This window comes from Saccostrea echinata, unplaced genomic scaffold, assembly GCF_033153115.1.
Source record: "Saccostrea echinata isolate AGI-Se365-2 ecotype Australia unplaced genomic scaffold, CSIRO_AGI_Sech_v1 ptg000054l, whole genome shotgun sequence".
NCBI classification, from domain to species: Eukaryota; Metazoa; Mollusca; class Bivalvia; order Ostreida; family Ostreidae; genus Saccostrea; species Saccostrea echinata.
In genome coordinates, this window is record NW_026889803.1 from 4,244,083 (window position 1) to 4,388,261 (window position 144,179).

Sequence of the window (144,179 nt, forward strand, 5' to 3'; positions counted from 1 at the left end):
TATAGGCAGACCGACTGATAGGCAGGTATATACAGTACACAATGAAGAAGAGGACCACACAAGGAAGAGGACCACACAAAGAAGAAGACTATACAGAGAAGAAGAGGACCACACAAGGAGGAGAGGACCACACAAGGAAGAGGAGGACCACACAAGGTAGAGGAGACCATTGCCAGGATATAGGGTATCCACTAAAACAACAGGCCAACATTGGCCAAAGTGGTAAGAAACAAGCCGCATATGCTACATTTCTTTGATTGCTATGTTTTATTCTTTGTCAGTCCAATTAGGACATTCATTTGACCTCTGGACTCTATATATTAACTGAAGAATGGTTAGAAAAGCTTTGATCTCATGGTAGAATATACTTCCATCATTTGCAACGAGGAGTCCAGGGAACTGAGATCCACAGCTGCCAATCATAGAAGAAAGGGTAAGATACAAATTAAATGTACTGAATCCATCGTTCGTGCTCTTTCACACTTGGGGTCCATTTTATATGCTCATCTTAACTGATGTAGAATGAGCCTCCTTTGATCTAAAATCTCAGTATCGTACAACTAAAGTACTAAGAGCTTAATAACTAAACTGTTGCCTGACAATTTTTCAGATGACAGCAGGTATGGACAGATGCCAGATTGAGGACAACCACTCAATGAAGAATAGGATCATACACTGAAGAGGAGGATCACACAGTGAGGAAAAGGACCACTCAAGGAAGAGGAGGACCATACAAAGAAGAAGAGGACCATGCAAATGAAGATGACCACACAAAGTAGAAAAGGACCACACAAGGAAGAGGAGAACTAAACAAGGAAGAGGAGGACCACACAAGGTAGAGGAGACCATTGCCAGGATACAGGGTATCCACTAAACCAACAGGCCAACATTGGCCAAAGTGGTAAGAAACAAGCCACATATGCTACATTTCTTTGATTGCTATGTTTTATTCTTAGTCAGTCCAATTAGGACACTCATTTGACCTCTGGACTCTATATATTAACAGAAGAATGGTTAGAAAAGCTTTGATCTCATGGTAGAGAACACTTCCATCCCTTACAACGAGGAGTCCAGGGAACTGAGATCCACAGCAGTCAGTCATAGAAGAAAGGGTAAGATACAAATTAAATGTACTGAATCCATCGTTCGTGCTCTTTCACACTTGGGGTCCATTTTATATGCTCATCTTAACTGATGTAGAATGAGCCTCCTTTGATCTAAAATCTCAGTATCGTACAACTAAAGTACTAAGAGCTTAAGGAGGTTGGATCCTGCCATCAAAAGTAATGAGAATTTTTTATCAAGTATATTTTCTGAATTTATACACATAGCTTAATTAAAAATCAAAACAAAAAATGGGGGTCAATGCGCTTCTTTTGGCGCTACAGAGCATTTAGTTTGACCTTTTTGCACTGTAAATACGTCTTACACATAAATCAATTTTTGAAGTTTTTCCTCCAATATTTTATATTCAAGTAAATTATGGGAACAAACACAGACTTATGTCATCTTGAATAGACACCTAAAAATTTGTGACAACGAAAAAATTTTCAAATTACTCCGCATGTTCAATTATTTGACCTTTTTGCACTCAAAAAAATTTCATTTTTCTGGCATTAAAAATTTAACAAACAAAAATATCATTTGAAAGTAATGACATTTTACTGAATTTAAGAAGAAATGTTAAAAGTATCTTATATATTCAGAAAAGAAAATAAAAAGTGGGGGTCTGTGATGTTAATTTTTAGATGTTACTAAAATAGTGCTAATTTTAAGCTTAAAATAGGGATATTTTTTTCTTGACTTTCAAAATATATTTGCTATATTTATTAAATATGATGATAAAATTCATGACAATTTATTAAATATATAATTTAGGACCAGTATAAAACAGTTCACTTCACAAAATAACTCTGTGTGCAGACTGCATGGAGAAATAGGAATTCAAACTTAACATACTTTAAATACTTCGAAAGAGAAAAAAATGATCATTTTCTTCTAGAAAACCTTCCGCCACAAAATATAGTTCCTCACTTAATGCTTTTGGTATGGAATTAAGTCATGGAGTTTAACTGAATATAGTTTAATTGGCATTGTAGAATCCAAAATTATTGTAAGAATTCAAGCTTTACGCAGAATTTTTGAAATATAGGGTAAGATATAAATCTGCTCAAAAGCTCAGGAGCGAACCTCATTAATAATTAAACTGTTAAATGACAATTTTTCAGGTGACAGCAGGTATGGCCAGATGCCAAATTGAGGACAACCACTCAATGAAGAATAGGATCATACACTGAAGAGGAGGATCACACAGTGAAGAAGAGGACCACTCAAGGAAGAGGAGGACCATACAAAGAAGAAGAGGACCATGCAGATGAAGAGGACCACACAAAGTAGAAAAGGACCACACAAGGAAGAGGAGAACTAAACAAGGAAGAGGAGGACCTCACAAGGTAGAGGAGACCATTGCCAGGATACAGGGTATCCACTAAACCAACAGGCCACCATTGGCCAAAGTGGTTTTAAACAAGCCACATATGCTTCATTTTCTTTGATTGCTATGTTTTATTCTTAGTCAGTCCAATTAGGACATACATTACACCTCTTGACTCTATTTATTTACAGAATAATTGTTAGGCAAGCTTCAATTTTGTGGCAGAGAACACATCTATCACTCTTTAGGAGGAGTTCAGGGAAGAGAGATCCACAGCATCCAGCCATGGAAGAAAGGGTAAGATAGAAATCAAATGTGCTAAATCTATTGCTTGTGCTCTTTCACACATGATTATGACTGGGGCCTCTTATATGTAAAATCTCTGTCTTAAAGAAACAAGGACGATCAAACCCTTTCACTGTCAAAGGTCTTTAAGATTACATCACCTGCCAGCAAGAGTACCAAGAGCTGAATACCAAATAGCCACACAGTAAGGAGGGAGATCATTGCCAGGGTACAGGGTGTCCATTATGCCATTAGCCATTTATTAGTCAATGTGGTAAGAAACAAGCTGCATTTGTTGCACTATCATGATTTCTGTTTTCTGCCTAATTAAAACACATATTTGACTCTAAACTATCTATGTTCACAGAGGCCTTGATTGCAGTCTCCCACTCTTTTGGTTAGGAAGAGTTGAACACCAGCTAAAGGAGTACTGAGAGCCAGAATTGACTTTGGCCTGCAGGAGACAGTAAGAAGTTAGATCCACTACTTGTGTTGTGTAAATTGATATCCCTATTTCTCACCTGTTGAATTCTTTGTACCTATATTAACTGATCTGTACACATTTTGCATTAACAGACAAGGGACAAGACTGTTCTTCATGGAATGTTTAAAAGCAGTTCTTCTTGTTGATGGAAAAGTTTGAAGAATACTCATTGCTTGCAGCCCACTGTAGAAGTGAAGGTAATATACAAACTCCACTCCATTCACTCTGAGAGATTCCATATCTTTAAGTACTTTAATTCTGTTAATCTCTTTATATTTTTTGATAACAGGGAGTTACGCTAGCCTGGATCCAGTGTTCAAGAGCATTCATGTTTCAACTGGAGTTCCAAGAAAGTGATGAACTTTTGCCTAACATAAAAGTAAGATATAACACATATTTTTTTTTTTTCTGTTTGAAATTTCACATTTCTTTGCCATTAGATAAAGTGTGAACATTCTTTTGTTATTAACCTTCCTTTGTTCTTTGTTAACAGACAAAGAGTTGGACTGGCCTTCTACACCAGTCTTAGAAGAACCTGCAGGACAGAAGAAGATTGGCTTGACCAGAACACCAGAAGGTAAGATACAGTTTACTCCATACTGAAACTTTCTCAGTAGGTCACCTGAGTCCATACACAAACTTTCTCAGTAGGTCACCTGAGTCCATGCTCAAACTTTCTCAGTAGGTCACCTGAGTCCATACACAAACTTTCTCAGTAGGTCACCTGAGTCCATACACAAACTTTCTCCGTAGGTCACCTGATTCCATATACAGACTTTCTCTGTAGATCACCTGAGTCCATATACTCACTTTCTCTGTAGGTCATACACAAATGTCTCAATTATTTAAGAACAGGATTTGACAGCACATTTATATCACAGAATTGCTACATTTCTTTATAAAACTACAAGTTTTCATGCTTTAAGATGGAGATGATAATTGTTTTTACCCTTATACATCTGGTGCTGACAATGCAAAAGAAACATTGATTTTTATAAAATTTTGAGAATAAATTCCTCTTTAAACTTCTCAATGAATACTGCATTGACAGTGTAAGTCACTAAGACAGTATGAAACATTCAAAGAGGGTGTTGCAGAAACTCACGATTACTGTAAGTCGTTTTAATTCCACGGTGTTGAAATTTCACGATTACTCAAAAAGTACCAATTGGGATGGTTTTAATTTCATGCTGCAAGAAATTAATTTAAATTTCGTATAAGCATTTAAACATTTTTAAAACTAATGATAGCATTCACTATAGGTTTATTTTTGTGGAAAATGATGATTCGCGAACATAGTGAAAAACAGAAAACTTGACTTATTTTTGCTATGTGACTAATTTACATTTCATTTAATGGCAAATTGGAAATTGATATACAGTTTCTAAATATTTTTCTACATTGTGCTTTATATAGTTTTGTATCTGAAAAAATTCAAGATCGTTTTCTGTTACTTAAAATTTTTCTTTTAAACTGCTACAACTTCAGGGAAAATAACAAAAGGACTGCAACACCCTCTTTTCAAAAATGTTGATTTGGGGAAGTAGACTAGTTTTTTGTTGAGACATGTTGTAAACAGCATACTCTGGTATCAGTAGATTTCATGGTGGCTCAATATAGGTGGACTTCTGGGTGCCTCTCATCCACAAATTTACATCCTCCATGAATTGAAAAAAAAAAACCCTTTAGTTTCGGAGTTTTTTCTTTTTTAAATATACCCAGTATGAGAAAATACACGAAATTACATCCCCACAAACCTGTTAAAGGATGACTGCACTTAACGCTGGGTTTTGGGTCTTTTTCGGACGCTTCTGTTGCTTTTAAATCATAATCTTATTTCATTTTTATATATTTATGAAAGAATCCTGTCAATTTTGAGCCGAATTTAAATATTAAAATGATCTTAGACTGTGATACAATAAAATGATTCTATGTTTTCTGTCCTTACTCTTTCCTAATACAGAGAATTTACAATTACCTGCCCTTGATTAAACATTAGGTATGCATGAGAGGTGGAGCTAATATTGTAAGAATGGGTCTAAAATTAGACTATAGATAAATAACAAAGACATATATTAAAAAAATACGAGTTCACTCTTTCCCATTCCCTCTTTATTCTGTATGGCACAAGTACACTATTTTCAGAGGTTTCAAAAACGAACAATATGAGCGACGTCCATGTAAGTAAAGAATCTTTTAAATCAAATGCCTTACAATTTAATGTGTTCGAGCACTTTAAATTTGTCCTAGTTAGCACAAAACATGCTACTTTACAAGTCATGTGATGGAATTTAGTATTCACAGAGTTACCTGAGGTAAGAAATCACATGGTGAATTATAATATTCAACATGTCATAGCCCTTGGGTACAATAGAGAGAGCAAATGTAAGAAAAAGCAGTTTTTTCTCGTTTAAACCATGAGCGCATGTTTGTCTATTAATCTCCTTTTGACGCAACATTGTTAATGCAAATATACAGCTACTGTTAAACGGAGAACAATAGACAAACATGCACTGACTATGTATAAAGTCAGTGAAAAAGTGGGTGTCCTCATTATCGTACAGAGATTCAAGGAATTGTGATGACCCCCGCCTTAGAAAAACAGCTTTGTACTTCGTAAATACGTACTTTTATTTAATGTAATTACATAAAGTTGTAGATTAGATGTTGACCATTTGTGCAATCAAAAGAAAAATGCTTGTTTTGAAAGTTTATTTAAAATGTCACAATTTTCGCATTTCCTTAAGTGCAGTCATCCTTTAAACAATTCAGGAAAACTGGCTTACGTCTTGAAAAACATGAAATTGAGATATATTTAAACAATAAAATGCTTTATTTGGTTGTTGTTATGGGAATTAATGTTGCAACTGTTGCTGAAAAAAAAATACATAACCTGCATAATTGGGTGGCATGATATATATTAGTTTTAGGTCTTGTCATGCATGGAATTTAATTCATTTCTATTTTAATCCTATTATAATTTCAGGATGCAAATTGATAGAATATTCTGGAAATAATATGTGTATTTTGATGCTATTTCTCCAAATTGAATCACTGTTGGTACTATTCCTAATTGCAGGGATAAAAAACCCTTGGTGAATATGATTGGTTGTTTTTTTTACAGGAGGTATGATTGGTTGTTTTATACAGGAGGTATGATTGGTTTGTTTTTTACAGGAGGAAGAGAGGAATACCAGACTGACAGGACTCTGAAGAAAGAATAGCAGTTAGGGGATGTACTGTGTGAAAATATTGACGTTTGGATATTATACATCTCAAACTTACGTATATTTAAATGTGTGTGTTAGTGTCTGTTATGTTTGAGTCTGTTTATGAGTTTATAAGGTTCATTGTTAATTTTGCTTTTGGAAAGCCTCTTAATGGAGTGTTAGCCCTTACAGTTTCACATTTTGTTGCTGCATTGTTAAATAATATGGCCTTTTATTAACCTTTCTATGTCCCTGTAGTAGCAATTACTAATTCAGATCAGTCACTGTGAGACAAATTTTTTAAAAGGATATCTTTTGATTAGGGATGTCAAAATATTTATTTTCTTAAGTCAAATATTCGATTGCATTATTCGAATGATAGTGGAATATATTCGAAATTTTTTTCGGAAACTAAAATTTTATTTTAAACTTCATTGGTACATGACATATTTAACCCCAAATCCCCTTTTCTTAAATTTATTAAAAAATATGACATCAAATGTTACACACAGATGTTCACATGGAACTAAAATGTGGATAGCGTATTTATATTTACTAAACATAAAACGCTAATTTCTCCAAAATGTATGATTTCCCCGTCGTTAATGTTCATAAATCGGTATGTAAAGTCGTTTTTAGGAAGCATATAAAATGACTGTGCGATATTTCTTTTTAAAGCTTATTAAAATGATGGGGGGGGGGGGGCACACGGTTAATCTGTGATAATGTTAAATATTTGAATATACTTTTTGTATCAACTATCAAAATGTCTTTTAAATATGTAAAAGAATATTAATTTTATAATAATTATCGTAGTGTCCAAATATGTCACGGCTATAATGGGTACATGGTATGAGATCAAGTCCAATTAATAATTTTACGAAGAAAGCGCAGTATAGCAAGATAATTTTATTACAAAAACAACATATTAATTGACAATAAATCTCGCAGAAGTGAAGCATTTCTAATAACTGTACTTTCTACATGTAAAGTCAACAAGTCTCTTTATCACTCTTTTATCGAAATTATTTATTCGAATGTCGTTTTGTTATTCGATCGTCGGTCCATTCGACTGATAGTCGAATAGTCGACTATTCGTTGACATCCCTAGTTTTGATGCATGTTTCACACTTTGGGGGGGGGGGGGGGGGTTAGTCATAATCCCTATTATAATAAAGACCCATTGACACATTTGGGATCCGTCCGCAATCACTGCTTGATCCTTGTCTGGATCACATAATTTAATAAGGCTTAAGATTATGAGAAATTTTCGTTTGATGCATCTTAGAAACAGTGTGTGTCAAAGGTTAAGTCTGTGTTACTGTGACCTTCAGTCAAATATCTGAGTGTTGTTTTGGAATTTCATTATTGATATTTTAGTAAGGGTCAGGATTTTCGGTCCTTTTTCATTGAAACATTCAATCCTTGTCACTTAACACATCTACAGACACTTAAACACTTGTGTCTGAAACCTTAAAGCACTTTATCCCATTATGAAATTTATTTTGAAGAGGAGTTCTATTCATTATCTTGTGTTAGTGATAGTTATAACTATCACTTAATTTAAGGGCATTAAAGTTGAGCAGAAAAAAAAAATGATGCATACTAAATAGATGCTCTATCCTATGGCCCAGTGCTGGCATGCCAGCTAGTATAAAATCTCCGGGTTTTTTTGCCATTGCAAATTTTTATGCTATGGCTGTGAGAAGAATATGGGTTGTCAGGTTTCCCATTGATGCTGAGTTTAACTTAAGCCCCGTGTTGCACCCTTTAATATTGCTTGACAACATGAAAAATTGAGTAACTGTTAAGTGTTTGATATGTGCATTTGTTGTGCTGTATTTATGACAATATTATATTGGGAGGAGGTGTGAATCTGGGCTAAGTGTTCAAATATACTCGTACTATTTCTGTGATTAGGTGGTAGGCATATCAAACTTCATACACTTAATTCTTCTATTTTTATATGACTGAAAACTAGGGGATATAAAATTACAGTATTTCTGTGTATTTGTAAGTGAAGGCATATAAATAAAGCACCATTGGGATTAGTACAGATACCGGGACCATTTCGTATTCTGATAGTGATGCACCTCATCTTGGTACCCGATCTCCATTCAAACATCTCTAGTAGTCGTATTGGTGTAGATGTGCACAATCGGTGCACACTGTTTTTGTTGAAACTTATGCCCTGATTCTGCATCACATACTTCTCTGAGGACAGCAGTAGTTTTCATTTGCTCTGGCTTTGTGCTGTATTCTTGTGTTTATTAAACAGAGCATATACCGGTACATCATATTTCTTGAATGTCAATTTCCACGGAGGATTTAATTAATTGTGTGCAAAACCTGAGCCAGTGAGGTAAGATGTTTGTGTGCTGAAATTTTCTTGGATGCTAAAACGGTGTGTGCATATTATTTTGTGGATTTGAGTTTGTGTCCTTGAAAATTTTTAGCTAGCATGAATTTTTTGCCTTTCTGACCTGGGTTCATACTCCCTATATTCATATGGAAGTAAAAAAACATGGGGCCATGATTCACCCTTATATTAAGTCACAATGACTTGCATCCATTTAAAAGTTTAGCTCTTATTGCTGTTTCACGTCATCTAGTAAATTAACTTGTCAGTCTTACTGTAAATGACCTTGTCACTTAATGTTGAGGACAAAGTGTGTTATGGCATAATTATTATAAATCATAATAACTCCAAAGTGTACATGTATACATAAATTGAAGCATATCTTCATTAGTGTGAGATCCATTGTATGAATGGATTTCATTCAGCAAGGACTTAAGGTTTACAGAAGTTATATTTAAAAGTATGGGTGTCCTGGATGGACCTGAATTCTCAGCAAATTGCTAATGCGCTATCCAATGTTGGGATGACTTATAATTCCCTGAGCAACTATTAACTCACCAAAACAGCAAGTTAAAAAAACCCAGATGATTATGAGGCCCTTTAAGTAGGGAGTACAGATAAAAAGGCCATTAGTAACTTTAGAGTTTTTGAATGTCCCCATTTGTCCCATTGCTTAGGGGTCATTTTTAAGTAATACTACATGTATTTGATTATAAATATTTGGGTGATGGGATATTGATCTTTGTGCACAACTCTGTTCCTGTTTGGGAAAGGCAAAGGGTTTACATTACAGTACATATTATGGTATTAAGCTTATCGAACTCTGTGCATGCACTTTGGTGCTGGTACAGATACTATGTTGTGTGTATTCAAGAAAAGAGAATAGTATCGCTGGTTTGGGTATAAAACAGTCTCATTTGAACATCTCTTGTGTTCTCATATTTCAAATAAGTGTTAGCAAGTCCAGCTGGTGCTTATATGTGCAAGCACACTATTTTGAATCTGCCATGAAACTATATGCCCTGATTTGGTATCATGCACTTCTTGGAGGCCAGTTTTCACTGTGGAAATTGTACAAACTATTAAGGGTTGAAGCCCGAGTCAGTGAGATGACATGTTTATGCACTGCGATTTTCTTGGATGCTGAAACGGTGTGTGCTTATTGTTTTTATGGAATTCATGTGTTCTTGAAAATATTTAGTTAGCATGAATATGTTGCCTTTCTGACATGGGTTCATACTCCTTCAAAAAGGAGGATATAACATACCCCTAAAGTAGGTCACAATGACTTATCTCTTTCTAGAATTGGCTCATTGCTGTTTCCCATTTTGGATTATATATTATTTCCACTGTAAGACTTGGATATTGGACCTTGTTTTTAGGAGAATCCTGGGGATAGTGTTTATATTTACCTCATTTCAGGTCACAATGACCTGTTTATTTTGCCATCAGATACTATTATAGCAAGGCCTTATTGATCTTTGACAGTTGATGCATTTGAGGACATTAGGTTTTTTGTTTTTGTTGCATTCATTGAATCGGTTCCTAATGACCTACCACACTTTAGAATATGCTTACCTATGATTAAATTGTTTAATTTGTTCATATTACTTGTGCAGTGATCTACTCCTAGGATAAATCACATGAGGGTTGAGAACAGTCACAGTAACACAATTAAACTGTAGGTCACTGTGACCTTCAGAAATACAGGTTTATGAAGCATAGTCCTGATATTTGATTTACTTTACACAAGAGACCATTGTAATTTGTTAAACAAGTATCAGTGTTGTTTGTGTGTCTGTCTAACATATCCCTTCAAGAATTTCTCACTCATATTGAGACATCACCACTTGTCGGTGGAGAGCTGCACATTAAATATCTGCACTTGCCAATCAGGGCCACTGAGCAGTGATGGCTGATCTTTTTCATGCCAGCACCTACTGCAACACGGGACCTCTGTTCATACGTTCTCATTCGAAAGACCATTCTCCACATCCCACATTTGGATTTGAACACGTTACTTAAGGATCAGTTCCTTATTCCGTGACTCTAGACCAAATGCTCTAAGTACTGTGCCACGAGTATCAGGTTAAAAGAAAGTAACATTTTAGTAATGGATGTACATGTACATGTATTGACAGTATATGGTGGCTAGATGTAATCCTTTGAAACTTGCTATTGCTACCCAGTATTGGGATTTGGCTGGTGGGAGGGGTTGCAAGAGGATCTACCAAGTATTGAGATTTGGAGGTAGGAGGGGTTTTGAGAGGATCTACCCAGTATTGAGATTTGGCTGGTGGGAGGGATTGCAAGAGGATCTACCGTGTTGGGATTTGGCTGGTAGGAGGGGTTTGTGAGAGGATCTACCCTGTGTTGGGATTTGGCTGGTGGGAGGGATTGCAAGAGGATCTACCAAGTATTGAGATTTGGAGGTAGGAGGGGTTGTGAGAGGATCTACCCAGTATTGGGATTTGGCTGGTGGGAGAGGTTGCAAGAGGATCTACCCAGTATTGGGATTTGGATGGTGGGAAGGGTTGTGAGAGGATGTGGGGTGCAATGTAACAATAGCATCCTTTGTGATAGTGCATGGGCTTAGGCTTCCTGCCACATTAAGGAAATCGTTATACTTTAATCAAAACCTGTACATGCCATTGAAAAAGTCAAGTAACTGCATGTTGAGCATTTGTTGTGTACATTTGTTGCACTGCATTGAAGGATAGGGGGTTTGCTGTGGGGAAGCTAAGGGTTTACATTACAGTATTTCTATGAATAAGTGTTGAAGTATTGATTCTACCTTTAAAACTATATAAGCCATGATGATATATATAAGCATCATTTCTTTGAGGTCTGTTAGGTAGTTGTATTTATGCTGTATATTCTGGTGTTTATTAAACAGAGCATACAAGTATCAAATTTCTTTATTGCCAGTTTCCACTATGGAAATTAATTATTTAAATTATTAAGGATTAGAAACCTGGGCCAGTGAGATGACATGTTTATGCACTGAGATTTTCTTGGATGCTAAAACGGTGTGTGCATACTTATATTGTTTTTATGGAATTCATGTGTTCTTGAAAATTTTTAGTTAGCATGAATATGTTGCCTTTCTGACATGGGTTCATACTTCTTATTCAAACCATATCAAAAAGATGGACATATACCCTAATTTAGGTCACAATGACTTACCTCTTTCTAAAATTGGCTCTCTGATCATTGCTGTTTCTTATTTTGGATTATTTATCATTTCCACTCAACACACTGTCTCTTGAAGAGTTTTGGGGATAGTGTGTTCAAATATAAACTTAAAGAAAGCATAATAATACCTACTTGTAGGTTACAATGACCTGTTTATTTTGCTGCATATTGATTATTAGCAAGGTCTTTTTTGATCTTTGACTGTTGATGCATTTAAGGACATTAGGCTTTTTGTTGCATTCATTGAATTGGTTACTTAATGACCTATCCAACTTTAGAATATGCTTACTTATATGAATAATGTTTAATTTGTTCATACTGTACAGTGATCTGTTTACTAATTCTTAAGATAATTGATTTATAAATGAAGGTGGGTCAAAACATAAATATAGGTCACTGTGACCTTCAGGAATACAGGGACTGTAAACGTCCTTTCCAGTCGCAGAAATTTTTTTTTCAGTCATTAGGTAGAAGATTATGCAGATTTCTTGGATTGCTTTTGTATGTCTTACATGATTAGATTAGTTAGAGTAAGCAGGGACAGATATTTATGGAAAATTTGAAACCTCTACAATGTAGCACAGCATCATCATTTTGGAGAGTATATGGACTTTGGTTTCCTGCCACATTGAAAAACAATTCATATTTTAATAACATCTGTGTGATTTAAAAAGCCAGATAACTGCAAGTTCAGCATTTTGTTATATGCATTTGGTCTGCTTCATTGAGGGAGGATTGGGTGTATAGAGAAAGCAATGCAGTATTTCTATGTGTGACTATCACTTCATATTCCTATTAATATTAAAGTGTGCCTGGTGTGATAGTACCTGAAGTCCCATTTGAATATCTTGATACTTTACATATTTCTTGTCAATGTGATAAGTGGATGCTAATGTATATAAGCACACTATTTTGAATCTGAGTGTTGAAAGTACATGTACTTGTGCCCTGATGGGGTTTAACTTCTTGTAGAACATTTTTGTAAGTTTTTATTGCTCTGGCTGTATCCTAATGTTTAGAATGTATTTAAGGGGCACTTTGATTCTATATTGCCATTTTCCACTGTGGAAATGCGTGCAGTTAAGTTAAAAAAACTAAATGTACAAGTGAGATGCCCTTGGATATTATGATCAGGCCTTAAGTATATCAGCCTTTAATCGTGAATTTTACTTTGTCATTTACCAGTATGAGAAATATCCGCGAGTTTTGCGACCTACTTTAACTTGTGAATATAAATAGCCGTGAACCATTTATTTTGCTTTGTATTTGTAGAGAATGTTTCCTCAGTGACGAAAATTAATTGTCGCGTATTGATTTTAAACGGACTAATCGCGAATAAAAGATGACATGAATAATAGTTGGTTTACAGTATATATCTGCAATGTCTCATGTTAGTGAACATAGAAATACATACCACCTTACTGATATTGGACTAAAATCCATGTGTACAGCTTCTTTATTGCTTAAGGGTGGGACCTCTGTATTGTAGTGATTAGCACATGTACATTCTTTTTAGTAGTGCTGCCTTAATTCCCAAGTTTTGATTTCTGGGTGGGATTTGGGAATGGTCATATTTAAAGTGATTGATAGGGGGTGTGTGTGTGTAATTGGAATATATATTGCATGTTTTTGAAATTTATTTTGATTTATTTCAGATATGACAAACTGTATTATTTAATATTAAATTGTTAAATTGTTCATTCCTAGGCATTACACAATGTAGAATTTAAGAGGGCAAGCATTTTTGTGTGTGTATTTTTTTTATGATATTTAGAATATGTAATTTATGCATATAATATGTATATTTAGATAATTTCTGTGCATGATCAGTAGTATCTTGAGTTCTTTTTAAGGAGGGATTCTTGTCTGGTTTATGACTATTAAATGAAATATTCAAAGTATATTTGCTGAAAGGTAGTTACATACAAGTACAACTTTGAATAGAAATGATAAACTGAGTTTGAATTCTTGCAGGGACTGTATTTTTGGCTGAACTGTGGCATATGAAAATATCTCTTTTTCTGCTTCTTAAAATAACTATACAGAACAATGAATTTATTTAAAATTTTGAAACAATAAAAGACTAAAAGAAATTTTCTGAAGTTGCTGAAATTAATATGTACTGAAGTTTTAAAATATATCAAATAAAAAAGATTTTCTTAACAAAATACAATCTTGCTAGCTTTTGAAAGCTTACAATCTATTAGAACAGATTTGAGCAAAAAATCGGTAAAAAGTGATTTTTTTCTCTTACTAAATAGTCAATAATTTTGGTATTTGTATCATTTTGTATCTTTTAAATGACTACTTTACTATATGTGAAAATAAGAAAAATTTAAATATACAAAGCATATAAAAATAACTGAAATAGAAGTCAAATTTAATCTAAGCGATACCAGTATTGTGTTCTACAATGTATGAAAATTTCATTAATTTTAGATAAGTTAAATGTTAGAAGAATCCCTCTTTAATGTAATTCTTTTGTAGAATGAAGAAATCAGCTGTGTATTATGAATAATCAATAATCATTAATTATAGGATATGTAATTATCGATTATGTAATGTGTAATATTTGTAAACTTTGTGATGTGGTAACATGGGATTATATTTTTTTATGCAAACAGTCTTAAGTTTTTCTCATTTTTCCTTAGATAACTTGTTTGTTAAATAAAAGGCATTTTGAATTTTCTAACCCCCCATTTTGAAAAAAGTATATTGGTTTTGCACTTATTGGTAAGTCAGCATCAAATAGACATCAAATCTAATACATTTATATACACCTGATACATCTTATGGAGTAGATGGCCTCTGAGTTTTGAGGTCACAGTGGCAAAGATCATGGGTTAAACTATTATGAAAATAGGAAAATATTGTCTGTTCAATATCTTGAGAAACTTTACATTGACATAAATCAAATTTGATACATTGGTACTTTTAAAGGGTACATGACTATTATTGATTTTGAGGTTACAAGATAAAAGGTCAAGCTAGGCTCAAACAAGTCAGAATATGGGATGATTTTTCCAGCTCAAAATAAAATAATCATTTTCTTGACAGACATGAAATGTTATAAGACTGGTACTCCCTGTATAAGTAGTAAATGACTAGCTCCTATTGATTTTGAGATCACAAGTTCAAAGGTTATAGTCAAAATTCTCGTGCCATAGGAAGACATCTTCAGAAATCTTTTCTTGGCGGACATCAAACTTGACCCACTATTAATGTCAAATTTTACATTTTAAATACCACATGGGATATAAATGCTTAAATACATTTGTCCTGTCTAATTCTCTCATATGCCGGGTTCTTTTGGGGTTTGCATAAACAGGAAATTGTTCCCATATTCAATTTAGGTCTACAAGAATGATGATCAACCATTGTTGATTCATGTTATATAACCCTTGCATTTGCGATGAACTTAGTTTTTGCACCAAAGATATGATTTAATGTATATCTCTAATTTTTTTTGCTATGTGGCATCGGAACCATTGGGCCATTCCAAGTTTTTTCTCTGTTTAGCGTCCACCCATCTTTCAAAAACTTACCTACATATTCGCAAAAAACGCACAAGTCAAAAAATAAAACACAGACTTTATAGTCATAAAAATGTCGTCATTCAAAGGAGTTGATTTCATTTATCTATTTTTCTTGTAGAAAGATCTATTCTTTAACAAAAATCAAGGTATTAAATGCTTAAAATATACCTAATATGACATATTGTATACAGATTACTAGAGAAAATGACAGAATTCAAAGAATATGAACAGAATAATTAATTTCAGGACTCTTAATTCTGTTTGTTTTTTCTGATATTGGATGTCAAAAGACCAAGGTGCACGCGGACGCTAAACAGAGAAAAAACTTGGAATGGCCTTGTGTTAATTTTGTGAATTTATACAAAATAATTTATAAATAACATTTCTCGTTTGCATGAAATTATGTACTGAACATCATATTAAAATTTTTTAGATATATTATTTGTTTGGGTTTTTTTTAGTGTGCTTCATGTGGTGTTAATAAAAATTTGTCTTAGATGTAAAAGTGATTAGGAAAAAAATTGGGCTTATTTCCTGTTATTATGAGCAAAATATAGACTAAAGGCAGTCGCATGGCACATATTTTGCATCATGCAATGATTGCAGTCTAATACATGCTTAGATGAAGTTGTGTTTGACCTATAGGGCACAGAAGGACATGGTTCACAGCTTTTAAAATTGCCATAATGCAGCGTTCAAGCTTACCTTGCATTTGAAATGCACCTATAGATATTTAGTCTGGTGGTTTGGTGATTTGGATGTTGTCAGTATATTGTAGTTCATCCTACCTTAAAAGTCTCAAAACATGGGGTCTATAAGTAGTTTGAAAATAATTATGGATTCATGTCATTTTGATATTGGGTAATCCATAGATCTGATATGGTTTCAGTTTTGTATGATTTCTTGTAATCATGCGTAGAAAGGCTTGTAATTATCTATATATGGAAAAGGAGGAAATATCACGCAATTATTGTTACAATTCTACATTTTTTGCAATCTAATTAAAATTAGATGTTCCGAATCCGCTACCGCTTCACATCTGAACCACGGGTTTTTCAACAAATGTTTGTGAAAAAAAAATAGATACAAAACCCGTGACTTGCGGCGATGGACCACATCTTAGGATTTTAATGGAGATTTTTTTTTTATTGTTCTATGAATGCCTCTCGTCTCCGTAAAGAGAATTTAAATTAATATAAAAACCTTATCAATAAATAGTATACTTCGTACCACTTTACAGCTCTTGTGGTGCACTGTCAGGAATTTTAAATGTATACATGTATTTGGCCATTGCTAACAAATGTTTTTCCTAACCCAGCTGGATTGTGCGAAAAGGAGTGGAATCTCGTTGTACATTTTTGTATCCAAATCAAGGTAGCTATTTGGTAATATTTCTTGCATGTATTCTGGAACAGAACTTAACAATTAAAAAGATTTGTTAACACACACAGACGGACAATGGTTGAAGAGTACGAAAGCCTATTAGGATCAATCTATGAAGAAAAAAAATTAAAAGGCGTTATTACGCCTTTCTAAAAGGCGTTATTACGCCTTTCCAAAAGGAGTTATTGCGCCTTTTCAAAAGGCTTTATTACGCCTTTCCAAAAGGCGTTATTACGCCTTTCTAATAGGCGTTATTATGCCTTTTAAAGAGCCATTATTATGCCTATGACAGACCCGTGCTTTTGAAGGGGAGGTGGCAGCCTCCCAAAAATTGACAAGCAAACAAAAAACAAGGACCCCCTCCAACCAAAAAGAGCTAAAAATGCCTAAACTCGAGGGGGATCTTTTTCTAACTTTTCGGTTAAACTTTTTTTTAATAAATGCATTTATTTGCCAGAGTTTAACCATATTGTAACAAAATGTTCAGTGACCAAGCAGCCAATAAATGATCTTTTTTTTATATTTAAACTACTGTATAGCAAGACTATTCTCCCAAAAAGTGGGGTGGGGGAGCCCCCCCCCCCCCCCGGCCTGTTTGAAAAGGTGTTATGTCCACAAATGGAAAGGAGTTATTTTATATTATTAATATATGAAAGATTGAATCAAAGCCATCTTTATTCATGCAATATTTAAAAGTATTTTCTATATTCCTGCACATCTCGCAGACAACTGCTTGCATGCGTATTATGAGAAGTAAACACTCTACTAGTGGAAATCCGGGATATAGGCACATGCAGCCTGGGGCTTTGCTGGCCATGTACTAAAAAATCATGTCAAATTTGAAAATGTTTTCCTCCCCTCTTGGAAAAAAGCAGTGAAACGATTTGCATGGGTATAATGAGCAAATATCCTTCAACCAAATTTGTGAAATCCATGACCCTTGGTAAAGGTGTCAGGCAGCAGAGAAGGGCAAAGTTGGTTTATCATTTAAAATATATTGCGCATTTAAAAATCTTTTTTCCTCGAAATTTAATTACAATGTTTAGATGACTTTTTGAGAAATTAGCCCTATATTTAATTTCGAAATTCATGTCCCGAGGATAAGATTTTAGCAGCCCCGGGGTGGGCTAAGTTAGTCATGTATTGACAATAAAAGTAGTAATAATGCCTATTTGAGAGGCGTAATAACGCCTTTTGGAATGGCGTAATAACTCCTATTGGAAAAGGTGTAATAACGCCTTTTGGAAAGGCGTAATAACGCCTTTAGAAAAGCTTAGTAACGCCTTTTGAAAACGTGTAATAACGCCTTTTGGAAGGGCGTAATAACGCCTTTTAGAAATGCGTTATTACGCCTTTTAGAAAGGCATTATTACGTCTTTTAGAAAGGCGTAACAACGCCTTTTAGAAAGAAGTAATTACGCCTTGTAGAAAGTCGTAATAACGCCTTAATGAAAAGGCGTAATAACACCGTTTAAAAAGGCGTAATAACACTTTTTTTCGCGTTATTACGCCTTTTTGAAAGGCCTTATAGCGCCTTTTAAATTTTTTTCCCATAAATTGATCCTAATAGGCTTTCGTAAATAATAACTACATTATGTGCTGAATGAATGACCCTAAATATCTGTTATTATAGAAAAACAATTCTTTTCTTCAATAATAACACTATGCAATAAAATTTTCTAATTTTTATTATTTGCTGACTTTTGGATTGAGAACTGGAGTTGCCAGAAGAATATCATATACAAGCGCAATCATATACATGCACAAAATAACTTATTTTATGAAGTGTAAGCATACTTTGAGTGTTTGACAAGAAGAAGCTTTATGGAAGAGATGACTGGATAAAAGGAAACTCCATCCAGTTTTATTGCCAGAAGTTTTGCCGAGCCAAGGTTTGAAGTGCCTTTGTCAGAAGAATCACCTGTAGAAGAACAGGTCATTAGTAAACGGAAGGGGAGGGGTGGTGGTGGTGGAAGGCACACCCACTAGTTTTGCCAGCATATACTATGCAGTAGAAATAAGCTTTCTCATGGTTTGCCCCCTCAATATTAACATCTGTGACATTTTATTAATTGTCGCTTGTTGAAGAATTTTCAAGGACTTCTAATTTTTTGTTACATTGTACCCCCCCCCCCCTTTTCCATTCCAAATTGAAATTGCTTGAAAGAAATGCTTTGATGATAGATTTACACAAAAATATAATGTATTTTATGAGTTTGAGGGGTGAAGAATAAAATAAGTCCCTGTAGAATGTTAGTGTCTGATTATGTTATGAAAAATATGTTGGAGATATACTCAATTCTTCAGTCATTCAATTTACTGAATTCAGAATTTCACTTAGAAGTGAATAAATAAATTTTAAAAAAAATCCGAAGGAAGCGAAAGCAAAGTATAAATGTGACTTTTCCACTGCGAATTTTGGAAGATCTTGCTGACTTTAGGAAATAACGGATCAAAGAATCTAAATTGCAATGTTATTGAACAGAATCAGTTTTCACTTGTGTCACTTGTTATTTCATATTTCTATGTATTCACACAACCTGCTTACGCGGGTTATGTATTTTTTTCTGCAATAGCTGCGACATTAATTCCCGTACTAACAACCAAAGAAAGCATTTTATTGTTTAAAACAGGTCTAAGGGAACCTCTATTTTCAGAGGATAGTTTTTATCTTCCGAAATCAGAGGATAGCAGTTCCAACATCTATCAGATGTTTCAAAACTAAGAGTAGTGAACTCTTAACCAAACAGAGAGTCTAACACTTGTTTCTATTTAAATGAATAGTGAACCGTTATTCAGTTTCTATTGCTGATTTCAGAACCAAATGGAAAAAAATGTATAATATATGATTTAATACATGTATGATTATTAGATGAAAATTACAATGGTATTACAATGCATGCGCGAATCTAGGGGGGGGGGGGGTCGAGGGGGGTCTCGACCCCCCCGCCCCCCCCCCTTGGAATTTGCAAAGTTACTAAAAGTATATACAGAAGCAAATACAAATGACTTTGGACCCCCCTCCCCCCTCCCCCTAGAAAACGTGGACCCGACTATCACCACCACGAAGTAGGTGTTGTTCAGGTGTTGGAAATCGATTTTAAATTTTTTTGTTGCTTGTCAAGAAATTTTCTGAATAAGGAATAGGGAAAGTAATTCAGGTGTGTGTGTGCGTGTGTGTGTGTGTGTGTGTGTGTGTGTGTGTGTGTGTGTGTGTGAGGGTGTGTGTGTGTGTGTGAGGGTGTGTGTAAGGGTGTGTGTGTGCTTTGCTTGTCAAGAAATTTTCGGGTTGGAATTTTTTTTTGACTGAGGTGGAACCCCCCCCCCTCCCCCTGGAAAAATTCCTGGATCCCTGCCTGCAATGTTTGTATACCGGTAATTATTTGTCAGTCATTTATCAGTTTGCTGTTTTACAGCAATTACCTATATGTTTGGTTTATTAATATGCTCTGTGATCTGCAAAATAAATATAAAAATTTGTTAAACAGTAATTATATATGAATAAGGAACAGTTAAGAAATGTAAATAAAAATCTTTTGCAGTTTATTTATTCATTTACATGTATTCATTAAAAAAATCCTCAAACACTGTAGTTTATTTTTTGATTATTACTTCATTTTATTTTTATTCATTTTCCATACTTTTAATCCAACTACTCATTTAATAGGGCAGTGAATTTCATATAATGTCCCTCCCCCTTTACTGTCAAATTAAATTTTAAGTATAAGCTGGACCTGAATTGAAAAAAAAAATTGCAACAGAAATTTGATATTTTTTTTATTTTTCTGTTTTGTATTAATTCTAAAAATAGAAGAGAAAGGAAAATGGGAGTAATATGGAGTGAAAAAAGTGTCAACTTTGAAAATAAATTGTAAAAGATTTAGACATAGAATCTAAAATCACCAGATGCAATCAATAGATTAATGTTTGAACTTTTATTTACATGTACTTTGGTATATGCACTTTTCCACTTAAGGTAGGCACAAGTACATGTTTGAAAATTACACGTGTTATCCACTAAATTTGGAGGATAAGTTACCCCACAGTGAATTGAGCGGATTTCCTTATCTGGTAAAAATTCAGCTACATTTAGTTGAATTTCGACAGTCATCAGAATTTAATGACGTCCTCCTAGACCTGATTAAGATAACAGTGTTGTACTGCTGTGTGATAATGAACATTTATAAATCTTTATTAACCTCATAATAATTATTTAAGAAGAAAAGAATATAATATGTTTCTAATTTCCTGTAATGAAACACATTTTTTGTTTTGTATTTTTAAGATTTCACTGATAAACTGCAATGGATTGCCCAATGCTTTTTTTTTTTTTTAAATCTCAGCAGATTTATTTTTATGAGAATAATCAAGAAGTTACAATTAATCACACCTTTCATTTCGTCTATATTTAGATAATGTTATTCTGTAAAGATTTTATAACAATGACCAGTGATTTTTAAGGCTCTTCTTAAATTCTTAGATTGTGGAACTGCAGGGTTTTTTTAAGGGGCCTGAAGGCTATACATATTTTGTTTCTGGACTGAAACTAATAAGGGTCTGACTTGTTTTGTAATGTGTATAAGATAAAGGGTACTTTTGATTTACATCAGTGTTTTTTAATACTTTTAGTGTTTGTATGCAATAGGATATGTTAAGTATTTTCCTATATACATTGTCTAAATTTTTTAATCTATGCATTTATTTTTTAGGAAGTGGTGATGATCGTGGAATGCTTCCACGATCATCACCACTTCCTAAAAAATAAATGCATAGATTAAAAAAATTAGAAAATGTATATAGGAAAATACTTATTTACACTTGTAGCTGGTGTATATATGTTCCTCTTCTGGCGACTATCAAACAGAGAAGTTCCAGGGAGATAGTACCAACTAATGAACCATAAAACAGTTATGCAAGATAGTGATTTGTGAAATCCAATGTCATTTGTCATACTTAGATGTCTACTTAATAGATTATTTCTTGTGGTACACAGGGTCGTTTAAGTACAGTGATGTAATTATTTTTTGATACTCAGACATTTAAGCATCTATATTGATATAAAAAAAAACAAGGGAGGGATGCATGATTGCATCTCATGGTTTTGAAAAATTGAGGCTTTCCTCAAGTTTTCTGAATTTTATTTAAGTAATGAATTTTGATGATATGCATTTAATTTTTAATTTTGATTGTTTAGTTTTGAGGCAAGCTAGATTTCAAGTATGGATTTTTATATATACATGTATATTTAATCCAGATAAAAATTCTTTTGGAAAGCACATCATTATTTTGTCTGGCAATTTTAGTGACAAGAAAAAAAGGTTGTGTACTAATATTTAGTCCTAGGAATAGTTTTTTAAAGAGCAGTGTATTGTCAGGTAAATAATAACTGCATTATGTGCTGTATGAATGACCTTAAAAAACTGTCATTATAGAAAAACAATTCTTTTCTTCAATAATAACACTATGCAATAAAATTTATAATTTTTATTATTTGTTGACTTTTGCATTGAGAACTGGAGTTGCCAGAAGAATATTATATGCATACTCAATCATATACATGCAAAAAACGACTTCTTTTATGAAGTGTAAGCATATGTAAGCATACTTTGAATGTTTGACAAGAAGAAGCTTTATGGAAGAGATGACTGGATGAAAGGGAACTCCATCCATGTTTTATTGCCAAAAGTTTTGCCGAGCCAAGGTTTGAAGTGCCTTTGTCAGAAGAATCACCTGTAGAAGAACAGGTCATTAGTAAACGGAAGGGGGGGGGGGGGGTGGTGGTGGTGGTGGAAGGCACACCCGATAGTTTTGCCCGCATAAAATATGCAGTAGAAATAAGCTTATTTTACGGTTTGCCCCCTCAATATTAACATCTGTTACATTTTATTGTCGCTTGTTGAAGAATTTTCAAGGACTTCTAATTTTTTTGTTCCATTGTAACCCCCCCCCCCTTTTCCATTCCAAATTGAAATTGCTTGAAAGAAATGCTTTGATGATAGATTTACGCAAAAATATAATGTATAAAGCCAAAGAATAAAATAAGTCTCTGTAGAACGTCAGTGTCTGATTATGTTATGAAAAAATATGTTGGAGATATACTCAGTTCTTCAGTCATTCAATTTACTGAATTCAGAATTTCACTTTGAAGTGAAGAAATAAATAAATAAAAAATCCAAAGGAAGCGAAAGCAAAGCATAAATGTGACTTTTCCACTGCGAATTTTGAAAGATTTAGCTGACTTTAGGAAATAACGTGTTATTTGGAAATCTGCTTTGATTCTCTCACACATAATCTCAACATAAGGATGAAAGGATCTAAATTGCAATGTTATTGAACAGAATAAATTTTCACTTGTAAACTTGTTATTTCATATTTCTATGTATTATTTTAATTGCAAGGCATATTGTTATATTTAAGAAGAGGAATAACTTGTTTCCAATCCTTTTTGATTCATTCAATGAAATATGTCCCAAACAAAAACAAAGGAACTAATTTTAATTAGATTGTACAAAAGATAGTATTTATAGGAAACTTTATGGGAAATAATATTGTGTCATTTTCCCTAGCTTTAAATAGGATGCGTGTATATTTATTTTATTTTCCTCCTATAATTGTTTCTAATTACCATATGTACATAGTACAATTTGCAACATTCACATTTCAGTGACTGGTAAGTCTTATGAGTCTGGAAGTTCTTCCAGAAGTATAACTATTTTCAGAATTGCAACTCGTAAGTATAACTTTGCATTTAAATAATTATTGCATAATGCACGAAAATGGATTGCGGATGTTGGACTACATTCGGACACTTTATTTAGACCAAAAACCACTCAGCATTCTTTAAAAAATCGGATGCGCTTAAGAGGAAAATATTTGTAATGAATCATAGCAAGTGTAATATGTAAAGAAAACATTGAAACTTACCCGGAATAATACAAATGAAGAATGTAGCATAAAATGGAAAAGAGGTCTTGGACATAAATTACTGAGAAACATGAAGTGGACGGTGTTGCATACATCATTTAAAATTAAGACGACCAGTTTGTTGTTTACAAATATTTTACTAAATTTTAATAGTCCTTCGTGTGTCAAAGCCAAAGGTGTTGTATGTCGACAATACGAGTAAGTATTAATTTTTTCTACTCTATTTCTACAAATTTTATTTAAAATAAATTTTATTCTCAAGCGTTGGCCTAACCAACAAGAGGCCCATGGGGCACATAGCTAATCTGAGTATTTCGGACACTGGGGATGTTTTATAATATATATATATATATATATATATATATATATATATATATATATATATATATATATATATATATATATATATGATTGCGCCCATGACAAAAGGGCCTTATGGCAATTTTGCTAAAACAGAGAAATAACGTCATAAAGATATGACGTTGCAGACGGTGAGCGTCGACGCAGATTTTTTTTTATCCACGTGTTTTACGTTTTGATACGTCTAGCTCACTTTCGTGGTTGTTCTCAACATTGAAATAATTATTTATTTTCATTTATATCTTTAATTCAGTTCTTTATCTTCTAGTCCACTGATATAAATTAAAACATTTAGAATTTTATTCGAGACCCGTTTCTTTACTTCAAAGCTTTATAATACGTCTCTGATCTGTGCTATGCATTTCCTATACATGTATAGAAGCTTCAGACAAGGTGATTTTCTGGATAATTGAATATGGATGAACGAATGCGATTTTGATATATAGACAAATTGAAGTTATTTGTTAGACACGGGTATATTATCAAAATATTGCAGAGGAAATCGTTTTCCTGTATAAGATCCGCCCCACCATTCTCAACACATCGATCATGTAAACATTGAAACATTGGTACATCGCGCATAAATTTTTGTTGTAAAATGCTTTAATTGCCAAAAACTGATCACACTTCTTCCAACAGAAAAGAAAAGTATTCTTGTAAGTTTTCACAAATGTAGCAAATGTAGGAACGAATGACAGACGTGATATTATTTTTAAGAACTATAAATAAAATTAAGAGAGGTAACTCTGGCAAGCGAGATACTAGAGAGGTACCAGAGAGGGACTTTCTTTTTTTTAAACACCATTCAAAATCAACATTCTCATACAAATTTGCTCCCGTAGTATAAAAAATATTTTTAAAAATCTTACTTATTATCAGTAAAAAAAAGTTTTAATTGTAAGTATTATATTTATATTTTCTTTAAAAGTATTTTTGAAAGCTTATGGAACTAGCAGCTGTCAAAGTGAAAGAGAAAAAAATATATAGAATAAGAAATAGATACTACATTGAACCAGACTTTCATTTATTTTTTTAAATCCGTTACATGTGCATCTATTTATTTTAACATGAAATTATTTTTTTAAATAACTTGAATTTTTTTTCAGTAATAATGATCAATAAATTTAAATAAAATAAAATAAAATTTAAAAAAAATTTGTCGTCTTATTTTTGTTGTTGCCACTTCCGATGTAAGTACTTGAAAACAAACAAAAACTACCGAATGAAATAAAATTGTTCTAATTGTTCTAGCTTAAAAAAAAAGTTTACATGTATGTATACCTGATGTGTGTGAGAGAGAGGGAGAGAGAAAGAAAGAGAGAGATGTTACATTAAATCGAGTTTATTAATACAATGTGAAATGTGAAACTTTAATGAAAAGGCGAATTTTCAAAAACACAACAATATCGTATTATGAAAAGAAATCTCTATTTCTTTTTTTTTCTTTTGCTGTCTATTTATTTTCAGTAACTCGAAAATATAACATTTTGGTACTTGTGTTGTGCATAAAAAAGTTCAAAGGTTTTATTAGCTTTATCTGCAGTTTTTAGTCACAAATGTCAAATATATGTAATCCTTGTCATTCATAGAATCTCAGCATTTCTATTATCAATCTAAAACTCGTTTTTTTTTTTTTTATTGAATTAATAATCTCAGTTATCGGTTTAGTATGACATTGCTTAACTTGCTGTTGAATTATGTAAACGGGCTGATTTTGTTATTTGGATTTATTGATTCAGAAATAAATCTTGTTAAGATCAAATTGTATTTAAACATGCATTGTACAAATTAAATTAAATGCTAAAAATATACTGCACACAAGACTAAGAATATGTTTGCAAGTTTTTTTATTTTTGTGGCAGTGCAGGAGACCGGGGAAGAGGGCCAGGGTCATTTTATATTACCGGGACCTAATTACTTTACAGTGTATCTGTAAAGCTTTACAAGAATAAACATATCCAAATCTCTGGCATGAGGCAAGAATGGAATTTTTATATTGTAAAACTTCATACACAATAACATTTGAAAACAATAACATTAGAATTTCATACGATAAAGAAGCCGCGAGAAATGGGGGGGGGGGGGGATTCTACACACACCATCACATAACAATATTTACATGTACCTAAATGTTTGCCACATCGTAAAAATTTGTCATTTAAAAACTCAGCCAGTCAAGGAATATTATGAATCAGTCGCATTTAACTGACTGGATATATAAAACTTAATTTTTACACATCCCCCCCCAGCCGAAAAAATTCTATTAATTAATCTGCATATCATTGATTCATAACGACAACATATATATAATTATTTATGATTTATTTCTTAGAAAAATCTATTTGTTATTAATTTTAAAAAATGACATACTGATTTCATTCAAAGTTCGGATAAAATTTGTTGAAATGACAATAAAATTCCCGATATTTATTAATACCCATGTTCTTCTAAAACCATTTAATTTTACAAAATCAAACAAAATCGTTATTCTAGGACGAAATTTTTCTCATGATTAACTAGATTTGATAGCAGTTAAGTTTCCAGTTCCAGGCATGTGGAGCTCATGATCGCTGTTTGTTTTGAAAATGACCCTGCTCATATACATGTACGTAAGGAGAGAGTTCAAAGTGCAAAAATAAATTGAGGAATTATATGTCAATATTATTTCAAACCTAACCAAAAGACGTATCTGGAGGTTATGGGGTTGGTGGTGGGAAGGCATCCCCCCCCTGCACACCTTAAATGTAGGAATATTTTAAAAATACGACAACCCTCGTATGCTATTAAACTCATGTTAACTACAAGTATTGCATGTTTCTGTCATTTAACTTTTAACCCCCCACCCCCACCCACACACACACAATCCAACCACTTGTCATCCTGGATCTGTTCCTTTCATTTTAAATGCATGTGAATTATAATTCATCCATTTGTTTATAATTTATCAACCTGCTTACTTAAAATTAATTATTCAAAAATGTTCCTTGCTGTGACTGAAAAAATGTGTATCTTTCAATTTAAAAAAAGAAGTTTTATTACCACATGCGGACAGAAGTCCTTCTGATTTTTTGTTTGAATTTTTTTTTATCGAATATTGCTTAACATGAAGTGTATCAACTTAATGTCCTTAAATTGTTGTACAGCGTATACGGTAACTCACTACATTTCACAAATTTTCTGTCTAATTATAATTAGAAAACAAAAACAAAAAACAACAAATTTTCACTACCCAGCAGCATCTATTTTATTGTTGTTCCCGAGAATTTCTTTGAAATATTTTTTAACTTCACATTTTGAAAGAGATATCGTTTATACTGGATTCAACCCCCCCCCCCCCCCCCAAAAAAAAAAAAAAAAAAAAAATTGACATCTTGTCCTATCGAGAGCCATGCTTAAAATGAGATGATTTTCGAATGAATTCTACAGGTTTCTCAAACGATTATTACACGAGATAAATAATTTGGTTTTGAGAGAATAAATTGATATTGAACAGAAGCCGCTTGCTTCTCGGGTTTTCCTGACATTCCAGCATAGTGAAATGTAAAACAAACAAACGAACAAACACGCATAATTCTATACACAACTGCATGATGGATAATAGTTAATACAACTATTCATTATCATATTATACAATTATTAAAAGAGACAATGACTCAAAAATGTTTCTGGAAATGCTCAATAACATACATTTATTACCGTAGTAACATTACAATGCAAAGTGAAAGTCATGTTCACTCTGAAAACTTTTGACGTTGGTGCGAAAGTAACATGACGTCACTGTTTACCTGTTAAAGTATCATTGATATAAATGAAGAAAAAACCTACTTAGAGTTGACGTAGGGTCATAAAAATTCAGATTTGACAACTTCTAACCTTGCTCTATTAATATCCATGAAAAACTTAAAATGTGTAAAAATTGCCATAAGGGCCCTTTTCCCATGGGCGCAATCATATATATATATATATATATAAGGATACACACTTCCGCCCCAGCCCGGGGTTGAACTCTCGACCTATGGAATCTGTCTCCTAGCAGTAGAGGGACAGCGCGCTAGACCGCTCGGCTATCTAGTCAAGTCAAAAAACTTGCTTTCGATGCCGATGGAATTCTCGTGGCGCTGCTCTACACTACACGGTCATTGAGAATGGAAGTGAGAAACAGTTATTTGGATATTAGTTTTTTATTAGAGGATCGTTACCAATACACGTTGTAATGAAATTAATATTTATTTATAAAGCACATTTTACAACGACTCTTAAACTAACATAACTGCCCTAAGTGAAGAAATATTATTATAGAAAGCACAAAGAAATTCACTTTTATAAGGATACCCACTTCCGCCCCAGCCCGGTCAAAAAACTTGCTTACGAATGTAGCTGTCCGTTTACTGCTAGGAGACAGATTCCGTAGGTCGAGAGTTCAACCCCGGGCTGGGGCGGAAGTGGGTATCCTTATAAAAGTGAAATTCTTTGTGCTTTCTATATTAATATGTTAGTTTAAGAGTTGTTGTAAAATGTGATATATATATATATATATATATATATATATATATATATATATATATAAAATCATGGCTTTGCTTTTAAAAAAATTCTCCTAACTATTCATATGTAAAAGTTTGATCTCCTATTGTAAACCTTAACCTACCTCCCGGAGATCATGATTTGATTAAACTTGAATCTACACTGCTTGAGGATTCTTTAATATTTTAAGATCATATTAATAAAAAACCAGTCAGTCATTTTGCTAATACTTTTTTAAAATTTATTTTGGTTGCAGTGGCGTTGATCGATGCTGTACCAATTACAGACAAGAGCGAGGAATCTGCATTCGTGAGTGAATTTAAATTACTAAAGCCAATTTAAGCTCCTTTAAGCGAACCTTTTTGAAATATGTATACCGTTTGTCAAGTCGGAGGGGGGTTGCATGGGGGTGGGGTCAAAAATCCAAATGGAGGGGGGAGCAGGCGCCCCTTCCATTTTTTTCTGAGAATTTTTTCCGCTGTTAATTTTGTATAGAAAGTTTCATTCAACACCCCCTTCAATTTATTGCTGTATGATCGATCCCTTAATTCCACGTTATTGTACATAGTTTTTTTTCCTCTCGAAAAAAGCCAATTCTGATACCCGTTTTACATGTAACTGAACTTGTCTTCGATTGTCAATAGAAATACATTTTTAAAAAGAATCTGATTTCAGCAAAATATGTTTTAACATTGCAGACCACATGTAATTCTTATACGTGATACGAGATACAGTGGAGACTAGTCCGAAATATCTGATGTTTTCCAGGCTTATTTTACGATTTGATATTTTACGTGCCAGGAAAACGTCAGAACCGGCGCCATTACGAAAGCTGGAAATTTCGCCTTCTCCAACCGGAGTTGATTTTCGATACTTGCGAACCGAATTAAATGCAGAACTCACAATTTATCAATAGCACAATGCTTCTAGTACTCACCAATATCGATGAAAAGAAAATACTACTTCACATTTCGATACAGGACTTGGAAGATTTTAAAATGCACGAAATGAAAACAAATCTCGACAGTCAGATAAAATGTTTTCATTGGATTGTATATTTTATAAACGAACCATAAAAACAATGTTGATGAGTACTAAAAGTATTGTACTATTGATAAGTTGTGAGTTTGACATTTAATTCGGTTTGCAAGTATCGAAAATCAACCCGAGAATGCCGCCTCCGGTTGGAGGCGGCGAATTCCCAGATTTAGTAATGACGTTTTCCTGGCACGTAAAATATCAAAATCGTGAAAAAAGCCTGGAAAACGTAAGATATTTCAGACTAAGCATGGCCGTAGGAACCGGGGGGGGGGGCACGGGGGGCCGTGCCCTCCAATAATTTTGCCGATATATAGATTACAATAGAAAACAGAGCTACTATATTCTTGTGCCCTCTCAATAAAAACGTCTGATAAACCCCCCCTTTTTTTTTTGCTTGTCAAGGAATTTTTGGTTGATAGTGCCCCCCCCCCCCAAACTGAAATTGCTTCCTACGGGTTTGCTAAGTGGAGACGTACAACTACCATTCAATTAAACATTATATGGTGACATCCTTTTTTTATTATTTCATAGATTTCCATGTTTTATCATACGTTTTTAAGAAAGAGAAAAGGGTGACCAGTTATAAGGTTGGATCAATAATATTTCAGATACGCCTTAAAAACATATTTGAATATAAAATAACCTTCATCCGTAGATTATAGAAATCTGTCCGGTTATCAAAATATCCATTAAACAAAATATCTCTTTCATATATACATGTACATATATAACTACCTTGCAAAATCCAATGTTAATTAATGTGTGCTAATTAGCATTTCCTCTCAGGATATAAATATCACTGGCACCACACATATGGAACCAATTCCCACCCTCCCATTCCAGTAAAAGAAAAATCGGGTTTCCAGTCAAATCACATAATATGATCTAATTTTCATTTTAAATTTTACCAATCGAAACAAACTACTCTGGTATTATAAAATTTATAATACAATACCTGTCATGTGAGTTTTTAACAAGTATTTGAAAACATAACTTGACGTGGAGTGAATAGCCTGATAAAATTAGGTTTCCCTCACTGTTTTCACAATGGGGAAAAGGAGAAGGGATACAAAGCTTCAGATGACTTTGGTGAATATACATGTAGCTATCAGTTTACACTTTTTTTCATATTTAAAAGTGTATAATTATAAAAATGTAATAAATAAAGGTATAAACAATGAATTTGTTTTTCATTTATAACAGCTTGTATAGGATCCTTTGGTATCAACTGCTCTGGTGGTATTTGTGTGGAAGGATTCTATGGGTTCGGCTGTAGAGAGAAATGCAACTGCACCATACACGAAGTATGCGACCACAGAATAGGGTGTCGAAAGAAAGTCTCTGAACTTTCTAGCATTACAACAGCTGGTAAGTTGGAATTACGAGTAAAAGTATTCGTTAAATTGTTCCATTTTTGTATATTAAATGTTAAACTATTATAACTTGACTATAAATTATATTTTGTTCATTATCTTTTTTTTCGATTTGACAAAAGAAGATGATTTTGATAATATTTCGATTGTAATATCTGGTAGCGGCGACCTCGTGTATGGCTGTGATTATCACTCTAGGTGGAGTCATCCTCTGTCTCTTTATATTGTTGCTGGCCGTTGTCTTAAGAAGGTATTTTTGAATGAAAATTGTTTTCCACAGAGAAATTTAGAAGTTGTTGGAAAAAAAAGAATATTAAAGTTAAGGTTCTATTTTCTGTAGTAAAATATTGCTCAACTGCTTGAGTATCCATAGAACTCATCAAAGGGAGAATACCAGTAGTACCGACACAAGATCGCAGAATTATGAATCAGCTGATAATCAGACATATGTTGAGTGTGACCCAGAAAGTGTGACTGAGGTTAGATACCCAGAAAATCAATTCGAATACTCTCATCACAGTGAGGTAACTTCCGGGTCGTATGTGTCACCAGTGTTGCCGCATCGTGTATTGGTTCAGATGTCTTTAAAAGAAGAGTTTGAAAAGAACAGAAAGAGGACTGGAATTCTACCTTTAATTTCACAGAGAAATCTTTTATTGCATAACACAAGCCACGAAAGTGGTTATCTCTCTGCTATTCAAAGACAACAAAACTGTAAGAATGGAGAAGAGTCTCATTATGCAGATGTTGAAGAACCATAATTTATGCACCGTTCTTTAAAAATCTGTTTAGATGAATATAAAAACGTGAAGAATTGTGACCCCTTTCTCAGAACCATTGTTTCAGCAAACCTAGTCTATACAGTAGAAGATTGCTTTCATTTTATTTGTCTGTGAAGAGAGTCTTTGAAGAAAATATGATATTTTTCTCTTTGTCTTCATTCACACACTTCGATTTGTCAATTTTAACAGATTGAAAAGTATATTGACGATAATGACAACAATGACAAAGAAGTGAATAGTCGGAATTGCGCTCATTTTCCTTGAAATGTGACGTTTCTCAATGAAATATACATACATGTATTTTGGAATTTGGATTGCGAAATTAGATATTTCCCGGTATTTACACAACATTTCTAAGTTTAGCTCACAGTATATTGAAAAGAAAAATGTTTTACAGTCGATGTATTTTTTAATGCTTTGCTATGCCTTGTAAATTTACATGTAATATGTAAGAGAAAGAAGAAAATACTGACTTCAAAATATATTGATTGATACTTATTTTTACTCAGTACAAAAAGAGGGTGCTCAATGACTAAGGAAGTGAAGGGATTGAGCAACATAAGTTATATAACACATTATCAATTATTAATTGCGCTAATTTTAAAACGTTAATGGGATTTTTTGTTCATTTTTCCACATTTATGTACACTCTTTTCTAGTGATACGTGTACCTCCTCGTTAGATACACATTGTATTGGGTACAACGTGGCAGAATAATTATAAAATGTTCAAATGATAAAATTTACAAGAGTATAAATCATACCGGATATATTTATTTTCATCAGTAATTTACAACAATTATAAGGATATCATTGATTTCGAAATTTGAATCTGAGTTTTTGGAAAATACATTTCGATGTTTTAAAGCATGTTTACAAGTGTGGTGTAGGGAACACGATTCTTATCAGGAGGAGACAAAGTTTAAACCTGTATAAAACCACAGAAAAAAAAAATCAAACGTGAATCTTATGGGGATGAATCAACACCTTGTATTTCCTAAAGATTTCACAGATTTCCTACTTTAATTTCAAACTGATGAATCCAAACTTTTTCAATTATAAACAAACTCTACATTGCATTGATATTGACCAATTATAATAAAATCCTGAACGTAAGGCGCAAGTGAGCTTTTCTGATCGCGTCCGGGGCACGTCTGTCTGTCGTCTGTCGTGTGTCATGTGTTGCCTGTAAACGTTTCACATTTTCGACTTCTTCTCCAGAACCACTGGACAAATTTCAACCAAACTTGCCACAAACATTCTTGGGCAAAGGGTATTAAAGTTTTCACAAAATGTGCCATGCTCTCAGAATTCAGAGCACGGTGTATACATGTCCCATTCAATTTTAATGGTACTGTAATCTGGAAAACACATTACGCTGATCTAGATTCTAAAGGATGACTGCACTTAAGGACACACGAAATTTGCGACAAAATAAACTTTCAAAACAAGCATATTTCTTTTCATTGTAAGAATGGTCAACATCCAATCTACAACTTTATGTAATTACGTTTAATAAAAGTGTGTATTTACGAATTTCGAATCTGTTTTCAAAGGCAGGGGTCATCACAATTTCTTGAATCTCCGTTCGATAATGAGGACGCCCACTTTTTTACTGACTTTATACATAGTCAGCGCATGTTTGTCTATTGTTCTACGTTTAACAGTAGTTGTATATTTGCATAAATAATAATGTGTCAAAAGGAGATTAATAGACAAACATGCGCTCATGGTTAAAAAGAGAAAAAACGGCTTCTTCTTACATCCGCTCTCTGTGTTGTAACCAAGGATTGTGACATGTTGAATATTATAATTCACCACGTGATTTCTTACCCAAGATAACTTTGTGAATACTAAATTCCGTCACGTGACTTGTAAGGTAGCATGTTTTGTGCTAACTAGGACATTGTGTTCGAACACGTCAAGTCATCTGGCATTGATATAAAATCTGCTTTAATTACATTGACGTGCTCATATTGTTAATTTCGTTTTGAAGCTTTTGTCAGAAGTGTATTTGTGCCATACAGAATGGAGAGGGAGATTGGAAAGAGTGATCACGTTCTTTTTTCCAAACATGTCATTGTTATTTATCAAGTCTAATTTTAGAGCCATTCTTACAATGTTAGCTCCACCTCTCATGCATATCTAATGTTCAATCAAGGGCAGGTAAGTGTAAAGTCACTATATTTGGAAAGCAGTAAGGACAAAAAACATTGAATCATTTTATTGTATCACAATCTACAATCATTTTAAGATTTAAATTTGGTTCCAAATTGACAGGATTCTTTCATAAACATACAAAAGTGAAATAAAGTTTAGATATAAAAGCAACAGAAGCAACCGAAAAAGACCCAAAAATAGGCGTTAAGTGCAGTCATCCTTTCGTATTGATTTGTTGAAAACTAAGACAGTTATAACCATTTAAATTTTCAGCCAATCAAATTGCAGCACACGTTCTTGCAAATGTTTTCAAGAATTTTTGTTTATATCATTTTGTAGAACCTCATAATATCATAATATACATGTATATCTGTATTTTAATGTCATAGTATTCTCAAAAAGACAAGCAAGTTACTGCAATTTTTATCCCAGCAAATCAGAGCAAAGCACACTTTTATGCGCATGTTTTCATGTTAATTCAACCATATCATCTTATCTACACTATAATATATGTATATATTTCATAAAAATTATGACACATAAAGTCATTTCAATTATATTAGTTATTTTACTCAAAGCACGCACTCGCATGCATGAATGTGCGTGCAAAATGACCTTCGTTCCGCACAACTACACAACATGCCTGTTAACCATACTCGGAAGAGTAGTTTCTGAGAATATTCGCAGACAAAAAAGTACCGGATTTGCATTTAATTTTTTTTTTCAAAAAGATGAAATGTTTCTCGCATAGATGTTTTCCTTTCTCTAATGACAATTTAAAAATATTATGCTTATTTTATGACGTGAACGATTTGTATTACTCTGCGACTGTAAACGCATCGACTGGATACAACTGGCACTTAAAGTGTCCATTCTTCGTCACTATAAGCATTTCCCCATGCTGCTCCAATTTAGCAATTATTGTAAAATTTAACTGCTGATATCAGCAGCCACTTTTGTAAGATGCTGTATATGAGACTTGAGGTTTTAAATACAGAAATTAGAATTTTGACTTAACGTTCCCTTTCAAAATAGATGTATTTAAATTGAAAATTGATTTGAAGAATTCCGTTCTTTGAAAGGGAACTGTGAGTATAATTTTATTTTACGGCAAGGTCGTAACTACCATCGAGGCAAGTGAGGCAAATGTGATGGAAATGATTTTTTTTTTTTTTTTTAGAGTTTTGTGAAAATTGAAAATAGCTTTACTTTGATCTGAAATTATTTGCGTCTTTGTACTGAATCCATTATAATACTTTCAACTTTACTTTCAATTTCCGAAAATCGATCATCTCACCAGAGCCTAGTTACGGCCTTGTATGGAATGTGAAATAAAGTCAAGTTCTAAAATAAAGTGGACATACATGTTAAATCGGACATCACCCAAGTTAAGAATAATGAGTAAAATACAAAAGTAGTTTATTTTGCTGTCAAAAGTTAAGAAAGTAAGTATTCTCTTCTCTCCGGTAGGTTTCGGAGTTTTCTTGTTTAACAGATTACAAGAGAGTTGTCGATGAATGTTTCCGCAATAATTCTTACATACAGCATCATGTCAATAAAAGATAGCAAACAGACTATTAAATATCAATTATTTTATTCTCTGTAACATTGTTTTTTTGGGATTATTTTGACTAGTATTTATTGTATTATTTCATATATCCTTTTCAGTCATTTATAATATATTCATTATAATATGTATAACTATTAAGTATGTATAACTATATCACTATATAATATATTCATTGTTTTTATTGATACCAAATATTTTCTACATGGTTGTATCTTGTATTTAGATTGATAATGTGGCGTTGTGAAAAGAATTTTCAAGACTAGACATTGACAAGGTTTTGAAATTGTCTTTCTAGATGCAGAAGCGAAAATAACGATGAATACTTATTTAGGTATATATTAAGTAACTGAAGTATAAATCAGATTTATGAATTCATTCATATAGATATTGCTTTTAAATCACCTGTCAAAAAAAGTACAGTAATTTCTTGTCATAAAAAAACTGACTTGAGAAGTGGAAGTATCTTTGGTGGCCATCCTGGTAGCTTGGTTCTCTTATCGTTGATTTCTACTTATAAAACACTGTATGTTCTTAAGAGGCATGGAGTAAAGGTTTTCATCGTATATATGAAAATAACAATGTAATACATAAGTTACTTAAAATAAACTGAATAATGAATCATTTTGATATGTTCTCTGAGTAATATACATCACACGTAAGCACATATTTTATATGTGTAATGATCTATCTCTAAAATGAAGACAAATAATGCATGATATGCAGTGTACTTCAAAGCAAACGTTTTGTCATAGGATCATCTTGCTTTCAACTTTAATATGCAGTAATTTGAATAAATATAAACTTCGTGTATTAAGTGATAATAGACAAAGAAATCTGATGATGCGATAAGTAGATACTTACACTTCAAAAACTTCGTTTGTTTTGTATTTTATCTAGAATAAGTAAAGTTATTATGATTATGAATCAGGAGAAGTGACGCGGAAAACAAAATAGAAAGTGCAGAAAATGTGTTTATTACATGTTAGATAATGATGAGAATTCGTCTATCAAACAAATTGGTAATCTCCATTTTATGAAGAAATAAAACGATATCTCTCAACCTGTTGAATTTGTCACAGTTTTTTTTTGCATTATAAAGCTATTTTCATTGAGATTCAGGGGTGAAGAATAAAATATGTCCCCAAGAACGCCATATTTCGTTAAAATTTCAAAGTAGGATATACATGTACTCAATATTTCTGAAGTCATTCAATTCAGATTATCACTTAAAATACGAATTATATTAAAATGAAAAAAAAAAAACCCATGAATATATAAATATTCCTTCCCAAAGATTTTAGAAAGATCTTCTATTATGAGTAAGGACTGCATTGTTTTTGAAACTTCAAGATACACAAGATGGTATTTTTAGGGATCTTTGTGGGATTTAATCTAATATATTCTTCCTAGCTTTAATTAAATGTGATTTATCACATTTATGTAATTCAGACCCGTAGGAATCAATTTTAGTTTGGGGTTCGGCAAAACTAGATATTTTCAGTTGGGGGAGGGGGCACTACAAAACGAAATTCCTTGACAAAAAAGGGTAGTCAAACATAATTTATTCCGTAAAGTAGCTTTGTTTTCTATAGTATACTATATATATATAATTTAATTGTACTTCATTGTATGGGTTGAAAAGGAGGAAATAGTACTTTTTTTTTACACACATATATATATATTGCATTGCATAATGCATGAAAATATGTTGCGAATGTAAGACTTTATAGTTGATCACTTCATTTAGATCAGAATCCACCTATCATTCTTCTTAACTAAACTGATGAGCTTTAGTGTATGGAGGCTAAATTTTGTCAGCCTGTTCCTTAACCGGAATATACATGAGTAATAAAAAAAAAAGGGATCATTATCTCATTACATGTTCAACATTTCATGTTTGGCATGCATGTAGAGTTATGTGGTTTAATAGTACAAGTATGAAGTGGATGGTTGTGCACAAACCAGTTAGACATAAGACGGCAAGATTGTTCTTTACAACCATTTTAATTACTTTTAATAATTTGCCATGTGTCAAAGGTCTTAAATGTCGCCAAAATGGGTAAGTATTTTTACCGTATTTCCACCATTTTTTTTTTAAAATAAATTTTTGTTTTCAAACGTCGGTTCAGACAAAATTCTAGACGTGTCCGAACTTTGGCTAATACTTTTCTGACATTTAACACTGTGAGATTCATTTTTATTTCTTGCAGTGGCATTGTTCGATGTTGTACCAATTTCAGGGAGGTGGGAGATACATGCCTTCGTAAGTAAATGAAATTTCCAAAAATTTCTAAAATCGCATTAAACTCCTCTAAATGAACCTTTCATATTTATTTCTTTTGTTAGTTTAGGGAAAGAGGGAAATTGACACTGTTGTATTGGAGGGGTGTAGAGTTTTTAAACAAAGACTTTTGAATCCGACACTATCATTCAATAATATTTTATTGTTTGTAAAATAAACCAATTCCGATGCGTATAATTTCAGGACGCCTCGACAGTTTCAAAGCATATTTGAGAGAGAGGTACATATGCTACAAGTGATACAATACAATTAAACATTATGTGGTGACACCCTGATATATATTTAATAGATTTCAATACTTCATGTCTTTAAGCAGAGAAAGGTGACAATTCTAGATGGCAGATCAAACTATTTTTAAAACAATTCTAACAAAGGTTAATACTTTCAGATTAAAAATAACGTCAGCGAATCGAAAAACTATAATTTCTCTCTCGAGTTTCCAAAGTATCACAATTATTTATATGTACATATGTCAAAACAAAATTTCACTATGATTCGAAAGAGTGCATGTAAATTAGAATGAGTACATTCTTGGATTTTAAATTAATAAATTGTGTTATTTACAGAATTTACATGATGTGGACTTAAGTATGGATACCCCTCCTCTATTTGTATTTAAAAAAAAAAAAAAAAAAAAAAAAAAAAAAAAAAGTGGCAATCCAGTCTAATTACTCAATATTTCGAACTACAATTAAGATCATTTTCATTTCTGTTACCGATAGAAAGATAAGAAAGATAAAATTTCAGAAGTAAAACCAAGTTATTATTCGATAATATAGTGGCAATCCAGTCTAATTACTCAATATTTCGAACTACAATTAAGATCATTTTCATTTCTGTTACCGATAGAAAGATAAGAAAGATAAAATTTCAGAAGTAAAACCAAGTTATTATTCGATAATATAAATGAAAATTGAGAACATTACAGTGCATCCGGGGATAGCCTGGAAAAAATTGCCATTTGAAAGCATTTCACCATGTACTTGATATTCTTACATGCATCAGGTGCATGTGATGGATTTCTTTGTACATTTGTCTGAAGATTTAATAAAAAAAGTACGGCAAGGAATGGTATTTTTGCCAATTATGCCTCTATAACATTCATTTATTATAGCTTGTATAGGATCCTTTGGTGTCAACTGTACCGGTGGTACTTGTGTGGAAGGATTCTATGGGTTTGGCTGTAGAGAGAAATGCAACTGTAGCATACATGAAGTTTGTGACCACAGAATAGGATGTCAAAAGAAAGCCTCCAGCACTAAAACAGGCAAGCTGATTCTATGGCTAAAAGTAATACGTAAATTGTTCTATTTTTCTATATTTTATCTTTCACAAACAAACTGATGACTATTGTAATATATTGCTCATATTCTGTAACAGAGACCTCAAGTAGTGTTGTGATAGTCACTATATGTGGAGTTATACTATGTTTCTTTATATTGTTGCTGGCAGTTGTCTTAAGAAGGTATTTATAAATTTTTCCCCTTAGAAATCTCAGTAATTGATTATGAAAAAGGATGTTAAGGTTTACGTAAAGTTAAGGTACTATTTGTTTTTAGCAAAATGTTGCTTAACTGCTTGAGCATCCATAGAACTCGTCAAAGGGAGAATACCAACGGTGCCGACACAAGATCTCAGAATTATGAATCAGCTGATAATCAGACATATGTTGACTGTGACCCAGTTTATGTGACTGGGGAGAATCAGGCATATGTTGATTGTGACCCAATTAGTGTGACTGAGGACAGATACCCAGAAAATCAATTGGAATACTCTAATCACAGTGAGGCAACTTCCGTGTTGGATGTGTCACCAGTACAGCTGCCCGTGTAGGCATATAGATGTCTGTAAAAAGAATTTGAAAAGAAGATAAAGAGGTAGAAATTAAATGTCAAAGAGAAATCGCTTATTGCAAAACACAGGTCACTTTTGTGGTATCTTTTTGTTGTTCACGGTCAAAAGAATTGCAATTGGAGAAGGATCCTATTATAGAGATGTTGAAAGCCATTAGAATAGTGCATCATCTATCTTGTAGAAATCTCCTTAGATTAATACAAAAACTGAAAAATCTGAAACTTTGTGATCCCTTTCTCGGAACCATATCTTCAACAAACCCTAATGTACGCACTTAGCATGCTTACTTTTTTATTCGATTGCTGTTCTGGAGAGAGTCTTTGAAGGAAATTGGGTATTTATGTATATTGTACTTCTCTCCGATGTATCAAACATCAATAGTGATGATGAGAACAACAACAAAGCGATCAATATGACATTCCTTTTTGAAAAATACATATTTATGGATTTGTTTTGCAGAAAAAGATATTGCTCGATATTATGAATTGAAAAATATATTTTTGGAATTCTTTGTGCAAATTTAGGTATGGCTGGTGTTGAATTAACCTTTCTAAAGTATATCTCAAGGTATATTGAGATAATTGTATATTTGTAATGCTGTGCTATGTCGAGTATGTGTACATGTATTATGTCGAAACAAACTAGGAAGAATAAAGAAAAAAACACAAAGAAAATATTTATTATAAAAATTATTTGTTGACACTTTATTTTGTTATAGATTAGTTGTTATAGAATATATTAACTTTATTCTTGCACTTTATACATATATTTGATACAATATCATTAAAATCAGATCAAAGGATCGGATTTCATTCAGATTGATATTTAATATCATTCAAAGTTGGAATAATAAATAATAAAACCTTTTTTTCCTCATTTCGAATAATAGTAAAAAAGGATGCTTAATGACCAAGGAAGTGAAAGGAATGAGAACTTTAAAACTTTACCTATAATAGTATAAATTTTTAAACTTCAATGAGATTTTGTGTTCATGTATTCCAGATTTTGGCACACTTCTTATGTAACTCTTCGTCATCGAGACATCGTATTGGGTACAACATGGCAAAATAATTAAAAATTGTGAAATTTTAAAATCATAAGAGTATATCATATCGAATGTATTATTTATCATGAGTAATTACAACAGGTTTAAGGATATAATTGATTTAAAAATGTAAATTTTATTTTTTGGAAAATGCTTTAAGATGTTTTGGGCATGTTCAAAAGTGTGAAGAGAAGAAGAGAATACACTGCACATAACCGAAATGCTTTCTTATTATAGAAGGAAGGCAATTTTAAACTGTATCTGTGGACAAGAATGATCGAACAGTGTAGAAAATATGAATGTGTGATGGACCAACACCTGTATTTCCTACAGATTTCCTACAAATATTCCGAAAATTATCCAAACTTTTCAATTATAAACAAATTCTACGGGGCCTAGATATTGACCATCTAAAACAAAATCCTCCGTGTGTTCTCGTCCTTCCCTCTTCGAATTATACTCCTGCTTAAAAAATTATTACTAGTGATCTGAAAGCAAGTATTTGAAAGGGTTTGAAATTCAGTTAGCCATAATCTTTCAAATAGCGACAGAATAAAGGATTAACTGATTCAACTCCTTACGCCGCGACTCTAGAGCAACGTTCTAACCACAGCGCCACGCAGAAGACTAACGGCAGTTTGTGAAAACGGTCACTAAAGAGCACTGGTTATAAGACCTGTTTCTCCCATTTAACAAACAGGGATATGTGTGTTTTGGTAAAACTAAACAATGCGCTGAGCAAGACGCCTATCCCATTTGTAAGTACCTTCCTGGTAATATATTTCGATGATCTGTCGAAATGAAATAAAAGAGAAGCTCAAAGAATAAGAATTTAATCGTAGGTATTTACAAACATACAATGTACCTGCATTTTAAGCCATCATAGGTATGAACCTGAATAATGGATTCTGGAAAAAAACGGCCGATCAGAATCGTCACAGGTGTTTTACAACATATTTTGGACAGGACAAATGAATAGATGCGCGGGATTGATGAAACATACTGTATGTGTACAAAAATTAACATTCAAAATTTAGCGCAATCACTTGGTATTGAGTGCTTGGCGTACCCTGGTGTTGTATTGAATTGTACTCTGGAATCATTTTATTTTGTTGGGGGTCAATGTTCGTGGGCAAGCAAAATTATACTCGTTCGTGGGGACGTAATTTCATGGGTTACTCGTTTATAGGGTAGATTCAATGAATGAATATGTTTATACAAAATAAACGTTCGTGAGGATGTAAATTCGTTGGTAAGAGTGACCCAGGAAGTCCACAAACATTGGTCCCTCACGAACAATGATGATTCCACAGTATTTTTTAATGATTTATTCATGAATTAGCGCATTGTTGTTCACGCCAAAGTCGCTAAAATATGAAACTTGCTTTTTTAAGAACACATACAGTAGTTGCTAATGGGATAACTTTGTTTTTCTTATTACCGCTATATGTTTCGTCACTCCCCTACAATGGTTCTAACATGTCAGTAAATACTTTTATGACGACACGATGTGCTACGTAAAATTGGTTTGTGATTGTTTCTTGTAGTGATAAAGTGCAGATAATTTGAAGAATTTTACTAGTATATAGAGTAAAGGGAGAAACATTCTTTTAAATTACCAGATTTTCTCCAACTCTTAATTCTTAATCTTTTTGTCTTTTTACAAAATCGGTAACAGGCTATGGAACCATTATTTCTAATATAAATTACTTGGGGGAGAATGCCAGACAGTGGGCAAACTATGAAAGGGAAATTCTCGACACATTTTTAGAACAGATAAAGACTTTTAGAAGTATATTAAAGAATTGTATGAAACGATAAAAAGGAAAATGTCTACCATCTATCTTTTCTTTTTCTCTAAGTGATAAAAGAGAAATTAAATGAATACAATACTCTGATAAACTTGTATCAATTTAGTCTTTGTAAGTATTGTTCATTTTTACAAATGCATTTTAGAAGATTTGGCTTTAATTCCACATAGAGTAATCCATTTTTTTCTCACAGTTTTCCAGCTAGGGATAAAATTCTTCAAAATCACAATTTAGTGTTTAATTCTTTTAACATTCCAGTCACAGGCTCTGAATTTGAATCCCCGTACATATAACCTATTCCAAAGATGTAATGTAGGGTCCAGTAAATATTTCCCTAAGCCCCCCTTTTTACTTCTAGCAAAAATGTTAATGTAATGAAGGAGAAACTTCAGAAATACTGTGCTAAAACATAATAAATAAGAGATGTAATCAAATGTGGATTTCCAAAAACTCTAAAGTTCAGAAAGATTTAAAATCACAGTATTGTCCATAGTCAATAACATTAAAACGTATTATGTTCTCTTTCGCTTTGCTCAGCCGAACATAAATTATTCCTATTCTTTTTACATAAATACAAACTCAAACACAAATATTGGAGGAGGCGACAATGTTAGCCAGATTTAATAAAACAGATTTGTACAAAAATAAACGCGTCCATTGGTGCATCTTTACAGGCCGGTTTGGAGGATAAAGCACATAGGCAAGCACGGGATTAGTCCTTAAAATGCAATGCAATAACAGGCTAGGAATCGGATCAACTTAAAAGAAACTAAACAGCAATCTACAAAAGAATTCTGCTTCATTATTATATCAAAGTATCGCGGCTAACTTGTCGAATGATAATAGAACTAAAAGCACGAGTTTAAATACCCTTAGACCGAATTACTACCTGCCGCAAAATAGACCCCAAAGTGATTTAAATTAAATTAGCATATAATAGATATGAAAAGAAAGTATCGGTAAGATAGACCGGATAGCCGAATCGATACACCCACCGCCCCTCGCACCAAATCAACCAGGTTCGACCCCCCAGATCACCAACCAATTATTATTATTTTTTTAGTGTAACCGAAAAGAAATTTATTTATGTTCTCTTTCGTTTCGCTCAGCCGAACATAAATTATTGCTATTCTTTTTACAGAAATAAAAACTCAAACACAAATATTGGAGGAGGCGACAATGTTAGCCAGATTCGAATAAAAAACGTCTGAGAAAAAATGTAAAGAAAAGATCATTTAATTACATCCTCACGAACGTTTATTTTGTATAAACATATTCATTCATTGAATCTACCCTATAAACGAGTAACCCATGAAATTACGTCCCCACGAACGAGTATAATTTTGCTTGCCCACGAACATTGACCCCCAACAAAATAAAATGATTCCAGAGTACAATTCAATACAACACAATTGTAATTCAAGGGTACGCCAAGCACTCAAATTTTTTGACACAAACAGAACCTTCTCTGTACTGTCCTTAACATAACCGTCCTTTGCTGTTTCACTTTTCCACCTTCCATGAGCCTTAAATTGTCCGTCAGGGATGTCTAAATTGGCTGTGGCTGTACCGCCTCCAGATCTAAGTGAATGTACACCGAACTTTGACGCATCCTCCCCAACATCTTGCAATGACTTCAAAATAAGTTCTCTAACACAAGTATGAGATATGGCTTTGGTACTTTTAGCAAGCTTATAAGAATCACATTTTTTGAAATATCTTAATGACATAAATATAAATTCGTCAGAATCTTTCTGAATACCATCCAATCTAAGATAATCAATTAGACACTGAACAGGACACAAAGCAGAGTTAAGTTTTGCTATATGCACAATGTTACCCCTTCTGTATATATCAGTCTTGGAACTTCTTATTTGGATTTCTACATGAGTATCGTAAAAGGTAATGTCCGATCTCTTAATGTTGCATAGCTCTCTGGCCCTAAAAAATCCTGCATATCCAAGAACAAACAGTAATCTAATACGTAAATCAGATAAATCAGACATATTACTCTTTAAGCTGAAGACTTTGGAAATAATATTAGATATTATCGGTTGCTTCTTGTTCACTGAAGTTTTTGAAAGAGTACGCAAAGCTCCTTCAAAAGTCATTTTCACAAGTTTGTCAATACACGGGTTTGGAAACAAATTTTTCTCATGATACCATTGCACTCCATAAAAAATGGAAGTAAGCACCGAAGATGTTGATTTACTCTGAACAAGATGAGAAATGAAGAGAGACACTGTTTCAGGCGATGCTTGTAAAGAAGATATATTGTGAAGTGAACACCAATATTCGAATTAAGAAAAATATGTCTTGTATTTATGTAAAGTGGACCTTGATTTTGACGCCTCGATTAAATCTGGTACATTTCCATCCAGCGTAGCAATTTCCCCCTCTTCATGAGTTCTCAATTCCGGCCAGTGTGAATGGTTGAAGAACTGAAATCATATAAAGGAATAAAATTTTAATAATTTTTTTTTAATGCCTTAACCAACATGCATATAAAACTTCCATTTTTGGCTCTTAAGCCATTCAGTTACAAATATCAGGCTCTCAGCCTACAAAACATATCTAGATCTTGGCTCTCAGCCAATTATTACACAAATCAGGCTCTCAGCCAATCATTACACATATAAGCCTCTCAGCCAATCATTACACATATCTGGCTCTCAGCCAACCATAACACGTATCAGGCTCTCAGCCTCAAAATGCAAAAATATCAGTCCTGACTCCCAGCAGAAAATAACACATAAATGTCACATAAATGCCTCACCATTAGAACATAAAAACAAATGCGTCTGAATAAGTCTTAATATCAAAATTAACATTAAGTACTATAACGTTCGAGAAAAATTTCACACCGGCAAAAACACTTTCTTTGTAAGATCCTGCAATGAAGAATTTTCTTGGTTTATCATATTCAACATAGTCAATCACAAAGTTTTTGAACTCTCCATCCACATTTACCAGCATAGGCCAAAAAAGAGACGATGTCCACTTTGGCACAATAAGTGTTCCATGCGCTTTAAACAAACTTAAATGATTAATAACATCTGGAATAAGAGAAATGGAGGAACGATCCAAAATATTTCCAATTAAAGGAAAACGCATCAACCCCAGAACTCCCCGGCGTCCAAAATTTACTGAAAAACTTTTTTACCTTAAAATTGTTACAATCTGCAAAAAGACCTACATCGTATGGTCCCCATTTTTTACTAAAAAATTGAAAAAAATATAAGAAACAGACCAATCATCAAAATCATATATATACTTTGCTATAACAATCGGCAACCCTATTTTCATCTCTCGGAATCCACTCTACTTCCAATGTTATTTGATTTTGAATACAAAAAGGAAAAAATATTAAGTGGGATATTATGAAGATCTTTTTTCATGCTACCTGAAATTTTAACTATTTTAACTACATTTTGATTGTCAGTATAAAGCTTTACAGTTCTGTTGCTAATCTTATCTGCAGAAGAAATTAAAGTTGTCTCAACTGCTTTCATCTCCCTCCAGGTAGAACTCTTCAGAGCTTCCACAGAAGTCCACATTTTATGCACTACACTATCTGCGAATTCCACAATGTAACCAGCCGCTGCGTACTTGCTTGCATCCGTATAAACAATCCTTTGTGGAATGAAACTGCCTTTAAGAAAACATTTACATGTAGAAGGCAAACATTGCAAATTAAACAACCAAAAGTTAAGTTCAGTCGCAATTTCATCTGTGAGAAAAATAGGATGATCCCATGAAACTGAATTGGCAATAACCATATGCATAACTCTTGTCATAATAGCACATACATTTCCTAAAGATTTCTGGAAAGAAATTTTGTTTCCAGCTATACTAGCTAGAACACGTGGTGTAATTTTTTCAGAAGAAAAAAAAAACATCCCTGATTTTGCCTAATAATTTATCAATTTTTGAATGAGGTATGAAAAGCATACCATGTACAGTATCCCAAGAAAACCCCAATCATTCCATAGATTGACAAGGATTCCAGACACTCTTATCTTCGTTAACCAGAAACCCTGCTGAATTTAAATCTGCTTTAATAGCTGAAGACATAACCTTACAAGATTCCAGATCGTTTGCTAACCCAAATCCATCGTCTAAATAAATAACAATTCTATGAACTTGTGCTCTCCAATACCTCAACTAAGGCTTGAGCAACTGTGTAAAAATAAGAGGAGCAGAGCTCAAGCCGAAGGGAAGTACTGTAAAAGAATAATAGGTACTTTTCCAACAGAAACTCAAAAACTTAAAATGCAATGAATTTATGTCCAAATGATGATAGCCAATCTTATAGTCTGTCCCACGGTACAAGGACCTCACTTTTCGCATCATATCTCAAAATGTATAAATACCTTGGCCTTCGAACTAGGTTCGATCGATAGATCATTTTTTTCCCAAACTTCCTGCATTTAAACGAACCCTCGAGTTCAACCAGTGTATTGACACGGCGGCAAATTCAAAGTCTACGGGGATTTAACATTGTCAAAATGGCCGCTACTTCGGAAGGGGGTCGTTCATTTTTCGTGTTTTTTCGACATTTTCCGTCGATTGACTTCAGTGACGTCACTGACGTTTTAACGCTGCTCACGTTGACGTAAATAACGCATGCGCTGAGAGCAAATTCCTTCCATTAATCTTCGAAAACTTTACCAAAATAATCAAATCTATATCTATAGCCTACCAGAAGAAAAAAATGCCAAGACAAAAATCAAAGAACCGTCAAGTCGTAACTTCGGTACAGGTATACAAGTCTATGAATACAAATATATGCACAGAGTACCTGTTGACATCTTGAACACTGTCGTTTACAACCATGGCTTTACTGTACAATTTTATGGGGCATTCTCAGGCATTCCCGATTGATATCCTAAATTAATCATAACAAATATGTGTACATAAAAACGATAAAATTTATCTATGAGTGCAAAGTAATATTCAAATATACAGTGACATCCAAACGAATCCGAACTTCTTCATCCCCAAATACACTGCACAGCATCTTCACAAGTTTTACATCCATTATTATATTTCCCTGACTGTAACATTAGCAGTTTATCTTTTAGATCGTATTCCATTTGTATATAGCACTCTGCACAAATAAATATCAAAACATAGTGATATTTGGGATCAGAATTTCATGTTGTCTGCTCAAGATGACTCTAAGGAACGACCTTGTCCAATGGGTGATAGGTCTATTCAGACGCAGGGTAATTTTACCCGTCCTATTGGACTTTTGCGAGAAGCGCTGACTTTTACAATCGACGGCTTACTTTTACTGGGACAATATACGGCAACTCTTTTACGATATATATATTAAGCTTAACAAATAATTAAACGATAATAATTGGACATTTCAAAGCACATATATTACGTTGTCTAGGGAGGGGAAGGAGAAACACCCTATACTAACCTCCCTCCTTTCCCATTTGATCAACTACTGCCAAGTTTTCATTCCGGATTGTTTTTTCTTCCTTATTTTATTCTTTCATAAAATGAGATTGAAAGAAAATACTATCCTTACGAACAAGGTTTTTTAAGTTATGTTAAATATATTTTTAGATTAAAAGTAACGCCAGCGTAAAAATAAATGACGACTAGAAGTGAGCTCTCTTTATTTCATCAAACTAGCTATCTATGATAACTCCAGCGACCAAAGCGCAAGTTGCCATATTACGAGGCATTGCATTGCAAGGCCAACTTATGCGATGTGATGCAACTAAAATCTCTCCACATTTGTGCATATAGTCAATCAAATTAAAGGGGCCTGGACACAGTTGCATTGTTTACAATGTTAAAGATCTATTCTTATTCAAAAATAACTTCTGTGTAATGATTTGAACTTATACATGAATAATCTAAGAATTCAATGACAACAACATTCTTCACAACATCACGTCAAACACCTGTGTTTGTAAACAGGGTACGAGGTCTGTTATTGTTAGTGTTTTCGTTTTACCGGGTGTGTTCAATTTGTTTAGTCTGCACACATCACTGAGCAGGAACTGACCATACTGGTGAGTTGGTTTTGCTTTCTCGTATTTCTACTCTGAACTTTCCGGATTAAAGTTTTCATATTTTTCATTAATACACAACAAGATTTCTACTTTTCTTAAGTATTATGGATACAGTTTACTTTGTGAAAGTACAAAGATTTGTGTCAATCAAACGCGTCCCGAAATTTGTACTTTTGATAATTTCCAGATAAAAGAAATATCTTAACACACTTTTAATATATTTCAGTGTGAAATGCTCCAGCAACATATATGTCATGGTATTATTATTTAGAAAATTTTATAAAATATGACTTCAAATCTGTATCCCATCCCCTTTAAAGTAGAGAGTTGATTTTTTAATCAAGCATAACAATATTTTCATGTCACTAATTTATAAGCATTTTAGGTATTTTAAAGGTCACCAAATAAATGTAGGACGTTTTTCCTGTCCGATATACCGTTTGTCCGATGCATGGTCAAAAATTGTCCGATCCACGATGAATTCTGGCTCATTCCAAAAGATCGGGGATAATTAGCAAACTAAGAACAAATTCTATCTGTTAGGAAGTGCTTTGTGTGATTAAAATCTAGAAGGATAATCCCATATTATTATTTTCAATTCCCACACCGTAACAAGGGTATGTAATGTAGTAGAATATCAAAAGACAAAATTAACACTAATTAGTGCCGTTATAAAATATCTTCATAAGGTGATTATATCAAATAGGATAAAGTACTTATTATACAAAATACGAAGTGCAGTAATATACATGTATATAACCGGAAAGAGGAAGAGAAATCTGTAATATTAATTGTAATCAAGTAAGTTATAGAGGATTTACTTCCAAACAAGACAATGCACAGTCTCTTTGTATTGCTGTACTGTTTTTTGCACATGGTTGAATCGTATGACAAGAGTGTTACCAGTCTAGTAAACAGATCAACTAGGTATAGTATAAAACACTAAAGTAATTTATTAATTTGTTGAAATTAAAGAAAATAAACATTCTCTTCTTTCCGGTAGAAGTGTGGTTTCGGAGTTTCCTTGTTTAACAGATCACAAGAGAGTCGGCGATAAATGTATACGTACGTAGATTGATTATTTTTGCGAAAGGCTTTGAAGAAGACATATATCCCCCCTCAAATTAACGTTTTTGAAAAAAAAAACCCTCACAGAATTAACTTTTATCTTAAGGTAATTGTTTCATAAAAATAAACACACAAATTGTAGTAGTTAGAATAAAAAATAACAATGAACTAAGAATTGCTAATTACATGTATTTTTTTTGTAGTAGTATTGTCATTCGGATTAATTAACAATCATTAATTGCATCAATTCATATCTATCTCATTGATATTTTATTGATGCCCAATTTTTCATCCATATGCAAAGCATTTTCTCAAGGTTGTATGTTTTAAGCAGATATCGTATTTAGATTTTTTAAAATTATTTTTATTTTCATTCTTATTTTCTTGGATTAAATTGAAGAAATCCACCGGGGAAAAAAAAAAAAAAAAAAAAAAAAAACTTTTCGATTCTAATTATAGCATGTATCGGGTCATTCAGCAGGCAATGTCTTAGACCTTGTCCCTCCGGATGGTATGGATTTGGATGCCGGAAAAAATGTTCATGTCCTCAATGTAACAATATAACTGGACTTTGTAGTCAGGGTAATGTACTATATATATAGTATTAGTGTAGAAATGCTTTGCCGAGAAATATGTAAATATATTTGCGACTGAGTCTTATTTCAAAATATGTATCATTAGAAAAAAAAAACTAAAACTCAAATGCTGTTTTAAAGTGTTCCCTGATGACAATATTTAAATTAACAAAAAATCACATCAGGATATGGTATATTACGATTGTTATATATTTGGTGTTGTGAAAAGTGTTTCGAATACTTAAAGGGAAGTGTTTGAACATAACTTTTAGTCTTTTACATTTAACACTTTTTGAGGAGATAATGATATTTAATTTTGATTAAGTGAATTCGAAGTAAATGCACTTATAAAAAAATGTTGTCGCTTACATTTAAAGCTATTCTGTGGAGAAATATAATTATAAGATAGAGAAAATAATATATAATTATATAGAAATATATATAGAGAGAAAATAATATTATTATTTTGGACTATGTATTTGAAGTTATCGCACTTGTAAGTACATATAATAAATTGATTCAAGTGGATTCAATTAGAGTGCGTTTAACTCATCTCTTATCCTCATTTTGACGTATTCCTCTCTTTTTCGTTATTCATTTGGAACATGTAATTTCTTGTTTAGAAAAACAAACTATCACAGGAACCGGAAGTGTAATAGGTGGAGTTGTTGGTAGTTTGGTTCTTTTTATCCTCGTGGTTACGTCTCTTATTTGTACGAGGAAACGGTATGTATTCACTTGTCATGGAGGAAAGGGCTTTTCAGGTTTCTACATGTATATGGATATGTTACTTAAATACATAAGTATAATAATTGTGTTGTGGTATTAGATATCGGAGTTAAGGCACATATCGTTACATTTTTGTATAATGTGTAAGTTGTCGAATAAAAAAAATCTTTCTTTCTCTCTCTCTCTCTATATGACCTTAGTGCATGTTAGATAAGGTGCAGTAAAACTTAGTTAAAAAGAACTTGCCTAATATAAGAAAATCTCGGTTATAGGGAAACTTTTATGAATCCCATAAAGCCTTTGCATTATGTTCCATTTACATAAGAAACTTTTTCATAAGTTAGTCAAATTAGAAGTCAATGTCACTTCTTTATAATCAAATTTTACTGTACTAGTAATCTAATTATGCATCAGAGAGATATTGACATAATTATATTTCAGCAAATCGATTTTCTTGTTTTCTTCTTATAAATTCAGAATAAGACGTAAATTTGCAAGGGCATATGAATCAACACGGATAGAGGAAAACAAAAAAGACAGTGCAGAAAATGTGTATATTGACATGTTAGGTGTTGAGGAAACTTCATCCGTCAAACATCAGGAAACTTGTCATGATGGCGATTCCACAATTTACAGTCAAATTAATAAAGATATTTCTTAATGAAATAAAACAATAGCTCTTAAACGGTGTCGAATTTGATAAGGTTTCCTTAATTGTTTCGACTATAAACTTACTTACATTGATTGTTTTCAAAGTGTGTCATTCTTCATAGGTAAGAATGTAGTGAGTGTGTTTCTTTGAAGGACAGACCAAGGATTGCTGGTTTTCAAATTGTTGTTGCATGCTGTGCCTCAGATGATGGAAGAGAATTCTGAAACACAATTCTGTCAGGATACTTAATAATATACACTCCTGTTTAACAATATATATTGTATTTAAAAGCTCTACCCGAGGCACGACAAGTTACAACAAATTACTTCAGATGATTATTTTGAAACTTTAGTCATCGAAATATCTCGATGAACCACACAAGACATCGTTCAAACGAATGCACTAAACGTACATGGTGTTCACTTCTTTGCAACTTGTGTTGTGTACCACTGATGCCTGAATTGAAGCCTAATAGTGACCTGCTGCAACGGGCCAGACATTTTTGTCGTATCACATTTACATCTACTTCCGTGTAAAATAAAACACGTGTATTGCCAGAGCTAACGGTAATGTTAGGCAATGGTTTTAATCATGATCCTTTTGATGAATTCTGCTAAGAAATATTGTATGTATTCTGAAGTCAGGATTTATCTGTCAAGGTCTTGAACACATCACCCGGATGCGACTCTACATCAAATAGATTGATTTACAGGGTTGTGTAAGAACTGTAACATATCAAACACCAACATAAGGGTTATTATCTCATACGATGCCAATATTTTGGAGATTACTGGATCGGACTACTAGTATATTTTATTGCAGCCTAAAGAATTTCTTATTTTCTTTGGATCTGTAATAATATTTACCCATTATATTTACTTTAAAAAAATTGAGTTGCTTGGGTGCATGAAATGCTAAAATAACGAATGATAATCATCTCAAGAGTTCAATAGAAATTGAAATCAGACCAAATACGGACCTATAAAAACATAGGAGATAGAATCAGGTGTCATGGAGGAGTGAAGATCTTCTGTCAACATGTCAAATCAGCCGTTTGCCTCTTATCTTGATCGGGTAAACGTAAAAAAATCTCAAGAAAATTTGTCCTGAGGAAAGGTTTGTAATTGCAAACAAAAAAGACTTTAAACGAAAAAATTGTTGATACTAATGTAACATCAATCCATTTTTCAGTATCTTGGCTCTGTTAAGAAATTGTTCATGTGCAGAGACACTCTTGCGTTGTTTTCGAGGTATGGAGAGACCCACGAATTTATAACCACCATGAAATATAAAATTTCATATGCATTACTACTAAACATTTCAAATTCAGGAAATCAAATTAAATCCCCACAAACCAATATTTTTCCTCAAACCTCGAAAAGTTGACCCCACGAAAATATGATTTTACAGTACTGGGAGACATAAATACAATTTGCAGATGATAAAAGTATATTGCTGCATAAAATAAGGAAGTTGACAATAAAAACGTAAGGTATCAAGGTTTTTCATTAAGTTAGTTTTCCATCAATCCGAAAATTATCGTTGATATATCTGAATTATCCAAAGAAGGTCACAGCATGACAGCATGACATGTTCATTTACAAGTTTTTGAATTAATTCTGCTTCATAAGGGTACAAAAAGATCTATTAATACAGAGACACAACTATAATTAGTATTTTGTTGGAAGACCTGGTTTTCAAATGCTTCATAGATATTGTCAAGCTATGTAATTGTCATTTTGGTGTCGTTTCTTTGTAAAAACAGTTGTTCAAATCGATGAAAACTATTTTACAAATATTTTTTCGCGTCCCCCTCCCCCTGAAACTTCTTTATGGCTTTGAGTATTACTTAATATTTCAAATAATAATAAAGTCTCTTTTCTAATGTTGCTAGGGAAATCATTCTATAAATTATAAAGGATTTTTTTTTATACCAAAAAAAAAAAAAAAAAACAAAACAAAAAAAAAAAAAACAAAAAAAACCACGAGTAAGCTACTGTGATAAACTTCACAACGCATGTCAACACTGAGTGGAAAGCAGATTTAGTTTGATTTCAAAAGGAAGCTAAATTTACGAACGTAAAATAAAATGATATGAACAATATCTTAAGTATACCATTCGCAATTTTGTATTAAAAAAAATATTATAGAAGTTGACAACATTTGCATAATATGTGTGTAAAATATGTTAAAAGCAAAACAGAAACTTTGATATTTAGGGCATTGTTGATTGGAATTAATTCTTTCTGAACCAAAAAGCCTCATATAACTACATCTGATACTGTTTAGATAAATACGCAAAACTTACCGCATAGCTGCACTGTTGTGTCTCACCGACATTTTTTCCTATTCTAATGATAAAAATGTTCAGATATAAATTGTTGCTTGATTGAAAAACTATTGTTCATCAAAGTAACAATAAAATTATATGTACATATAAATGTGTATGTGTATGACTGTAAGACCATACATTAATATATCGACGATGTTTTATCAATTAACAATAGTTACTCCCATTCGCTTCTTAACTCGATGATCCCAATAAACTTGAAATAAAAGACGCCACAGAATCTGCCACAACCGTTTCATAATTGGATGTGTTACTGACTGTAGACCAACTAACAACTAAATTGTTTAACAAACGAGATAACTTTAGCTATTCTATCGCCAACTTTCCTTATTTATGTAGTATTATTCCACCATCACTTGCTTGTGGTGTTAACGTCTCCCAACTCATTCGATATTCAAGAGCATGCTCTAAGTACGATCAATTTTTAAACCAAAGCAGGCTACTTACAGACAAGTTGATGTTACAGGAATTTCAACAACTTTGTTCAAAGTGAGCCTAGCATTTCGTAAACTCTATGGTCGTTATAATGACCTTGTTAGCAAATAAAACTTATCACTGGGTCTAATGTTGGGAGACGTGTTTCATACCAATTGTCAAGCCTTTTATATATGCTAAAATTGACTACAAAATATTCCGTAGACCTACCTGATCAATACATAGTGCTCACGGCGGATGTGACCGGTCGACAGGGGATGCTTACTCCTCCCAGGCTACTGATTATACAGTAGTCGGCTATAATACAGTGCGCAAAATTGCCGCCGTTAAAATGAAATTTAACATACGATGTTTTTTCTTTCCATTTTATCGATTGTTATATGATAAAAAATGACAACTACACATATCCATACATGAGCGTCATATCTGACGTAACACGCATAGGAAGTTCCGTAGATTTATTTTTAGTCCCAAAACATACGTAAATCACGTTTGTTCCCGTTTTCACACATCTGAAATTATTTGTAGGTAAAATGTTTGCGAAACGGGAATTTGTCTACGTAAAATAATTACTTGATTGCTATAGTCTATACCATAGTTTCTAAATAGGGGTATATAAGAATATATAACAAAAAGTAGTCATACACATGTTTTAAATCATATATTGAACTTGGAGATATATGAAATTCATAAACTATTTCAAAACATAAAACAATTAACATGATAATCTTCAGCTTGTTCCTGTAACATTCCGGCTTCTTCAGCTTCAAATGACTTGAAATGGGCAAGTTAATTTTACCATTCATCTAATTATGCTTTAAATTTAAATAGTATACAATTTTTGTCTTTAATACAACTGTAAACATAGATATTTTAACAAATTCTACCTCTTCTTTTTTTCCAATACACTGATAAAATTCAGGTAGATCTAGGTAAATCTCAGACAGAAATCAGACTATAATTGCTATCAAAACACATTTCACATCTATTGTTCTATACCTAATTATCAAATGTGTGCAAAACGGGAACACGCCGTAAATCAAAACGGATCCGAGGGGGGGGGGGGGAGACCTTTCAATCGAGCAAAAGCAGACAATAATTAAATTGAATGAAAGTCCGTGGAAAATTTCGGAAATTATCGGAATAAATCCAAATTCCATACAGAAAGTTGTTAGACGAAATGCTGAAAGAGGTTTCGTGGGAAACAGAGAAAGACCGGGAAGAAAACGATTGGTGGGCGAAAGAGGTGATCGCGTCTTGTCAAAGTTGGTCAAGAAAAATTGCCGACAGACTCTGCCAGAATTAACTGATAAATTTAACAAATCTGTACCACATAACTGTAAGAAATAGATTAAAAGAACAGAAATATCAAAGATGCTCCGGATCCGTTAAAAAAAATAACTATCTCAAAACCGTGTTTCGTGGTGCAAATTAGGGTGGACAATGGAGGAAAACTGGAGTCAGGTCATTTTAGTGATGAGATGAAAGTTGTTTTAGGAAAGGACAGAAAAATTTACGCCTGTAGAAACCTGCAGGAAGATTTCAACGTGATTGTGTTGGACAGTATAGTAGTCATTCGCCCCGCTCCGACATATCGGCTATGTTCTGGGGTGTTTATCTTTTAATGGTGTTGGAACTTTGACTGACGTCGAAGGAAATATAAACTCTAAGAAATATATTTCGGTCCTAGATGATCATTTGTGGCCTCTTGTTGCAGAAGGGATTCCTGCAAGTCCCTGGATTCTACTGGAGGATAATTGTTCGATGCACCAGTCCAGACAGACGGTTGAATGGGAAACGACAAACAACATCCCTGCATTTACCTCGCGTGTCAATCACCAGACATTAACATTACTGAAAATGTGTGGAGGACAATTAAGATCAGACTAGAACATCGCCTGGACGAAATTAAAAAACGCGAAGACCTAGTGCGCATTGTGAAGGACATATGGGCCTCCATCGATTTGGAGACGACTGGAAAACTGTACACATCGATGCCAACACGATTGCAAGCTGTAATAAAAGCAAATGGTTGCATAAACAATGGTTACATAAACAAGTATTAGTAAGGTAGGATAAATTTTATTATATATCAATTTGAAAAACAACAACATTTAAAACTGCAATTGCGCACGTATATTTTTATAACGGTGCCCATTTTGCGTACTTTATTATGGCCAGGTACTGTACCTCTGAAATTTCCGGTGATCCGTGTTTTATGCCCTTTTCACAGATTTGTATTGTTTTTAGATTTTTTGAAATCGATCACTGTTTGTAATCTTCGTCAATTCATCTCAATTTAGAGCAGTGAGCCCTATGTATTGATCAGGTAGACGGAACATTCCGTAGTCAAATTCAGAATAAAAACAAAGGCCTAACAATTGGTATGAAACAAGTCAGCCAAAACGACCCAATGATAGGTTATATTTGCTAACAAGGTCATTATAGCGACTATAAAATTCGCGAAATACAGACGTTAAACGAGGTGTTGAAATCCCTGTAACATCAACTTATTTGTCAGTAACCTGCCTCGGTTTAAGAATTGATCGTACTCTTACATGTAGCATGCTCTTGAGTATGAACTATTTTTATTTTTCACCTTCTGTGCCTGGTACATGGCGTGAATGAGGAAGTCTAGTTCCAGATATGCAAAAATAATTTTTTCCGAATAAAATTCTACTTTCCTGCTTTTAAAAAGGAAAAGATATCGTGTCCTGCACAACATGGATTGCAGAAATTGGTATAACCATGCATTTTTGACTTACAAAAATTAATTGGCCTTCTTTCTAAGGAACAAAAAGGACGAAATTTTTATTAAAAGTCATTTGTGATGTCCATAAGAAAAAATTGCTATAGTTAACTATAGTTTACTATAGTTAACTACAGTTAACTATAGTTATTACTTTGATAATTTGCTTTATTTTGAAACTTTACTCAAGAACTTTTTTTAGATTTCGAAGCTCAAATCTATTTAAAAAAATCAATACAATAATATAAAATTTGGAAATAGTATGTGAATACACAAGTAATTTTTTTTATTGAATATTAAATATGTGCATGTATGAAGTGGAGAATATAGAATATAACAATCTGGAAACCATAGTAAAATACTCTGAATACTTTTACTTACAAAAGTAAAAACATTGATTTACGATTGAAAAAAACTTTGATACTATAGATAACTAAATTATAGAGTATTTTTTGAGGGGGGGGGGGGGCACAAGCTATTTAGGTACAAGTACCTTATTCAAAAAGCGTGAAAAACCAACCTGAGATAAACTCAGATTCCTTGTATAGGAATATGTATGACAGATCAATATGTAAATCAGACATCTTTTCATTTACCGTATTCATTTTTTAGGTCACCTGATAACTCAGGTGGCCTAATACTATCTGTTTTCGTCTGTGGGCGTGCGACGTGCGTCGCCAGTCGTCCGTTAACATTTGAATATTTTCAGGCTGTATTAACCATAAAAATCTATCTCTGCTCCTGGGTATTTATTTATCAGATTTGTGGAATTCTTGACCACTGAGTCAGGGGTTCTGGTGCTAGGAATGTCTCTATTAATCATGTAAGAAATTTCTATTTCATTTTGAGAGAGTTCTTCCCCCTTTTTACTCACCCATGATATTTAATTACTATATATAATGTATAATATAAAAGTTTTTGATGGTCAGGTAAATATGTAAATAATAGATGAATAAATAGATATTTTATACATTAAATGTTATTTAAAGAGCAAGAGGAGCCAGAGGTCTAATAATGTTATAGGGCTTAATTAATTGTTCATTACGCTCAAGTCCTAAGTTGGTGATGGTGATAAAGTGTACATAAATGTTAATTTTGAGTGATTGCTGAATACTTCTGATACTTCTATTTCTGTTGTTTTTAAGCCACGTTACTTCATCTGTCAGTTTATCTTGTTTTATTATGTGACCGAGTGATATAGAGACGTAAATGATGTTTCTAGTGTTTGATCACATCAAAAAGGTGATTCTACAAAGAAATATAAGTATTTGTAAATATATACGATTTATACATAGAAATGCATTACATATGACAAGGGAATACATATTCCAACTTTATTATAATTTTAGTTATATACTAAGAAAATTTGTAAAGTTATCAACATATAATAAAATACATTGTGCGAGGTGGCGAGGTCTACAGTAAGGAATTACCTGATCCGCAGTAATTTAATTTGAGATTTGGTTCGCTTTTATTACAAAAGAAAAGATCTGATTTGACAGTTCATTATGTCAAATAACCAATGAGAAGTCATAGCCAATAATAAAGCCAAGAAATGTTCATCAACTCAATCCACCTGCGCACACAAACTACCTTAACTTTCATTCTCAATGACAGCGTTAATTTACTTGAAATGGGAACATTTATTTAAAATGCGAAATTGCAATAAATATATTTAATATATACATAATTGCCCACAGTTATATAATTATTAAAGTGTCATTCCATTGATCCTAATTTACAGGGTTGGATTGACCGTTAATTTTATGGCCATTGGGCCTTGTTGTCTATAGCGTTGGGGAATAATGATATATCGATTACCTCACATAGTAATAGGACATACATGTACATAAATTTGGGCGATTTGCTTGTAGTAATCGCAAAAAGACCAATTACTTCTTTACGAAAAAAAAAAAAATTTATTGCCATTGTAACAAAGGCCCAAGAGAAACAGAGGGCATGTTGACAAACTAGTCTGTGATTTGGCTCAAGGTTTAGAGAAATTTTACAAGGGTTAAATAGTAAAAGACATTCTCTCGTTTTTATTGTGATGAAGTTCGATGTTTTACCGATTACAGGCAATAAGAGAAAGGTAGAGTCTTGCAAACAATAATTTCTGAAAGAAGGCATTTACTTTTCTTTAAAAATGAAATTCTGCTATTTCAATATCGCTTGAATATTTCAGATAAGTTCAATTTAAAGTAAATGATTCGATAGAATTTACTTTCTGCTGTAATGAAAATGGACAGTTTGCAAGAACATTGCATGAAATATATGGAGATAACGAACAGTATTCAAGCTCAAAAGTCCATTAAACAATACAAACACGGACCTCGATCCAAAACATCAGAGGTGGGAGCAGGTGCCATGGAGGAGTGAGTACCCTCTGCCGACCGGTCACACCCGCCGTGTGCTCCTTGTCATGATCGGGAAATAGAACTTACGAAATGATGACTTTAATTGAGACTGCTGATATTCTTGTTTCATCAACTTGTTTGTCAATAATTTACCTCGTTTTAGAAATTGTACATACGTAGAGCATGCTCTTGCGTATCGAATCAACTGAGAGATATATACCCCGTATGCAGGTGATGAAGGTATATCGCTGCATAAGTAAGGGAAGTTGACGATTGAAAAGTTAAAGTCATCACGTTTATCATAAAGCTTGGTTGTTAGATTACCATTAACGTCTTTTTCTGGTAAAATATCCAAATATGAAACAGATGTGTCAGGCTCTGTGGTATCTTTTATCTCAAGCTCACCAGGATATATCGTATCGACAAAATAATGGAAATAGCCATTGTTAATTGACAATACGTCGTCGATATATCTAAATGTCGAGTTGAAGGTCACAGCAAGTGTTTTCTTCTTTTCAAGTATAAGATTTTGGACAAATTCTGCTTCATATGAATACAAAAAAAGGTCTGCTAATAACGGGGCGCAATTGGTACCCATGGAAATTCCAATAGATTGTTGGAAGACCTGGTCTCAAAAAAAAAAACAAAAAAAAAACAAAAAAAAAAAAAAACATAGATATTGTAAATCAGAAACTCAAGCATCTTTTTAATGTCAACTTCAGAGTACTTGTGTGTACAATCAAAATGTTTTTTTAACAAAATAATTTTGCATATGACCAATGACAAGGTAAGTAATTTTACGAGTTCCATTTTTATTGAAAAAGCAGCTGTCAATGATATCAAAAAGCCTGGACTTTAATTCATCGTGGGGAATGGTTGTGTATAAAGTTGAAAAGTCGTTTTAAGCTGTTGATTTTGGTAAAATCTTGTGATTTCAAATGTTCCAAAAGTTCCTTTGAATTTTTAAGTATCCACATCTGATATACACCACTTCTCGAATATATTGTTGCACAGTACTCTTGAAGTTTCTCCTTCACTACTGTAAATATCTTAGTGAGGAGTAAAGAAAGAGGCTTGGTTGAACTAAAATGTAAAAGTCAAATATATAAATAAATAAATAAATATCTTTGTACATCCAAAAAAAAAAAAATGCTTAATTGCATCTAGGAACTGTCAATTGTTCATCATACAAGCAATCATACTGGTATTTTTCATAGTCTCTTTGGAATTTATGCCCTTTTAATGCTTAAATTCTAAAAAAAGTTTTCTATTTACTTCATAGGGTCATTCCTTACTTCTAATTAAATCATATAAACATTTCCCAGATGTATAAAATCATTTAATGATTTAGAAAACATGTAAACCATGGGACTTTTTCTTAAAGAAAAAATAATGAAACAATTCTTTAATTGTGAATTTAATCTAATTAAAATAAAGATACATGTTGATATTTTCTTTTCCCTCACCCTGACTACTTTGATACAAAAATTTATTTCCTGCTGCATTTCAGACAACTTTACTTCTTAGATTCTAATCTAAAGAAATTTGAAGATAACAAACGGTAATCAAGCTAAAAAGCCCATTAAAACAATACAAACTGGGAGCAGATCAAAAAGGGACCTCTAAAACATCAGAAGTGGGATCAGGTGCCATGGAGGAGTAAGCATCCCCTGTCGACCGATCACACTCGTCATGTGCTTCTTGTCATCTGTAGTCAATTCAGTGTGAGAATAATGGCCTAAAAATTTGCATGAAAAACCTCAGCCAACATAGTGCGGACGAGAGTCAAGTCAAGTCAGACACTTTATTTACATTAAGAAACTTCATGATATCTTATTTTAGAGTGCAAATATGAAGGAATGAGTGAAATGCATTTTTAATGATATGCAATATCATTTATGCATATATACGCTACGGAAAAAGATGAGAATTCAAGTTGAGATATATATAAAAACGTTTTTCAATTGTGTTAAATATATTGAAGACCAATAAGCAGATCGAAATAACAGCTGGTAACTTTACTGTAAGGAAATTTAATTGTTTTATATTTAATGTTAAGTAGACAAATAAGAATACAACAATGCTATCTTGTTGGATGTGGATATGGTTTTCTTGGTGACCCTAAGGATGATGAAGATTTTATTATTTACAAATGCTTTCATTCATTTTGACGTTCTGAATTGTATCAAACACCTCAGAGTTTCCGGAGTATGTCATTCAGCAGGGTACGTAATTAAAGTTTGATCTTAAGAATTTTTGTGAAATTTTATGACGCTCAGGATTCCGGCAAGAAAGTAATTTCTTTCGCAGTGATGCAGTTCGATGTTGCACCGATTACAGACAAGACGGGGGAATATGCATACGTAAGTGAATATATTTAATTAATGACGAAATGCGCTAATTCCATGTCAAAATAAAATATGCTTTTTTCTTGATGTCTTTTTGATTCTTAACGTGTTTATCTATAATAAAGATACAAGATACAGCATAAAATTATCTATGCTGAAAAAAGATTGAAATTTTCCCCGTATATTATTGTGTTTGTAAAAGTCAAAACTTAAAATAAAAGTTTGTAAAATTAAATAAAATTGAAAGGATGCTGAAAGCTATATAGGAGATGTCTTGTTATTGTTTACACTCGTTGATAAATAATTTGCGGTTTTGATGAAGTTAATTATTACAAAAGTATTACATTTAAAAAAAAAATTATTTTTTCTTTCGCAACAGCTTGCATTGGATCTTTTGGCATTAACTGTACTGGTGGGGTATGTGTAGAAGGGTTCTATGGCTTTGGTTGCAGAGGGATTTGTAACTGCAGTAAAGACGAAATATGTGACCGTCGACTTGGTTGTGAAAAAAAAACTTTGGAAAAAGATAACACTGCAGCAGGTAACTTTATTGAAAACTAAAAAAAATGAACTTACAAAAGCTACTAAAAAGTTTTTGAGTTTGACATTTAATTTGAAATGTTTGTTTTCTCCCCCCCCCCCTCCCCCCCGTTTTACATCAGACCTTCGGTTAGAAAAGTAATTATATGAATACATTGCAGGGACTTCAAGTACTGCTGTGATAATCCTACTGTCCGGTCTTATACTCTGTCTGATTTTTCTTCTATTAGGAATGGGAATACGAAGGTAGTTATACATTGATTATTACACGTATTTTGAAGAATAATTGAGACAATGAAGGAATAATATGATTTAATCTATTTGAGTCTTCTTTTTTCTTCTAGCAAGATATTACTCAGTCGCCAAGGTGTCCATGAAAATTATCGGAGGGAAGATGCCAATACTACAAACACTGAATCCCACAGTAATGGAACAGAAGAATATCAAAGCTACAATGAATGTTATCCAATTAGTATGACCGGGACTGACCCAGACAATGATTTTGCTCACTCTAGCTATGCTGATCAGATTTCCGGGCACTATATTGCAGTAAATACGACACATCCACCACGTGAGGGGGTTTTAACGTCTATACAACAAGCTTTTGAAGAGAACAGGAAGAGGAATGGAATACTCCATTTACTCTCCAAAAGAAAACCTTTATCACGTAACACAAGTCTTGGATGTAGCTATCTTTCTGTTCTCGAGAGTCATCAGAATTGTGTTAATGGAGATGAATCTTGAAAAACTCTCAAAAATTGCAAGGGTTGGGTTAAAGCAACTGAATGAAAAAAAAGTCTTCTTGTACTCTTGATAAATGAAGCAAGCATTTTCATTTGACTTGCATTTTAAACTAGATAGCGTTTTATGAATATAAGATTATTTCTTTAATCAAATTTTGCTGCATTAAATTGAATTAAATTCAATGCCTCAAGTAAAGAAATGAACGAAGCGACTGCTCTCTGTTTATATATGATCAAGACTATAAAATGAAGGAGGCTGATACCGGAATTTATCAAGGAGTTTAAATTTTTGGAAAAAAGTGATTCTTTGGGAACTTTTGCATATTTTCACTTATATTAAAGTAAAAGTGGTTTATATTATTATAATTAAATAAAGTAAACAACCATATTTAACATATGTTCTGTAAAATCTATTTGAAAGACAATTCTAAAACAGAGGGGTTTGAAAAGAAACCTTTAATTTATACATTTAAGGTGATTTTGATAAAGTTAAAAAAAATATTTCTGGTAGTTGAACAGAAAGATCCTCTTTTGATATAGCCCTTTTTTCTTTTTTAAATTTATCCTGTTGGAAAGGAATGTCATTTTGTAGGTTATTACATGAACAAAAAATATATCAACAGACATGGTAAAATTTATAATACTAACTTTTAAAATCTATATTGGGGTAAAATTGGTTATTTAAGAGCTCTAAAGTATTGCAAGTAACGGCATATTTTCTTTTTTTTTTGTTGTTGTTTCAACTCGAGATTAAAATCTAGTTTTACCGGTAATAAATGTTTAATCTAATTTAAATTAAATTAAAACCATAATTCAAAAGCAAAATAAAACTCCTATGAAAATGACACATAGATAAAATGGCTTCAGGAAATAATTAAATTTGTTTTCTAGGTCTAATTAGGGAATATCAAGGTAATTTTTCTTCCTCATTGGCTACGTAAAGTTCGACTATCATTAACATTTTGATTTAATCGTTGAAATTGCTTTTAAATTTCCCTGTCGATTTTCTATAGAAGTATAAAAAAAAGCAAGCACAACATCCAAACATTACGAAGGAACTCTGTTAACAGCATCAACATGTGCTTTAAAATTTAGTCTCTGCTTGCCATGATTGCACGAAAAGCTTCAGCAAGAAGCGCAAAAATTATACTACTATGATAAATCATTCCAAAAATTAGAAGTCACTGTCTTATCCCTTAGAGCTTATCATTGAAAAAAACCCCATGTATTTCTATTAGTATGACACAAATTAAAAACAAGTTATAACGTAAGTAACATGAAATATGAAGATGAGAACAATAATCAAGTAGCTCAAAGTCCATTGAAACAATACAAATTGCGAGCAGAGCAAACAGGGACCTTTAGAAACATCAGAGGTGGGTTTCTGCATTAATTTACATCTCTTTTACAGTGATGTCTCTGAATCATATAGACATTGCACTCAATATAAAATTGGAAATTAAACGTACAATGATCAAAGGACAAAATGCCAAAAAGGCATTTTAAACTGTTAACAGAAATTTTATTTCGGTAAAAGCTTTAAAGTTTTTATACGAAAAGCATGTAAAGAATTATCAAGATTTGAAATACAATGTGTATGTCATTAAAACATACATATAAGAAGGAAACAAAGTTTTTACTTGTTTCCGAGAATTCGATAGAAGAAGTAATTAAAAAGAGGAGAAAAAAATAATGTTTAAATTCTCAAATAACTGAGAGAGAGAGAGAGAGAGAGAGAGAATACTTTTACTGTTTCAATCTTCTAACGGTACAATTTATCTGGGAAGTGTTTATGTCTTCAGTATTACAACAAAATAATAGATTTATTATTAATATAGACTAATTACATGTAATTATAGACTAAAGAAGTAAAAGTATGTGAATATTCGTAGGGGCAACACAACGAATTGTCAGGTCTGAATGAGAATATACATCAGAAAGTGCAATAGGTATATATCCAACTCACTCGTCTTGGTTCTTGGTTTATGTTATATTTGTTGTCGTTGCATTATAACATGTACAAAAGTTTAACCTTGTTCAACTTACATGTATAACTACGTGTGTGTGTTTCTCCATTACCGATTTCTGAGCTGAACATGTATACTTTATAATTCTGGTAATGACACTGTCCTAGTTCCGGAGTATGTTTCAGAATCATAATCCGCTCTCTGCTCGGATACTTCCTGACGTGTGAACTAAGTATGAGTATTTGTCATTCACTGTACTCATAATGGAAAAGTAATAAAAAAGACATTTCCTTTTACATTATGAGTCCAGTAATCGTTTCATTTACCGATATTTTGATATAGGTCTGTGGTCAAGTGATACGCACCATTTTGATCTGCGGTTCAGAAAATCAAATCTAATGTCTAAAATATAATAAACAACTTAGACGACTGATAAAAGGTATGGTTTCTAAAGAAAAGCCCAGTCTGAAAACTAATTCATGCTATTTCAACCTTGTATAGAGTTATGACGTCACCAAAAGAAAAATGATTTCATAGTTCATAAAATTTGTAAATTCATGGGAAATACTTGCCCACAAAGTCCGTGCAATTAGTATTTTAAAAAAGATGTCACAGATTTATTTTTTTAAACTACTTGCTGAGGAAAAATACATACCTTTGTAGAATTTTAAAGGCAGTGAGCATGTCTCGCCATTACATGTTTTGATTTGAAAGCAATACGTTCAGTACGTAAAAAATCTCAAGCTTAGTTGACTTTATTTCAAATAAGTAAATTGAATCAATTTAAATGATGATAGAAAGCAATAAACAGAATACTGTAAAATCATATATTTTCTTGGATTACATTTTTGTGGTTTGAGGAAAACATATGGGTTCATGGGGACTTGATTTCGTGGATGGCGAATTATCGAGTATCTGTGTGTATAATTTTTTCCTTAGTGGTATGCATGAATTCGTGAATCTCTTCATACCTTGAAAAATTATACCCTACGAAAATAAGTCATGTCAAAGTCAAACATTCATTCATCATCAAATATAAGCTTCAAATTTCAATGCTCTTGATTTCATAATCAATTCCAAAAATCAGTATCGAACGGAAAAACGAACGAAGAGCAGCAAGAATTATCAATATGATAAAAACATCTCCAAAACTCTGGATATATCCATGTATTAAATTATTTCATCCCTTGCCCCACAGGGAAATTTTTGTTTAGTCTTTATGTCCGTCCTTCTTTTTTGTTTTGAGTCCTTTAATGGAATGAATGAAATCTAGTCGTTGACCAAAGTTTATGACATTTGGTAATGGCTTTTAGTCAAGGGAACAACAGGAAGATCAAATGATGTTAAAATATAATGGATCTACTTGAAATCCCTTTCTGGAATACTAACTTTTCTGTAGACTTTCGAAATAAGAAATGATTTGAAAGTGTCTCTAACTCGACTGAAAGTAAAATGTAAAATTCAGTTGAAATAGGTAATTATTTTCCAATTTAAAACTGATATCCATGCTAAATCATTTTTTCCAACTAAAGAAAGAAGCATAAATTCCATAAAATATTTTGATTTTAAAGGTATATGTTTATCAAAAGTGGATAATCTTGTCAAAATGTTTTGAAAAGCTTTGAATGTTCAGGAAAAAATTCCAGACAGTATGTATAAATGAGATATTTTAAAATTACAATTAACGTACCTGGTAATACAATTATCGCATAAATATGGAATGTCGATGGGTACTTTATTGTTTTCATATGAATTACATTTAATTTAAAAAGATAGTTTGCATCCTGGTGCAATGGACGATAATTAACTTTGGCTCTAATTTGGCACAACCTTTGAACTGAAAGGATATAAACGAAGTCTATATAAAACAGCAATAATTCAAAAGGGAAATTAATCTCCGTTGTACAGCATAGCTTTGATAAATTAATTTTATGTGATAACAAATTTTACGAAAATATGAATTATCTAGTATGGGATATTTTATTAATGACACTGATGCTGAAATTAGCATCCCTGCAAATAACTCCGAAAGACCCTACATGTACAGTTAATTTTGGTCTTGAAAGGTAAGTGTTGGTTGGGTGTCCTTATAAAGAAATTGCTTGTAAATGCACTTTCTTCGGAGATAGATAGTTTAATCCCTTTTAACCATATTCAGAGGGAAAAAAAGATGCTGTGCTCATTATAGAACTATTGGATTGAAATGTTACCGTAAGTATGAATTACTGTTTCTAACTAAATTAATTTCTTTGAATTAAAAAAAACCCATGCCTAATAAATATGTACTTTTGTAGCTTGCGTAGGATCGTTCGGAATAGAATGCATGCAAAAATGCCCAAATGGGTTTTATGGTGTTCAGTGCGCAGAATTGTGTTCTTGTACAAAATGTAACAAAACAACTGGTGTTTGCCTCAACGAAACGATAAGTTAGAGTTATTTGCTTGATGTTAAAAAATAAATAACAGATTATTGTGCAACAATTTCAATGATTTCTGAAGTATTTTGATATTTATCAGCACGTTTATATTAGGAAGCTAAGACTTCTCTTTTTAAATCCTGAAGTTTTATTTGCTTTTAAAATATACGGCAGATTTAAATTTTATCGACTATCTTTGACCAGTATCATTTTTTGCTTATACTCATTATATTGACTTTTTTTTTTACTTTTCAGTTTCAACAGAAGAACCAGATAAAACCAATCAATCCCAATTAAAATCAATCATAATTGGAGTAGGCACAGTTTTGGGAACTATTATAATTTTTATTCTCCTCTTCGTCTTATACACGAGGAACAGGTAAATTATTTTATGTCTAATTGACAACACATCCGGAATACTAACATAAACCTTTGTTTTTAAATGTACATTTTTATACATCCAAAACAGAAAACCTGGGGAAAAAGGTGGTGTGTACCAGAAGGAAAAGGGGAAATGCAATGATGAAAATTCATCATATTATAGACATATTGAAAGTCATATATATTATGAATGTGAGCCTGTTCCCAAGGATATTTTGGAATCACAAAACTTGAAAATAGAATCGAACATCAATTTGATCGAGGACGTAAATAAACCTGTTTGATAAAAAAACATAACAATGATGATGGTGAACCTTGGGGTTTCATTCTAAAAATCTGTATTCGATATAATAGAATATTAATTATGAAAAAGACTGTAATTGCAGTTTAATGAAACTTAATTATTTTGAAGTGTTGATTTTCAAGTGCTCAAGTTTATCAAGATATTTTAAAATATATTTCAACTTTCAAAGAATTTTGGCTTTGGTTTTTGGAGTCATTTGGACAGAATCCCGAAAATACAATACTCTTTATGTATTGCTTTTATTAATATGGAATATATGGAGATAAAAACAGTATTCAAGCTCAAAAGTCCATTAAACAATACAAAACAGGAGCAGAGCAAACACGGACCTCCAAAACATCAGAGGTGGGATGAGGTGCCATGGAGGAGAGAGCATCCCCTGCCGACCGGTCACACCCGCCGCGTGCTCCTTGTCATGATCGAGAAATAACAAAAAAATCCGTCGACAATTCAGTGTGTAAATAATGGCCTAACAATTAGTATGAAAAAAGTCAGTCAGCATTTGACTCAATGATAAATTGTATTAGCTGACAAGGTCACTGTATCGACCATGGAACTTACAAAATAATGACTTTAAACAAGACAGCTGATATTCTTGTTTCATCAACTTGTTTGTCAATGATTTACCTCGTTTTAGAAATTGCATATACGTAGAGCATGCTCTTGCGTATCGAATCAACTGAGAGATATATGCCCCGTATGCAGGTGATGAAGGTATATTGCTGCATAAGTAAGGGAAGATGACGATTGAAAAGTTAAAGTCATCACGTTTATCATAAAGCTTGGTTGTTAAATTACCATTAACGCCTTTTTCAAGTAAAATATCCAAATATGAAACAGATGTGTCAGACTCTGTGGTATCTTTTTATCTCAAGCTCACCAGGATATATTGTATCGACATAAGAATGGAAATAATCATTGTTAATTGACAATATGTCGATATATCTAAATGTCGAGTTGAAGGCCACAGCAAATGTTTTCTTCTTTTCACGTATAAGATTTTGGACAAATTCTGCTTCATATGAATACAAAAAAAGGTCTGCTAATAACGGGGCGCAATTGGTACCCATGGGAATTCCAATATATTGTTGGAAGACCTGGTCTCCAAAAACCACATAGATATTGTCAATCAGAAACTCAAGCATCTTTTTAATATCAACTACGGAGAACTTGTGTGTACAATCAGAATGTTTTTTAACAAAATAATTTTGCAAATGACCAATACCTTTTCAGAAGCGGGTGTTGAATTCCGAGAGAAAGGGACTAACTATTTTATATACATGTACATTCCTAAATACACAGGGACCTATTTCCTGCATTTTTTTGTTTGTTTTTATCAGAAGCATCAGCTAACGAATAGTTTTCAAGTTCATAGTCCATTTAAACAATACAAATCGGGAGCAGAACAAACACGGACCTCCAAAATCATCAGAGGCAGGATCAAGTGCAGAGGAGGAGTAAGCATCCCCTGTTTACCGGACACACCCGCCGTGTGATCCTTGTCATGATCGGGTGAACGGAAAATCCTTAGAAATTTCAGTGTGTTATTAATGGTCTTACAATTAGTAAGATAAATGTCAGTCAACACTTGGTCTTATGATAGATTGTATTTGCTGATAAGGTCATTATATAGACCAAAGAACTTGCAAAATGATGACTTCAAACGAGACTATTGATATCTTTATTTCATCAACTTGTTGGATAATAGCCTGCCTCGTTTTAAAAAGTGATTGTACGTAGAACATGCTCTTGCTTATCGAATCAACCGGGAGACATAAACCCCATATGCAGGTAATAAGGGTATATGGCTAATTTTATTTTTGCAATAATAGAAATTACAGTTGGATCCCGAATGAAGGCGGACCGTGATTTAGATTTTTAATACACCAATACGATAACTATCCACCGAAACACATTGCTGTCATAATAATACAATCAATAATTTAATACTAATTCGAAACGATGTCAATATTAAAAAGAAATAAGAACAATCGCAGCTCTGTGTCGGGTCCTTTAAATTTAGAATTGCTTGGCTGATGGATGTTGCCTCAATGCACACGTTTTTTATTTAATAATTTCGTTTTTTATTTTCGTTTTTTATTTGTTATTTTCGTTTTTTTAATTTAGTTTCAGTTTTTTATTTTGTAATTTTTTTGTTCTTTATTTAGTACTTTCTTTTTTTTATTTAGTTTTGGTATGCACTATTGGGCTTCTGTAGAATTGTTTTCTTAAAAAACTTATTACAACACTGAAAATAAATTTGCTATGCAAAATTTTGCCATATTTTCTAATAGGTGGACAAAGAGAGAGGATGCAAGTTAGGATGTTCTTTCGGTTGTATACAATAAACGAAAGCTAAATGCTTAGCTACATTATTTATATAATTAGTAATGTGCCGTATTATAAACCTTCCCCCAATGTAAAGTATCCCTCGAAGGATTTACTATATAGTTATTCTATGACACACTGTCGTATTGTACACTTTCCGCACAGCAAGTCTTCCCCAGGAAAGTTTACTATATAGTAAAGCTTCTCTCTGGGAATAATTGCTATATAGCAAATCTTCCTCCGGGATTCTCCACCATATAGTAAATTTTCCCCAAGGGAAAGTTTTTTTTACATAGCAAACATTCTCCATACACAGGAAATCATTCTCTAGATATTTTGCTGTATAGTAAATAGTACCCCTTATTCCGGATAATTATTCATAAATCGGAATTGAGTACATTCTTTTTGTTAATTTTGATTGTTAATAACAATGAAAACTGGATGTTGTCACAAGACAGTAATATCCGAGCGAAAGTGTTTGCCTCTAAATGTTTGCTAGCTCCTTTGCATCCTGGTAGCGAAGAATCAACAAACGATATTCTATAATTTACATAAAATATGTATACATGTACTAAATAGATCATAAAATGCACAGGTGAGCATATGACCATGGGCCTCGTATGTTAATATTTCAAAAAAAATTCATTACCGGTCTGAAATTAAAGATTGTGATGAAATAAATTCTAATTTTAAAAGAGAGATTTTTAGAAAAATGTTATTCTGTAAAGAAAAAAAGGAAAAAAATCAGCCAAAATTGGAACATGAAAATGTCATATTCCAAAAGTTGAATTGGTTACTGCTTCGATTGTATGAGGAATTACAGAAAAAAGAAAGTGTGACACACGGCTAGACGGACCATGATAACAACAATATATCCGAACTTTTTTTTAAAAATGTGCGAGTATAATTTAATTGATGACTGTTCAAGATCCGAATCAATAAATACATATAAAATAGTAAAAATGTATTTGAATGGACCACTGTCATAAAGTTTTAAATTCATATTAACTGGAGATAATGCAATAATAATACGCCTTCAAAGCTGAAATTTTCCCCATATTTTGTTGGATTAAAATGGTGTGGTCTTGATTGGGTCTGAATAATGTATAAAATGGCATGGTCACAAAATATTAATTAAAGATTTTGGGGGCCGGACTTCAACACAATATCTTTTGATAATCAGAAGTTCCAGAGAGATGAAACTTGTAATGATTATTTAGCAGATGGATCGACATTTTCTGTAAAAGGATATATCCTTATAGAATACGTAAAATCCACCACGATTTCGGTTAGGTGGGAAGGCTTACCATGCGGAAGAAATACTATACAGCAAATCTCCCATTGCAAAAAATTATCATTAAAAAAATCTTCCGGGGGATACTAAATAATGGGAGAAGCTTGACTCCAAAGGTCCCCATTTTGTAATTTTGAAATTTTAAAGAATATAAATAGTTTTTGCCTTCTGTTTAAACACCCAATTTTACGTTAACGCCCCCAAAATCTTCGTTATTCAAGAACAATAACATACCGCCTGTCAATCATAGAAAAAACAATAGCTATTGATTTGATCGACAGGCTAGGTACTTGTACTACCTGATAATCTGAGTTTGCATGTTTTGCAAACGATCAACTGGTCACGCGTCCAATGCTTTCATGTACCGCGTGAATAGTAGCTTTGTATGCACTCTGGTTAAAAAAATTAAATCGCTGGAATATTGGTTGGTAATTGTATTTGAAATATTAATGAGACTTAATTAAATCTTGACTACATGAATTATTTTTTTCAATTTCCACTGCTTTGGTACTTGTAAGCGATATGACGTCCAAGATAACTAGCGGCCATTCGAGCCAATTTCTCCTTCAATGACGGAACTGGGATCAAGAGTAGGAAGAAGTTCCTGCGGTAGCACAGATCGATAACTCTTCGGAGCCCCTTATTGCTTAAACCTGTGCCTGGATTTCAAGAATGTCCGTATTGCCTCTGTCAACTTGGGTACACAAAAATTCCGTTTCACCATAAATGGAAAGAATTAACCCTCTCCCCCATCAATTAAAATTGTAAGAAAATGGAATTGAATAAATGAGAAAAGATCATTTAACCTATCGGCATGACATACCTGTAGATATTATAGATGTTTAAAAAAATCCCCTACGTGTCAACGTACATATGTAGCCCTAAAATTGTCTTGGTATACAGCGGGCTTATCTTTGAACTGCATTTGGGGGTGTCATTCTATTTTTTTTATTATTAGAAAAGAGCAGATTACAAAATATAAAACAATTAATGTACACCATGCGGTGGAAGAAATGTCACAATTATTTTTTGAATTTCCTCTAAGGTCTATATTGGTAATGAAAAGGGTGAAGATAACGAACAGTGATCGATCTGGAAAAAAAAAACAACAAACAAAAACAATTCTGTGAACAGGGAATAAAAACATGGGCCCCCAGAGATTGCAGAGGTGAATATTTTTGACTCTATTGTTGGCCAGAGAAATAGATAATATTGCGATGGTATATATCCACACGATGAATGGAATCTTTTTATCTCAATATTTACACTTATTTGGTAATGATTTCTATTATTGACGATTAAAAAATATTGATCCATGATTGCTTTGTAGTTTTTCACTCGTGATTTTTTTAATGATATTTCTTTTATTAATTATTTTATCCTTTAAATAAAAGATATCGATGAAAACGTTAAGTTGACCAATTTTATATTTAAGTATATAAATTATTTACAGTAGCTTAACTCAAAATTAGACAAGAAACGTGTAATGTTGACCCTAATTATCAAAGACAGACTTCCTGTGTAATGCAATGTGTAGGCCAATATAGATTTTTGACATCTTTTAAAAGTATTGGGGCTCTCCAGGTAAATAACAACAGTACTACTGAGACCACTCCCCTCCTCGGGTAACCGTACGGAAAAAAATATTGGGTCTCTAAAAAGAGTGAGATATTTGCCTTTATTGCAGCCTGCCTTTCGGATGAGATTGTAACCGAAGTCCTATTTTGCAGTAGATTTTCTTGAACGAAAAAGATTTTTCCCTTATAAATGACCATATGTGCCGAGTTCTAGCCTTCCACATACAGCTGGTGGCCTCCCAACATGAGTGAAATATTCTCGAAGGAACGTAAAGCAACCAAATAACCGACAAGTTTCCACTGCAGATGGAATCAGGGCGACCTTTAAACAAAAATTCGTAAAGTTAATTTTGAGCACGTGCTTCAATGGTTGCAACATTGCTCTAGAAATACATAACCTGCATAAGCTCAAACGGAAGGAGACATTGGTGGCTTTTCATTTGTATGTCCATCTTTAAATGAAAAAAGTATCCGTGTACACCTTTTTTTTTAATTCGACACATTTTTGTCTCCTTGGCAATAACAGTTTAATTTTTCTCAATGTATTTTTTGCATACCTTTATTTTCAGAAACAACAGGAAATAACAGTAATTGATATATGTATTTATTATGAGTATTATTCAGGTAATTTAATATTTCCATTGGTTTAATAACCACAATTGAGTAGAGTAGAAAGAAATAAGTCTGAAGTACAGAAAAATTATTTCCTTTCGGTGATGTTTGTACTAGGAGAGATTAGGCAAAACGCTTGAATTAAAAAAAAACCTATATATTGGAGTATTCATTGAAGTAATTATGTGCAGTATTGATTTGACTACGGTAAAAGATGCATGATTGATTGTGTGTGTGTGATTTTTTTATATTTGTTACTTTAACAAAATTTTTGTCTTAACTGATCTACAACAAATGGAGAACAAATGAAAATATTTGCACAAAGATTGCTAGCACATGTGCCTTGGAGGCTCCATTCTTTACTTTTTTGAAATTATTTAACAAGCATTCTGTATCTTACAAACCAAAGCATCAGAAATAACTAAGCGTGTGTGACTGGGTTTAAGATTTTCTTTTCAGATGCAAGGGTACAAAGTCCTAATGTATAAGTACAGTCCAACTAAAAATCTTTGAATCTAGCTATTTGGGCATTTATCAATAGAAGATTACACAAATGTACGTGAATACTTATCACATAGAATAATTGAAACCAATATTTAGTCCTAGAAGTTATTAGTAAAAACTTAAAATGAAATACAAAGTACTGTAAAATCATCATTGTTCGTGGGGGAACAATATTTATTGATTTCGTTGGCCACCGTTTCCCATGAATTGACATACTAACGATGGAAAACTTTGTCAGAATATTGATTCATTGAATTTTATTTGTATACGTACTATTTACAAAAGAAGTAACTTCCCCATGAAAAAATAAAATTTTGTTTCCCCGTAAACATTGACCCCCATATTAAGGGGATGAATGGCACATGGTCACATGACTCTGTTTAGCTACGTCATAGTTGTTTATATAAGTGCAAAACGTGTAAAGCATCAGTTCTTGTATCATTTTTTGACAATTTTTTAACTTTAATCAGCATCTTATATAAAAAAAAATAGAAAAAGTTTTAACATTCTCGAGAAACAGGGAACATAAAAATTATTTTTGCATGGCTGATGACGGAAATCTTATGTAGGTATATCTTATTTCGCATATTTAGCTTACGTGTGACGTCATAGTTGGTTTTTCCCGTACTCGAGAAATGTAACATGACACGTTTTTCATGCTTATGTCCTCTTTAACGATGTCCTGTGAAATAATGAGGTCAGCTTCATCAATCAAAACTTTTACAGTTAATCAATAATTTGAAGGATTCGCATTCAGCGTAAATTAAAAAAAATATTGAATGATATAATTTTTTGTAAATTACGTTTTTTATTGTTTAAGTTGTCTTAAAAAGTGCGTAATTTTCCCTATTGAGATGCAGTGTGATAGACAAAACTTGCTTTTTCGAATTTTAAAACCTAGTTATACTCTGAAATATTTTAAAAGATACATGTCCACTTTGATATTTTTTATGTATGTTTAAAAAATCCCATTATGGACAGAGTAATGCGCCCGGAAATATGGAGAATTAAAACTCCACTTAGATACTGTAGGGCATAGTATTTGTCAATCAATATCTCCAAAATAAGGTAAGAAACCTTATGATATAAGTGCTTTAAGATATGTGGGACATACTTCATTAGAAATATACAAAATATGAAAAAAAATTGAATGACAAGTATTTTTTTTTTAGCTCAAGGTCCTTCTCCTCCTTAAAAACGGTACTACAGTTTTTATAGCTATTGAAGGAAGAACATTGAATAAATGTTCAATGAAATTTCTCCTCGGGCCAATGGTTATAACCGATGTCATTTGATTGACATATTAAAATCAATTAATTTTTTTAAAATGGGAAATTGCAACATAATTAAAATATTATACACTTGTTGAAGAATATGGCTAATTCCAGATTATTCATATTGTTAATTTTTCTGCTGATTATTAAAAATACCCGTGAAGAGAAAATACCATTAGAACCACAATGCCAAGATATTGCAGTCACTCACAAGTAAGTAGCTTTTAACACGTGACAAAGAATTACAGGTAAGAGCAAATCCCACTTTAACATACCTATGATATAAAAATTTTGCAAAATTTTACCTTAAAAGAGAGAAGGTAGTTGAAATGATGATTTTTTGTTTTTGTGGTAGAGGAAAATTGCGATGTTGCTCCAGCTACAGGAATATCAGAGGAAAGTGTTATCGTAAGTTTGATTTCCAATGAAATGTAGACAAAAGTATCATAAAAAATTTCAAAGAAATTGTAATAGATTTTTATTTCTATTTGTATAATTAAGTCCGTTACCTTAAATATGAGAGGGAGCTTAAATATAAGGCATTCACATATAAGTACGTACAAAGTTTCTCAGACAATTAATTTCATTTTAGCTTGCATTGGGTCGTTTGGAGAAGAATGCAGCAGGCTATGTCCTGAAGGATATTATGGCGTACAATGTTCAGAAAAATGTCTATGCAGCAGATGTAATGCAACAACAGGAGAATGTTTCAACGAGACAGAAGCATCAAGTAGGTTGATTAAAAGATACATTTATATATATGTTTATATATTTCATACAAAAGTAAAAGTTTGCATAGCAAAATAAAAAATATCTTAAAAAGTTTCTTAAAATCACCACCATTTAAATTAATTTGACCGATTATCACGAAAAAAATGTAATGTTTTTTTTCTGTGTGTGAGTACTGCACTAGCTAAAGATGATTTTAATGTGAGTTTTATTTAGGAGACATAAATGCAATTTATTAAAATCACTTACAAAACCCCATTTTACATACAAATGCGACTTCATTGAATTTGATGTTCTTTTAATTTATCATAGCAATTTGTTTAAATAAAACTGGTGTGTCTTCAATTAAAACCCATATAATAATCACTTCGAAGTAAACATGTTTGTACAATGTAAAGATATATCGATTAAGTTTGCTCTTGTGTTTAGCTGTTCAACATGCAAGTAAAAAATAATTAAATAAAGCTTATAGAATGTTGGGTCTAGATTAGATTTTACCCTCACTTAATACACGGTTTCTTTTTCAGGTTCCCTGTTTGTCTCATTAGCCATTGTTACAGCTGCTGTGGTACTTTGTGTGACATCATGTGTTATTTTACTACTCAGAAAGAGGTAAAGTCCATCATAAAACAGTAGCCTGCAACCGTTAATTTTTAAAAATAAACAAATGTTTTATAATGAATCTGTGGCAACATGAGTGTTAATTTTCTGATTAGGAGGATGTAATTGCTATATTTTTAAGACAGTGACATAGCAATTGTGATTATTATTTTGTATAGGAAGGTATCCTCCTCGGATAAACATGGAAATTATCAGCGCAAAGAACTGGCCTCTCGGAATCTATCTTCTCCGATATACACAAAAATTCATGAAAATACATATCAAGAGTGTGAACAACTATCTTCAAATTATTTGGAGGTCATTCATTCGAGTTGTCAGACCTCTGAAGAAAGACATCTTCAACCTGACAAACCAGAAGAAAAAGTAAATAAGAGGGGACCGAGACAATCGATTTTGTCTATTTTAATGAAGAAAAATAAATATGCTGATATAGATATGATGAACAGGACCTATATAGATGTTATAGAAAAAGACGAAAATACTGAAGACCCAGTATCTAGACACCGTCTAACACCACCACAAGTGGTAACAACAGCAGGTAGAGCAAATACGAAAACAACAATAGCAACAGCATTTACAGAAGCATCTATAACCGCAACAGCAGTAGAAAAAACAACAGAAAAAACAGTTACAAACGTAGTCGAAACAACATCAGCTAAACATTTAACAAAAGCAGCTACAAAAACAACAATAGCTACGGCATTTAAAAAACCTTCAACAACTGCCAAAGCGGCAACGGTATTTCTAAAACCTTCAACAAATGCTACAACATTGGCAAAAACAACAGCAAAAGGAGTTACAAGCATAGCCCTAACAACATCGGCCAAATGTTTTACAACAGTAGCTACAGCAACACCGACAACGATAAATATAACAACATCACCTAAATATTTAACAACAGCAACTACAAAAACAACAATAGCAACAGAGAAAAATATAACAACATCATATAAACATTTAACAACAGTACCTAAAAAAACAAGAACAGCAACAACGAAAATTCTTACTACGGCAGACACAGTTACAAAATCAATACCACAAAACAAAGCAACAGGCCAATCGTCAACTTCAAGTGTTCAACGGTTAATAATGGCTTTTGAAAGTAAAGGAAAAGACTGAAATTTCTTCTGTACTGTACAATAATATATTCAAGAAGTGGTGTAAATCAGATGTAGATACTTAAAAATTTCAAGGAACTTAAAAAAAAATTGAAATCACAAAATTTTACCAAAATCAATAACATCAAAACGTACGTCTTTTCAACACTTCATACAACCATTCCTCACGATAAATTAGTCCAAGCTTTTTGACATCATTGGCAGCTGCTTTTTCAATAAAAACGAAACTCGTAACTTTACTTACCATGCCATTGGTCATTTGCAACATTATTTTGTTAAAAAACATTCTGATTGTGGCACAAGTACTCTGAAGTAGATATTAAAAAAGATGCTTGAGTTTCTGTTTGACAATATTTAGTTTTTGGAGACCAGGTCTTCCAACAATCTGTCGGAATTTCCCTGGGTACCAAATTGCACCCGTTATTAGCAGACCTATTTTGTATTCATATGAAGCAGAATTTATTCAGAATCTTCTACATGAGAAGAAAAAAACTTTCTGTGGCATTGAACTCGACATTTAGATATATCGACGACGCATTATCAATTAACAATACATGCATGTAGTTACTCCGATTTATATGTCCAGTCGATATGTCCCAGTGAGCATGAAATATAAGATACCACAGAGGCTGGCACATACCGGTATGTTTCATATATGGATATTTAAGAGAAAAAGATGTTAATGGTAACCTAGCAACCAAGCTTCCCTTCCTTACGAAGCAGTATACCATTATCACCTGCATATAGGGTTTACGTCTCTCAGATGATTCGATACAAAAGAGCATGCTCTACGTTCGAGCCATTTCTACATGAAGCAAGCTGTTGATAAAAAAGTTGCTGAAACAAGAATATCAACAGTCTCGTTTAAAGTCCTCATTTGGCAAGTTCTTCTATGGTCGATACAAAGACCTTGTCAGCAAATACAATCTATCATTTAGTCAAATGCTGACTGACGTTTTTCATACTAATTGTTAGGCCATTATTTACATACTGAATTTTCGACGGATTTTCCCGTTATTTCCTGATCATGACAATAAGAACACGGGGTGTGACCGGTCGGCAGAGGATGATCTCTCCTCCATAGCACCTGATCCCACCTCTAATGTTTTAGAGGTCAATGTTTGCTCTGTTCCTGATTTTGAATTTACTTTTGAGCTTAAATACTGTTCGTTTTCTCAATATCTATTTACCACTGTTCATATGTTTTGATTTTTACCAACGATGCGAAATGATACTATATATGTAGAAAGAAAACTAAGAATTTAGAATTTCAAAGTACCACTTACTTTAAATACGGTGCATTGTATTGTTTTACGCAAAACCCAGATTGGTTAAAGAGGGAAGAAATGATGACACCATTTTGTCATATATGTTAGTGACAAAAATGTATTGTTGAATAATGACTGTATGCCGTTACTTCAATTTTCTTTTTTTGTGAATTATGTTCATTTCATTCTGCTGCCCAGTTTTATCTTTGCATCTCTTTTGAAAATTTGCTGACCTATTGTGACCCCATTGTAGCCATGAAATCATTTGATGATAAGGAAGCTTTGTTTTTTTTTTCATTCCCATATAATGTCTTGAGAAAAATTGAAGGCTACTCCCCTTAATAACTATTCTTTGATTGTCTTTAAATTCCGTGATCGGAAGGTCGTGAGCTCAAACCCCGGTCGTTACTGACATAAATCGGTGATAATAGGTAGCAACTGCTCCTTCGCCAAGCGCTCGCTACTTTAAAGTGAAATTTGTGGGTCTTTTGCATGGGACCTTAAAACCCGAGGTCCCGGTTCACCGCACAATAAAGATTCCTCACTTCTCAGTGGCTTTGAGTGCCGAGTGAAGGCCTTCACATGGGCTTGATACATTGTAAGACACTCTGACAAATAATGTTAACCCTGGTACAGTTGGACAACCATACTTAGAAGTTATATTACCAAGAACAAGACAAATGTGTAATCAGACTGTTAAGTTCTTCAAAATGGAGAATTCCTTCAACAATCTCTTTCCGATAAATTTATATTTTTAAATCATTTTAAATTATGAACATGTAATTGAAAATATAAACTTCATAGATAACCTTGTGTATTATTACTAGATGAAATCTGTCTAATCCGACATGTACGATGATATATATTGTGTCGAAATAGACAGGGTGTCGGATTGCACATTGTAAAGAACAAGGAAAATAGTTAATTGGGAATGGAAATAAAGGTCGATATTCACAGTAAAACGGATTGCACAGGTGGATAGGAACTTATTAATAGAATATTTTTCCGAAAAAATAACAAAACATGATTTTTGGATGATAAAAGGCCGCAGCTTTAATAATTGTTTCAATGACAAATGTCAGACAAGCATTTAACAATCATTGGGTGCCACACACCTAAATTGGTAACGGGCGTTATGGCACCTCGCCTTCTAGGGTAATCCATAGCAAGGCGTAACAATATGTATTAATCGACTCCTAGGGTACCCCTTAGCGAGTCAGCTGGGATATCAATGTAATTGCCTCCTAGGGGATTCCTTAGCGAGGCTACTACCTGTTATACCGAACAGGTAAGCCCACTATACCGAGTAGGGCAAAATAAAACCACCCGTTATACCGAACGGGGTACGAGGTTACTGTTATACCAAACAGATCCCTCACACAAGCTCCCAGTGCACTCCATAGCAAGCTTGTATTGGCTCCTAGGGTAGCCTTAGCGAGCCACCACATGCTCTACCAAGCATGTAAAATAGATAATCAAACATAGACAATAATATAATGATGACTAATGTCTCTGCTTGTCTGACATATCCGCCACTCAGAGATGTTTATACATCTCTGCCACCCAACAAATAAACTTTAAGAGGAGATAAAAGCTTCTATGGCTGATTGCAAAGTGTTTTTTATAATTGCATTTCCCACATCCGACATATGCACTCCGTCAGCGCGGTAAAGCCCCTCCTCCGAAAATTCTATATCAGAGTGATTAATAACTCTGCCGTTAACTGATGCGACCGCCCTACGACCAGCTCTATTAACTCTTTTCCGTTTCCGTTCGACGGAGCATATGTCACGACCCCCTATCCAATTTCGGCGTGGGAGTATATCAGACCATATTATTTTGCAACTTGGAAATCTGTTTGTCATTAAACATATGTCGTGCTCTATCCTGGTACACAATTCCTCGCTCTTAATTGATGTGATATCATTCCCCCCTAGGTGGATTATTAAATATGCGGGAGGAGGACATTTTGCTAATTTTTTCTCGATACAATCAATAAGCTCCCCCCATTTCATGCCCCTTTTGCCAATCCAGGTTACCTGAACGCCTAAATTATCCAAACGTAAGTTAGTAGTCAGATTTGTAGCTGCCCATCTACACGCCCAGTAAACAATCGAAGATCCCACAATCCATACAAGGTGCTCTAAAGAATTAATAAATAATATGGTAAATACAATTCATCAACAACGCTTATATCATATCTATTCTGATATACTTCAGGAATGCGCTTGATTTCCAGCGCCCTAGTAGTTGGATTTTATCATGCGATACCCCTTTTAACGCAAGGCACGTTGCACCTCCAATTCTAAAAGAATGTGATTTGTAAGCGGAAATTGGGTGATTAATTGTCGAAAGGGTTTTTCTCAGGACTGCGTTAAACTGAAATCTAGTTAGCGGAGATTTATTACTATGCATGAATAATGAACCCTCAACATGTGGTCGTACTGCAAGAAATTTTTTCAAGTTATAAACTGGGCAAATGTTTCTTTGCTGAATAGATGGTAATAAAATACAGATTCCCTTTCCTGTTTGATCGGTTTTAGAGAATCTTACAGAGATAGAGACACAAGGGACGCTTTTGGACGTGCAAAAGTTTATATCCTTAATAGTTAATGGTACATGGACGCAATGCTCCGAGGTATATACTAATTCCCCCACCCTAAATAGGCCGTAAAAAGCCAAGGTAAAAACTGATCTAAACAAAAATGTTTCATATTCCGAATAACACACCTGCTGTAGAGCGCCACAGATTTTAGCGAGAAGCTCTTCCGAAATAGGTGCCCTGTGGTCTTTTGTTCTATTTAATCTTCGCAACCCTTCTAACGACTTTCTAACTATAAATAAATCAGCAGGATCGGTCCATTGTCTCAGTTTGTGCACATAGCTAATACCCTAAATATAAGATGAAACTGTTGAAGCTGCTGAGCCTTTGCTCGAATGATATGCTATATAGAACAGAATATGGTTTGACGGGACTGGCCATTTATCACTTAGTTTTGTCAGTATTCTGAAATCTTTAAAATTCTTTAAAGCTTGTAAGTATACAGCCCTGGTGTTTGCTGAAATGCTTGCATCTAATAATCGAGTGATTTCGTCTCGAAAATAGTCCATAGTGCCGTTGGAAATGGTGTCGGCTGACTGTCTGCGTCCGGAGCCAACTTGTGAAATCGCTGAAATTGTAAACGTGACAAACTGTCCGTCAGTGAGTTCTGAACACCCAAGACGTGCTGTGCTTTAAATGAAATGTTCAACTGCAAGCATTTTAGAACGAATTTGCGTAACAAAATCATTACTAAATCTGATTTTGATGTCATCGAATTTACAATATGTACCACTGATTGATTATCAGATCTAAATAAAACTTTTTTGTTGCGCAGCTTTTCCCCCCATACAAATACTGAAACAAGCAAGGGGAAAAATTCTAACACAGTGATATCATTTGTATAGCCCTTATTGAACCAAAACTCTGGCCATACGCCGTAAGTCCATGCACCGCTAAAATAAATTCCCAGGCCGTTTCCTCGACGCGCCGAGCTATCTGTAAAAAGTTCTAAATCTATATTAGACACCCAAAACTTTTCTTGAAATACCACAAAACCATTAAATTTGTCAAAAAATTCCAGCCATACAAGCAAATCCGCTTTTATCTCTTTTGTTATTCTTAAATGATGATAGGGTTGAGATAACCCACGCGTTGCATTTGACAGCCGCCTGCAGAAAGTGCGACCAGGAGGAATTGCTCTGCAGGCAAAATTTAAATATCCTATCAAAGATTGAATTGATTTCAAGTTGGTTTTCGATTTCTTCAATATGCCTTCGATAATCATGCTGATTTCGTAAACTTTTTCTTCCGGTAACCTGACCTGCATTTTTTGGGTATCAATTTCTAGCCCAAGAAAAGTAATAACTTGTTGTGGACCCTCGCTTTTTTCCCATGCTATTGGAACCCCTAATTCTTTGCACACATGTATGAAGGTATCCACGTTCATTTGACACTCGTCTGCCGTGTGACCACCGAATAAGAAATCGTCTAAATAATGTAAGACTTCTCTAGAGGTGGCGCGCTCGCGCACTAGCCACTCCAAAAATGAAGAAAATTTCTCAAATGTAGAACAGGATATCGAACACCCAAAGGGTAAGCATTTGTCAAAATAGTAACAGCCATCGAATTTGAAACCCAGAAGCTCAAAATCACCAGGCCAAATGGGCATTAATCTAAAAGCACTTTTGATATCGGGGCTAAGAATGATCCGCGCCCTAGACGTTGAACCATGCTAATGGCCTCGTCAAATTTTGTGTAATTGACAGAACAAAGCGCTTCGTCAATAAAGTCATTGACAGAGTTATGGGTAGGGTAGGAGAGGTGGTGAATTACCCTGAATTCCCCTTCCGCTTTCTTGGGCACTACTCCCAGTGGCGAAACTCGCAAATTTGACATAGGCCGCGATTTAAATGGACCGGCCATCCGTCCTTTATCAATTTCTTTTTTGATATTATCTCTAGCAACATCTGCATGTTTATAAAATGAGGGCAAATTAGGTGCCTCTGTTTTTTCTCGAGGACCATGATAATGCAATCGAAAACCAAATTGAAAACCATTCATGAGTTCTTTCGTTATTTCCAAATTCGGATAATTTGTAAGGGATTTTTTTAAAGCTGAACTGTTTATAGGGGAGTTTGCTAATTTAAAGTTTCTGAGTTTTATTGGTTGCAGCAGTGCTGTTTGAAGCCTTTGAGATACGAAAAGTGTCATTTTTAGAACAACTAGATTTCGGATGCTTTCCCTTACAAATAGAACATAAATGCGCATATCTGCAATTGGCTGTGTTGCAACGACCCCTATTGTAACTAAAGCAGACACCAGTTTGGGCTGGCGCGTGCGCTGCAGCGAGGCTAGATTCTGGCCTGGGCGGGACAGCGATCAAGCGTAACCATAAATCCGAATTCAATTTTGACCAATTTCGGTAAGAAATTGCTTGACGCACTCTAAATTGCTCGTCATAATTCCTCCAGCCCATGCCAGGAAATTTCCTCGCCGCATCGCGAATAACAAACATATACTGCACCAATTCGGCTGCCCTCCCTGGGTGTCTTTGAATGTAAATATGTAAATATATAAGAAATGCATCCGTCCATCTATCGATGGTTGTAATTTTTTCGTTTAAGACTTTAGGCTTAGCCTCAAGCTCACCCTTTTCATTTAACACAAAATTACTCCCAGCAGCAAACTGCTGCAGTTCTGCACTGCCCTTTGTCAACAGGGCTAAATTGATATAATTCCCAGCCCAATTTTTTTGTTTTAAGGAAAGTGGCACATGGGCACCTATATCGTCCCCAGCGCAAACCTCCATGTTTGGCATCGCCCCGAAATTATCTGCCGATGTCACGGCAGCTTCCTCCGGGGCAGGCCAAGAATTAGTGAAATCTAATTGCCTACCCTTATTAACGAGCAGCTCATGTTCAGGCTCCTCGGCCATTCCCATGGAGGCTGAAATAACTTCCTCTCTGGCCCGGGAATCTGTCATGGTGTCAGTCTGGGCTTGGCGGACAACAGCTAAATTTCTTCTCCCCCCTCTGCCCTTCTGCTGTCTGGCTCCTCTGTTCCTATTACTTGCCCTGGTAGAATTGGCACTGGACTGGGATTTCTTGGATCTTATGGGTGGCATGGTTAAGGTTGTTTGATGTAACCGTTCGAGGAGGCTTTAAGTAATTCAACAATTATTACGAGTGCAGAACGCTGGAGTAGCTATTGAGTGAGAGGAGGAATTCGCCACGTGCGCCCCTCTTTTATACTCGCGGCAATCGGGGGAAAGTGTCAAAAGACCTACCCCCTGTGTTTTTTCGGAAATCAATTAAATGCGTTTAATTTGCAATTGCATTAAACGACCTTATTGTATAGAGATTGAAAAGGAACTTATTATTGTATAGAGATTGAAAAGAGAAAAAAAGAAAGAACAATGGTTTTTTATTCAAAGATGGGATTGGTCATTTTTTTTCAACAAAACACAGCTTTTTAATATATCAGTGATCAGTGCAGAAGAGCAAAGGAAACTTTTCATAGACTATCACTTTACGGAAAAATTCTGGAATAGGAGAGAGAGAGAGAGAGAGAGAGAGAGAGAGAGAGAGAGAGAGAGTTATACTTGCATAAAAACTGTCTATAATTCAATCTTTTTGTTTATATAATAATTAAATGAAGAAGCAAATAAAAACCTATAACAACACTAGATGTCTGCTTTTAATGAATCTTCCTGAATGTTTCTTCAGTATTTACCCATAACATAAATAATTCAAAGACAAAATGCACGTGTATGATCAGTATTGAAGTGAAAAAGAAAAAATAGATCAGTCTTTCACACTTCCGATGTTGATTAATTTAAATTCATTTAGAATATATAATATTTAATGTTGGTTGTCTTTCCTTGATACTCATACAAGGTAAAGAAATTGGTTTTTAATGATGATTTTTCAAAACAGGAAATAATTTATTTCATTGAGGATGATTTATATGACAAGTAGACGAGATGTAAATGACTGGAAAATTTACATGAACTCAATCTATCATACTTGTTCTAGAGCTGTAATTTCAATGTTTTGGTAATACGCTATCTGAGTACTCCTAGTTTGATTCTTGGAGAGATACCTTTCAGGAAATCATGTACACTAACAGTTGTTCCTGTAATCAATAGTAAATTATGTTATAAAAACATTTTGGTTATGCTTAAATATTCAAAATGGAATTTTTCTAAAGTCATTTTGTTAAGTTTCATGTTTTTTGAATTCACTCAAGAATTTACGTCATTCGTAGAACCATTGTGTCAGGATTTTACCTCCAGTGGACAGTGAGTACATGTAACATATTTTACCTTGCATAAGATGTTGATAAGATTTTGTATAAGATTCTATTCTTTATATATATATATATATATATATATATATATATATATATATATATATATATATATATATATATATATATATATATATATATATATATATATATATATATATATATATATATATATATATATATAACACGTTTCGAAATCATTTAATTATACTAGGATTTTGCGATGCTGTGATGGTTACAGAACTATACAAGGGAAGTGTTTCCGTAAGCTTTTATGTTGGAACGTTTCAAATTATAACAAATAAATTCAGACTTGATATGATATAATACTAGATATAAATATTAAATTTAAACAGAAAGATAAGTGAATTATTAAAATGTATTGGTATTTTTGATACAGGAAAAGAACTTTCTTTCTAATAAGATTTTTTTTTAATATAGCGTGTGTAGGTTCATTTGGCGTTGAATGTAGCAAGCCATGTCCTGAAGGATACTATGGTGTAAAATGTCAGGAAAAATGTCATTGTGAGAGATGTAATGCAACTACAGGGAAATGTATTAACGTAACCAGGATACAAAGTAGGATATCATTTTTAAGACTATTTACATGTTTGATGATATATACTTAATATTTGTCTAATAGAGAGTTTTAGAAATTATGTTTAGCAAAAACTTAAATAAATGCATATGCTAGATAACCTGTACATGCACTAGCCTAGGAATAAAATTTCATTTCAAGTTGATGCCATATTTTAAATATAGACAGATCGATCTTAACAGCGCATACCTAAGGACTTTCCAATAAAAGGGGATAATAAGTCATGGTATAGTGCAAAATGACAAACTTCAAAAATTATTTTCCTTCGATCAATATTTTGAAAGTTTGTCTAATCTGTTATGCCATAGACACAAGGTACAATATATCTGCTTCCAAGTGAGGTATGGATAGATTTAAGACTTTTTTTGCAATTAGTTTCATAGAGAAATTACAAATGGGCGACAAAATAAATATCCAAAAATCATATTGGTAACAAACATTGCCCTTACCATACATGATCTTTACAATTATGTAACTTCTCTTACAGTTTGCGTTGGAAGCTTTGGGAAGGATTGCTCTATACCTTGTCCACAAGGGTATTATGGTAGGGGATGTGAAGAAAAATGTATTTGTAAAGAATGTGATAGTATTAATGGGTCGTGTAAGAAGCAAACAGAAACAGGTATCTTGATGTTTTTCTTTTCCTTCCTCTGCTCTTTACGCCTTTCAATCGGTATTCATTCTAGGATACTAAGTAAACATAAATTTAGGCATTTTTTGTATTTAATAAAGTAAAATGATCTGGTCACCTGAATTTCGCTTTTATAGTTATATCTCTGAAATTCTACCGCACAAGGAACATATGCATCTAAAACTGTTTCAGCTCTTCATGGAAAAGTGTTTTCACATAGTTCAGTAAACTATAGTTTAATGTAGTTAATTAAAGTTCAGAGTTAACTTAATTAGTGTAGTAGAATATAGTTATGATGAGTTGTGAATTAATTTACATCTATTTTCTATTCCAAACTTGATTAATTCAAAGGCTTCCATGCTTTGCCAGCAGTATTTAACTGTATTTTAATATGGGCGATTTTAAAATATAAAGGAGAGCTTCAGAAATCTACAACAATGTAAATTCATAATGTTGCTTCTTTATCAGTTTGTATCGGAGGTTTTGGGGTTAATTGCTCGATCCCCTGTCCACATGGATATTATGGTAGAGGATGTAAAGAAAAGTGCATATGTGAGGAGTGTGACAGTAAAACCGGCTCTTGTATTGAACAAATGCAAACAGGTATTCCAAAAGTAATAGCAATGCACATATACATTGTATATATCTAAAACGGATCATGTTTTTGAAGGATGCACAATTGAATAACCTGAGAGTAATGCAAATCTTGAAATTACAAACTTTTTTTTTCTATGATGTAGCAAAATTCTTGCCTTTCAACTTCAATGTAAGTTCCCTTAAAGTACAGAAGTTTGGATTAGAATGCTACATTACCCTTATCATGCAAGCTTTATTTCAGTGGGGCTGGAAATTTTGACTACAAATTATTCAAAGCCATGTCCTTCAGAAAATTATCGACTAGGATACGAAGAAAATTGCAATTGTGAGGCCTGTGATAGTATAGAGCTAGGTTTTTGTGCGAAAAAACTTGCAAAAGGTAATAGCATATTCCTATGATTTAGACTTAAAATTTTATGCTTATTTGTAAGAATATATTGCATGAATTTAAGAAGTATTCCTAAATTAGTGACAACAAGCGTTCTATTCGTTTCATGCATACTTTAATGTCTCTGATTACCTTATTCTACTAGAACGAAATGAGATACGTTTTCTGCACAAACTAAATACATGAACAAACTAGAAAAACTCACAGAAAAACCACACATACACACACACACCCTCTCTCTCTCTCTCTCACACACACACACTGTTCGTGAGTACACGTGCGCTGCCTTCCTTTGAGTAAACTATTCCGCTTCCATTGGAAATTGTTCACCAGTTTTCCTTGATGTCTTTGATGAGGATGAAGAAATGGTTGCAAGAAGAGATTGAATTGAGTTGGTAAAATTTTCATAATTTATAAATTATATTTATAGTAATGCACTGTTTGATATTTTGCAAACTTTTGTTTTATTGATGGTAAAGAAATATATAACTAAGACATTTAGGATTTCCAATGGTTTCCCATGGTTTGTGATTGGGTATTATTTTTATTCAGCGAGTTGTGTTTATCTATCGTCGAGCCTTGGCGAGGGGATAGAAAACACACGAGTTGGATATAAAGCATATACAACCACAAACCAATGGGATATTCCTTTTATCACATGTTTTACACACAGCTATAACATATTTCACAAAATAAACTGTTTGCTACATTAGCATCTATTAATTTAAATAATAGATGCGCTTATTTTATAAGAAAAACAAGTTTCTGCTTTTGAGTTGGGTTAGCTAAAAAATGATTAGATCGGGATCGGAAAATCTCAAATTCCTCCTCTTTGCCCTGAATCCAAAAACGAAAGGTACACGAAATTTGTAGCAGACAGAATTTTGAAAAAAAAAAAAACATACTTTCAATCACAGGTTTTCTTAAATCCCAACCCATCCCATTCCCAAAGGTAAAGAGTAAAGGTAGAATTTTACATATGAGTTAAACAAAAATTTAAGAAGTTTTGTCTGGTGTTGGGTTTTCTCTATCATTTCAGGTTTTGACTAGAGGATTCACTTCACTTGAAGATTTCCGTCGTGACATTCCATTGGCCCGCCTTTGTAAGCCATGACTTTTAATTGTGTTCAGCCTCGCCTGAAGAATTCCAGCATGGCATTCCAATGGGTGTTTAACTTTTTCCGTTGTGTAATCTCATGTTTTAGTTTGCGCCGAGCGATTCAACTGATGCTATAATTCATTGTGCTGCTGCTGCTTAAAACAAACCTATTTACCTTGAAAATGTGTGCTGCTTTCAACAAATTCATGAACTGGTCTGCTTTTTTTGCTAAAACAAACTCAGTTTCTTTGCAAAATGTATACTGCTTTCAACTAATTCATGCATTGCTTTGCTTGCTAAACAAAAACGAAGTACCTTAGTTTATTTTAAAATTGTTCAGAAAATCAATATAAAATATCTAATTGTAATTCTGATCAGCTTGATTTCAGTTTTGGCAAGGCATTCACCTGAAATTAGTATCATAGGGAAAAAACTCTTACCATATTTGGGAAAATAATTCTTCTTCCGTCGCAACACGATTATTTATTATTTTTTCTTTGCTTTGAGTTGATGTCTCAGGAATCGTCTACCTTTTTTCATTTTTGTTTACACCCTGCATTTGACAAAAATAGTATAATCGACATCATCTAATGAAGTAGAGAAACATCTTTATTGTCTTACAGCAAATTCAAGAGGTTTATCTTATTGCTCTTCATCTTTGAACTTTGTGTTCCTTTAGAGTGTAAAGTCTCGCCTTCTTTTATTGTCCATTTCTTTCTTCACAAGACATTAATTTTTTGTATTTAAACATATTTTATTGAAACATAATAAATAGGATTGGACACAAGTTTTTCCAACTTAGATTGTCCTCTCCAACACAAACAAAATGACATACACTTTATACATTAATTACATAATTTAACTTTCATTCAAATATTTACAGGTCAGTTGTATTTCTTACTTGTTCACATATCAATATTACATCTAGTGAATATTTTCTTCTTTATTTCTTATGATAACCGACCCCCTTTTAGACTAATTAGAACTGTTTTTTTTTAAATCCATCTGTATGAACGATTTCTTAAGAAGTGGGCTCTTCCGTCAATGTAACGAAGATCAATAATTTTACGTACTTGCAATCACTTTATCCAAATGATTTACACAGTTTTGCAGTCAGTCACTTTTACTGATTTTCTGCATTGGTTGCAACCGTTAATTATTAAAAGAAGAAAGCATTTTATTGCTTTTTAATAAAACAAAACAAAAACGTACATCGATTATGTATACAATTAATTTCTTAATTCTGACATAGATTGAGCATACACATAAATAACATCATTCTTACATAGATTGTACATACAATTAATATCTTTAGTGTGAAGAATGATTTTATCTTTAAATGATGTGAAGGTCTATTCAAATTTCCTAATCATGCAACAAATTATCTGACCTTGATTACAATGAAGAAAACAAAAATTATATTTTATGTTGCTATACTTACCTACATCAGATATGAGGAGGAGTGCTGTCTTCTGTGTGCTGGGGTATTTGAAAACACCAGGAAGATAAACGTGAATTGCAATGTTACAGTATTATTTTTGTGACGTTATAACCTTCTAAACTGACTGAACTCCTGCACGTTCAGTATACTAACTGTTAATATGACATACCCAGAGAATAATTCTTAATGAGGAAAAGGTTGGATTCCAACACCTGCATACAACTTAGATGAACGTTACTAGAGATTGATATCAATTTGAAAAAAAAAAAGTTTACTTAGACTTGTATCTGTCATATGCAGTATTCATTGAGTTTTCAAGTAGTTTCAAGGCGGTAAAATTTTTTTCAAAAACGCCATGTTTTTGTCGACATCCGTGCAAGATATCATTGTTGTAAAAAATGAAAATACTGATAATGACAGAAGTACAGATGATGACACAGCAGAGGTAACCTGCATTAAATCGTAATTTTTTTAAACACCAAAGGGAATGGTTAAAACTTACGGGAGATTTTGCAAAGTCTGCCCCTTATTTCCTCATTAAAAACAAAAATGGCGCCCGATTTGATATATCCTGCTGTAACTACGTCTGTTTGTAAATTACGAATAATGGCAATTCAATAACATTGTGTGTTATAATGAACTTAAATTTAATTTATTTCTTTTAATTCTGTAGCCAAACGTAATAATTTATCTTGGATCGTTGAAGATGACATAATGCTTGAAAATTCGCATAGAAATAGGTCTGGTTTATGATGGCATGTTTTCCCCCCCTATATGCGATTTATTTTTCTATAAATGCAACGAATGTCGGTTCCTTAACATGAAGAATCACACTTGAATGTCGAGTTTATCTATACTAAAAAGAATCTGTCATAAACAAATTTAACCTGTATATATTTCAACTAAGTTTATAGTACTTAGGGATAGTAACTCTAAATATTTAATGTGTAAGAACATATATGATTGACAGTTTTTGAAACAAATCGTTTGTGCATATTTTAATGCTCATAATTTTTATGGCATTCTGTGACTGAATGACATATATAAACCAATTGAATTATTTAATTGGTATCATGTACTTTTATAATAACAAAATTATGTTAGTTGAAGCACAAATACAATTTTTTAAAGCATTTCCATCATTGAAAATATTGAATTGGTTGTAAAACGACAATCTACAAACAAACTTAAAAAAAGGTTTTAAACGCACTTTGGCCATTTCTATCATAAAATTTAACCTTTCTTATAAATTTTGAATCATCAAGTTAATATTACTTAATATTTGGCAAAACTATGGATACAATAACATAGAAAAATTATTATAGATACATATATATATATATTATATGTCCGTTTTGAATATTTTTAATATTCCCAATAACCAAAATGACTTTGAATTACCACATCTATATTGGATTCCAAAACTTAATAAAAATCCTTACAAACAAAGATACATAGCGGGTTCCAGTAAATGCTCTACAAAGCCTCTTTCTTTACTCCTCACTAAGATATTAACAGTAGTGAAGGAGAAACTTCAAGAATACTGTGCAACAATATATTCGAGAAGTGGTGTAAATCAGATGTGGATACTAAAAAAATCTGAACTTTTGGAACATTTGAAATCACAAAAATTTTACCAAAATCAACAACATAAAAACTTACGACTTTTCAACTTTATACACAACTATTCCCCACGACAAATTAGAGTCAAGACTTTTTGACATCGTTGACAGCTGTTTTTTCAATAAAAATGGAACTCGTAAATTTACTTACCTTGTCACTGGTCATTTGCAAAGTTACTTTGTTAAAAAACATTCTGATTGTACACACAAGTACTCTGAAGTTGACATTAAAAAGATGCTTGAGTTTCTGATTGACAATATCTATGTGGTGTTTGGAGACCAGGTCCTCCAACAGTCTATTGCAATTCCCATGGATACCAAATGCGCCCCATTATCAGCAGACCTATTTTTGTATTCATATGAAGCAGAATTTGTTCAAAATCTTTTACATGAAAAGAAAAAACAATTAACAATGGTTATTTCCATTCGATATATCCCGGTGAGCTTGAAATAAAAGATGCCACAGAGTCTGACATATCTGTCTTATATTTGGATATTTTATTAGAAAAAGACGTTAATGGAAATCTAACAACCAAGCTTTATGATAAACGTGATGACTTTAACTTTTCAATCGTCAACTTCCCTTACTTATGCAGCAATATACCCTTATCACCTGCATACGGGGTTTGTTTCTCTCAGTTGATTCGATACGCCAGAGCATGCTCTACGTATGAACAATTTCTAAAACGAGGTAAGTTATTGACAAACAAGTTGATGAAACAAAATTATCAGCGGTCTCGTTTAAAGTCATCATTTCGTAAGTTCTATGGTCGATACAATGACCTTGTCAGCAAATACAACATATCATTAAGTCAAATGCTGACTGACATTTTTCATACAAATTTGTTAAGCCATTATTTACACACTGAATTTCCGATTTTCCCGATCATGACAAAGAGCACACGGGGGTAGGAGGAGGAGGGTGACCGGTCAGTGGGGATGCTCACTCCTCCATGGTACCTGATCCCACCGCTGATGTTTTTGGAGGACAGTGTTTGCTCTGCTCCCGATTTGTATTGTCTAAATGGACTTTGAGCTTGAATACTGTCTCCTGTTTACACTAGAGAAGTTTACGACAATATCCCCGTTTTTCTGTATGTTCGAATATATTCTTTCTTCATAGTTTTTCTGCATCCAAATTTTATAACTAGAGCATCTACTCCCCCCCCCCCCTCAAAAAAAATAAGAAGAAATACCGTCTAATCAGAAAAGCTTTTTCCTCATCAGTCTTACAAATATCACTTCGCACTTTAATTTAGTTCCTGAGTAAAATGTTAAGAGTTTACAGATCGATAAAACGTTCAAAAAACAACGTTTAATCCTTTTAATTTCAATATGTGTTTACATTAAAAAAATTAATTTATACCACATGCAAGGCCTCTTTCTTTTTTTTAACTTGAATTTGCCGAAAGCCTAGAAATACAACATATGAAAAAATAATTCCTAAGTGCTGGAACGTTAACAGAAATTTTTATAATCAAACTGTAACAAAACATTTTTAAGTTTAACTGTATAATTTATGCAATACACAAGTAATTCACTATAAAATGTTTGTTTTTTGCGTTTGAACAAAGTATTATACTATGATGTATAACATTGTTTACAACGCTAGTTAAAGTCTTTAAAGACAAATCCTGACAAATTAATGGATTCCCTGCTTATTTGGAGACTTTGATTGTTGATTGACTTTGTTTGAGTGGACAATATCAGACTCGGAGGTAAGCATGTTTTTGTTTTTTTTTTCGCTTGCAACATTACTGAGAACAGAACTGATGACATGTTTCTGTTCTTTGCTCGGGCGACGGCAGTACGACTTCAGTGATTCCTCTGTCTTGTGATCAGACATAAACATTATATGCCTGTCGACCACATCGCTCATTGCTGTGATCGACGTTGAACGGAGAGAATGTGCAGTGAATCTGGCTGTCCTAGCGTTCTTGCAGATATCTGGCATGAATGTGGTAAATTTCTTGGGCTTAACTGGGGTGACTGTATACCACACTGAAAAGGATTCAGATGATTCTCCACGTAAAGCATCTCGTGCATATTCATTAAAGATTGACAAAACTGCTGGGTCAGTGTTTTGGATGAACTTTCTGAGGTATTCTACTGGACATGTTGATGTTCCTGTAGGGTACATTCTCTTGTTCTGGGTCTCCTCGCACTTGTCATCTAGCCCATCTTGGTAGTTCTTCTGTTGCGTTTCATGGTTTATGGTTACATACTCTAACCCATTTTCATCGTTCGCTAACTTCAGGGATTTCATAGTTAGCTGGTGATGAAAATCTACCGCAACTCCTCCTCTACCAGAGAATAAAATTTAATGAGACTTTCCCAGAATCTTTATTACAGAGTGTCATTGTGCACCTTTTATTTTACGTTATGATCGGAGAGATATTTGGACTTTCCCATGGCAAAATACGGACTTTTCCATTATACTCATATAAGAGGCGGGGATATCATGTTGTGAGCTCAGTACTCACAATACCCCTACTTTGTAAATTACAACAAATGTTAAAAATAGTGTGACGTTGATAAAGTTATCATAACGATTAAATAGAGGTATTTAAAAATTACAACTGTTCGACATAAATGCATCTTAGGATTGAAATTGAGTTGAATATTTAAATATAGGACAAAAATTACTTTCCCCAGATTTTTTATATCTATTTTCTTTTTAAATCTAATCGCTCTTTTAAAAGTTCTGGAAAAGGAAGGATGTAAACATAGCTAAATATTGGACTGAGTATATTCGAAAATCCCGACATAAATTAATGATACACATAATTAGGAGGCACGTTTACTTATATAAAGCGCAGATCCTTGACAAGCTGAGGTGTCAAATTAGTATTAAACAAAGAAAGTATAACAAAGGAAATGTACTTTAGCAGTAAGTAGAAGTAAGTAAACAAAAGTAACCTATAGTTAAACAATAACAATTATGAATAAACTTGAGAGAGAGAGAGAGAGAGAGAGAGAGAGAGAGAGAGAGAGAGAGAGATATTTTCGATCATACCAGCTAATTTACATTACAGCACTTCTATTTATTTGAAAAACTTAACAACTTCCTTTCTAGAATTGAAATTCAAAACATGCAATTGGATAAGTGAATGGCTTTTAGCAGCAATCATAATAGTTTTAGTGAGTGAATTAAATTGATATGAATTTCCTATAAACTTGATGATCACTAAGGAAGTTGAATGTGATAGTTCGTTTCTGGTCGTTTTCAAAGAGATATGATTTGATGCTTCACATTGAATCTATATGAAATGCTAAGCCATGCAACTCTTTATGAACTTCAATCATGGTTCTTTTTAAGATTAGCAATCAATCCTACTAAAACGCTGTAAACATTTTTCCTGTTGTAAGCTATCCAAAGTCCCTTCTCACTATTTTAAAATAGTGAAGAGGAATAATACTCATTTTATCTCATTGAGAGTTACCTTTCTTATCTCTCTTATCAGAGTATCAATGTACCTTGATAGAAGAGTATAGAAAATTCTATGGCATTGGGATTGAAGTATTAAGAAAAAAATAATGTTGTATTTGACTATAGTGCAATTATTTGAAACTTTGGGAAAGAGAGGAGCGATCCCATGGATACAACATTGATCGGAGTTTAATTCAGCTTAGGAAGCTTTTCGTTTTTTTATACGTAAAATGTAAATGTACTTGACGATGTTTATTCCAAGTATTATAAACTTAGATATACTTCTCTTTAACTACAACAGAATCATATGATATGTCTTAAAGTCAGAAATAAAATGCTGCATATTGAGATACTTGAAACAATAAGAAATTATTTAGCTGTGTGGATTGGATGAATCAAAACAAAATACCATGCTATGAAAGCCAACAATCTTACAAAAGGTATTGTTTTCGTATGTGAATTATAAACTATGGACAGTTTTTCTTTTACAGTGACTTATGTACACCAAAGAAACAAGCTGTTTTCTCATCATAATGCAATACAAATGGCAGGGCATTCAAGTCCTATGGTGGGCATTTTTCTGATCTATCTTCAAATCCTGTATTTTATTTCAAAAATCTAGTATATGAGGGATGTTCGAAAAAATAATGACACTTGGCTGTTTTCACCCCCATTTATTAATCTGATCCTTTTATTCCTCCCTGCCCTTCAACGTACTTACCCTTTTTTGGATACACTTTAGACGACCAATCCACTTCTGGAAACATTTTTCATACTCCTCAACAGGGACATCCATCATGTACTGATAAATTGCAGACCCAAGGGTAATTCGTGATTTGTACCTTTTCCCAGATAGGTGGAATTTAAGCTTGGGGATAAGAAAGAAGTCACACTAGGCTAAATCTGAAGAAAACGGGGGGTGTGGTAGGACAGTAACCTTTTCTGCCTCCAAATACTCGGTCACAATGCGTGCTCTGTGTCCAGGCGCATTGTGTGCAAAAATCGGAGATACTTCATACCCAGTTTGGGGCGACGACTTTCGTAATATTTCTTCAGTTTTTTAATAGGAACATTTTTATAGAAGTTACTTGTGACTGTTTTGCCCTCTGGCACAGGAATTTGCATGACAGGACCTTTATTGTCAAAGAAAATAACATATAAAACCTTCTTCAAGGTTCGTAATCTTTTTAGCAATACTTGGACGTTTTGCATTCTTTGATAATCAGATTCTGTTAAAACTCTTACGTTTTGGCTCAAAATAGTATATGCAGGTCTCATCACCAGTAACTAAATTATCAAAAGTGATTTTGGTATATTTTGGATACAATTTTAATATAATTTCTTTGCAGTTTCAAAACGGACTCTCTTTTATTTATCGCTAGGTATCCACTTAATTAGCATTTATCTTTCTAAGCTTTAGATTTTTTTTTTCAAAATACTACGAACACGTGCTAACGACAAGTTTGTTATCCAATTGCCTCACGGTATATCTTGCGTCTTTCTGTAAGATTTGGTGGATTTTTAAGATGTTACATATATTATTGGTTATAACTGTTGCAGGGCGACCTTGGCGAGCAACATTTTTGAGGTGTTCCTAACCTGTTTTAAATTTAGCAGCTCACCTACAAACAGACCTATGAAACATTTGACCATTCATGTACAATTGTCAAATATACGGCACATAAAAAGACTAATTTTCAATATGACATACAATGTACCGGTAACTATTTCAATACAAAATAAATGTACATATATACCTGGTATATATGTGCTCTTAATAGGTTTTGCATAGAAAATTTTCGGTGCATTTATGTCTTAATTTTTAAAAGATATATGGTTCATGAGCTTCAACTCATTAAATCTAGTGGAAGAACATGCATTATGAATTTGAACCGGAATAATTCGACGAAATATGGAGATTACAAACAGTAATCAAGCTCGGATGTCCATTAAAACAATACAAATTGGGGGCAGAGCAAACACGGACAACTAAAGAAATCAGAGGTGGGATCGGGTATCTAAATAATATCAGCTGGAAATCAACATATCATATGAAAGAATACATTCTGATACGAATTTTCTCTGAAGGAGAACTCATTAGAATAAAACTTTAATTAGATGTAGGGCTAGGATGTTTACGTAACAAGAAAATCATTTGAATTGCTCTGTTTTGATGTGAACTAAGAGTGGTGTAGTACAAAACAGTAATTATACCGCCAGTGCCATCTAATACCAAATATAAGATTAATATCATAGAAAAGTTTATGCGATAAAATTTTAAAAATTATTTGATATCACCATTAAACAGAAAACCTAACACATTAAAATTGTATCAACTTTTTCTCAACATAACCGATGATATATAAGGTTCTCTTAGCTCTAAAAAAGTTAAATTCATTTGTTATCTCCATTCACTCACTAAATAAAGCAGAAAAGACATTTAAGTGAAAGAAAATGATACTCTTAATATATCTATTGTGTTTTGAATTCAAGTCTTCCAACAATCTGTCGGAATTTTCTTGGGTACTAATTGCGTCCCGTTATTAGCAGATCTATTTTTTTATTCATATAAAACAGACCTTATTTAAAAAAAATTCATCTAGAAAACAAGAAGTCTCTTGCTTGCTTCAATTCAACATTTAGATATATCTAGATATATATTTAGATACTGCTTATAGAACCATTGGTGGGAAATGTTACCGTAAGTTTAAGTTTGATTTTAAAAAAAATGGTACATTACATAATGTCTCTAGGGTACGTATCTTATTGTTCAAAATCTTTATACAGTGAAATTGATTTGAAAAAAAAAATAAAGTCCAAATCAATTTGTAAATACGAAAAAAATAGTTCTATTTTAACACCCCCCCCCCCAAAAAAAAAAAATCAATTAGGAGAAAAGATGTCACTATAACAAAAAGGTCTCGTCATTACTAACAAAGACCTCGTCATTACTAACAAAGATCTCGTTATTACTAATAAAGATCTCGTTATTACTAATAAAGATCTCGTTATTACGAGAGAAGATCTCTTAAGGTACATAAACCCTATGCTTACTAATATAAAATGTTACCCTAACTCGCATGATTTTCCAAAAGAATTGTGTTTTATAAGTAAAACACAAACAATGACATCATAGCTTGCGGGGCAAAATTAAACAAAAAAGATATTTCAACTTGACGAATTTATAAAGGAACAATAGACATTTATCTCACTAAGAGTTATCTCTCTTCTCAGAGTATCTATGAACCTTATTAATGAGGACATATTTTATCATGATACAGTTTGTGTCGATTCCATCAATCGTATACTTTTGTATTCGTAGATCTTAGTATCGCATACGTAGGACATATTATCGTTATTAGGAATTATTATCTCGTGTGTAAGACAACTTGATATCTCGTACGTGTGACTTGTTATGTCGTAGCTACAACCTAGTATATGTCGTTCATTCGATCTACTACATGTATCTCGTATTTACGCCTTGTATTACGTAGTTTGTACGACCAACGACTTATTATCCCTTAATTACGATTAATTATCGTAGATACGACTAAAAATTTCGAAAGTACGATATAATATCTCGTACGGACAAATTATTAAGTCTGTTGTCCGAGTAACATGTATTATCTCGTTATCACGAATAAGTTTCTCGTTATTATAGATATATCGGCGACGGTTTATCAATTAACTTTTCTCTCAACTTCCCTTGTGTATATAGCAATATACCATCATCACCTGCATATCGCTTTTGTGTCTCCTAGTTGATTCGATACTTGAGCATGCTCTTCGTACGAACAATTTTAAAACGAGGCAAGCTACTGAAGAACATGTTGATGAAACAAGGATATGAACAGTTTCGTTTGAAATTCATCTATCATTTAGTCGAATGCTGACTGACGTTTTTCATATTAATTAACACGTGTATGTTAGACCATTATTTGCACACTGAATTGTCTACGGATTTTTCTGTTTGCCCGATCATGACAAGGATCACATGGCGGGTATGACCGGTCGACAGGGAATGCTATCTCCTCCGTGGCACCTGTCCTTTCTTCTGATGCTTTTTGAAGTACGTGTTTGCGCTGTTCTCGATTTGTTTTCTTTCAGTGGCTTTTGAGCTTGATTACGCTTCGTTATCTCCATATTTCATTTCAGTTTTGTCTTCAAAGCGGCGGATTCAAGGGGGGTGGGGTGGGGGTAAGCCAAATCTCTTAAATTCATAAAGTCTTGGTGCAACTTATTTTATTATATTAATACTACGCATTGTGTGTTTCTGATGTCATTTTACTTCATCTTTAAACCCAACCCCATCCAACCTGCACTACCTGATCTTTCCCTACATAAAATATACGTCATATATCATTAATAAAAAATGACATGCATGGTAATCCTATATCTGAATTTTCATAACAAACACGCAAGCAATTAACTGTATTTCTATTTAAGATTTCAAAAAGTCTCAAAAATTTACAAATTAAATCCAAAACAAAATTAGATACTTCTACAGTAATTTGCTTCTGTATAGGTGGATAGGCGTCTATAATTTCTAATCAGTAAATATACATATTTTAGTGGCTTACTGACGACTCTAGTATATTTGGTCTAAAAGTATTTACTTTAGAAAAAAATCATTTTAAATATTTAATTATGAGAACTTTTCCTCTTATAACAAGATCTTTTCTATAACGAGATCTATTTATATAATAGCGAGAACCCATTTCATTATTGCGAGATCTTTTTTCGTTAAAAAGAGATGGCTTTTCTTTTGAATTTCAAACGAGACTTCTCTTCCTTGAACGATGATAATTATAATTTCGATTTAAAAAAGTTATGAGGAAGTTATAAGGAAAGTAATAATAATATAATCAGTTCCAAAATTATTTTATCATTCTTTACACGCATTTAAGGAAGTTCGCATATTAAGACATGACGTCAATTATGACTTCCTTATAAGGAATTTTAATATATAATTGAATTGACGAAGTATGTAATACCTAAAATTCAGGAAATTTACAGTATATATATATTAATGATATAGGTTTACAAAAGTATACGGACAAAATATTCTTTTCGTTTTCTTGTGTAAAGCTTGTTTAGAAGCTTATGGAAAGGAATGTAACAAACCTTGCCAACTAGGCTATTATGGTCTTAAATGTGTAGAAAAATGTCATTGCGAGAGATGTAACGCAACAACGGGTGAATGTTTTTACAAATCAACTGCATCAGGTAAGTTTTCTCATCCACTTCCCATCAAATTAAGGCATATATACTGAAACGATTACTAAAAGTTGCTATATACTTCATATGATGTAAACATTTTTTTGCCCAATCAGAAAACAGCATTTTTACACAACCCAAAACAAATTTCAAAGGATCAAAAGAGAACGCGTGCTTTTGATTACTTTCCTCAAAAATATTTTTTGACAAAGTATCTTTAGAAGTGAGATGAAAAGTTTGGAAGAATAAGGTATTCACACATATTTACCTTGAACAAACTTGACATTTTAATTACAAAAAAAAAAAAAAAAATTAAAAAAAAAATTAAGGCATGTAACTGTGTAACTAAATGTAATCTTTTACGGAGGAATAGATCACATCGTCAAACTAAATCAATTACAATTATAACGTTTAACAGAAAATGTTTTATGTTAGTAAATATAATTTTGCTTAGCCGTCCGATTTTCATCGATAATGTGAACTTTCCATGCGTATAAATGCATGTGGTCATTGTTCGGACTAGTTCTAAATATCATGGGGTTTAACTTCATGAGTGCGGACTGAATACCATTTTTTATATACACTTCTTACAAACTTGCATATGGAAAGGTGTAAAATGTAGGGGGGGGGGGTGAAGATGAATGCTTTTTATCATTATAACTTCCCACGCATACCAGAGACTGGATAATTTTGCAATACAATGGAAATAATATAGACTGTTATATTCCCAATACCATAACATCTCCAAGCCGGGGTCTAAAAACTGAAAATCAAGTTAACCATTTGGGAATGCTACCTTATAGTGACAAATATTAATCCACTTAAAATTTATTCTAAGCTTTCAGGTCGTGTTTGTTCACAGTAGAAATGTTATATATACTGTATTATTCCTAAATATGCATATAAAGTTTACAAAAGTTTTGTTCTAAAAATAATTTTGAGCCATAAAAGTTCAAATGCACGTGTTATATTTATTTTCTTACGGGTTTGTCTAAATGCCGTTATCTTATTGGCCAGAAGCATTAGCAGTTTGTTTGTTCCGAGTATTTATAGCAAGTGACGATTATCGTTCTTGGCTTCTATCTTTGGAAATCGTCCAGACCTGTTCAAAGTAATACAGGAAAGATAATATGTCTGTAAAAAAATTACAGGTTGCATGTTTATCACAAATTCAAAATTCATAAGGTGTAATAAGAAGGAAGTCATGAGGCTTGTGTTTACAAGACACATGTGTATATTGATTTCGGTGTTTCCGGAACCGATGTTTATTCAATTAGTTAAACATTAGAAGGTAGAATTATGTTCTAATGTTACAGCATACACGCTTTTTCACCAATTTTGGCCGGGCTAGCTAAATAGGTTGCCGGTCTTAAAACTCAGTTCTTTTTTGACAATCAAAATGAAGGTCCCTCCCTGACCCCTCCCCTCTCAGAAGATGAAGGTCCATATATGAGATTCTTGATGTTTCCAGCCCCTTGAACTATATTCTCTTATAACAGTATTATACGAGTTTTCATATTTTCTGGGCTAGCTAAAAAGGTTGCCAGTCTTATAAACTCTATTCTTATTGACAGTCAAAAAGTTCCTTCCAGACCCATCCCAGATAAAAAGATGAAGGTCTAAATATTGGATCCTGGATGATATGCAGCCTCTTATAAAAGTATTATACTAGTTTTCACTTTTTTGGCCGGGTTAGCTAAACAAGTTTGGGTTCTTGTGTTTTTTTTTGTAAGTGAGATCTTTGATTCGCTTCTCCTACGTGTGTTAAATTGAGTCAATACAGTTTCTTGAAAAAATCGTTAAGACACTTACGCTTATTTGAATAGTGAGCCTACCATAGACTATACATGTAGCTCGTAATTCAAATAGTGAATAATGAATAGTGAATAAGTCTCTAACATCTGATTGCCCATTTGTGCACTATCATTTATTGTAGGTAGAAATGTCAATCTAAAGATCCTGCTAACAAATAATATGAATAATATTAAAGATTTGGAGTTGAAATTATTAAAGTAGACTACAATTTGAATTTTTGGTTAATTCAAGAAATAATATAAGATAATATGGTTTTGCTTCCTTTGCCTTCAGCTTGTGTTGGGTACAACTGTACAATAGCCTGTCCTACAGGACGCTATGGCAGAGGATGTATGGAACAATGTATGTGTCAGAGCTGTGATAGCATAACTGGTATCTGCAATCAACGGCTGACAATAGGTTCAAGATTTTATTAATATTTTCTGAATTCACTATGTCCCAGCCTAGTGAATGTTCTGAAATAGAATTTTTCAATTAATATAATGCAAACTGTTTTCCCTGTGATACATCATATGTAAGTACACAATTGGTAACAATTAAGTCATCGTTATCATTATTAACATTTTCTTTTCAGGGATCTCACTTGCTTCAAAAGCTGTTTTTCTGGCGGCTGGTATTTTGTTTGTAGCTGCATTAGTGATTTTTCTGTTTGTGAAGAGGTAAAATAGTTTTTTGACATTTTTATTCAAATGTAATGGTTGAAGAAATTGTGAGTGGGCAATAAAGTTTTATTATTTTGTTACCAAATAAAAAGAGTAAAGTTGGTACATGTATGAACAGTGAATGACTTGAAATATATACATCATATAGGTGATGATATCATCCACAGTCATTCAATTTCTGTAATAATTTACTTCCATGGTGTAGATCTTCAAGGAAACTGTCCTCGAATTCAGATAATAATTACCTACCAAGCTGGAATCCTGGCGATTCGGCAACTCAAAACTATGTAAGAGTTGAGGAAAACGTGTACCACGAATGCGAGCCACTTTCCTTACATAACAATGATTCAACTAATTCGTATTCTGAAAGTCATTACGATAAATGTAATATCCCAGAATCTTTACTCCGAAAGAAGGCAAAACCATCAATACTTTCTATCCTTATAAGCACAAATGAATGTTCAGAAATAAATTTGACGAATAGATGATACATACATGTTATTGACATGCAAAAACACGGAACGGAGTCATCTGGGAGTGGACAAGAACCACAACTCCAACCACCACAACAACTAGCGACAACAGAAGCACCATTACCACTGCCACCAACACCACAACAACCACCGCCACAATTAGCAGAACAGAGGGAGCAGAAGAACCATCACCACCACCACAATTTAATATAAGCAGCAAAGACAACCACAAGCAACAGCAAAAGAACCACCATCACCACTACAATATAAACACCCAAGACAACCAAAGCCATCAGCAGAAGCGCCATCACTGCCAAGCAAAACATCAAGAGAACCATCTCCTACTATTAAACAAATGATTGATTTGTTTGAAAGTAAACGCAAATTTTAAGGAAAAAATGCTCTATGTTTCTTTTTAGTTTCTTGTTTTTTTTTAAATGCTGTTTTTTTTCTTATACATCTTTGGTTAAGTATAGAAAACCGTAAAATTCATTTTACTGCCTTAAAGTGTATGATATTTTGTTTGATGCGTTTTTTTTCACATTCACATTTATACATATATTTTACCTTTGTCAAAAAAATTTTAACACATTACAAATCAAAGAAATTAGAACTGATTCATGAAAAATATTAATGTTATTAGCATTTAATGTATGGGTCTGAGTCGATCTTGAACAGTCTTACAGTAAATAAAATTGTAGTTAAACATGTACAGTAAACAACTGAAGAAGAATCTTAAATACGTGGATTGATTTATTATCGGAGTTTGTCATAAAGGTATTCAAAGAATTTTCTTTTTTTTTCTTTCAGATTTTGCATATTCATTATCTCTTACATATCTAAAAGCTTTACGATAACTTTGTGTATCATGGAAAATTGAATTTATTTATTCATTTGTTCATTAATAGTGCAGTACGGCTATTTCTTGTTATATTAGAATCATAACATGAGTGAATATGATCAGAATACCATTAACAGAAATCACATCCGGTTTTAGATGCAAAATAATTATCATGAAATGTGAGGATAACGAAGAGTGATTAAGATCAAAATTACAATTAAAAAAATACAAATCACACAACTATGCCATATTCTAATTCCGTAAGACTGATTTCTAATTGTGAGTGTTTGATATACATGTAGGTCACTACTGGGTGGCAAGTTGCATAGTGGATAATAACATTTCCCTTAAAAAATCTATTTTCTGAAAATTATAATTATCGACTGACCTATTATAGTAGTGATTTTTTTGGAGATATTGTTAATGTAACTAAAGTTATTTCACTTAAGCTGAATATTCCGATCCCAAATTAAAGCAATCAAAATCTGCACAAGCCAAATTTAATGCTTTTTGAATTTAGATTAAAAAAGCAGTTCGCAGTTATTTCGAAATATGGAAGTCAAGAACGATAACCGTCACTTGCTAGAAATACTCAGAATAAACAAACTGCTAATCCTTCTAACGGCATTTAGACAAACCCATGAGAGAATAAATAAAACATGTGGTTTTTACCTTTTTTTTTGCTCAAAAGAAGTTTGTAGAATAAACTTTTTGTAAACTTTATGCATATTTAGGAATATAAGTATTACTTTATATATTACAATTCTACCGTGAACAAACACAACTTGAAAGCTTAGACTAAATTTTAAGTGGGATTAATATCTGTCATTATGAGGTAGCAATCCCAAATGGTTAACTTTTGATATAAATACCTCAGATTTTCAGTTTTAGAACCAGGCATGGAGATGCTTTGGTATTGGGGATATAACATTCTTTATTGTTTCCAATGTATAGCAAAATCATCCAGTCTATTCATCTTCATTGATTTCCCTTTCCCCCATATTTTACACATTTCCTTGTGCAAGTTTACAGAAGTGTATATATAACATGGTATTCAATCCACACTCTTGACGTCAAACCCCTTGATATTTTAATACCAGTCTGACAATGAACACGTTCTTCCTTACCCTATATATCTACAGTATATGCATGGAAAGTTCACGTTATTGATGAAAATCGGAAGGCTAAGCAAAATTATATTTACCAACATAGAACATTTTCTGGTAAACATTATAATTGTAATAGATATTAATTTGACGATGTGATGTATTCGATTCCTCCGTAATAGATCAAATTTTGTTACACATTTATATGAATAAATGCACCCCCCCCCCCCGTGATTAAAATGTCAAGTTTATTCACGGTAAATATGTGGGGAATACCTTATTTTACCAATCTTTTCATCTTACCTTTAAAGATATTTTGTAAAATATCTTTTTTGAGAAAAAAAAAACAACAACAAAAAACAAAAGCACCTGTTCTCTTTTGTTCCTTTGAGATCTGTTTTGGGGTGTGTAAAAAAAACTGTTTTCTGATAGGGCAAAAATATTTACGTTTATATGAAGCATATTTATAGCAACTTTCATTTAAATATCGTTCTCGACCTCCATATTTGGAAATCGTCCAGACCTGCTTAACATACATATAACTGTACATGTATAGAAATACAATGGGGACTAATATAACATTTATTAATGTTTAATCAGGTGTGATAGGATTAGATTTTAGAAAATAATACCTTTTATAAATATCATTAATATTTGCATAAGTAATCGATGGCAAAGTTTAAGTATTGAATTTTAGCAATATTTACCATGGTCTATTCCCCCGATTCTGTGTCAAACACATCGTATTATGTAAAATTTGATTTTGATTTTCACCAGCTCTTAACTATGGATCCATAATCTGGGAGTGTTTTCAAATTAATAGTTCTCCTGTGTTTCTTTAGAAGATTTTTAATTATTTTTATTCTAATCTATGTGTAGGTCCATGCGGAACTTTGATCCCAAATTGTGGCCCTACCCTACCACCAGAAGCCATGAACAGTTTAAAATCTACACTACCTCATGAAGCTTTCACATGGGTTTCATCTTTTCTGGTTCAGTGTTCTCGAGAAGAAATTTTTTAAAGATTTTCCCCAAGTATTTCAATGTACATATAAAAATTTGTTCCCCTATTGTGGCCCCATCCTACCCCCAGGGGCCGAAACTTGAACAATTTAGAATCTACATTATGTTTAGAAACTTTCAAATAAGTGTCATCTTTTCTGGCCCAGTGGGTCTTGAGAAGATTTCTGAAGATTTTTCCTATATATTTCAGTGTAAAACTTTTATCTCTTATTGTGGTCCCACCTTACACGCGGGGTTCATGATTTGAACAAGTTTGAACTTACACTACATGTATCTGAGGAAGCTCTCACATAAGTTTTATCTTTTCTGGTCCAGTGTTCTTAAAAAGAAGATTTAAATAAAATTACAGTTATCAGTGTATTAGTATTATTTCTAATCTGAAATTAAAACATAAAATTACACATAATAAAATTAATAAATAAATTAATCTATTATGTTGGAAAACATAATAGGATTTATTCTTTTATTTTTATTATTATTTCAAAAAGGCTTTCAGTGTGGTTTTGGCATTGAAATCATTGTAAGCAACTATAACAACAATTATTTTGATCACTATTGAAATCTTTATTTCAATAGTGAACATTACGAGTATTTCAATAGTGGTTGCAACCTGGTTAAGGTTTTGAAATTCATTCAAAACCTCCATTGAAATCATTGTTTCAATATTGAACGTTATTATACCCCCCTCCCCCGCATGAAAAGTGGGTATACAGTGATCGGGATGTCCGTCTGTCTGTCTGTAGGTCCGTCCGTCCGTCTGTTATGCTTTGGGGTACCCATCTCTTATCCTCAACTCCTCTTATACCACTGAAATTTAATGAGACTTTCTTTATTACATAGTGCCATTGTGCACCTTTTATTTTACTTTTTGATCTGACACATATTTCGGGTCTCCCATAGCAAAACAAGGACTTTGCCATTATAATCATATGGGAGGCGGGGTGGGGGGTATCATTTTGTGAGCTGAGTGCTCACAGTACCTCTAGTTTCAATAGCGGTTTCAACCTGTGTTTGGTTTTGAAATGCACTGTTTACCATTACTAATGAAATAATTAATTTAATAATGAACGTTATTTCAATAGTGGTTGCAATCTGTGTTGGGTTTTGAAATGCAATCTCAACCACTATTGAATGAAATCTGGGAGACAGCCGACCATCTGGTTGAACGACTACATGACTTGTGCAAATATTTAATGAAATAGAGTAGATGCAATTATTTTTTGTTTTTTTTAAACTCTCTGCAAAAAAGAAAAGTATCTCTTGGTAAGGAACAGATACCTGGTCTTTTGAATGTTTTGTAATAATTTTGCATAGAAACCTGGTAGCGAAAGAATTCTGGGAATGTTGCACAAGAAAATTTGCCTGACGAATGTACAAATTTCATTCCGAATTTCCTCTGTTCTTACACGTTAGTCTATTGAGCTCGCTGAGCTGACAATAATTATTTCGAAATTCCTAACACTAATAAGAACTGTTTATTAAAGGTAGATAACCTCAGCTTTTGAATTTTTCTTATGCAAGACACTTCATAAATGTACCTTGTAGAATTTGGAAGAATAATACAACTCATATTGGCGGAACTGTCATGGCTTTTTATTACACATTACATTCACAGTTAACATGCCACTCGCATGTTCATGCCCTATGCGCCGATCTTACCACATGTAATCTTTTGGCAGCATAGCATTCACAAATATTAAACAAACCATATCAGAGCTGGGGGACCTGGAGACAACAGTATCCCTCAGCAAATGGTTAATTGTCAAAATTGCGCTAACACAAAACAGTCAGGATTATCACATTCACAGCGAAGTCCACAGTATTCTTCATCAGTATATAAGCCATGACGATTTCTGAAATTGAAAGAAAGCACACAGCAGAAAAAGAGCCAAAAACATTTATTTAATAAATTTAAAAACTCAAACCAACCATAATATTTAAGGGAGGGAAGGGAGGGGATTTCGTCTGCTCTGAACAAGATGGGGAGTTGAAAAGACCTAGCGCATGCTCATTAATGCTGATGTATTATTAACCATAGAATCGTCATGATAGGACCATATAATTCCGGAAAACGGGTTGCTCTTTGCAAGCAATACGTAATTTCAAAATAGAAAGCAATAAGCGTCATTCTCAATAACTGTATTTATCTTTTAGGGATGAATCTGATTATTTCGGAATTCCTAACACTAATAAGAACTGTTTATTAAAGGTAGATAACCTCAGCTTTTGAATTTTTCTTATGCAAGACACTTCATAAATGTACCTTGTAGAATTTGGAAGAATAATACAACTCATATTGGCGGAACTGTCATGGCTTTTTATTACACATTACATTCACAGTTAACATGCCACTCGCATGTTCATGCCCTATGCGCCGATCTTACCACTTGTAAGCTTTTGGCAGCATAGCATTCACAAATATTAAACAAACCATATCAGAGCTGGGGGACCTGGAGACAACAGTATCCCTCAGCAAATGGTTACTTGTCAAAATTGCTCCAATTGGATTTCAAGCATAATGAAATCCAACCGCCATCAAAGCGGCTGAATTTTGACCGCAGGTAAAATATACCATTCACAAATTACACACAAATTATTTCATAACATCTTCATAAAGCCACAACAGTTCCAATTCCAAAATTATGCACTGTTCACTTTGATGGATAAACAAAACCATTACCAGAGCAAAATTGCCTAAGAGCAGCCTGCATTATTGACAAAAAGACATAATTACCTAAGGGAGATAAGTGAACTCCATCATTAAGAAAGAGTTTACTTTGAACAATACTGATGTCAGGGTACTTAATTGAAGCACCACCTGACTTTAAAACAAAGCTAGCAATAGAACTATTAATCCTAGATCTTGATTTCTCTGAGGCAACATTTGAAATTGAATGACGCCAATATACCCTGGGCAAAATATGTGACCAGACAATGCATGTCAAAGGCATAACCAAACTCAACTTGTTGATAACAGTTTTCATAAATTTTTGTTGTCTTCGTAATGGGTTATTATGTTTGGCAATGTTATTACCACCTACATGGATAACAAGAAACCTCGGATGTGGCTTTGTAGAGGACAGGTCAGAAATGACCTCAGAGAATTTGGCAAAACTCAACCCTGGTATTCCCTTCCATAACACTTTTACCCCTGGTTAAGAAAGATCTGTGCCAAATTCCGGAGAACTCAAAGAAAATTGTTCTGCTCTTTTAATAAGGGATGATCCCACAATCCAGATTGAATCTACAAGATTTATGAACAATACATAAGCAATGATTACAATCTACATAATTATGCACTTGAAAACAGCAATCGAATTAATCCAACTCCAATTATAATTTTGATATCAGGTTAACAACAAAATGACAATGATGTAACCATCATAATAGCATTATTTGCATCTAAAATGTAATCAACTCAGGTCTGAGATAATGCTTATATGCATCTGACACCCATCTTCCCTTTCTTTGAATTTCTTGTTCAGATATGCCCGACAAATACATGTGAGTAGCAGCTCCTATTCTAAAAGAGTGCGTTTTGAAAGCTTTTGTTTCAATACCTAAAAATCTCAATGCTTTGTGTAATACACTTGAAAACTGGTATGCCGATAATGGTGTACCATTGATATGACAAAATAGAGGGCCATCCACCAGAGATCTGAATTGCAAGAAAGTTTCTAACAAATTAAAACACTGTTGACTCTACTGATTTGCTGATAGTAATGACTAAACCTTTTCCACTCTGATCTGTTTTAGAAAAACGCAACTTTAATTTGATATTTTCATTACTTAACTGTAAATCTGAAAGGTGAAGTACATTTCTTCGACTCTTATTTGATGCTACTGCCATTTCACTTATTCTAAGAAGACCAAAAAATGCAGTTGCAAATGTAGACCCAAATAAGAAGTGCTCATATTTTGAATGTGTAACCATAGGTAAAACATCCAAAATTTTTAGTAAAAGCTGATATGTTACAGGACTTCTGATGTCCTTTGTAGGCTTAGATCTTCTTAAACCTGTTAACATTTTTTGCACAATGAAAGATTTGACTGGATTGTCCAATCCGTGCACTTGCAAACTGTGACTCAGGGCTGATAAATATACATTAGCTGTAGAATGAGAAAGATTTTTTGATGCTAGAAAAGCTACAAAATTGATTACATGATCTACTGGAGGTGGCCAAGATAGAGACAAATTAAATTGTAATCTGAAGTCATTAAATACAACCATGGCTTTGTCATATGCAATTTTTGTGTTGTTGGAGAGGCTAGCTTCAATTAAATGATTGACTTGCCCTTCAAAAGGTTCCAAAATTGAATAGGTACTTGATAAGGATGGCAATCTGCCCATGGTGCTAACTGCCTGAATCTGTTCCACTGCAATCGAGAAATTGAATCTGCTATCTCATTTATACAACCTCTTACATGAACTGCTTTAAACTGAATATTAAACTTCAAAGAAAGCAATACTAATTCTCTCATCAAAATCATTACCCGTTTATTCTTAGATGTTTTCCGATTCAAGATTTCAACCAAAGCTATATTGTCAACATGCACTATTAATTTCTTATTTTGTAATTTGTCTGACCACAAGTAAAATCCTAAAACTATAGGAACAAACTCTAAAAAAGTGATGTCTTTTCTTATATCAACATTCCACTCCTGTGGCCAACAGAGATAAGACCAGGAAGTACCAAAAACCACACCACAACCCACTGAACCTGAGCTATCTGAATAAAATTGTACATTTTTGTCAGATTCCCATTCCAATTCTGGAAATTTTGTTGTTCCATTAAATTCATCAAGAAATGTTAACCACATTTGGAGGTCACTATGTATTTCTTTGGAAAGTCGTACAAAGTGATGTGGCTTAGAAACACCAGACATTAAACCATATAAGCGGCATGTAAATGCTCTACCTGCTGGCAAGGCCTTTGTAATAAAAGCTAATGAGCCAGCTTAAGACTGAAGCTGCCTTAATGTAATCTTAGATTTCCCTTGAATTTCAAGTATTTCTTTTTGTAAAGATTCTACTTTATCCTTTGGAATGAAAATTGACTGATTAACTGAGTCTATACCTAAACCTAAGAACACTATATATGTTGTTGGACCTTCAGTTTTTTCCTTTGAAAGAGGAACACCTAATCTGTTACAGATATTTTGTAAAGAATCCATCATATATTTACAATTGTTTGTACCATGAGCTCCAGCAAATAAAAAATCATCTAAGTAATGAACAATATTTTTCAAGTTGGTGTTATACTCTACCACCCATTGTAAAAAACTGGAAATTTTTTCAAACAAAGCACACGATATGGCACAACCCATAGGTAAACATTTGTCTACATAATATTTATCAAGAAACTTAAAACCAAGCAGACTAAAATCTTCGGGTCTTATTGGTAACAACCTAAATGCATTTGAAATATCCATTTTCCCTAATTGTGCATTTGTCCCCAGTTTTTGTACCATGCTAACAGCTTGATCAAAAGATGAATAATTAACTGAACAAATTTCAGGATTAATGAATTCGTTAATACTCTTTCCATGTGGAGCAGATAAATTGGTGATTAACCTCCAACCACTCTGTTTTTTAGGTAAAACTCCTATTGGGCTGCAATGAAAATTTTGAAATGGGGGGGCATCAAATGGACCCATTATGCGACCTAGGTCAATTTCTTTGTTCAGTTTAGCTAACAATTCATCTTTATGCTCTAATGCTGAAACCATATTTTTACAAGATACTGGATCCCGCGGACCCTCATAGTTCAATGAGAAACCAAATGTAAACCCATGTAAAAGTTGATTTGCCTCAGTTTTTTCTGGATAATCTTGTAACAAAATGTTTAAAGTGGTAACATTGATCGGTGTAAAACCTAGATCCCAAAGGCATGGATCTTTATTGCCGAAATGGCCTTGAAAATCTTGATTGTGTCACATTGGGATTGATGTTTTGACGACCGACATTGTGAGTAGCCCCTTTTGATGTACTATGGCTGGTTTGATTACTGTAACAGTTGATGTACGGATGGTTTTGGCCGCACTTAAGACAAGAGTGTGAAAATCTACAATCTTTTTTAAGACATGAACCCTTCAAGTTGAAATCATAACAACGCTTGTGCTGGTGCAAATTAGAAGGAGGCTTGCGTTCAGCGACTGCTGCCTGACCCATGTAAATCAACCATAATTCTGCATCAATGTTTTCCCAACTGATCATACTATTTTTTGAGCGCCTAAGTCTAAACTGAATGTCATAATCCCTCCACCCTAGTGTAGTAGACCGAGAAGCCCTTAGCCTTATTGAACTGATATACTTTATTATGCCCTGAATGTGCTGTGGAAACTTTTTTAAGTAGATGGCAGCATAAATCAAAAAGGAATCAGTCCATTCCGAAATGTTTGCAATTTTTCTATCCTTAGATTTATTTTTTAATTTTAATTTCTCCATCTTCAAACACAAGCAGTTGCTGAATTTCAGCAGCTGGATCTAAATGCAATAACTTAGCAAGATCTATATACTCATTATTCCAAATTTTTTCCTGTGTTGTCAATGGTATATTAGCCCCAAGATCTGATGTAATACTGACTAGGGGATTAACATGCATACCTGGCTGATACACAACATTTTTTGTTGTTGTAGTCATAGAGGTGTCTTGAAGCAGAGGCTGCATATCTGGAATATTTTGAGATGCGGCAACACAAAAGGTCTGTTGCAGCTGAGGCTGGTCACCTGTGATGTTCACTGGCAGTGTGGCATTCACGGGACTGACCTCGGATGTGTCTTGTAGGTCACCGGTAGGAGCATAAATCACTTGGCTACCACTTCCCGCATGCTGTATTTGTGAGGACTCTTGTGTTGGTTGCACCGGGCGCGCCGGGCATAAGGCGATTTTGTCTTGGATCTCCTTGTAGATCCCACTCTCAACAATCCAGTGCAAATAATGAAAAAAAACCGTCAAAGATTTTCTTATTCCCAATTATTAATATTCCAACATGTGTTCTATTTAATCAAGCAATGAAAATAAAATTCTGTTGTTTTACATTACCATTTTCTAACAAATAAGTCAATAAATTTTAAACAAATTCCTTAAATATGAATTAATATGTTCGTCTTATGCGATTTTCATACTTAAATTTCTTCGATTGATACAATACTTAACCGATGATACTTGATTTATTTTTGAACACCGATGATTTCGTCTGCTCTGACAAGATGGGGAGTTGAAAAGACCTAGCGCATGCTCATTAATGCTGATGTATTATTAACCATAGAATCGTCATGATAGGACCATATAATTCCGGAAAACGGGTTGCTCTTTGTAAGCAATACGTAATTTCAAAATAGAAAGCAAAAAGCGTCATTCTCAATAACTGTATTTATCTTTTAGGGATAAATCTGATTATTACTGATTTATATTGAATGGCTTAAATTATATTCAAGTTGAAAAGAATGATAATTAAAATGATTTAGATTAGTTCAATGGTTTAAATTATATTCAAATTGAAAAGGATGATGATTAAAATAATTTAGTTTAGTTTCAATCACAAGTTTTTAATTTTCTGAAAATTGCAGAAATTGTTTACATTCATACCGGTACATTTTTTTTATGAATATGGAACTAACATTTAGAAAAAGGAACCGTGTATAAATATGTATAAAATCAGATATCCTTTCTTATTCATTTTGAGATTCTACATTTAATGATGGAAACACAAAATAATCGATCATTTCCTTCCATTTTTTATAATGCTTTCAATCATCTTGAGCTGCAACTGGAATGAAAAAGGTGAAGAAAACGAAGAGTGATCGATCTAAAAAAAGATCTACAAACAACACAAATCTGTGAACAGAGGATAAAACACGGAACCCCGGAAATTCCAGAGGTGGGATCAGGTGCCTAGGGGGAGTAAAGATCCCCAGTCAACCGATCACACCCAGCGTGAGCTCTAAGTTTTGATCAGGTAGACGAGAGAAAGTTTGAAGTCCAGTTGAAAGCAAAATGACTATAATATGTGTTATAGTTCGATTTTGAAATAACATGCTTTCCCTTTCGAGATGAAATAAGATATCAGTTTCCTGGTCTATATTAATGTTTTCCTGTTTTATATCAGTGCAAGTCCCGTATTATCTAAATTGAATTTAGAAAAATAAAAAATACATATCCAAAAAGGGCAAAATATATAGCAGGAAATTAAAAATATTTTTCTTCTTTCTACATATAAGATCTAGAATTGTAGAAAATGGATTGTTTCAAAGTTATGACTGTTTCTCTTTTGGTGCATAACACTATACAATTAGAGATAATGCCTGTAGAACCAAAGTGTAGCGATTCTTATGTTTCTTCTAAGTAAGTACAAGTAAAGGTTTTAATTGCAAGGCATATTTGAAGGGTAATAATGTTCATTTCTGTTGCTATATTTTAAAAACATGATAAAATAATTATTTGCATTTTATAAGGAATTTGCGATGCTGTACTTCGTATAGAACCATTGGAGAAAAATGTTTCCGTAAGTTGTAACTTAACAGGAAAAATACAACTTCATTACAGTTATGTTAAAAAAAACTTGCATGTAAAAATTCTGCTATGAAAATGACATCTTGAACTTAAGGAAGTTGAAAGTCATAAACGTCTAATATTACTAAGTATTTTAACTTTGTTATATATTAAATCAAAAAGAATTTTCGAAACTTTTTATCCATGCTTTTACACTTCAAATAAATGAAATGCATTTTCTTATTCTATAAATACATAAAGAGTATAAGAATGATTTTCTTCCTTTAAGCATGCAATGGATCATTTGGATTAGAATGCAGCAAACCGTGTCCCGAAGGATATTACGGCGTTAAATGCCAACAAAAGTGCGATTGTGACAGATGTAATCCTACGACAGGGGAATGTTTTTATGAAAGAAATTCATCAAGTATGAAATGTTTGTTTGTTGTTTAACGTCTCTCTCGAGAATTTTTTCAGTCATATGGAGACGCCACCACTTGCTGGTGGAGAGCTGCAAATATTGTTGGCACTTACGGCCATTGTTTACCGTGCCAGCATCTACATCTACACGGGGCCTCGATTTATACGGTCTCATCCGAAGAACCGGTCTCCACTTCCCACAGTGGGATTCGAACCCGCGACTTAAGGATTAACTCCTTACTTCGCGACTCTAGAGCAGACCACTGCGCCACGCGGGCGACCTAAGTATGAAATAAGAATCAAATAAGAATCTCTCTTAGTTTTCTAAGCTTTTTTTAAGCACCACGATAACTTTTTTTCTTTATTTGTTTTAATGTCAGTTCGTTCAACCCTGTAACATTCACAAAAAAGAACATTTGAATATCCACTTGACACAACATCATTTATGTATAAAGCAGAATTATTAATTCACACATTTTAAGGCGACAGAACAAGATAAAAACCATTTCCTTAATTAACCAGTCGCCCGTATGGCGCAGTGGCTTAAGAACTTTACTCTAGATTCGCGGAGTGAGGAGTAAATCGGTTCAATCCACTGTGTTACGCGGAGACCGGTCTGTCCCGTGTCGCAGTAGGTGCCGGCACGAAAAAGATCCCTCACTGTTCAAAGGCCGTAAGTGCTGAGTACAGGTCTAAATTTGTTGCCCTCCACCGGCAAGTGACGGAGTCTCAATATTACTGAAAAATTCTCATAGGGACGTTAAACAAACAAACAAAACTTAATTTACCATTTCCAAATAAATTTTAATTGATCCTGCATGCAGCTGTCTTTCAAAGTGATACATACTTTGAGAATTTAGTTAGTTAGAACTCCAAAAACGGTTTCATTTTAGGTATATTTTAATGAAAATGTCTTTTCCAGTTTGTTTAGAGGGACTGGGCATATATGATTATTCAGTACCACATCAAACTAGGCATTACGGTGAAAGATGATAGGAAAAAATTAATGTGTGAGAACTCTGATAACAAACCCGCAAAATTAAATATATTTTCTCAATTAATTCACATTTATGTGTTTGAATAGCTTTTTGAAATTTCTTCCTGAAATTATCATAAAGCTGAGAGCAACTATGGTTTCTAAAGGTACATTAAAGTATATGCTTGATGATTTCTATTTTATTAAGGAATTCCAGTGGCTTCTTTGGCCTTCTTTACGACTGGCGGTGTTTTCTTTTTGGCATCATTTATTACGTGTCTCTTTGTAAGAAGGTACGTATAACATATATTTATTTTTTTGGTGACATCTTGAGCTATACTTTCTAAAATGTCATGGTGTACAAATTATTTACAGGGAAATATCTAAATACAAGCATGGTAAATATGTACAAGAAAGTTTCTCTCTTGGTGAAACAGCTTCTCAAAACTATACAAGAATAGAAGAGAACGTGTATCATGAAAGTGAGCAGCTTTCGATTAACTATAATGATTCTGAATCAACTCATTCGAGCTACATTAGTCAATATGACAGATGTCGTCTACTCGAAAGATCTAAAGACAGCAAAGGGAAACCATCAATATTGTCTCTCCTGAGGAGGAAAGATAAATGTTCTGATGTAAATATGGGGAGGACGGGATACATATATGTTATAGAAACTCAAGAACAAATTACAGAAACGGCTTCTGGAAGTGGACAAGCAGCACTCCCATTACATTTTACACCAGCACCACCGGCTCCACCGTTACTTCCTCCTCCATTACCAAATACACAAACTACGACAGCAACAATCCATGCATAATAATACTACCACCACTGTCACCAGCAGCAGACAAACATAAAGAGGAAAACGTCTGTAACATTTATGAAGCACTATAGGGATGTTTGAAGAAAAAAGAAAAGCGAAATTGCGTTTCCGTTTTTGTCAGTTCTAGAACCCCATCCTCCATGTTAAATGATACATTTATTTTACATTTGAAGACAGAAAGTGTCCTTTTTCCTGTACCTCTGTAAGCTAGGATATTCAGGAACAAAATATAATTATGTAGTTTTGCGCCTGATTTACTTGATATGTGCACAAGATTCCGTTGATTGGTATACAAGAATTTGTTTGTTTGTTTGTTTGTTTATGACAGATGTGAGTCAATTATTCCACGTTACAATCGTCAAAGAGGTTTTTTCCAAAACGTTTGATATTTAATGTATTAAATATTTGTACATCACAATTATAATTGTCGTGATGCAGGTTTTTATTGATAGATATTTTCATTTACTGTGTTTTCTTTTTAACTACATGTAAACTAATTTAATAATGATTTCAATGCTATTTCTGTGTATACTCACTCGTAGAAATATACATGAAGTGATGTCATAATGAGGCTTCAGAGACGTTAACAAAAATATAACAATGGAGCAGCGAGAAATTCGAGAGAATTTTGCTGCTTCCAATTGTGTAAAATGTAAATATAAGGATTTTTCTTTTGGTTTTATGTGAATTATTGGTGTGTAAACACAGAGTAACACATAGGCGTATACATGTAGATGATAATTATTCATGTGTAAATTACAAAGAATTACACGTAGGCATGTAGGCTAGAGCGCTTCATGAAATATGCCTTCGGGGACAAATCTTTGTGATTTACACATCAATAACTCATACAAAACCTTAAATAGAACAATTTAAAAAAGATAGAACAAATTTCAGCAACCTATCTTTCAAAATGTTTTCATGTAATTCCGAAAATAATTCCGAAATAAAACTGCATTATATTATATTATTATCTATATAGAGGAAATGAAAAACAGTAATATTTATATTTGAACATTTATTGTTTGGCGTTGTTGGTCGTGGCATAATATACATGTATAAGCAGCAAAGGGTCACCAAGCAGGGCAGACCCAAAGTTCAAGCAACAACACAGTACAAAGCAAATCAATTATTTGGCTGTTCCAGGTTTACCGCAAACAGTCATTTACCTTTAAGCTTATTAATGTTTTTTAATTATAAAAAAGTTTTGAATAAATTCAAATATAGCAACAACAAGCATAAAATAAGCAGCACAAAATCAAGCAGCATTTGTTTGTTCCGCGTTGACTGCGAACAATGAAATAAATTGTTAATGTATTTACATTATAAAATATCAAGCCAATGTTCACAGTTCAATGTCTTCAAAATATTATACACAGTCAGATGCACAAGGTTGAAACATCAGTTGAATGGATGGGCGCAAATGCCACATGTCCTAAAACTTAAAGGTTTAAGGTCACCCCACACATGGGGAGCCCTATTCAACTGACCCACGACCAACATGTAATGGTAACCACCCATCTTCAGAGTGGGTGTCAGGAAATACTGACCCACAACCACTGTTAAAATATTCAAGACCCCCCTGTACGTTGTTCAAGAATACAGAATTGCCTAACGGATTTAGGTGCACCTTATCACTAGCCAAAAAAAACTATGTTCCTAATGAGATCTGGGTGCTTGATATAAGCCCCTTCTAGATGAAGTACCTGACAAGCAGCTGCCCAATTCAATCGTACACACGCCCGTTCCATGGCAGAATTGTCTAACGAGTGTCTGTATGTAAGGCGTGGCAAAATTTGGGACCAAACAAGTCTTGCATTGGGGAGGAGCTGTGATATTTTTTCTATATCTTCTTTCATTATTGTGATAAGCTTAAACAAAGGTAAATCTGGTTCCCACAAATCGTTCCCCCCACAGTGAATGAGCAAGAAGTCGGGATAATCTTCATATTTGGCTAATAACAGTACTTTTTTCTTTAAATTAATTAACTTTAAACCTGAGTAGCCTTGCCACCAGATATCCATCCCTAACCTTTCCAATCCTAAGTGAACCCCTCCTGTCCTAAGCAAGGCGGCCTGAAAGGCATGCTTAACGATGGATGACCCAACACACCAAACAGTAGAATGACCTGTAAAGCATAAATTTTACAAACATAATTTCTTAATAGGGCAGCGAATACAACACTTGTAAACTTGTGACTTCCATCTACCTGCCTCCCTAATATAATCTGGATCACACCCTTGTTGGTAAGCAGTAGTAGCAGCCCCGATTCTAAAAGAATTGGCTTTATAGCTACAGCTCTGAAACCCCAAGAAGATTTGGGCACTGGAGAGTACCAGTTGTTTCAGTGCAAATGGTAACCCCTTTCCCATACTGGTCATTTTTGGAATGTCTTATGGTCAAATACATTTTAGAATTGTCACAATCAAATTTAATGTCTGACCTATGAATGATAGTATCAAAACTATTTCCCTTTGACAGTGTTAATTCCCTAACTCTCAAAAACCCAAAAAATGCTAACATGTATGCCGCTTGAAAGAGACGAGACTCATACAAATTTGTACAGAGTGATGGTAAGATGTGAATTATTTTACACAGTACAGAAGGGGTAACTGGTAGTCTTGGATCTTTCTTAACTGATAATCTCTTCATGCCTTCTAACATCTTACAAACCAGAAAATTCTTTGTGATATCAACTAGACCTCTGGACTTGCACTCAAAACTTATTGCTGATAGATACAATCTAGCAGTTGATGAAGTAAACTTTTTCAGAGTAAATATGCTATAAATTGAACAACATGCTCTGGGGTGGAGGCCAAATATTTGAAAAGCTAAATTCATCCCTAAATTTTGAAATGCAGTTATTCCAGTATCGTATGCTAGCTTTATATTCTTTGATAAGGAGGCATCCAATAGTTTTTCTACTTGCAACTGCAAATCAAATGAAGAAAATAGGTTGGAATGGGTTCTGGACTTTCCTTTGCTTCTGGAGCCAATTCCCTGAACCGCCACCACTGCTTGCGAGAAATAGAATCAGCAATACTATTAGTACTACTAATAATGTGTTTAGCTTTAAAAATACAATTACATTCCATAAGCATCAATACCAATTGCCTAACTAGCTTCATTACTCTCCTGGAGTTGGAAGTTTGTTTGTTTACTATACTGACTAAAGCAAGATTGTCAATGTGAAACAAAACCTTTTTTGCACTTAAGGTCATGACCCCATAAACTAATTGCTAATACTAGGGGAACTAGCTCTAGAAATGTCATATCTCTAAGAATATCAGTCCTTTGTCATGCTAATGGCCACTGAAAAAACATCCTGAAAATATGCACCGCATCCAAGCTCTGCACTTCCTGCACTATCTGTATATAATTTTAGTACATCTGAACTTATCCACTCTTTATCTGGGAAATAGAAAATCCCATTGAACTCCTCTAAAAACTTACACCACATATATAAATCCTCCTTCAACTCAACTGATAACCTTACATGATGATGAGCTTCTGAAGCACCACTCATAGCATCGTAAAACCTACGATTGAATGCCCTACTGGACCTTATTGCTTTTCCAAAGAAATTTAACATTCCTACTAATGATTCTAGTTCTTTCAATAAAACTGATTTTCTTGCCAAAAAGTCATGTATAATTTGTTTTAGAATATCAACTTTTGCCTGAGGGATCCTAATCAACATATTAATGGCATCAAGCTCTAATCCTAGAAATGTAAGTACAGGTCTTATCCTCTGCTAATGGAATACCGAGCTCAGTACACATATTTATAAACTCTGACATTAGTTTTTGACAATTGTTTGTTCCTAACCTTCCAGCAAAAATAAAATCATCCAGATAGTGATCCAATGAATCTAACCCTGACCGAACTCTTGTTAACCAACGCAGAAATGTGGCAAAAGTTTCCCAAATTTTGCAATTTATTGGGCACCCCATAGGAAAACACTTATCTATGTAAAATAAAGAATCAATTGAAAAGCCTAACAAATCAAAATCACTTGGGTTTACAGGAATAAGTCTAAAAGCACTTTTGATGTCTATTTTACCAAGCAAGGCCCCTTTGTATCAACTTTGACAGATGGTTTATTAGTTTCCCTTTGACGATTTCCCCCTTTTCATTAATGTAGATAGATTTTTCTGAGAATACAGCATTAGTATTGTGAAGTAGCAAAGCAAGATCTACATAAGCTGAACTTATTATTTTTTATTTAAAATTTTTGTGACACATTAACTGCCAGCTGATGTGTAATACTTTGTAGCATTTGAGGTGTACCTTGTGATTCACCCATGGTTTTCTGAATAACTGACTCTGAGGTACAGGGGGAAGATGTCGCAGAAGATTGCACGCCTGCAACTGTCGTTGTAGGGCTTTGAAAACCAACAGTCTCGCTTTTTTTGTTGAGTTGTTCAAGGACTGGAACCATCTCAGACTCTTTTTCAACCTCTGCTGGCGCGACTTTGGGTTGTTTAGGTCTTGGCTTGGTTGCTTGCCTTCGCAATGTCGTATCCTTGGTCCTCTTGGATTTGACCCGTGGCATTGTGATATCACAAACAAAATAACAATAGCAAAAATTACTATTTAAATTTACACTAATTTTTTCTACAAAATATATTAAAGTATACAAGCCGCGTTTATTCGAATTTTTTTTAACGATTTCAATCCCACAAAAATCACCCCTTAAATACAGCTAAACTAAGCCATCGATGTAAACAAACATCACCAATGTGTCTAAAATTATTCATTTAAACAAGTTTTTAGAAAAATGAAGCAGGATTGAGATTATATTTTAGAAATTTTCAAGAGCTTGAAATCATGCTACTTTCAGTTTGAAGCGCATGGAAAAAGGATGCGTATACCGAACCCGATTTTGTACGCCGAACTCGAGCAAAAAATTTCCCCATAAGATAAAGGCATCTATATTATATTCATATAGATGCTGTTATAAAATAGTTTTCTTCTGAAGGTTATGTCTCAGGATCAGCGTTTATGCATTCTTATAATAAACGCTGACCAGATGACACGGGCACAGTGATAGCAAGTCAAATTATAACGGATATCAGTTTTATATTGTAGTCAATAGAGATTACAAGGTAAAATGTTGGCATGAAAATATTCTGAAATATATGTAAAAGAGCATCAACATACAGAAAGCCTTATCCCAAGCACCAGCATCAGCATTCAAGTATCTCAGATTTGGTCCATGTGGTCTTAGAAGTATGATAAATATGTTCAAATTCGAAGTATATTGGTTACTTTTGTTACAAAAAGCAAACCAATTGTTTATATTAGAAAATTTCAGACACAGAAAATTCAGAATAGCGAATCCTTTAAAGGGTCATTGACACAGTTACATTGTTTACAATTTAAATTCCTATTTTTATTTAAAAATAACTTCAGTTAATGGATTTATTATTACCTTAATATTCTAAGAAATTCAATGACAACGATATTTTTCATAACATTATGTGTCAAAAACATGTATTTGAATACAGGGCACGAGCTCTGTTATTGATAATGTTTACGTTTTACCGGGTTTGTTCAATTTGTTTAGTCTGAATATCCAGATAAAAGAAGTTTCTAAACACTCTTTTATTATTTTTCCGTGTGAAATAATCTAGCAACATACAATTCATGATATAATAATGAAAATTTTAAAAATGTGAGCTTCAAATCTGTGTCCAAGACTCTTTAATAAAACTAACATCAAATATAAATCAAACCGGATGCATGCAAAGATGGTTTATATTATGATTCTTGAACTTTAAACTATTCATTCATTGTATGTCCTTCAATATATATATATATATATATATATATATATATATTAGGGATGGCAATTTGTAACCGGTTAACCGATTAATCGGTCGGAACGATGGTAATCGGTTAGAAAATCCGTAATCGGTTAGTCCCAAAAAAAAAAAAAAATTAAATTTGTGCACCTTTGAGCGAATTTATTTTTAATTCATTTTATAAAAAGAAACCATGCATAAAAAGTTCATAATTTAGCGTTTTACAAATCTTATTATCAAACTAAATTGGAGGTAATTATGGCTCTCCGGATTGAGAGGGTAATTGGTCAGTTTGGGAAGTGTTAATTAATACTGAATTTAAAATCATTATGTCGTTACCCCACTATCCGTAATTTCTTTGATGATAATAAATAAATCACCGTTGAGCACTGTGAATTAGTATGTCTATCGTGTGTAGTTATCTATTAAATCGTATCATTAATTTAAACAACATTTTATTATGATTAAACATAACTGGATTGGACAGCAGGCACTGCCTATATAAGTCCTCTCCACAATACAGGTCAAGTCATACATGTTACAAGTAAATATTAATTACATAACATTGAAAAAATATATACATATGTATATTCTAAAAAAGACAAAATAAGTAGGAAAAAAATATAAATGAGCTGATGATACTATATAAGTTTGTATTTGACATATATGACTGATAATTATAATAATACCAGTATAAATAATATATATATATATATATATATATATATATATATATATATATATATATATATATATATATATATATATATATATATATATATATATATATATATATATATATATATATATATATATATATATATATATATATATATATATATATATATATATATATATATATATATATATATATATATATATATATATATATATATATATATATATATATACATATATATACATATATATATATATATATATATAAAATTAATATTACTACTTTTCAAAAATGAATTGAATAAATGTACAGCACTCAAGTAGGATAATTGTAATGAAAAGGTTAACAATATGTTAAGTTCTTTTTTTGAGTGCAATATTCAATGTGATAAAGTTCTAAGTTGTGCATATTTATAAATATCACCATTAAGTGTAGAATAGCAGATAGGGAGCCTCAAGTATACATGAATGTTATTATTCATATGTACGGAAAATTTAATTACGATCCTTGAGACCTCTTTCAGATAAAATCCATTCCAAAATTAATAAACACCTGGCTGTCTAAGACTACAGCTATTTAAAAGATTGAAACATATAAAGATATTCTTTACATATAATTAAATCATATAATGCAAACATAGTCATAGACACATGAGCAATAGTATCATTAACAAGAGAGAGAGAGAGAGAGAGAGAGAGAGAGAGAGAGAGAGAGAGAGTTTGAGAGAGTTTTTAGGATAGATGAGATATAGTTAGATATTTATTTAAAGTCGGGTGTTGGCAGCAAAAAAATTAGCTCTGAAGAGCTATTGTCTGACAACAGAATATTATTACACATAAACACAACAACACAAATAAACAAGAAATGGTACTTTATAAATATCACACTATGAAAATACCACTTTACCACATAGATGCATATTAGCCTAACTCTAACCCTGACACAGTATTTAGCACAACAATACCGACATACCGAAAAAAAAGTCCTGCTAATCTAAAAATTAGTATTTTGCGACAAGTGCAACAATTACAGCAATTTTCTTACCAACTATTCATGTTCGATTTGAACTGTTAAAAATGGTAAAAAATTTAAAAGATTCTCCTAGAGAATTCCAAAATTTTGCAAATTCATATCTAAAGATTTCAAACCATATGTTGTTGATCTTGCCTTTGGTAAAACAGCAGTATTCGTTTATCTAAAAGAATATGGTGTTTCTTTAAGGTTTTGCCAAAGGTCAACAGGTCCAAAAATTTACTTTTGCAATAGCTCCAAAACTTTGTGGTTTATAAAGTTAAAACTTTTACAGTTTATAAATATATCATTGATTAACAGAAAGAAAGAATCACTTGAAAACAAATATTTTAAAAAATATATTTTTTGAGAAAAAAATTTCAAATCTTGAAAATTCTATAGCCTTTTTCTGGTGCGCCTGAGTTTGAAGCATTGTAGTTTTAATTTTTGAAGAAGATAACTATAAGAATTTTGATAATTGTCATAGACGAAGCTCAATGGCCTTTCCTGTATTTTATTTCCATTTTTCTCTCTCCCTCCCCCCCCCCCCCCAAAAAAAAGAATAATACAATAAAAAAATTAAAAAAGCTAAACTTATGGACACTTGCTGAAGTTTAATTGACATGATGAATGTATGATATATTATAAATGTCGTTAATTTGATCATGTGTACTCCTATTCTTTTAAGGACATTTAATTGTTTAGAAGCTTTCCTCAAATATTTGAGCTATGAGAATGGAACTCAACCTAAAATGTTTCTGTTAAAAACACTTATCAGTAACAAGTATTGAACAATTTACAATTTGATTTTTAATGTATTTTTCATTAAGTTGATATCATAGCTTGAGTTTGAAAGAGTGTTATCATCGGTGTAGTTATAAAGGTCATAATCGGATACAAAATGAAAAATATTATTAATAAAAATATTGAAAATGACAGGACTAAGTATTGAATCTTGTGGAACACCTTTGCACAATTTTAAATAATCACTACACACATTTCCCAGTTTCACACACTAGTACTGCTTTCAGTTGCTTAAATAGCTTGCTATTAGACTTGTAACTGCACTTGTAAAACTATATGCATTTAGCTTTTCTAAAATAAGATCATACGCAATACAGTCAAAGGCTTTTAATAAATCCATTATAATAGCTAGAGTATATTTCTTATGATCAAGAGCGAACTTCCAATCTTTAACAATTTTTAGCACCACAGTCATAGACCCATACCCTGGTCTAAACGCTAACATATCATTAAAATAGCAATTTAAAAAAATAAACCGTGAATGACCCTTTCGAAAATCTTTGACGATGTAGGTACATGTAAGATACTAACTGTTCTAAAGTTTATATAATATGTTCATGACTACCGTTCACGCTCAGTCGGTAGAGCGCTCGCTTCCTGATCGGGAGGTCCTGAGTTCGAATCTCGGCCGCGACTGACCTAAGTCGATAAAAAATGGGTAGCAACTGTTCCTTCGCCATGTGCTTGTCACTTTGAAGTGAAAGTTGCGGGTCCTTCGGATGAGACCTTAAAAACCGGGGCCCCGTGTCACGGCAGGCGTTGGCACGATAAAGATCCCTCACTGCTCAATGGCCCTGAGTGCCGAGTAAAGGTCAAAATTTGAAGCCCTTCAGCGGTATATGGTGACGTATCTATATGAGTGAAAAATTCTCGATTGGGACGTAAAACAACATACAATCAATCATATGTTCATGACTAAGTGTGACAATTTTGGCCGAAATGACATAAATACCAGTAGCTTTTTTCATTGAAATCATTCTTGTCTTTTTTCTCTCAAAGATTTTAACAATGCTAGGATGTTTTCTATGAACACCAGTACCATCTATTCTAATATTCTTTGCAACATTAACAAAAAAATTGTTAAAAGTATTACATTATTGAATTTGATCAGACACAAGACACTCGTTGTCACACAGTATAATATTTTTTTTTTACATATGTACTTTTATTGGTCAAAATTGGTTTTGTAAGCGGTCAAAAATCTTTTCTTTTTGGTCCACCTGCACACCGCTCAAAAAATATTGGTTGACAGCTTGGCGTTTAATTTTTGTGACATAATTTCTTTGTTCTCTAATTTCCTCTCAGTTTTGCTTGGATTTGTTTGAAATATGTTACCTATACAGCTGCCTTTTCTTAAAAATTGCATCTTTATTCATGAAGGGGGCTGGTTTTCCTAGGTCTTTTTGTTTTCTTTTCTGTTGAATATGCTTGTTGATTACTCGAGTGAGATTATAACGAAAATTATTCTTTTTAAAAATGTATTTGGATCAGCTTATAAAACACTAATGTAAGCTTCTTCAACAGATCTTAAATCTTCCACATATGCATCTATAATTTACCTCTTGAAGCTTCTGTAATTTCTGTATTCGGGAGTTGTTAACATCATTTCCATTTTTCACTGTATTGCGATAATGCTGTGAATATCACTTATTCCAGAAATGAAATTAAAATGATTTGATATAATTTGGGATATTATTCGTTAAACATCAATCTGGGATGCATATTTTACCTTTAATAACATTTCAATAACAACACAGAGATCCAGCAAAAGTTTACATTTATTGCTATCTGCTAAATCAAAATTCAAATCTCCGAACAAAGAAAAAAGCATCAAATTTGACGGAGATTTTGTCAAGTGTTCATATAGAATAATTTACAAAATTGTGATCTTTTAATAATCTAGAAGAAATACTCTAGGAGAATTATTAAAGTGAAACACCCATAGAGAATCTATTTCTTCCGGCTCGAAGCTTCAGTATTATATTTTATTCAGTTGAAATACATCAGTGTTTGTATGAGGAAATTACAATATAGTACTAGTATATTGTTGATGCAAAATAAAATGTATTTTATTGGATTGTTCGTATCGCTGACCCTTTTGCTGATTGAAAATATGTCTACAGATTTAAAAGCAGTGAAACCACTTTGTTCAAAAACTAAGTAAGTACTTAACTTTACTTTCCAATGAATAATTGAATCCAAACATCCTGCTAATAAGATGTGTCGTTATTGATATGAATGAACCCCCTTTTTTTATATTGTTTATAATATTTAAATATATACATGTAATATATTAACATTTATACTTATATATATTAATATTTTAATACAATAGAATGTCTTTTTTTCTTTTTCAGAGGACACCATCGATGTTGTGCTGGCTATAGAACAATTAATGATAAATGTTACCGTAAGTAATTTTTTCTCTTCTTTGCGTTAAACATTATTATTAAAGGATTCATTGTGTAAGGTTTCTTGCAATCCCATCAATTCATCATGATTTTGTCTCGAACTTTCTTAAATTGCGGGGAAAAAAACTTTAATGCTATAAATGTTACATGATTAAATATTTAAACTGTCTCATTGTCGATTTAGCTTGCAATGGATCATTTGGAATTGAATGCAGCAATTCATGTCCAGAAGGATATTTTGGAAATAAATGTGAAGAAAAATGTATTTGTGACAGATGTGACGCCAGAACAGGGGAATGTTACAACGGAACTACAACAATCAGTATGTAAATATATAATATGCGAAATATTAGAAGAGAATTTAAATACTTACCTTAGTTGAAGACACCTAGAAATATAACATTGATTTTCAAAAAACACCAGTATTTTAAAGATTTTTTATTTATACAAAAATGAAAATAGCGTAGAATTCACACAGGAAAAAAGGTTAAACATCATTTATAAAGATAAATAGCTAAAATTGAGCTAAAGATTGAGAAAAAAAATTAAACCCAGATCGCCTGCGTGAAAATTTAATATAGAAAGCATTTCACCAGCACAACGTACCAGTCATCATTAATGTTTACTTTGCTCTCATTGCCTGACGAAACGAGCGACAGGCATATTAATTTTTGTTTTGTTTTTTGTTTTCATAGTGCGGAATAATAGGATAAAGCTAGCCAGCCAACTTTGTTTGCCTGCATACATGTATTTCACATTGGAATTTGTCACTTGAGTTTTAACAACAACTGTTAGCAGGAAAAAACAACCTGTTAATGTTGAAAACAAATGTATCTTTATGCATTCAATTTTTTTTTATTCCATTCAATTTCAAATGTCCGTTTTATCTTTTTTCTGCACTTCTATACTACTGCATTAGTCCATTTGTCTACTATGAAAGGCTGGACACGATTATTTCGCGCCAAATGTCACGAATAAATCTCTGTAATGTATGTTCTATTGAAAAGGTGTTAGCTTCAATGAAATTTAAAAAAAAAAAAGTATGTTCTTAAGCCTGGTTTTAGAGCTTTGGAATGTATATTTATCACTTTGTACATATAACATGTCGTATATGGGCAAGTACCACTAATGCAGTGAATTTGCAAAGCTTTCCTACCTATTTTATTTTCCTGCTTACCCTAAAAGTTGGCGATTCCCATTAGTTGCACATTCATGAGAATACTTAAATGTTTCTCAACAACACGTCTTGTCCCAGGACGGCCAAGGAATTTAATACCATTTAATTTTAAGTTCAGTAACTTGCATCTATAAAAGATTTCTATCAACTTCATTAAATGATCTCATTAAATGATTTCTACTAATTTAATAGGAGACGAGCCCGGCATGGACAGAAGAATTTTCCACGCAATACTTACTATAAATATTGATTGCTTTAAACTGCGAAGCTCCTCGAATAGCTATAACATATATGACAATATATATTACCGTTGTGCAATCCCTCCTACTTCTCGTTCCTGATATAAATAAAATCTATAAGAAAAAACAGTTATTAGTTTTGAGTGTTTAACAGATAAACTGTAAATATGGAACCAACGTTTTATGCAATCTGAAGAGGTAATTGCAATTTTCAATGAAAACCATGAAAATAGCGCAAACTTCCATTGGTAAAAGTTAGCAGACATCATTTTAAAGAAAAAAAAAAAATCTAAAACAAATGAAAAAAAAATCAAGAAAATGGTTTGGGAAGTTTTGAAGCAAATCATATATTTCGCATTCTAATAAGACCCTCTTTAAACCCTATTAATATCATAGAAAAATATTAAGTTTGAAAAAAAATCGATTTTTGAAAATAACTTCCTTGAGCGAGCGGAAGTGCCAATGACAAACGTAAAGTAGAACGAAACGAAAACAATGCTAGTACCTGTCACGATCTACAATCCCTGAAAGTTTCACATCGATATCTCTTGCCCTCCTTGAGATTTTTAACGGACAAAATGTCCTTTTGAATTCAGAAAATGGTCCGTAATTTGACACCGGAAGAGAATTTCCAAATTTTCTCTAAGACAGATCAAGTTCATCTTGCAACGCGTTATTCCTGAAAGTTTCGTGGAAATCCAACCAATAGTGCACAAAATAAGAAAGTCAAAAGAAAAAAAAGAAGAAGAAAGAGTAGAATCACTATAAGATCTTCCGTGAAGACGAGAGACCTTAGTTAAAATATTGTAAGGACCTGTCAGATGTCTAAAATTTCACTATGGTTTACTGTGTAATAATAGTAGGGCGGGTGGACTTAACTTGTAATATTATTTCATGTGTGTCAAAACGTTGTGCCAGAATTGGTCAGGAATGTTAAAGTTTGCATTTATTTTTACATACCATGAATTAGGTACCCTTCATCTTAAATCTGCATGTATTTCTTGAGTTAACTGTCATTATCTTAGCAATTCTACATGTGTAGATTGGCTGCAACACTTTAAATCATCTGCTGCCATGCAACTTGTTTACATCCTGTCTACCATCTTTATCGGTGCATGTTAAGTAGATTAGTTTCGTATTTAACCTCATGTTATCCATGTTACATTACAGGCATAATAACTTGCTATTAATTATGTAAATTATTATTGTGATTTCTAATATTCATTTTAGTAATAGTTATTTCTGATTACATGTGTCTAACACTTGTACTATGTTTTTATCCATCCGCGATATCGTCTGCATACTCAGCAAGTTTACTTCTGTGAAATTTACAAGTTTCAGATATAAATTGTTTACTTACTTATTATAGACACACCTTTTGTAATCCATATTTATTGATTATTTTGTCTTTTCACATCTTAATTCCTTGGTTTGTTTATAATCCATATTGTACGACAACTTTGTTTGACAGTACGACACGATTTTTATTTTGTACGATGTCGTACATTGTCGTGATTGGTGGAACGTCGCCGTACAGTATTTGTATTGGTTGAATCTTGTCATGTGACCCTTTTCCGAAGGTTATATATAGGGGGCGATCGCATTATGTCATCAGATAATTTGCCGAGTTGTCAGGTGCGTAAATTCAAAGAAGAGATCCAAGATCCGCCCATATTTTCACCATAACCATACTATTGTGATTCCAGGTGAGAAAATGTTCGACAATTATCTCCCAACACACTGGACACCTATTTAATTATAATTAACTCTGGAGATCAACCTACTATAACCATTGTACACCCCCTTTTCTTTATTATAATAGTAGCCTGTACGGTAGACGCCACCAATATGAATTGTACCTGTTCAGATGAAAACTATATTATGATTAATAAATATTATTGAGACCAAGTTGAATCTTATGCTTTCCATATTACCAAGGGACCAAGGATTTTAGTACAGGAGTACTGCCAGTTATTATTTTGTAGCGTCCCCAACTTAAGCTTGGCCATTCCCGGGGAGCTTACAATATTTATCGTTTACAAAGGATTTTGACTCGGTCGAAAGTAAAGTTTAAGGTACTACTTTGATCAAAATTTATCCCAAGGTAATACACAGACACTACAAATAATTAAAGAACCGTTTGGATATAGAACTAACATGTATGATCTGAACGTTTAAGCATGTGTTAGGGGAAAAAAGTTGAAAAGTCATTTCAGATTTACAATTTGTTTCCTTCATAGAAGGAGAGTGATTAATAGAAAGTACTATTAGTTGGATTTGTTTAAGGTGTCATAAGATATCTTGTCTTAAGATGTCATAAGAATTATTTCTGCTGCTTGAATTATTTTGTTGTAATTTTTGTTCTTGTACATTTAGTCAGAAATTTTGATTTTTTCAATGAAATATTTGCAAAAGAAAAATGAACAAAAAGGATATGAGACAGTCAAATTTACAGGGGCAAGTGGAGTTATTTAAGATTGAGCTTTTTTGGAGCCAAAAGAGGTAAACTGATTTTTACCAGGCATAATATAGTTAAAGATGAATTTTGATGAAAAGAAGTTATCTTTTGATTGATTGATTGATTGATTGTATATAGTTTAACGTCTCATTCGAGAATGTTTCACTCATATAGAAACGTCACTGTATGCCGGTGAAGGGCTTCAAATTTAGACCTATACTCGGCACTCAGGACCACTGAACAGTGAGGGTTCTTTATTGCCAGTGCCTACCGTCACACGGGACCTTGGTTTTTAAGGTCTCATCCGAAAGACTCGTGACTTTTACTACTACTGCCGGTCACTTGGCGAAGGAACAGTCACTACCTACATGCATGTTTACGTCTTAGGTTTGACGCGGCGCGGCAAACGAGACTCGAACCCAGACCTCCCGATCACGAAGCGAGCGCCCTACCACTAGGTTACAGTGACCGGTGATAACTTTTGAATAATGGTTTAGAAAATTAATATATGTACTCTATGTAAATTAGATCTTGATATTTTTAATAAAATTTATCTTATTTGTAGATAACAGTCAGACAGGAAAAGAAGCCAGTATATCGATTACATGGATATCTATCTTAGTAGGGCTACTGATAAGTATAGGATTCTTCGCTGTTCTTTTTGCAGTTCTTTTTCAAAAGGAAAGGTAAATATGAATATTATACATATGAAAACACAATAAACACATAGCTGAACTGGAATATGCTGTTGTTTGATCTGCTAGTAAATGCCATATCATGCCATGTACAGAGAGAAATGAATTACAGGAAACAATGTCTGATGGGATTAAAAGATAATAAATAATTAGCCTTAAACTTATCACGTATTGAATAAACTCAAACAATTCATCTTTTGATAGAAGGCGATTTAAATCAGAAGGTTGATTTTTATTGCTTAAATTAATGTTATAATATTTGTCAGAGGGAAAATTCTACGAAGAAAGAGTACAAAAGAGGGTAAGTTACAATATATATGTAATGCAAATGATTAAACCATTATTGAAGAGATTTACACAATCCTATTATTTTACTACAGAACCCACCGGAAGGGAAGAAAATACAAACCATGAACTAGATCAAGACGTTTATGACAGCATTAGAGAATCTAGAATGGTTCTGGACGATGAGGGTGCCTGTGGTGGACTAAGAATGTCAAAAACACTCGATAGAGATAAGAAAGGAATGGGTCGGACGATGCCAAATCGTTATTGGAGATTAAGTTTCAACAGATGTGACTAAATGTTATAAAAATCATGAATTGTACAATATTTCTGACCAGTTTAACGTGTCAAGACATTTGAAAGTTGCATCTGATGAAGTTAACCCGGGTCCATTGAATTCATTGAGTCTTACGATGGAAGTGGCAGCGATGAGCTAAATGGAAATTTCTATCAAAATATTGCTAACACACGCTCAAATGAAGTAGAGAATTGTCATGTAAGGATGAAACAAACGTTTTCTTATCGGAAGAAGAGATAGATAATGTACACGGTGAGAACTCAATGCTAAAATCTAAACCGAAGCAACTGACAACATCATCAGAAACTTCGTTCAGCAAACTTAAGTTTAATCCTCACAGTTTTTCGAATCACACTAATAAGTATTAAAGCATTAACCTCATTGCTGAAAAAGTAAATTAATAAAAAGTTAAGTTTATCTGTAGAACACTTGATATCAGGAAATTCAATAACCAGTCATGGGATAAAAGTATGTAAAGGGTTAACATGAAAGGAAAAAGGATGTTGTTTCATTTTGGATTGTCGAAAATATGATTTTGTTCCTATTGCATCAAGTAGTTTAAATATTTTTAAAGTAAATTCTTGAATTAGCAAGTTTTTGAGCATTTCCATGACATGTCCAAACTCAACTTGCTTTTTTTCCCCGAGTATACATGTCGTTCGGTACTTATTCATTCATGAAAAGTATACAGCACGAAACTATCTTATGACTATGATGTGTCTTAAGAATGTCTTGGGAAGTATCTTAGTCTTAAGTCAGTTTCTCGAAGCTTTCCTAAATTTTGGACCTCGCCATAAGTTCTTTCTACCTTTAGGACAACATAAATCATCCCAAGTTGTTATGCTTATGTTTTTGAATATTGCAAGTATAAGCGACAATTTCTTGTTTCTCAGCAGTCCGTATGTGAGCTGATAATTTATCAAAATCATTTTTTTTCACAAATGTTACCTAAGGGACTCTTCTTTGCTTTACAATGTTCGATTATTTACAGAAGATGATATTTATTTTTTCCACCTCATCAAGGGGAACCTGAATTTCGCACTTGAAAAATTTTACTTTTCTTTTCTTATTCATAATGGAGGTACATAATATCCCTTTTCAAATTTGGGAGGGGGAGAAAAAATAATTATTTTTTATGGGTAAGGGGACAGAAAATGTAATTGACTAGCCAAAAAATAAAATTTTCGGAAAAAACTTTGGCATAAAGAATAGAAAAGTGTTCACTCACAAAAACCTGTAAAATTTGTGTGTGCGTGTTAGTGTTTGTTTAAGCCTCCCCCCTTCCCACGACCCCCAATCTCTAGCATACATCGTGTTATGATAAGGCAATGAAACTTTTCATGAGAAGGAAAAACAATCATACAAGTTTTATCTATAAAGAACAAAAAGTCAAAATTTGTTCTCTTATTTTATCCATGGCATTGACATAATTAAATTGGGGCATATTGATTTTAACGAGGCCCAATCTACTTGGTTTGCACATACGTTGTGATGCAGCGTTGTTTCAGACGAGTACAGTGCCCTTGATTGCCCTTACAATTGAATACAATAACGTCAGAGTTAAAATGACGTCAAACTGCGCTAAAATATTTCGCTACTCCTGCATTCCTGGTAGGTCTTGACCGTGCGAGTTGAAAGCTCACTCATTTTGGCATTTCGGTCAATTCTTATGGTTTAATAAACAAATTTTTCGATTAAAAACAACTTTGAAGCATAAATAATTTTGAGATTATGGGGAATTTCTTAGTAGATATTTATAAGTTTTATCTTATTTTATGTCAATTATTGAGTTAAAAAATATGCAGCCTAAAGTAAACACATGTAGTCTTTCACCTTGAAAATTTTTATTTACCAATCTTGTTGATAACTTACTGGAGATTGACTTTAAAAAATCAAACAAACCATTCTACGAGTCATTTATATGCAACCAAGAAAAACTTTAGTTTCCTACAAATTAACGAGGCCGAGTCTAATTATTTCTACCCTAGATATTTGGATAAATTTTCTTGAATGAATTTTTACTATTATATTCTAAGATAAAAATATCAAATGTTTACCATCCCGATTTCTAAGAGGGCAATCTTAAAAGTTGTCAAATTTAACTATTAGAACCTTTAGGAATTTGTTGGAAAAGTGGCAAATTATCACATTTTCCTCATACTTTTGTATTTCTGCCCTAGGGATTTCTTTTTCGGTCAAATACATGAAAGTTATTGTAAAAAGTCACCAAATTGTGAAATTTCAAAATAGTTGACCATCAGGTTTGGTCTAGGAATTATTACAAAGTTCATTTTTCCCAATGCCCAATACCTCTAAATTTGCCATATTGCGGCAGACATTTTGTATATATCGGCGTAGATGAATTATTTTGGTAAAAAATAACAATGTTTAGATTGCTGGTATGTTTCTTTGGATGTTCTGTCAACAGTGTTTAATAAAATGTCCATGGACGTCTTGAATACTCAAGCGAGTCAAGCGTCACTCTTCAGCGTCATGTGCATTGCTTGCAGAACCGGAAAACAGTGACGTCGTGAAAGCCATTTCAGCATTTATTCCTAAATATTGTCTTAAAAGCACATTTTAAGACCCATAAACGTTACAGATGATGTTAATTTTGTATTACAATTACAATAGCAGGATAGGTGTGATGTTGCAGATATGACTGCATGAAACCAAAAAGCTGCGCAAAGTAATGCGCACTGGAATTAGACACGGCCTCGTTAAAATACTTTGTAATTTTATTGCCTTTTTACCCCCACCTTTTTTCTTTTCCCATGTAAAATAACTTTTGGATTGGAGAGGGCATTCTTTCATAATGTAAGGAGCATTTCATTTTGAGAAACATATACAATACAACAATCATTCCTTGATATAAAAAAAAAACGTAATACGACTCATAAAGTATCATAATAGATATAATTTAAAGTCCTATTTTTGTGTTTTGATATGCCCCCTTTTAACTACAATAAAGGCTACCCCCACCTTTCTTTTCATTTTTTAAAATGAGGAATGGATATTGCATAATATATGTGAAAAGAAAAACATTTCACCTTTTAGTTCTTTTTTATTTATCAATTCTATTGTTTTTATGCAGTTTAAGCATAGTATTTTGTGCTAAGCCACGAAAAATTGTCGATATTTTGAAATTGCCCCAATTCTATTACAATCAAGGCAAGGTAACAAAATGTCAATCTAATTTTTCTTAGCATGGTACATACAAATGATCAAAAATTCAAATATATTTGCCGGTCCGTTTTCGTAATTTCCAACTAGATTGGGCCTCGTTAAATCGAATAAATATTTTAACCATACTGAGTTCCAATACTCTGGCATATAACATTACTTTTGAAATAGCCATTTCTCTGTTTGAATACATGGTTTCGAGTCCTGCAAAATTCATCTCATTTTATATCAGTATATTTTTCGAAACATGATACAGACTTTTATCTTACATCATATCATAATCATAATCAAGGTAGATCACTGAATTTAAGGTTAATTTTATTTATTTATTTTTTTTTAATATTTATCTTAATACATGTATCTTGCGAAAGGCTGAAAATGCCTGCAGATCTGTAGAAAAGTTCCATCACCATTAAAATCTGCATACCCTACATGAAGTAATCTTAACCCCGTAGAATAATGACTCCCTTTTAGAATCTATTATGGGCGTATTTTTCTTTGGATATGACTAATGGATATAACTATAAAATGAATGTTCTATCTTGCACAAATTGAGGCCCTTGTGTCAAAACTGAACTAATTGAAATAACAAATATGAACTTAATTTATCATATGGGCTAGTGCTGTTTCCCTTATCAAATTTTCCTATCGAGGCACCCTGATCTTCCAAATCGTAGTTTGAATAAATAGAATAACAAGTTCAATCTACACTATAAAGATGCTTCCGTGTTAAATTGACAAATTGTATCTGAATTTGTTTTTGAGAAAGTTGTATGGAGTTTTTCATGTCGACCTATGTAAAATTTTGGAACCCAAATACACTCTAAATGTAACTGAGAAGATTCTGACAGATATATCCTGATACATCACTATCACTAAATAATCAAACCCTATGGCCCCAAAGTGATCACAAGAGACACCGCTGAATGACATATAAGGAAACTTCCGTCTGAATTACACAAATAATAACCTTATTGTCATTCATTTAGAAGTAGACTTTGAATGTTATTTCTATTATTCACAGTTTTTAACATGAATTCAGTGTTAGTTTAAGAATTGTTGTATAATGTGTTAATGAATAAAATTTATTCATTACAATATGTATCGGTAACAATTCTCTAATAAAACTATTGTCCAAATAACTGTATCTCACTTCCACTCTCGATGACCGTGTAGTGTAGGACAGCACCGCGAGAATTCCAGCCCACTGTTCCTGTACTGCTAGCTTATATAGGAGGCAGATTTCATAGGTCGAGAGTTCAACTCCGGTATGGGGCGGAAGTGGGTATCCTTGGGTATTAAAAGTGAATTTCTCTGTGCTCTCTCTCTCTCTCTCTCTCTCTCTCTCTATATATATATATATATATTTATATAATGAAATAAGAAAATTAATAATAATAATAGTAATAAATATAATAAAAGAAATTAAAAACCGAAATTTAGAATAAGTGAAAGCTTTATATCTTAATCTCATATGCTGCACATCCTTATTCATTTTCTAAAAGTTTTCTCTGTAGAATTTTTAAAGGTTTTTTTTAAGGTTTCTTGTTTTGAAAAATAACAAGCTGAAATGGTTTTAGTTTGAAAATCTACAGATTGAAATAGATAAAAAAGGATAATATTTGCTGCTGCAAACTTTCTTTTTGCCGATTACATTCTAGATACAAGGTTGGCGATTATCAATTTGTAACAACAACAGGTTAGTGTAGTTAAAATTTTTTCAAAAAGATGTTGTCCAAAAACTTTATTTGATTTATCTTCCTGTTTTTTTTATATCTGTATTATTTATTTATCCCTTCGATGGCAACGGATTAGGAAAACTATTATAACAACTTGATATGCATTCCATGAAAATAAAATTCAGTCTCTCTCTCTCTCTCTCTCTCTTTACAGAAGGTGAGAAAAAACATATGTTATCCAATTGCCCATGGTTTGACGTCATAAAATCCAATTGAAAGTTCTAGAATCTATCATGTATATATGTAACAGTGTCCAAAAGAGTGTCCATTTTAGCATAAAGCAAACACGTTTTGGTGTAACATTTTTTTCATTTAAAGTAAGCAGAAAGGTGCAATATATTAAAAGAAACGTTTACTCAAAAGTTTTTTTATTGACAGAAACAGACTGCTATAAAGTACAATACCTATGTTCAAAAACTGCTCTAAATGAACAAAATTACCATAAAAAAATTTATGTTTTACTATTTGAAGAAAATATGCAAGAACAAAGGTACATTTATGGTGATGCAGAGGGAATTCGGACTGAAGTTAATTTTTTTTTCCATTTTGTAAATTTTTTTTTGCGATATTATTCTAAAAGTGAAAATTCTATTCGTTTTTTAACATCATTCTGAATCCTTCTGTAATATTATGTGTGTTAAATCTCATACATTATTAATAGAATTTGACTGGCAGCAATGAAAAATATCAAAAATATAAAGTAAAACATATACAAACAACACATCTCAAGAATGCACCTCACATAATATCAGCAGAATAAGGTCAATAAAAGTAAACGGAGCCTATAAATAGTTTAGAGTTCCTATCATTCAGATTTTATTGATATTACATTAAAAATGGGTATAATTTGGAACATTAAAGAGAAAATTCGGAATGGAATGATAAACAAGTTTTTTGATCGAACTTAAATCGTTTATATATAGTTTGCAACACTATTTTATTTTCATTATATTTAATCATCAAAAAAGTCTTCTTACTTACATTTTGTTAATAAAGAAAATAATGGTCATAGTCTATAAAGAATTCTGAAAAATACACATGGGCCACTATCATAAAATATGAAGACAACGAACAGTAATCGAGCTCAAAAGTCCATTGAAACAATACAGATTTGGAGCAAACATGGATCTTTTAAAATATCAGAGGTGGGATCCGGTACCGTGGAGAAGTAAGCACCCCCTATCGAAGAAAGCATCCTGTGTGCTCCTTGTACTGATCGGGGAAAAGGAAAAATCCGTAGGCAATTCTGTGTGAAATAATCATAATAATGGTTCTACAATCTGTATAAAAACTTCAGTCAACATTCGACTTAAGATAGATTGTATTTTATGATTTTATTTGCTAAAAAGGTCATTGTATCGACCTTAGAATTTGCGAAATGTTCACTATAACTACTCCATTGACCTAGTTATTTGAAAGTGATAATAACACTACATTCATAATCTACAAAGTGCTATAGATAGCTTTTCATTCCTCTCAGGGGAATTTTTTTTTTCATATGAGTAAACGTCATCCTGAAAATAAATACAGAGATATTTTAAAAGAAGTATATTTTTAATTATGAGCAGGATTGAGCAATGTGAAGTGTATATAACAAGACATATTTGATGCACATAAAGTACAGAAAAATACATATAATACAAAACCACGAGAGAAAAATCCCCAAAATTTCCTTAATCAGGATTTTAAATTATGGATCACAATTTAATGAATTATGGGAAACATTGGTTATAGAATCAAACACTTCAATATGTTTGGTCGGCGAAATTATATCGAAATGTCCAAAATGGATCTGGATGTCATATGAAATAGTGTCATTTGCTGTGGTTGAAACCTCCATTTTCACGGTCTTGGATCCTCAACAGCTATGGCCCATCGAATTCCTTTATTATTACAGTAAATACAAATAAAATGTCATTTCGCTAAAAGTAAATACTGTATGTGTACTTTAAAAAGAGGGCATCATAATTCAGCGGCTTTGGCGCAGACAACGATGCGCTAATTCATGAATACTACTAAGAAATCGTGCATAAATACGGCACGGACATGTGAAGTGCTAATTCATGATTTCGCCAACAACTCCATACCCAGTGACTGCGCTAAATTTTGAATACGCCAATTTATGTACACGTACAGTAAGTAAACTGTTGCTTCATCCCTTTTGAGGTTAGGATGACACATATAGATGCAAAGAGAATCCATCATATCTTCTCATTTGATCCTAACACATTTCATTTGAAGGTGTCCTTTAAGTGTGTATTTGAACGATATACAATTTAAAAAAAATGGCCCCCCTCACAGTCACACACACACCAAACAAAGGGGAGAGAAGAAAGGAAGAAAAAACAATAAAAAACAAAACAAATTTTGAAAGGAATAGAAGGAAACTTTATTAATGTTAAATGGTGCATTCCTACGTTTTGGTGTGTTGCATCTATGATGCGTCCCTTTGGTTTTTTATTGCCATTAAGTGATATCACCTATTCGAATAGATGATATCACCTATTCGAATAAGTGATATCACTCGTTCAAATTGGATAAGTGATATCACCTATTCGAATAGGCGATATCACTTATTCAAAAAGAATGTATCACCTTTTCGAATTGGTGATATCACCTCTTGAAAATGAATAGGTCAATTCGAGGTGAATAGGTGATATCACCTATTCGAATTGGTAACATCTCTAATTCGAATTGGTGATATCACCTTAGCATTGATTCAAAATTGATGAAATTGATTTCATTACTCTTTAACAAACTTTTCAAATTTTTTTTTTTTTTTACATGTTTTTAAGTTTTTATAGACGTTTTGTACGAAAAGGTCTGTCTCTTCAAGTGACTTGCGAGATTTATCGATAATAATAACTTTCTGGTACATCACACATGAAGTTGTGACTTATGTGTGTAGGGTTAAGCATGTTTATGCTTATACAACTTACGAGGAAAGTTTAGGCATGGCGGTTGTACAAAGCGGAAATGTTATCCGACTTACGATGGACGAATTGTATGTCCTGAAAGCTTTTGTGCAAGCAAAGAAATTACAGGTAAAATAGTCGTGGAGTGGCATCTGTTTCTCGTGTATTTTTCTGGAAAATTGAAGTGTCTTATATTATACCTGAGTGAAATTGTTGTGTAATTATCATTTCCATTAGTTTGTGTACAGATTTTTCTCGAATCCAAGGACACTTATGTTGTTACCAGATGATTAATGAGAAGTTTTTGTCAATGTCCGATGAGCAGCTGATGGGTACAAACGTCATTTTGTGGCTGCATCACTGTTGTTTGGGTAAATTATTTATTCAGAATAAGTTTAAATTTTCAGTGGAATTTTAGTTGTAGTATGTCAGTGGACTTGTGGATCTATTATTTTAAGCATTAAATGTTTGAAGCATTTATTTCCCAAGGGTAAGATTTCTTTAGTATATTTTGCTATCTCTCTGCATTCAGCATTGAACAAAATTCACATGACTGCATATTCCTCAGTTTAGAGGGCATGCTGTTTCTTTATAGATCATGATATCATGGAGATTTTGGTTAAAGTTTCAGTCTGTTTAATGTATTCTTTCATCTTATACATTTTTTTTACATTAAGACTTATTTATATATACCAGTATTTATTTTTTTAAATATATATGTAAATGCTGTGGTATAATTAGAAATTTATTCAAAAATAAATGATATCTCCCTCATGCATAGCTCTGATCCTTCGACGTATTTGGCTCCAGTGTTTGGTACCCCCTTTTTTTGCAGCTCTTCAATTTTTTAAATTAAATATTTCGGATTTCCAACGTTTCGGCATGAGCATCACGGAAGAGACATAATATGTCGAAATGCGTATCTGGTGCATCAAAATTGGTACCGTACATTATTTACAATATAGCTAAAGTACAAGAGGACCAGGAAGACAGAAAGATGCAGTTGGTTTAAACACCCCAAGTCAGCTGCACCTTGGACTACATTGATTATAAATGATTTTATTCTTCAAAGGGAATTGAAATACAGGTATGAAATTGTTGTGACAAAATAAGTTCATGGGCTTACGTTTACTCTCAAAATAACTAGCATATCAAAGTAAAAAAAGTTATAGTTACATCAGATGACGGCTCAGTCATGTATGAAATGCAATATCTATGTGGTTTTTGGAGACCAGGTCTTCCAACAATCTATTGGAATTTCCATGGGTACCAATTGCGCCCCGTTATTAGCAGACCTTTTTTTGTATTCATATGAAGCAGAATTTGTCCAAAATCTTGTACGTAAAAAGAAGAAAACAGTTGCTGTGGCCTTCAACTCGACATTTAGATATATCGACGACGTATTGTCAATTAACAATGGCTATTTCCATTCTCATGTCGATACGATATATCCTTGTGAACTTGAGATAAAAGATACCACAGAGTCTGACACATCTGTTTCATATTTGGATATTTTACTTGAAAAAGACGTTAATGGTAATCTAACAACCAAGCTTTATGATAAACGTGATGACTTTAACTTTTCAATCGTCAACTTCCCTTACTTCTGCAGCAATATACCTTCATCACCTGCATACGGGGTATATATCTCTCAGTTGATTCGATACGCAAGAGCATGCTCTACGTATGTACAATTTCTAAAACGAGGTAAATTATTGACAAATAAGTTGATGAAACAAGAATATCAGCTGTCTCGTTTAAAGTCATCATTTCGTAAGTTCTATGGTGGATACAATGACCTTGTCAGCAAATACAATTTATCATTGAATCAAATGCTGACTGACGTTTTTTACACTAATTGTTAGGCCATTATTTACACACTGAATTGTCGACGGATTTTTCCGTTATTTCCCGATCATGACAAGGAGCACACGGCGGATGTGACCGGTCGGCAGGGGATGCTCACTCCTCCATGGCACCTGATCCCACCTCTGATGTTTGGAGGTCCGTGTTTGCTCTGCTCCTATTTTGTATTGATTAATGGACATTTGAGCTTGGATACTGTTCGTTATCTCCATATATTTCATTGCATACACTTCTGTCACAACGTGCAACGTGGCTTAGCTACCAAGTATCAAAAGGTTTTACGATATATTCCATGCATGGTCAAACTGTCAATCATTGAAGTGATTTGTCCAATGGTGTCTTAACTTTCCCCCAAGGTTTTACACATTTACCCGTAATTCATCCATACTATATTCAGATATTTCTGAATATTCAGATGTTTCTGGACGTATTTTTTAGAAAGGATTACACAACATTGTCAAATTCTATCCAGTGTTTTCCCTTTATTTCAAAGTAGAG

The 144,179-nt window shown here is 33.1% G+C and overlaps 3 protein-coding genes and 3 long non-coding RNA genes across 7 annotated transcripts in view; all 6 read left to right on the forward strand.

Moving 5' to 3' along the window:
* LOC133205517 (triple QxxK/R motif-containing protein-like) overlaps window positions 1-22,026 on the forward strand; it is a 65,167-nt gene extending 43,141 nt beyond the window's left edge. The window contains exon 4 of the mRNA XM_061341345.1: window positions 21,694-22,026. Within this exon, the coding sequence (XP_061197329.1) occupies window positions 21,694-21,768 (75 nt within the window). The 3' untranslated portion in view covers window positions 21,769-22,026. The remainder of the gene's footprint in view (window positions 1-21,693) is intronic.
* On the forward strand, window positions 821-2,969 carry LOC133205362 (uncharacterized). Of its 2 annotated transcripts, none has more exons than XR_009723607.1 (3): window positions 821-901; window positions 2,626-2,731; window positions 2,828-2,969. It is a non-coding gene; the product is annotated as an uncharacterized LOC133205362 (long non-coding RNA). The 2 variants fall into 2 exon arrangements; XR_009723608.1 differs by lacking the exon at window positions 821-901 and adding an exon at window positions 2,474-2,519.
* Window positions 22,027-23,878: 1,852 nt separating the features above from the next.
* On the forward strand, window positions 23,879-32,369 carry LOC133206231 (multiple epidermal growth factor-like domains protein 10). The gene is made up of 5 exons (XM_061342178.1): window positions 23,879-24,007; window positions 28,950-29,002; window positions 30,938-31,102; window positions 31,270-31,357; window positions 31,448-32,369. Exons 1-5 carry the CDS (start codon window positions 23,880-23,882, stop codon window positions 31,866-31,868), a joined length of 855 nt encoding a protein of 284 aa, XP_061198162.1. The 5' UTR covers window position 23,879; the 3' UTR covers window positions 31,869-32,369.
* A 5,102-nt stretch (window positions 32,370-37,471) lies between these two features.
* On the forward strand, window positions 37,472-39,264 carry LOC133171811 (uncharacterized). The gene is made up of 3 exons (XM_061306611.1): window positions 37,472-37,677; window positions 37,829-37,881; window positions 39,035-39,264. The coding sequence occupies exons 1-3, from the start codon at window positions 37,535-37,537 to the stop codon at window positions 39,262-39,264; spliced, it is 426 nt and encodes a 141-aa protein (XP_061162595.1). The 5' UTR covers window positions 37,472-37,534.
* Window positions 39,265-61,725: 22,461 nt separating this feature from the next.
* LOC133172079 (uncharacterized) lies at window positions 61,726-62,464 on the forward strand. The gene is made up of 3 exons (XR_009718902.1): window positions 61,726-61,805; window positions 61,891-61,943; window positions 62,308-62,464. It is a non-coding gene; the product is annotated as an uncharacterized LOC133172079 (long non-coding RNA).
* Window positions 62,465-67,314: 4,850 nt separating this feature from the next.
* LOC133205590 (uncharacterized) lies at window positions 67,315-67,925 on the forward strand. The gene is made up of 3 exons (XR_009723629.1): window positions 67,315-67,389; window positions 67,473-67,604; window positions 67,850-67,925. It is a non-coding gene; the product is annotated as an uncharacterized LOC133205590 (long non-coding RNA).
* Window positions 67,926-144,179: the final 76,254 nt, after the last annotated feature.

Excerpts from the sequence above, each read along its gene's own strand:
- LOC133171811 (XM_061306611.1), top strand. The coding sequence starts at position 37,535 with ATGTGGTTTAATAGTACAAGTATGAAGTGGATGGTTGTGCACAAACCA. Across the intron at positions 37,678-37,828 it reads CTTAAATGTCGCCAAAATGG|TGGCATTGTTCGATGTTGTA; the intron begins GTAAGTATTTTT and ends TATTTCTTGCAG. Across the intron at positions 37,882-39,034 it reads GGTGGGAGATACATGCCTTC|CTTGTATAGGATCCTTTGGT; the intron begins GTAAGTAAATGA and ends CATTTATTATAG.
- LOC133206231 (XM_061342178.1), top strand. The coding sequence starts at position 23,880 with ATGAAGTGGACGGTGTTGCATACATCATTTAAAATTAAGACGACCAGT. Across the intron at positions 24,008-28,949 it reads GTTGTATGTCGACAATACGA|TGGCGTTGATCGATGCTGTA; the intron begins GTAAGTATTAAT and ends TTTTGGTTGCAG. Across the intron at positions 31,103-31,269 it reads TTCTAGCATTACAACAGCTG|CGGCGACCTCGTGTATGGCT; the intron begins GTAAGTTGGAAT and ends AATATCTGGTAG.